The sequence below is a fragment of the Sturnira hondurensis genome, unplaced genomic scaffold (genome assembly GCF_014824575.4).
Source record: "Sturnira hondurensis isolate 20B ecotype Veracruz unplaced genomic scaffold, ASM1482457v3 Scaffold0020787, whole genome shotgun sequence".
Taxonomy (NCBI): Eukaryota; Metazoa; Chordata; class Mammalia; order Chiroptera; family Phyllostomidae; genus Sturnira; species Sturnira hondurensis.
The window spans coordinates 3,527,605-3,670,181 of record NW_028093418.1 but is presented as its reverse complement, the minus strand read 5'-3'; the positions used below and the strand labels follow the sequence as shown (position 1 = coordinate 3,670,181).

General features: G+C 42.7%; 3 protein-coding genes and 1 pseudogene across 12 annotated transcripts; 2 read left to right on the top strand and 2 right to left on the bottom strand.

The window, feature by feature from the left end:
- The first annotated feature begins 7,972 nt into the window (after positions 1-7,972).
- On the top strand, positions 7,973-28,947 carry ZNF445 (zinc finger protein 445). Of its 6 annotated transcripts, none has more exons than XR_005064202.1 (8): positions 7,973-8,051; positions 19,151-19,719; positions 21,803-21,971; positions 22,316-22,392; positions 22,662-22,788; positions 23,286-23,396; positions 24,105-27,756; positions 27,922-28,947. XR_005064202.1 is itself a non-coding variant. In XM_037030398.1 (8 exons), the coding sequence occupies exons 2-8, from the start codon at positions 19,291-19,293 to the stop codon at positions 26,249-26,251; spliced, it is 2,859 nt and encodes a 952-aa protein (XP_036886293.1). In that variant the 5' UTR covers positions 7,973-8,051; positions 19,151-19,290; the 3' UTR covers positions 26,252-28,947. The 6 variants fall into 6 exon arrangements, 5 of the variants coding, with proteins under 5 accessions (XP_036886293.1, XP_036886291.1, XP_036886289.1 ...); XM_037030398.1 differs by having other exon boundaries at positions 19,151-19,362; positions 19,564-19,719; positions 24,105-28,947; XM_037030396.1 differs by having other exon boundaries at positions 24,105-26,202; positions 27,127-28,947.
- Positions 28,948-36,265: 7,318 nt separating this feature from the next.
- Positions 36,266-63,607, bottom strand: TCAIM (T cell activation inhibitor, mitochondrial). Of its 5 annotated transcripts, none has more exons than XM_037030376.1 (11): positions 63,445-63,607; positions 57,240-57,311; positions 54,513-54,648; positions 53,521-53,674; positions 48,814-49,066; positions 45,987-46,109; positions 44,337-44,434; positions 43,966-44,057; positions 40,675-40,907; positions 39,939-40,070; positions 36,266-37,780 (listed from the first exon to the last, which is right to left on the bottom strand). In XM_037030376.1, the coding sequence occupies exons 2-11, from the start codon at positions 57,266-57,268 to the stop codon at positions 37,540-37,542; spliced, it is 1,491 nt and encodes a 496-aa protein (XP_036886271.1). In that variant the 5' UTR covers positions 57,269-57,311; positions 63,445-63,607; the 3' UTR covers positions 36,266-37,539. The 5 variants fall into 5 exon arrangements, 4 of the variants coding, with proteins under 4 accessions (XP_036886271.1, XP_036886272.1, XP_036886273.1 ...); XM_037030377.1 differs by lacking the exon at positions 63,445-63,607 and adding an exon at positions 62,913-63,019 and having other exon boundaries at positions 37,540-37,780; XM_037030378.1 differs by lacking the exon at positions 63,445-63,607 and adding an exon at positions 62,441-62,831 and having other exon boundaries at positions 37,540-37,780.
- A 2,005-nt stretch (positions 63,608-65,612) lies between these two features.
- Positions 65,613-121,556, bottom strand: TOPAZ1 (testis and ovary specific TOPAZ 1). Its single transcript, XM_037030502.1, has 20 exons — positions 121,200-121,556; positions 118,353-120,799; positions 108,603-108,664; positions 107,768-107,895; positions 102,587-102,651; positions 100,555-100,694; positions 98,868-98,953; positions 98,021-98,146; positions 96,016-96,079; positions 92,259-92,410; positions 91,971-92,063; positions 90,752-90,867; positions 87,081-87,147; positions 85,803-85,977; positions 85,036-85,136; positions 82,444-82,609; positions 71,402-71,566; positions 69,982-70,185; positions 67,284-67,467; positions 65,613-65,930 (listed from the first exon to the last, which is right to left on the bottom strand). Exons 1-20 carry the CDS (start codon positions 121,554-121,556, stop codon positions 65,711-65,713), a joined length of 5,118 nt encoding a protein of 1,705 aa, XP_036886397.1. The 3' UTR covers positions 65,613-65,710.
- Positions 103,133-103,391, top strand: LOC118976163 (cytochrome c oxidase subunit 6B1-like; annotated as a pseudogene).
- Positions 121,557-142,577: the final 21,021 nt, after the last annotated feature.

The window sequence follows — 142,577 nt, the reverse complement described above, 5'->3', positions numbered from 1 at the left end:
CCTGCTCATCTGGGAAAGATTTCCTTCTTGAAATGCTTGTTCCTTCCCCCAAAACTATTAATTTCAATACTTTCTCCAAACTATTAACCTCAATCCTGAGAATTCACCTGAGCTACAATTTACAGTTGGTAAATTGTCTTGTCGATGATTCACAACTTAATACATGTGTGCATACTGCCACACCCCCTGAATGTAGGCTCCTTGAGGGTGGGTACGCATTCTCATTTCCTTTCATCATGTAGATAATTATCTGCATGTACTAGTTAAATAAATAATTTTAAAAAATTTAACTCTCCAGTGCTATGGGTGGATTACACACCCATTCTTAAATTGGGCACAAGCTTTCCTGCCACCTCTGGACCAAAAATTGTTAAGACAGCTGTCAGAGAACATCATATGCGAAAGCCTCATTCACATATTCTACCTGTACCCCTGGGAGACTTTTAAAATTTTTTTCATAAGTTCTACTTGAGCCAGAATTTTGAGGACCTGTCTGGAACCTCCGGGAGTCTTACTACAGTTATCTTAGCCTGAAAGAGCAATCTCGTCCTGCTAATACATACTTTCCCTGCTGACCGACTTCAGTGCTGGGCTAAGTAAATGAGTTTAAGAACTGCCTCAAAATTTACGGCAAAGAAAATCTGACATTCCTGGCTGTGGCAAAGATGATTGAAAGTCCCAGTTAGCCCTAGCTGGTGTTTCTCAGTGGATTGAGTGCTGGCCTGTGGACAAAGTATCACCAGTTCAATTCCCTGCAAGGGCACATGCCTGGATTGTGGGCCAGGAACCCAGTTGGGGGTGTGTGAGAGTGGCAAGTGATCAAGAGATGTTTTTCTCGCACATTGATACTTCTCTCCCTCTCTTTCTTCCTCCTTTTCTTTCTCTCTAAAAAATAAATAAATAAAATCTTAAAAAGAATAAAATCCCAGTTAGAAGCATTCTTGGAAGTTCGTATTCACATGATTCAGTTTGTTTTAAGGTAACAGACTTAAACTTTTCTGATTTCCTTACACACTAATTCTGTCTCCTGCAACTGCCATCTAAATTTAGGGTGAGATGTGTACCCTTATTTATTGTCATGTTCTGGACCATCTTTCATTCCCAGGGATGTGAGAGGCCAGAATCTTTCCAGAGGATTTCCTCTCCTACAGTCATATATAAGACGGATCTTGAACAACTTTTTTTTCCCTTGTAGTAAGGCTCCACTGCTGGGAGACCTTTGCCTCTGGTGTTCACCCACTTCCTCTTAGCAGAACAATAGGACCGACAATGTGACAAAGGAAGAGGAGGAAGTTAGAGGTACAATGTCAGGTGTGTATCCTGGAGGGAGCAACTTCTGTGAACTGTAGTTTATGTCTCAGAAACAATGAAGAGGGAAGGGAAGGGAGTTGAGGCTCCAGAAAATCAAAATTTAATGTGACTCTGGGGGAGGCATCTCAGATAAGATTAGAAAGAATGTTTATTGCGGGGGGCAAAAGAAAAATATGTGAAAGTAGCTTTATTTGGCATGTTAAATTACATGGAAAGCATAATGAAATAAAAAAAATAATAAACTTTAGGTTATATGTGTGTGAACAAGTGTTACTAATATAGGTAATTTAGAAATTGAAGTTCATAGAAATTTGTCGGTATTGTCACTGTCTAGTTGTTAAATTATTGTGTGCCCTGAAAATAACTCAATTTTCATATAAATTAACTCATCATTTTTAACCACGGCCGTTTTTAAAAGTCTTTTAGTCACAGATTGTTGCTATGGTGTACTGAGGCTTGTGCAAAAGTGCCTCATATTCAGAGGGATTAATGGAAAGGACTTTGATAAGTAGTCTGGAATACAGAATTTCAATAACTTTAAGATCACTTTAACTAAACTGGGTAAGGATTTCCAAAACTCTAATGGAAAGATTGGATTCAAGCAGAGTGAGAATAAATGACTTGGGATTAAATGAACTGATGAGAGTGGTTATAAATTTTTGTTTGAAACACGCTAGTTTTTTAATGTTTTGTTTCCAGGCTTAAGAAATTTTTTTTCCTTTTTGTCTTAAGCTACATATGACTTATCGCAACTTGGTAAATTATACCTCTGTAAACAGAATGAAAACATTTATGATTTTCTCCTTATCTCATCCCTTTGGAATTGTGAAACTTATGAAGTATTTTATTTTTATGAAATATAGTTGTTTGCACGAATTCAGTAAAAATCTACTTTCCTTATAACAGAACACAATTGTGAACGTTGGTTATATCGCCAGGGCTTCAGAATGTCATTTAAAAATGATGTGCATAAAATCTGATATGATCATACAGTTTCAAGATACTAAGGTTGATTTTATGGAACCAGTGAAGTCCCTTGGAAGAATCTCCTGGTATCTTTCTTTCTGGGTCCCCATACTTACTGGCAGCCCCAGGAATATCAAGATGATAGGGGACTCAGGAGTTGGAAAATTTTATTTAGGTAATAGCTAATAAGCTTAGTCATCAATGCACGTAAAAGCTACGGTTCCAGGAACTGAAGGTTATGACCCACCCTGACTCCAGGAGACTGTAAGCAGTTCCGCTTTTGTGCCCCGGGAGGACTGCAAACAATCAGGATGGTATCTGAGCCATTGTACTCCAAGGTGAGATGACCACCGCCCAGGAAACAGCTGGAGACCACCGCCCAGGCCCAGAATGCTGCAGTTTTTTCAGTCCAATTAAATTTTCCCTGAATTCCAAACCCCCTACCTACACTTTGTTCTCCTTATAAAAAGGGCCATTTTAAAGTGGAATGTAAGACAGTCCACTAGGGTATGAACCCGCAGTCTTCTCAGATTGCCGCCGGCTGTCTGAATAAAGCTCCTGTGAAGGTTTGATCCCAGTCTCTGCTTATTGGGTTCGATATGTGACAGGCAGAATAATTACCAGCCTTTTCCAGTTTCAAAGATATTTTGGAACTTCAAGAAAGAAAAATTTAAAAAAAATTTAAAAAAAAAAGAAAGAAGAATTTACTCAAGTCTATAGGTATTTCAGGCAACATCTGGCAAGTCCTTGGCCTGGCTTCCTGGCCTCATTAGGCTTTTAAGTCCAATCTGGGCAAAAGTTTGGGCAAAGCAAACTTTTAAAAAGCCTCCATGTCAATCACTACTCTTGTTGTACTTATTTAAATAATCAAGCCAAGAATAGTAAGACTAGACTTATTTTCCTAACAAATTAATCTTAATGTGATTATCTTTGCTAAACATGGGGGTAATTTTAAAGAGAAAAATTATATTTCAGTAAAAAGCTATAACATACCCTCAGGAGTATCAGATTCTAGTCCAATTCATGGTCTCTGAGGTTTTTTTATCTACCTGTAAACCTGACTGGATCCTGAATTTTTCTAGGTTTTTAAAACATATGGCTGCAACTCTTCAAACTAATCTTTTCCACTTTTTCCCACCCTTCTGACTTGGAATCATTCATTAAGGAGAAAGATTGCCCTTGAACCTCATCGAAAGGGATCCTCCTGGATCCTCCTCACTCCCTAGACAGCAGCCAAACTTCAAGGCCTTGACCCTTGGGTCCACATCTTCTAATTAAAAGGGGCTCCTGCAGACTCTTGGACCTGCACACCAGCCAGAGATCTAAAATTAAAATGGACGAGGGAGGTTCTTCTGCAGAGGCAGAGGACGTCTTGAGGTGGACAGCTCTTCCAAGGTCACTGATCAAGATCTTCATCTCCAACATGACACCTTTGATTCATTTTGCCTTTTTGGCTACTTGCTCTTTCTCTCTGTTAATGCAGGAGGAAACAGTTCTCCTCAACTCTGACAACTACCACTGAGTCAGCCACCAAGGCCATTGCTACACTACAGAAGTTCCTAGGCTTTCTTCCTAGGGCGGTTTTAGATAATAAAATTGCTTTAAATTCTTGACTGACTGAACAAGCAGCAGTCTGTGCCATGACAAGTACGGTACAGTACGTGCCATGGCCCTGCGGTACGTGGATCTACATCTCAGGTTCCATAGTAAATCCAAGAAATTAAACCATTTAGCTGAAACTGGATGATACCTCTTCAGGTACATTATTTAGAATGCACCGGTTTGGCCCACGTGGACCTTGGCTAAGGAGTATGCTTCCGCCTCTTGGTGTTATGTTCCTCGTGGCCTTCACTGCGGTCTCCCTGGCGTACTGGGTTCTCTCTAGGTCCTTAAATAACATGTTTGCAGGTCTCAGCAGTATATCAAATGGGCTCGCTGTGCTTGGAGAAAGAAACAAAGTGAACCATGAAGGGAACAGTGAAAACAACTCTTCCAAAAATCTGGTGTTAAAACCTCCAAGTTTTGTGGGTTTCACAACGAGACAAGAATAGCCTAAACGCCATGGTGACTGAGAGCCATCAATGCTAGTGCCAAAGTTCTGGTCACTCTTCCACGTATGAGAAGATGATAAAAAGGGAAGATTGTTAGTCATCAGAGAGGCCATTGGACTGAGATGGTGCTGACACTTGTGTGGCTTCCTGAGCAAACTGAAAGCTAACGAAGTCAATTCCTGTAAATGCCCCGAGGTTAAGAACAACGACCAATCACAACAGCCAACTGGGCTCCCCCAAATAATGCAAATGCCGGAAGGTGTAACAAACCAAATAATTTGCTTTGCTTCCCCATCTCTATGAAAAGCCTTGTCCCTAGCTTCTGCCAATGGAATGTTCCTAACCAATTGCAGTTTGGCACCACCTGGTTTGAATTGGTGTTGGCTCCAATCACCATATTTTGCTGTGTATAATGCGCTCCCGTGTTTACTGTGCATCCACAGTTTTGGCCCAAACTTCCAGGGGAAAAAATCTTTTGTTTTCATTTTTTAATCCAATTATTTATTTATTTATATTTATAAACTGATTATTGTATTCCCGTGTATTATTTGGCCTACAGACATCATTATTGCTTTCTAGAGTTGTACTTTTAACACATAAGTAGAAGAATTATAAACATTTATATAGCTATGGAATCAGTACTGCCCATGTATAATGTGCATCCTGATTTTCCCCTCAAAAATTTGGGCAAAAAATTGTGCCTTATACATGGCAAAAGACAGTAAATTAAATGTGCCTCAATTGGTCCTTTAAGACTACACAGTGTCAGCGATATTAAAGGGACGTGGAAGCCATCATGCACTACTAGTGAAAAGACACTTAATGTTTTAGTGAGAAATCTGGCGTTACTTGGAGAATGTTGTGAGCGCTCCATTCGGACATGTAAAGATAAAAACGGGAATCGGTCCCTTTAGTCCAGGATCTCTCAAGTCAGCAAGGGACAAGAGGTCTGTAACAACGCGACTCCCATACCAGACAACTGTAAGAAGTGTCCCATGTCTCACGTTCCGCGGGACTCCCATAAACAGAGAGCAAGTACATGACCTTCTTGCTGCTACTCTCTTGCTTTCTGCAACTTCTGTCTTCAGAACTGAGGTTCATACCTAGAGGGTGGAAACTGAGACTCAGGGAAATACCTTGGCTGGCTTTCACGCACAGGCAGGAGCAACTGAAGCTGTAAGGGTTGTGATATATGTGAATGAAGTCCTTTCTGCTTTTGGAAAATGACCCCCTGTGGCCAGACTTTGCCTTTTGTCATCCGGAGGTGGTGGTGATGTGGCCACAGTCACCTCCTGAATCAGAGGAACCACAATGGGCAAACAGTGGTTATAAACTTAGTCACGGCCATGGGAGACTCAACATGTCTGCTTGGTTCTTCCAAGCTTCGTGGCAAAACCCATCTTCTGGTTTCTCCATTCATTGACTCACAGTGGTGCAGCAAAGGTGGCTCAAATTGTACATACCTGTAGGTGTGGAGACTTCTGTAAAATTGTGAAAACCAATTGCTGCCTTTCGTGCTCATCCTGGAAAAACGATTTTTGTTCCCAGAGACCTCAAACCTCCTGGTGGACCATTTGAGCACTTGCAACTGGACTTCATTCAACTGCCACCTAGAATGGCTCACCAATACGTTCTTGTTGTTGCATGTTTTCTGGATTTGGTGAAGCTTTTCCTTGCTACAAGGCTGACACCCTCACAGTGGCAAGGACACTGTTGGAAAATGTGCTTCCCACTTGGGGTACACCCTCCCAAATATCTAGTGACCAAAGCACTCACTTCACTGGGAAAATCATATGAGCTTTAACTAGAAGCTTACTAACTTCTTGGAATTATCACTGCTCTTACCACCCTCAATCATCAGGCATATTTGAAAGAACAAAGAGAATTCTTTAACTCAGTCTCCAGCCCTGGCTGGTGTAGCTCACTGGATTGAGTGCAGGTGTGCAAACCGAAGGATCACAGGTTCAATTCCCAGCTGGTGCACGTGTGTGGGTTGCGGGCCGGGTCCCCAGTAGGGGGCGTGCAAGAGCCAACCACACATTGATGTTTCCCTCTCTTCTTTCCTTCCCTTCCCTCCTCTCTAAAATTAAATAAATAAAATCTTTAAAAAAAAAAAAACCCTCAGTCTCTAAACTCCCAGGAACGGCTGGATTTCCTTGGCCTAAGGTAGTGCCTCTGGCATTTCTGACTGTTAGAGGACAAAATTTAAATTTTAAAACTTTAAATTCAGTGATTCATAAAGCGGGCAACATCCAGCCTCGCAGATAGAAAGGAACTTCCAAATACTATGCAAGGCAAGGGATCTTACAGGGCAGAAGGGAGCAAAATCAAGGCAGTTAAACTAAGCAAAAAGGCAGGTCATTTGTTGCAAGGTTACGAGATGGATGGCGAGTGTTGATCAGGCTGATTACGGAACTAAAGCTCACCATTCCTGATTGATTTACGATTTCGTTTTGGGGAGAGCCAGAACTGTAAGTTGAGCGTCAACTTGGTAGTATGGGGCTTAGCAGCTCTGGCGCCTATTGTTTTTATGAAGTCATTCAAGACCCTGGCCGGGGAGCTCAGCAGGTTAGAGTTTCTGACATAAGGAAAGGTTGAGGGTTACTTTTATCTTCCGCCAGGGCACACACCAGAAGCAACCAACGAATGCATAAATAAGTAGAACTGTAAATGATGTTTCTCCCTTCCTCTCCGTCTAAAATTAATTTAAAAAATGTCATTAAACGATTTCCTAATCTGCATTAATTAGGTAGTCTGCCTGAATAACTCCTGCCATCTCCTATAAGATTTTTAAAATGTACTCAGTTTGTTGGAGGAAATTGGCAGCTATTTTAAAACAGCACAGCACTCAGAGAATGGCTGGGGTTTTTTTGCTTCTTACTCCTGTAAACTGCTTGTCGCCTGGGCGCCAGAGAGAACGCTCCGCTCCTTACTTTATAAATACAGTACCTGCCCCCCGCTGCTGGGCGCCCAGAATTTGGACACTGCCTCCTCTAGGTTCGCGCGCGTAAATAAAGAATCCATTTCGCTTCCTCCGGTGTTCGGTTTGAGTCCTTCCCAGGACTCAGAAGTTTGTTCTTTAACAGGAGAAAACTGTTGGAGGTGTGCGAAGGTGAAGTTTCATGTGCCTGTGGCTGGGAAGAGAAAATACCTTCTCCCCCGCCCCCAGGCCCCCCTCTCCCCGTTTGTGGTGGTGATGAGGAAAGAAGAGGCTAGTCCTGGAAACCAGCATCTGGTTCCCCTCGTTGAAGGGGTCCCCAGCGAGTCCTGAGCCACCCGTTAACAGCTCCTTCCTGCCAGGACGGGTTGGCGGTCAGCTAGGTCTTACTAATCTCTCCTTTGACCCCTGGCTTTGGACCCTATTCTTCCTCGCGGCGGGGTGGTGGGCGGTGGGAAGCAAGGGCAGTCCTGCACACACATTGGGAGGGAAGTGGGAACACAGGCCAAGGCTGACAGAGCTGTGGGACCCGAACGGGCACCGGAGGGCGCCGGCAGGCGTCTAGTGCGGGAGGTGGGGTGTGCTGGGGAGGAGCCCCCGATGGCTCAGGGGCGGGCCAGCACTGCCCTGCAACGGGGGAGAAGCCGAGACGTTGGCCCTCCCAGTTTCCTAGAGAGGCCGCCGAGGCCCGGGGCGGTGACGCGCGTGCGCGACCCGTTCGACCGAGAGACCCGCGCGAGGCGTGCGGGTGGCCAGAGGGCCTCGAGGAGGCGGCGCGGGAGTCGGTGAGTGGCCGGGCTGGGCGTGGGGCGCGCCCGGGACCGCTGTGCCGCGCGGGGGCGGGAGGGCGGGGGCGCCGGGGCCTGCGCGGGGTCGGGCGGCGGCCGGGGCCCGGGGCAGGGTGGGCTGGCCCGGATCCTGTCCCCACCGCGCTGCCAGCGGATCTGGGAGCGCTTCGCCCGCCGCCCGGGGCGCCTGGAGGAGAGAATTTGGAGCAATGGTTTCCGTGTTCTTCCAATTATGCAAACAAAGCGTACCCATTACGGACGATTAGGTGACAAGAGTGGGTATAAGAAAAGTAAAAGTAGCCGCAGTCCGCCGATGTTTTCTTCCGGAGGTTTTCTGCTATTTTAAAATTTACTCATAATTATGCAAACTTATATACATATATATCATGAGGTGGGATCATAACATTGCTTATGAAACGTATTGTGATAAAACAATTCTGTGATGAAATATACATACGACATTTACCGTATGCTACATAAAAAATTTACTATTTTAACCATTTTAAAGTGTATGAGTTAAAGTGTAACTCAGTGGTATTAAGTACATTCATACTGTTGCTTTTGGAATATTATAATATCTTCAGTTTGCAAAATGCTGGTTAATTTTGGTGGTAGCATTAAGATACCACTAAAACGTATTTCCAAGTATAATTAAAAGGAAACATTTGTTTGCACTCTATTTCCCATTGTACCTATTGCAAGAGGCGGTAAGTGCTCAACACGTGCTGTTTTTGGAGAAAAATAGAAAAACCTCGATTATTAGGTTGGTCGTTTTCAGAATGAAAGAAGCATGTAAAATGCAGTTTGTCAGACACGAGGTCCATCTCTGATCTGACCCCTCTGCCACGGTCTTCTGATTGGCATAGGCTCCCGAAACCAAGAATAGTTGCCTTCCCAAGTTACATGTGGTAGCTAGGAAAGAATCTTGGATTTTAAACTGTAATTCAAAAGTGAAGACTCGTTAATATTAGTTGGTTATTTTACAAGGAAATGTCAGGGAGTGTTTTTACCCGTTTTTTGATGAAAGGTTTCAGGGAATTTCCATCTGTTAATACGCACGCATGTGTCTGTATGCATTCAGGGACTGACCGATGAAGCTGCTCTTACATGTTATGTTGATGCTGATGGTATTAGACAAATTTTTGTTTAAAAAGTAATCCTTCCTGTAAGTTGAAAAGATGGGACTGTTTCAAAGATGAACTTCAAAGTGTACTTAAAAGAGGAACTAACGAAAAGCATCAAATATCCTAAGCTCTCTGTGGTTCCTGGTATCCAGGAAGTGGTAGTGTGCAAGCGGTCTCAGTCGTCCTAGGGTCGCGTGGGAGTGCAAGTACATGAAGCGCGGGAAGCATAACTTTACTTGGCAGCCCCCGGTGTTTGTACGTTGGAAACAGTCTGAAAGCACTCCATCGCTTTATTGTGCAGGGTAACACCTGCCACCGTCCAACATACCACGTGTTTGATTTATTTCAGAGTCTGTCTTCCCACTAGGTCCTCAAGGCAGTGCTGTATGTCTGCTGCATTCACTGCTAGGACCTTAGTGCCTGGTACATAGTAGTTGCTTATTAAATATTTGTTAGTGGAAGAATGAACCTCAGTTGAAGGTAAGAATTCATTGTATTTAATGCCCTCCACTGCCAAGTTAATCCTAAATATCTAAGATAGATATTTAGGAAAAATATCAGAAATAAATCAGAAAAACACAGCAAGAACTCAAAATTTCTTCAATTTTGAATAATTGTAGACTTTAACAGAGGGTACAGAACTGTATGGAGTTCCCTTATCCTCTTTACCCAGTTTGCCTTGGGTCAATACATTGTATAACCCCAGCGCAACACCAAACTCGAGACATTAACACTGGTTCAGTGCCATTGATGAAACTGCGGCTTTAAGCAGAGTTCCTCAGTGTCTGACTGTTGACCCTAGTGTGCCAGGACTCAGTCTGGAGTCCCTCCTGTTCTTAGTTGTCATGTCTCTTCACTCTCCTTCCGTCTGTGCCGGTTCCCCCACCGTCCTTGTTTTTCATAACATTGACACTTGAAAGTGTTTCGTGTTTGTAGTTTTAGAGTGACCACCCATTTGGTTTTTTGTATGTTCTCTTCTGTTTGGACTGAGAATGATGTTGAGTCTAGTTACTGGTGATGATGACCTCATCCTGTCCTGTGGTGTCTGCCAGGTGTCACACTGTAAAGACCGTGTCTTTGCCTTTGTAATTGGTGAAGTGTTTGGTGGAAGATAGTTGGAAGCATTGCGTAGGAGTACCCCGTTTCCACTTGACCTTCACCGGTCAGTCAGCGCTCCTTGGTGGGTCTGGCCCGCAGCAATCACCACTGCAGTGTTCTGTCTACTCATTACCTGGGATTCTCTGTGAGGGAGAGTTGTGTCCCCCCTTTGTTGATCTGTTCCGTTAGTTCTGTCAGTGTGTGATGTTGGCTGTGTGATTCTTTCTTCGGCTTACAGGGCAGTGCTATTGTTGTTTATTTTGTTGCCTAATTTACTCTAGCTTTGGCCATTGGGGGCTCTTTGGGGTTGCTTGTGCCCCCATCTGTCCCTTTTTGTGTCTTTCCCTGACTTTCTGGCCTCAGAAACTTCTCCTCTTGTGTCTTCCCTAGCTGGCCCTGGAATCGACCACTTCTCCACAGGCCCTGGTTCTGTTTATTAGAGAATGGTGTTCAGGTGTCAAGTTTTGGGCACTAGGTTTAAACTCCTTTCTCAATTGATATATTTGTGTGACTGCTATTTTATGATTTTAAACATGTACTGGAAGGGAAATCTTTCTTTGTTGGTGATTACTGAGAAACTTGTTTGCTTATCGTCCGTGTATAGAGTCAACCTATGTACCCTCACACCCGTAGGAAAACCATGAGAATAAGAGACTTTTTAATGAGGATTTTTAAAGGAAAACAAACAAAATCACATTTGGTGTGAGCTGAGGGAAAAATGACAAAAAGAAGAAAATGTCCTTGAAAAGTGCTTGTATATATTGCTTGGGAATTTCTCTGTTTTTTTTCTAGGCATTTATTTTCAAAATGGGAATGAGAGCAGGTTAAGGCAGGGGTCTGCAACCTCGGGGCTGGACCGGTACAGGTCCAGGCCTGTTAAGAACGAAATGTGCTTGACTGTAATGCTCTTGAATCATCCCGAACCCGTCTCTCCTGCCCCACAAGTCCGTGGAAAAATTGTCTGTCATGAAACCGGTCCCTGGTGCCAGAAAGGTTGGAGACCGCTGGGTTAAGGTGCAGCTCTTACAGAGGTGAGACCCAGCTCTGGTCACATTTCCCCGTTTGCGGGCTCACATTTGTAAGAGAATCTCAGCACGTTAATGAAGGAAGCTTTTCTCCTGTTGTCCAAAGCTAGTTGGGACTCGAGGGGACCCTGCACATCAGGATACCTGAACTCAGCTGGACAAGCTCAGCGGCCGCCATGTTTTTCCTACCTCTGGGTCTTTCATTCAGAGTTTGAAAGGCCCTCCTGGGCCTTTTGTCCTTGGTTTTATCCAAGTTCACGGTTGTAGAGGGTGGGCTTTCTTTGAAGACCTTTTCTTTGAAGACCTGGCCTCCTGTGCCACATCATTAGGCCGTCAGCCTCCCTTTCCTGTTTGTCAGTCTTCTGGTCGATAGATACTTCACTGACCTTCTACACACTTAACCCTTTATTTAGCTGCTCAGAACAGGCCAGTCTGGAGCTTATTTTTGGTGCTAATTTCACTGTGGGTCTCAGTTTCCTGAGACTGGTCATTACCATGTACATTTCTTACTGGTTGCATTTCTTCAAAGTACTTGTCTAGCCTCAAGTTCATTGTCTTCAGCCTCACTGCCAGATTTCTCCTCACCTTTAGCATCACTCTGAGTCTTTTCATTCTTTAGTCTTCTTGCTGTCTCTAGTCTGTCCTGCAAGTCTGGCTGGGAACATCAGTCTCCTCCTTCCTCTGACTCCAGCTTCCTTCTGAGCAGAGTTTCTGCTTCCTGTCTGTGCGGCCGGACCTCAGCGGGGCTGAGCCGGCCCCTCTTGCCCTGGAAGCACCCTTTCCTCTTCTGCCTGCTTTTGCTAGGGAGTGTCTTTGTTCCTCCATTTGTACCCATTTACCCCATCATCCCTCTCACTTTCCTTTGCTTTGTTTTCTCTGAATACTTCCTACCCCACCCCTTTTTTCTCAGGGCAAGGCTGAGTTTCTCCCGAGGAGAACCCTTGATGTTTTCCCCTGAGCCCTGCCCCGGAGTGCAGGAGTTTCTGGTGGCTGGCTGGTGGCCTGCTTTCTGGGCGAGCCTTCTCCCTGTCACGGTTGCAGTCATCTCCTCCTGGTGGGTCCTGGTGTTACAGAAAATGAAGTGACCAGACACCGAGGGTTCAGGAGCACAATCCTTATTACGTGCACGGGCCCAGAGGAGAGTGATCTCCAAATTCTGAGCCCTGAGCAGTGGCAAGGGTCTTTCTTTTATACTCCTGTCTTTTCTTCTTAGGCTACCTGGCAGAAGCAGGCTACAGAAAAATGTGGCAGTTATGTCTGTTTCCTTATTTGGGCATATCTGAGGTGCTGTGTCACTCTACGACTGCGTGGCAGAAGCAGGTTACAGAAGCAGATGTGGACGTTAGATTTCCCTGTGACATTCTTAGGCCAGTGGGAGGGGGCTGTCCCCTATCATTGGCAGGACTTGCTGAGCCCAGGGGCCAATGGCCACCTATTGTTTCATACTGAATGTACAAGGGGACGGCTTTTGTTTGGTAGCATGGGTAAAGGTCATGGCTTCTCTACATTTGCTCCTCGGGGACGGGGGTGGAGGGCGCCACAGTTTCAGCTGGGATGACCCTCATCTGAGACACGCACATTTTGGTGCAGGTGCCTGCTTGTCCATCTCACACTTTGTAGATTTTTGCTTTCTCTTAACATCATTTTATTTCTTTCTCTTAAAAAATATTTATTTGTTTATATTTAGAGAGAGTGGAAGGGAGGGAGAAAGAAAGGGAGAGAAACATCAATATGTGAGAGATAGGGTTGCCTCTCACGCGTCCCTAACCAGGGACCCTGCCTGCAACCTGGGCATGTGCCCTGACTGGGAACCAACCCAGTGGCCCTTCAGTTTGCAGGATGGCACTCAATCCACTGAGCCACACTGGCCAGGACCCATAACTATAACTTCTTTTTTAAAAAATATATTTTATTCCCTGGCTGGTGTAGCTCAATGGATTGAGTGCGGGCCTGCGAACCAGACGATCGTGGTTCGATTCCCAGTCAGGGCACATGCCTGGGTTGCAGGCCAGTTCCCAGCAGGGGCCAGTTCCCAGCAGGGGATGCATGAGAAGCAACCATACAGTGATATTTCTCTTCCTCTCTCCTTCCCTTCCCCTCTAAAGATAAATAAATAAATATTTTAAAAAAATATATTTTATTGATTATGCCATTACAGTTGTCCCATTCCCTTCACTCCCCTCCACCCTGCACACCCCTCCCCCACCATTCCCCCCTTTCGTTCATGTCCATGTGTCACAAGTTCTTTAGATTCTGTATTACCCATAGTATTCCTGCCCTCCCCCTGTCTATTTTCTACCTACCGTCTATGCTACCTATTCTCTGTACCTTCTCCCCTCTTCTCCTCCTCCCACTCCCCTGTTGCTAACCCTCCATGTGATCTCCATTTCTATGGCTCTGCCCCTGATCTAGCTGTCCTCTTAGTTTGCTTTTGTTTTAGGTGTGGTTATTAATAACTGAGTTTGCTGTCCTTTCACTGTTCATATTTTTTATCTTCTTTTTCTTAGATAAGTCTCTTTAACATTTCATATAATAAGGGCTTGGTGATGATGAACTCCTTGAATTTGATCTTATTTGAGAAGCACTTTATCTGTCCTTCCATTCTAAATGAAAACTTTGCTGGATAGAGCAATCTTGGTTGTAGGTCTTTGGATTTCATGACTTGGAATACTTCTTTCCAGCCCTTTCTTGCCTGTAAGGTCTCTTTCAAGAAATCTGCTGACAGTCTGATGGGCACTCCTTTGTAGGTGACTGTCCGCTTATCTCTTGCTGCTTCTAGGATTCTCTCCTTCATTCTAATCTTGGCTAATGTAATTGTGATGTGCCTTGGTGTCTTCCTTCTTGGGTCCAACTTCTTTGGGACTCACTGAGCTTCCTGGATTTCCTAGAAGTCTATTTCCTTTGCCAGACTGGGGAAGTTCTCCTTTATTATTTGTTCAAATAAGTTTTCCACTTGTGGCTGTTCCTCTTCCCCTTCTGGTACCCCTATAATTTGGATGTTGGAACGTTTAAAGATGTCCTGGAGGTTCCTAAGCCTCTCCTCATTTTTTTGAATTCTTGTTTCTTCCTTCTTTTCTGTTTGGTTGTTTCTTTCTTCCATCTGGTTCACTCCCTTGATTTGAGTCCCAGTTTCCCTTCCATCACTATTGGTTTCCTGTGCATTTCCCTTCATTTCAGTGTAGCCTTCATTTCAGTGTAGCCTTCATATGTTCCTCTAATTTGTGGCTAAAATCAAGCAGTTCTGTGAGCATCCTGATCACCAGTGTTTTGAATTGTGCATCTGAAAGGTTGGCTCTTTCTTGGTCACTTAGAATTATAGGCTCTGGGGCTTTGAGCTGTTCTTGAGTCATGATGTTTGGTCTGTTCGCACCTGTTATGTATGAGGGGCGGAGCCTTAGGTGTCAGCCTGGTCTGGGCCACCCAGTGGCTGGGTTGTGATGCTGTATGTGGGGGTGGGGTCAGAGAGGGGAAAAAATGGCGCTTTGCTCCGCTCTGCTCCCTCTCAGATTTCTGTCCCCTCTGTGGCTTCCCACAAGCAAATTGGGCCCCTCTGGTGTTGGTTCCCAGGTGTGTGGGCCCGTGTACTCTCCAGGACCCTGTGGGTTTCTCCAATGAACTCTCTGTGAGCCTGGGAGCCTCTCCCAGCCCCTTGACCCCGAGAAAGTCTTTCAAGTTGGTGCTTTCAGGCTCTAATTCCCATCCCTGGGTCCTAGCCTGAGTGGTCTGTCTCACTGTTTGCTCCTTCGCTTGGTTTATCTGCATGCAAATGTGTGACCGCAGTCAGCCAGCCGCCCTGCGCTCTCACTGGGTCTGCCCGTCACCACCCCACGCCTGGGATCTGCCAACCGCCTCCACCTCCGCTCTTGGGGTGGTGGCGCTGCTGACTCCGCCCCTCTTACCGGTCTGGCTGAGTGGTTCGTTGTTGTCGGACTTCCATAAAGTTCAGTTTTCACTGTTTTGGCTGCGTTTTTGTTTCTAAAACTTTGCTGTCTTTAAATTTAGTTGTGGGAGGGGGCACAGTGTTTCCAACTACGCCTCCATCTTGGCTGGAAGTTTGGGACTCCCATAACTATAATTTCTAAAACTTGCCTTTTACTTTGATTTTTATTTTAGGAAACTGGGAAATGGCAAAATTATAGAGAAAATGACAATATAAAATATGAGGAAAAATAACACAGGGGTAAGCACTTCTAACATTTCAGTGTATTTGCATCCCTCATTTTTCTATCTGCACTTGAATAAAAAAAGAAAGGAGAGATCTAATGTAAAAATTCCATGTTAAAAAATTATTTTACTACTGCTTGTGTGTCTCGGTTGGTTGCAGTGTTGTCTTGTAAACTGATAGGTTGCGGGTTTGGTCCCAGTTGGGGTGCATGTCAGAGGCAAGTGATGTTTCTCTCTCTGTCTCTTCTCCCCTTCCCCTCTCTCTAAAATCAGTAAGCATGTCCTTGGGTGAGGATAAAAAATAGATAAATAAAAGTAAATGACTATGGGTAAAATAGAGTAAAATCTGCTTTAACCACTACTCTCCGCCTCTGCCCCGCCGGTTGTTTTTTGTGAACCCTACCAGGCCACATTACACTCCTTGTCCCTGTGTCCCTTAAAATCACACACATGGATGATTTTAGTTTTTTTTTTCTGCAGTTGCATCTAGGAAGTTCTTTTGAACTCAGCACGTGGTGGTTATTGTTGGCAGAGGCAGTCGTACAGCCCCCAGGGAGTGGCCTTGAGCGGGCAATTCCCTGCAGAGAGGCCAGGAGCCCCCGCCGCCTGTGCTGGGCCCTTGCCTGGTCAGGGGACTGTCTTTCCCTGTCGGGTGCTTCATGTAACCCCTTTGTTGTGCTTGCATGCCTTGCCCGTGGCCCCAGGCCCAGCCTTGCTTTCTGAATTTCAGCCCCACCTGCAGGGAGTCCAGGTCTCTCTAGGGCGGCGCGAAGTGTTCGGCTGGAGTCCGCACCACCCCCACCGCCTGGGCTGCTAAGTGGCTCCGCCCTCTCGGGGACGGCAGATTTCAAGGGGCTGAATCTCGCGTAGTCTCTCTCTCCTCTCTCCCTGTAAGTTAACACTGTGCCCTGTGAGCCTGGTGTGCTTGTTTCCTGTCTCAACAACCGTCATGCTCTGGTCTCCTCTGTGGGTGACACTTACCTGCTTTCGAACCTTGGTCGCACAACCTGACTATTCAGGGGGCCCACAACCCAGGCATGTGCCCTGACTGGGAATTGAACCAGTTACCCTTTGGTTCACAGGCCAGCGCTCAGCAGCCTGTGAGCGCTGAGCCACAGCAGCCAGAGCACAACTTCCTAAATTCTATCAAACGAAATAACAGCTGGCTTCAGTGAGCCCCAGACCCTTAACTAGCAACAGCCAGCCTAGATTCACAACTTGGCTTTGCCTGGGAATCTCCAGGCCCAGCACAAGTAGCAGCCATCTCATTGCTTTATAGCTCGGACAAGGTGCCCTGGGCAAAACACAGGTGGGGGCTGACTTTGGCATGTATCACCAGGAAACCCTAGGGCCAGCACATCTAATGGACAGTTATAGACCATGGCAGAGCCCCACCACCCTGTCCCTGCACAGCTGATCCTCCATGGAGGGTGGAGATTGGTGGTGAGTGGTCACAGTCAGTCCTTGCAGATGAACGGCCTGGATAAATCTCTTCCATTGACCTGCCAACAGCAACCAAGCCTCAACTACAAGAAGAAGGGGTACTCAGCCCACACAAAGGGTACACCTTGAGTACCCAGCTTGGGTGATTGGGGAGGCTGTGCCACCGGACCCTACAGGACACCAGCTACATTAGGCCACACTACGAAGACAGGGAGTCATAGCAGCTCTACCTAATACATAGAAGCAAACACAAGGTGGCTGCCAAAATGAGGAGACAAAGAAACCTGGCCCAAATGAAAGAACAGATCATAACTCCAGAAAACTGAAGGAAATGGAGATAAGCAATCTATCAGATGCAGAGTTCAAAATACTGGTCATAAGGATGCTCAAGGAACTCAGTGAGGACCTCAGAAGCATAAAAAACTCCCAGTCAGAAACAAATGGCACACTAATTGAAATAAAGACCAGTCTACAGGGGAACAACAGCAGAGTGGATGAAGCTGAGAATCAAATCCATGATTTGGAACATAAGGAAGCAAAAAACAACCAATCAGAACAGGAAGAAAAAAGTAAAAAAAAAAATGAGGACAGTATAAGTAACATCTGGGACAGCTTTGAGAGGGCCAACATTTACGTCATTGGGGTTCCAGAAGGAGAAAAGAAAGAGCAAGAAATTGGAAATCTGTTTGAAGAAACAATGAAAGAGAACTTCCCCAATTTGGTGAAACAAAGAGATGTGCAAGCCCAGGAAGCACAGAGAGTCCCGAACAAGATGGATGCAAAGAGGCCCACTCCAGGACACCTCATAATTAAAATGCCACAGGTGAAAGAGAAAGAGAGAATCTTAAAAGCAGCAAGAAACAAGCAGTTAGTTACCTACAGTGGAGTTCCCATAAGACTGTCAACTGATTTCTCAAAAGAAACTTTGCAGGCTAAGGGGATTGGCAAGAAATACTCAAAGTCACAAAAAGCAAGGACCAGCAGCCAAGATTGCTCTAGTCAGCAAAGCTATTATTTAGAATTGAAGGGCAGAATAAAGAGCTTCCCAGACAAAAAAACTAAAGGAATTCATCAAAGGGGATTTATTTGAGAAAAAGAAGATCAAAAAATAAAATGGCAAAAAATATATATCTGTTAATAATTAAACATTAAAAACAAAGTAGGCAAACAAGAACAGAGACAGAATCATGGATTTGGAGAGTGTTTTGATGGTTGCCAGACAGGAGGGAACTGGGGGGGAATAGGTGAAGAGGTGAAGGGATTAAGAAGTACAAATAGCCCTGGCTGGTGTGGCTCAGTGGATTGAGCACAGGCCTGTGAACCAAACAGCTGCGGTTCGATCCCCAGTCAGGGCACACGCCTGGGTTGCAGGCCAGTTCCTGGTGGGGGGCACACGAGAGGCAACCATATATTGATACTTGTTTCCCTCTCTCCTTCCCTTACCCTCTAAGGATAAATAAATAAAATATTTTTTTAAAAAAGTACAAATAGCCTGGGTTGTAGGCCAGGTCCCCATTTAGGGGTGTGTGAGAGGCAACCACATATTGATGTTTCTCTCCCTCTCTATCTCCCTCCCTTCTCCTTTCTCTACATATAAATAAATAAAATCTAAAAAAAAAGTACAAGCAGGTAGTTGCAAAATGGCCATGGGGATGTAAAGTACAGTATAGGAAATGCAGTAGCCAAAGAGTTTACACTGTGTGACCCGTGGACATGAACAGTGGTGGGGGGATTGCCTGGGGGAGTCAGGGAGACATTTCCTCTTTCATTTCTGATTTATGTCACTTGAGTCTTTTTTCCCTTTGTCACACTAGCTAAAGGTTTATCAGTTTTATTGATTTTTTTCAATGAACCACCTTTTTATTTCATTGGTTTTTCTCTTTTTTAATCTCTTTTTCATTGATTTCCAGTTTGCCCTTGATGATTTCTTTCCTTCTGCTTGATTTCAGTTTAGTTCCCTCTTTTCCCAGTGTTTTAAGGTGGGAGGTTGGGCTGTTGGCTTGAGATCTCTCCTTACATGTATGTATATGAGTAATGCCCTGGACGTATTTTACTGTATTTGGGGTGTTTTCTCAGTTTACTCCAACACGTGACAGTGCGGCCCTACTGGGTCCTGGCCAGCACCACGGTGCAAATGCTCACGCGCCTTCCGGTCACACATCCAGAGATGGTCTGAACGAGGGCGCCAGGCTCCACCCTCACCCTCACATCCTCCCCTGAACACTAATATTCGTCATTTCAGTCTCTTGCAGGTGACCTCTGATGTCCTAGCAAATGGCATTGTCCACCGTGGTGCTGAAAAGGTACTCCCGAGGCTGCAGAAGCGACTGGGATACCACAGGCTTGGTTTGCACCCTGCTGGGTGGAGCCTGAGCGGCCGTGATGCCTCCAGGCAGGTGGTACGCTGTCCACCCAGCTCAGGCCCAGGCTTCCAGGGAGCGAGCGCGCCTTCAGGTGATAAAGAAAGAAGAGGAGGATGAAGGCTACACTTCAGTGCAGGCTGCTAGGCCCCAGACACTCAACCGCCCTGGCCAGGAGCTGTTCCGCCAGCTCTTCAGGCAGCTTCGCTACCACGAGTCCTCTGGGCCCCTCGAGACGCTGAGCCGGCTGCGGGAGCTCTGCCGCTGGTGGCTGAGGCCTGACGTTCTCTCCAAGGAGCAGATCCTGGAGCTGCTGGTGCTGGAGCAGTTCCTGAGCATCCTGCCTTGTGAGCTCCGGACCTGGGTGCAGCTGCATCACCCCGAGAATGGCGGGGAGGCTGCGGCCCTGCTGGAGGAGCTGCAGAGAGACTCCCAGGGGACACCATGGACGGTGAGTGTGGGCAAGTGTGCAGTGCCCGGTGAACTCCATCCATCTGCCCAGGGCCAGCTCTTCTGGGGTGGGCTTGGCCTCTGAGCCTTCAGCCTGGAGGAATGCAGGGGAAGTCTTCCCTTCCCATTCCTGTGACACCCAAGCAGCTGAGCACTAGGCCCTAAGTCGAGGGCCTTTTAGCAGGCAGTCCTTCCCACCTTCCTGGAGGACGATCGGCTACTGGAGGAGGGCCTGCCAGTATCCATAAATAACTACCACGTGCTTGGATGCGGTGACTAAGAGTGTGCGGAGTCCACGGCACATACTATCTACTGGGAGCTGATGCTGGCCTTAAAGTGGAGGTGACGTCTCTTGCTCGTAAGGGGGAGGGTTAGAGTCTGGACTTGTGGCTTCTGCGTACATGTGAAGACCCGGAAGAGCAATCTAGGACCATTTTGTGTTTTCCTCAGTAAGCCTGTTGAGGATTTGTTCCGTGAGGGATGAGACTTCCTCCCACAACCTTGGTGTTCTTGCCTACATTGTTGTCCCTTTCAGAGCCTCCTCAGTTTATTGAAAAGAAAATAAAAAACTGATCTAACAGTGAGAAATTGTTTGGTGTTTGAGCACCTACCATGCCCTTGGCCGTGGCCTAGGTGCTGCAAACCGAGCCGCCAGTCCCAGTGCCAGCAGAAGAGCAGCAGGTCAGTCCCGGGCACCCTGCTGCTCCCTCGCCCACAGGCGAGCTGCTCAGTGCTTCCTGCATCTCGTTTATCATTTGTGTAGGCTTCTTTAAAATTGTTATTTCTGTAAAAATATGTGCAACTCTACGGATATGATTCATGCACAAATAAAAGTTACTTTTAAGATTTCTGAAACATACTTCCCCACACATTTAATATAGAATTAAGTCAGTCACATCTGAACATGGCCTACCAGCTGTCAATGGTAATAAATCAATATGAGGTGTGACTGTGGAAAAGAAAACCTCTTTGCTCATCATTGGGTACTATTTTTAAAAATCTAAAAGAGCAGTTATTATAATTTTTACATCACCATTGTGGCTTGGTTGTAGTCAACTCATTTAGATCTAGATGTAAGGGTTTAAAATCCATGGAAACATACCAAACGAGCAGGACGGCCCACCTGGGTGAAAGTCAGCCAGAAACGAGAGACTGGAAACCGGCCTGGGAGGAAGCCTCTCAGAACTGAAATGCTCACGATGCACGTGAAGTTACGCAGTCATCCCCTGGTTCCTCCAAAAGACCAGAATGGGAGAAACCGGTGTCCGGGAAGGCTGAGCCTCAGACCTGCCTGGCTGTGCTTCCATGGTCGCCGCGTCTCCCTCTCCTCCCTTCGGCAGGTTTGGGAAGGACAGGAGATCATCGTGAGCAGTTGGTCATTGTTAGTCCATAGCTCGGTGGCAGGTGCCTCACAGCCTCAGCCCGCGTCAGCGCCCGTGTGAGTGGGGATGTGGTGGCCCCAGGTCCGGGAAGCAGAGGTTCGCTGGCTGTAGTTGCCTGTGCTCGTTTTTATACCGGGGTCGCCTTGCCTCAGACACCAGCACTGTGTGAAGGCCCAGAGCCAAGGGTGCCTCCTCCTCCTTGGGGGGAACTGCCATTTTTTTGCAGCTGAAACATTTTCTTCCATGGTCCTTGGCTGACCCTCTCTGCACTGTGGCTTTGCCACTGTTTAGTGTGACTGCTCCCGTCAGGCGTGCGGCCTGGGAGCCATGCTGCCTCTGGAATCGCTCTGCGTGCAAGGGCGTAGAGCTTGGTAGACTTTGTCCATCTGCATCTCTGTGTAACTCTCAGGAGTTAATGTCTTTCATTTCTGAGTTCCAGGCCAGGGGTGGGGGCTGAGGGCTAGTGTGGTGGGTGTCACCGAGGCACCTGTGGCCTGACCACTTGCCAGGTGCTTTCTGATGTCGAGCTGGACTCTGGCTGCACTGGTCACCCCGTTGGCCCACACTAGAGCCCAGGGAGGCTGAGAAGTGAGGGTTCCTTCCTGAGCTTCCCCCTGCTCCTCTCCCTGTAGCTAATAAAAGGCCTGGTTCTGAGTTGCATCCTGATTCCCAAGGGATCCTCTCGCATTTTCTTCTTGCCAGGACCCAGCCCCTGCCCAGAGCCTGGATGTGCGCTGGATGGGCACAGGAGCTCTGCAAGCCTCGCAGTCGTGGCCCTCCACACCACCTCTCAGGAGCAGCTCCACTCTGGGGGACCACCTGGAGCCCCGCTCTGAAACAGGAGTGCGTGACTTCCTGGCTGGGCAACCTGGTACTCACCGCCTGGCTCTGAGACCCCAGCCTCGTCCCACCTTCCCAGATTCCTGTGGTGTCTCATTCCACTGTCTTTCCTCTCCCAAGACCCCCTGCCCCTCCTGGCCCTTAGCTCTGTGTCTTTCCCTTCTCTTCCGTGACCCATGTCCGCCTGGCCCCTCTTCCCGTTGTGGCCCCATACCTCACTCTCCGGCCCCAGCAAACACTGGGGAAGTGTGAACTGGGCGTTTATTGCAGGCCACGCCTCCTCATGGGTGTAGGAGGGCTCTTGGGGGGCAGAGGGGCTTCGCAGTGGGGTGCCAAGCACTGGGCTGCCCTCTCTCATGGTTCTTTCTTCTTCAGGTCCTCCAGCTGCCCAGGTGCCTGCCCTTTCCCAGAGAGAGGGGTGCCCAGAAGATGGGGGGACAGCCCAGCCTCAGGTGAGCCACCGGGCCTGCAGTCCTCCCTCCCATCCCACTGTGCTGCCTGATGGAGCCGCCGTGGCGCCCCAGGTCCTGCGTCTCTGTCCAGTGGCCTCATGCCCAGAGACCAGGCTGTCCCCCGTGGGCCCAGTGCTCTTCTGCGTGACGGTCTTCTCTTTCGCTCTTGCCAGATACCCCCGGGCTCGCAGGGCGCTAGTCCACCCCTGCCTCCTGCTGGGCGCCAGGAGCAGTGGGCTGGCTGTGAGTGCAGGACTATGCTTTTTCAGGAGGCTCTGACTTTCAAGGACGTGGAGGTGACCTTCTCCCAGGATGAGTGGGGGTGGCTGGCCCCTGCTCAGAGGAACCTGTACAGGGACGTGATGCTGGAGAACTACGGGAACCTGGTTTCTCTGGGTAAGGCCTTGCTGGCCCCCTGCTCCCGCCCACCTTTCTCCTGCCTCCTCAGCCTTCCTTCCGGTGCCCACGCATGAAGGGCCTGACCCAGGCTGAGATCCCAGCTCTGTGATCTAATGACCAAGCCACTTAATCTGTCACCCAGTCTCTCCTCTTGAAAATCGGGGGTAAGGGTGCCCAGCTTGCTGGGTCGTTGTAAAGATGCAAAGTCCCATGCATCGAGTTCCTAGTCCGTTTGGGCATCTAAAGTACGTCAGTGTGTTTCCCTGAGGGTGTTGTCACGTGGTTCCCACCTCCAGAGACGCCCAGTGACCCTTTTGGCTGTGACTCCTCTCAGCCCCTTGTTGCTGCTCAGGGCTGTTGGGAGTGGCTGTCTGGGCCTCCTGCCTCAGCCTCCTCTCCTGCCTCCCTGGCCTTCCCTTCTCCCTCCCAAACCCCAGGCCCAGACCGCCCTGGGGAGGGGTTCTGTGTGATGCCCCTGCCCTCCTCCTCTGCAGTGGGGCCACTCGCCAAGCCTGCGCTGATCTCCTGGCTGGAGACAAGGGAGCCGTGGGGCCTGAACGTCCAGGGAGTACAGCCTAAGGGCGACCCAGGTGCTGCCTCTGCAGGTGAGTCCCAGAGAACCTGCCAGATCCTGCTCTCCCAGCATCTGGTCTTCTCTTTCTGTGGTCTTTCCCACTGGGAAAATCGTGGGGAGCTCACTCCACGGTCAGCTGGAAGGAAGGTCCTTGTTGGTGTGGCTGAGGAGTGCGGGGCCCTGGGTGTCTCCCATCCAGACTGGCCTGCTTATTAGACACTCGTTTCTGGCCCTGCCCTTCCCCCGGATGGTCTTTTGGTGACGCTCTTGTCCATGGGAGGGCCTCACTGTGCCTCCTCCTTCCCTCCATGGGGCTCCTCAGTGCTGTGCTGCATTCCCACTGAAGCTCCCCTGCCTGCTCCTTCCTGCTCTTAGGAGCCCTCCTTCCAGTCCTGACAGGGCAGCCCACCCTCTTCGGAGCCCTGGCCCCAGCTCTGTCTTGTGCTGTGGTTCCTTTCCTGTCTCTCGCACTGAAGTGTCGTCACACTGGCCTCTCCACCCTTTTTCTTTTGTAACTGCATGTGATTTCCAGCTGCTCTGCCCTTCTGCTTCTCCTCCCCTCTTCCCTGCCATCTGGGACACCCTTCCGTGCTTTGCCTCATCGCTGTTTTGTAAAGGTGTCGGCAGTCAGGCAAAGGCCACACCACCTAAGTTCATGGCCCGTTTTTGTCCCTCGGTGCTTTCGGCAGCTTCAAGGGGGGGAAAAGAGTACATTCTCTTGTGTTTTATTTTGTGTCAGGAGGTGAGCTCCAGATTAAAACAAACAAGCTCCTCTTGAATCGCGAGCCTTTGGAAGAAGCAGAAACCTCGGCTGTGTCATCAGGATGTCACGTGATGAGGGTGTCGGAGGAGACCGGGCTGGGAGAGCCTTCGGAACCACAGAGCAGCCTGCAGGAGCGGTGTGGCGATCCCACACCAGTGAGTGTTAAGAAAAAAGAGACCAGCTTCAGTCTCAAGACAGAAGAAGAATCGGGGGAACCGGGAGGTGGCAGTGGCCTCGGTCTTAAACACGTGGTGAATTTGCGAGTTCCCAGGAGAAAGCGAGCCCTGAAGCGTGGCTGCCGCCGGCACTTCTGGGGCGGCGCCTACCACCACGACTGCAAGGAGTACGGCAGGGGCCTCAGGCGCCTGATCTGCGCATTGGGCCTGCGCCAGAGGCTGCGCGCCGCGTTGAAGGGGGTTGCGAAGGACGCGCACGGGAAGGACTTCCTGAGCTCTTGTCTCCGGTGGAGTCTGCATGGGGCGGGGGCGCTGTACAAGTGCAGCGACTGCGGCAGGACCTTCGGTCACCGCTCCCACCTTGCGCACCACCAGAGGCTCCACACGCAGGAGAAACCCTTTAAGTGTCGGGTGTGTGGGAAAGCCTTCAGGTGGAGCTCGAACCGCGCGCGACACGAGAGAATTCACACTGGGCTGAAGCCTTATAAGTGCAGTTTGTGTGACAAGGCCTTCCAGCGCGTGTTTGCCTACCATCTGCACCAGGAGACCCACGCAGGTCAGAAACTTCTGGAATCCGCTCAGTGTGAGGAAGTGCGCCCCTGCGGCTCAAGGTTGGATCGTTTGCAGGACCGGAGCGGGGAGAGTCTCTTCGACTGCAGCCAGTGTCGGAAGTCCTTCCACTGCAAGTCCTACATCCTTCAGCATCAGAGGATCCACACCCAGGAGAAGCCCTACAAATGCACCAAGTGCAGGAAAACCTTTAGGTGGAGGTCCAACTTTTCTCGCCATAAGAGGATGCACCAGGAAGACAAGTTCCGTAACCAAGATGCCCGCGGAGAAGACCCCCGGGAGCCCCCCAGCGGCAGCCAGCCCCCGAGTGCCCCCGCGGTGGAGAAGGCGTTCCTCTGTCAGCAGTGCGGGCGAACCTTCCCGGGGAAGAAGTCTCTCCTCAACCACCAGCGGGTCCACGCGGGCCGGGAGCCCTACCGGTGCGGCGAGTGCGCCAAAGACTTCGCCCACAGGTCGGCCTTCCTCGTGCACAAGAAGCAGCACGCCCTGAAGAGGAAAGCCGAGGCCGCGCCCCCCTCTGCCCCGGACGGGGGGCTCCCGGGCGGCCCCAGCAGCCAGGCCGCAGAGGCGCGCTTCAAGTGCAGCCACTGCGGCAAAGCCTTCCGCAACCACTCGTTCCTCCTCATCCACCAGCGGGTGCACACGCGCGAGAAGCCGTACAAGTGCCGGGAGTGTGGGAAGGCCTTCCGGTGGAGCTCCAACCTGTCCCGCCACCAGCGGAGCCACTCGCTCGGCAAGCTGTTCGTGTACCATGACAGCGGCGGCGCCGTGGAGCTGCAGCAGCAGGTCCTCATCGGAGAGAAGCCCTTCTGGTGCCAGGAGTGTGGGAAAACCTTCACCCGCAAAAGGAGCCTCCTGGACCACAAGGGCATCCACAGCGGGGAGAAGCGCTACAAGTGCAACCTGTGCGAGAAGTCCTACGACAGGAACTACCGCCTCGTGAACCATCAGAGGATCCACACCAAGGAGAAGCCCTTCAAATGCCAGTGGTGCGGGAAGGACTTCATCGGAAGGCACACCCTCTGCATCCACCAGAGAAAACACACCCGCTCGGCTGAGGCGCCGCCCTCCCGGGACACGGGGGCGACTTCGGGGGCGACTTCGCAGGAGTCGAAGCCCAGCGTGGAGACGCCCCTGGAGGCCCGCCAGGGAGCGTGCGAGGGGAGCGCCAGGCCCGCTGGCCTCCAGGACGCACCCGCGGGGAAGAAGTGTCACAGATGCAGCACGTGTGGGAAGACTTTCAGCAAGACCTCACAGCTCATCAGCCACAAGAGGTTTCACACGCGTGAGAGGCCCTTCAAGTGCACGGAGTGTGGGAAGACCTTCAGGTGGTCTTCCAATTTGGCTAGGCACATGAAAAGGCACATCGGTGATTAGCCAGGGGCCTGGCCGTGGGAGGAGAGGGTCCCCAGCCAACCAGCAGGGGAGGCTGCAGTTGGAGGTACGGGCACAACCTTCACAGGGCGCCCGGCCCTGTCTGTTTCAGAAGTGGGTCACAGAGCCTCCCGAGGGTTCAGAAACTCAGGGTGGCCCCCATCCTGCCCACTGGGTGGTGAGATTCTCCTTGGTGACCTGGAGACTCGGGCCCTCAGGAGCGGGGTTTGTTGGATGGCCCGCCCGGAGCTCCCCGAGCCGGGTCTTCTTTCGTGTCTGTACCGGGAGAGACCGTCACCCTTTCCTCTGACACGGTGTCTCTGGCATGGTGGGCTGTGGCTGATGGGAAGGGGCCGGTGAGGTCCTAGTTCCCGCTGGGTCTGACCTGTGACGGTGCCTGTTCTGTTTGACCTTGTGAGTGTGAAGCAGCTCTAACTCCTCCCAGTGTGGCCCAGGAGCCTCCTGGGGAGTTCCACCCACCGCGTCCACAGGCACAGCCAGCTTTGGGTGTCTGCCGTGGGCAGCACGCGGAGGGGAGCAGGGTCTGGGCTGCCTCCCTGCCGAAGGGAGCGCGCTGTGCCTCATCACCACCTCCCTGCCGCAGACGGGAGCAATGTGCATGGGCAGTGATGTGCTGAGCTCCCCACCTCCAGGGCTGTCCTGTGAGCCAGAGGCCCAGCAGGACCAGGACAGAGAAAAAAAACTGTGGTCTGGAATCATGACAGATGATAAACATGTGAGCTACATAGAGTGGTTGGTGTGTGTGTTGTGGACACATGAACCAGAGGAGGAGGAGAGGATGTGCTGGATTGTGAGGTGGGTTGCGATTTTAAGTGGGCCGGTCACGAAGGGCCTCAAAAGAGAAGGTGTAATTGAAGGAGGTCAGGGAGGGAGCCCTATAGGTGTTAGAACCAGGCGCAGGAGGTCTTGGCTGGTGTCCTCGGGGAGTGACAGGAGGCCCCTGACCAGGGTGGGGTGAGCCGAACCGGCTGGGGGAGAGGGGCCCAGGCAGGCGCTGGCCAAGCCTTGTGAGCGTGGGGTGCTCTTGAACAGTGAGTTGAGGAGTGATGTGCTCTGAATGCGAGTTACCTTTTACAAGAGTTAGCCACAGACCCAAGGACTCGGTAAAATGGCAGAGCTGAAAATTTTGTGTGTAGTTATCCTGTTGCCAGTTTCCAAGAGTGGACTCCCCATCCCACCAAGCGTCTGAATGTTCTGCCAGCCGCAGCTCTCAGCAGATGTGAGCAGCTGTGGACCACAGCCCCAGGCCCCAGCCCCAGGCCCCAGCCTGTCCCTGCTGGCCCGGCTTTCCCCGAGCCGCCTCTCTGTAAGCCCTCTCCCCTGGGCCCACCTCTCCTGGTACCTGTGTTGCCTGGATTTGCAAACATTTCACTCCCCATTGCAGTCGGCGAGGCCAGGGGCTGGTGCTTGTTTGTCTGGTTGCCACACAGAAGAGGTTTTGCACAGTTGCCTCTGTGAAGGACTCCAGAGCCGAATTTAGTTTATAGGTAAGTCTTGATTGGAAGTTTTTGAAAGGGCCCCCTACTCCCCAGTGAAATGATGATGGGAGGGTGCCATTGGACAGTGTCGGGCTGCCCCAGCCTCACTTCTCACCTTGCACCCCACTCTGGTTGGAGGACACCCCTTTTCTCAATCTGCCCCACCTCTCTCAGGAGGAACTGGAGCTCTGGCTGAAGAGAGCCAGGTGGGCGGGGACTCCACTGGGAGTGGGTGGGCACAGGCCTGTCAGTCAGCTCCTCGTGCGCTCAGCCCCACCCCTGCTGACCGGGACCGGCTGCTCAGGCCAGTCGCAGAGAAGAAAGCACAGGAAATGTAAATTCATAGGACCGTCTCACACTCATCTACTTGGCAGATTTTTAAAAGCCCTAGTGTGGGTGTGCACCAGTGGGAACTCATAGCGGTGGGAGTGGAGATTGTGCGAAGCAGTTTTCAAAATCTTGTGAAGTTGTGTGCACTCTATAACCCAGTGATTCTGCTCCTGGATAAGCCACAGAATAAATCCACGTGAAGAAGGAGATGTGTCAGGCTCTGTGCATTGCACTGTTGTTCACTGCGGTATTGTTGAGATTGAGAAAAGCTTCAGTTTCCATCAACAGAAGAACAGAGAAGTGGGCTGTTTTTGCTACTTTAAAAAGTGAATATGAAAGCTAGAATTACATCTTTCACAGATCAATCAAAAATGGTGCTGAGAAAGTGGCGGAAGTTACATATAAATATCATTTCTGTGGATTTAAACACTGTGTGTCTCCATTACTTCCTTGTGTTTCCCTTTTTCTCCAAAATGAACTTGAAATGCCAGCCTCACGGGGTGACTAGGGGTGGAGGATGGCTGAAGAGGTCATGTGTGTACAGTGATTGGCCTAGTGCCTGGCATGTGGGCGTTGCTGGCATATAGTAGACCACGTTGTTACTGTTTGGCGCACTAATGTATTTCCTGTGGATTCAAATTACGTGATGTCAGAGTGTAGAATCACGCACTGGAATGATGAGTGAAAGTCCTGCTTTGCTGATGAAGTTACGGTGGGCGCCGGAGGCTGCAGTCATGCGATAGTTCTTTTTAAAATAGATGCAGTCGGTTCGGCATGTTGATTTATTAACAGCATTGTGCGGTGGGTTCTTTTTTTTTTTTTTTAACTGTTTGCTTTAAACACTTGAAAATAAAGACTTTTGAAGCATGAGCTCTGACATCTGATTTTATAGGAATCCTGGCCCTGCCCTCTAAGTGATGGGACTTAGAATGAGTCACAGTCTCTCCAGGCTCCTCTGCAGAAATTGGGAGCCACACAAACGGCTCTGGGGACGGAGTGGCTAAGCCAGGCTGAGTCTAGATGGAACACTGGGAGCCTTAGACGTGGTGTTCCCCACGTGGTGACATGTGATCTCCACAATGTGCAGCTCACAGGAAGGTGTAAGCTCTCTTTCCTTCGTTCCTCCTTGCCTGATAGTAACCAGGAAAGCCAGAAGCCACCAACTTGTAAGTTTAATGACGAGATGGACTCTGTGGACGTAGATGCACAGTCAGTCATTCCACCTCGTTAGGGAGGTGAGGAAAGGTTCGCGTACCCACTGCCACACCTCTTAAGTGTCAGCCAGGTTGTTGTCAGGAGCCAGCAACCATAGCGATGATTTTAACAAAAAGTGTGTGAAGAGTTCTTTGTTAGGTACATGTAAGTAAAAGGCAAGAAGGAAGTGCGAAGGTGGCAGGATGGTGTGACTGTGAGCGGTAACTGCCACCCCAGCCCTGCGTGAGCTCATTTTTGATGTTTGACCGTTGGTAACTGGTTAACTTTCAAGCCCTGTTCCTTACACCTGGGCAAGCTGATAGAAAGTGAGGTGCTCCTTCTCAGCTCCCGAGGGGGGGTTTATGCAAACCCCAGGACCCCTGCCCTTAACCACAGTAAAAACCAGACCTGCTCACCCCTCCTTTCAGTCAAGGTAAACCAACTGGTATGGGTGCCTGTCCCTTCCCCAGAGAGCCTGGCTATGGGAATAACTCACTTTTCTGTAACCTCTTGATGTGTGTGATGGCCTTAGTCTTGATGTCCCAACCAGCCCGGGTGGTGATGGAGCATCCGCCTTACCTCTACTGTGCAAGCTTTAAAGCAGGAGTAGAGGGGTCAGAATTGTTCGGAGGTGAGACGCGGGAAGAGAACCCCTGCAGATGCAGACCTGTGGGGGGGGGGCTTTGTCTGGGGAGGGCCCGTCTTTTTGTTCTATTCAGGCCTTCAGCTGACTGGATGAGGCCCATCCAGCTTTCGTAGAGTGATGTGCTTTATTCACAGTCCATGAGTTTAAATATTAATCCAAAAACACCCAGAAAAAAACCCCTAACACCAGGCAGCTCCCATGGGGGTTTACGGCCCAGGCAAATAGACGTGAAATTCATTGTTACACGCCCCCAGCATCATAGGCGTCCTCTTCTGATCCTGCATCACAGCACTGTCGGCACCGCTCAGAGGGGTGCTGCCCAGAGGTTTCCAGCCCATCTCAGGCCCCCACACAAGGGCGCACATTTCAGGCTCGAGAGAAGCAGCAGGTGGCTCGGGGGGCTTGGTCCTCCATGAGGGTGGGGGTTTGCTGGGATGTCATGCACCCACACAAACCAAGGTGGAGGCCTGTTGCTTGACTCCAGCTGGCTTGTCCTCATCTAAAGGAGAGGTGAAAACCTAGGAGGGTTCTCCATCCACCCCTGACCCAGCATGGGTTCCAGGAAACCCCACGGTTGGTGGGCTTCAGTGAACTGGCCCACCTGCCCCATGGGGGCACAGCTTTGCACAGACACCAGCTTTTCCAGGACCATGAGAGGCGTAATCTATCTCGAGTTAATTTTCAGTAAGAAACGCAGAGGACATCTCCAAGTGGTCCACTCCCCATGCCCTGTGAATTTAGGGGTTCTGTTTCTCTTACAGGCATGAAGTGGTGGCCCTGCCCAGCGAGCTCTGGCAGCTCTTTCCTTCTGGCTTAGGGTAGGGTTTGGGGTTTGACACCGGGTGGAGAAGGTGGGTCTGATGGAGCAGCAGAGGGAAGGGTGTGTGCCCCAAGGCCATGGTCAGTGGATTAGGAGGGGAGAAGCCATGTTCAGTGGGCTGTGAAGGGAAGAAGCACTGGGAAGAGTGCAGAGGGCTGTCGGTGCCCTCTCCTTTTATTCTCCGGCAACACCCCCTAGCCTTTGTGACATTGAAGTCCCCGGCCAATCACAGCTCTGAGCCTTGGCTGTCACAGTGGGCCCACCAAAGCACCGAGTGGACAGAAGTACCTTCCTCACCAGTGTAAGGAAGTAGGTCTTGGCTTGTGCCAGTAGGCATGTCTGGGTGGGGGCAGAAGTAGTCTTTATTTTAATGGTGAATTTACTCCTGGGATATCATTTCGAAACATGAACAAATAAAATTAGGAGCTATCCAAGTCATTAACGAAACAATTTAAGAGCGTACCCGAAGTACTGAGAGTTAACAACTTAATGACTGAAAGGAACTTTTACTAATTTGGGCATAAAAACGCCGTTTCCCACAAGAGACTGTGGTGTGCCCCCCTGGAACGCTGGGCCAGGTAGAAAGGCAGGCGCGGGCGTCAGCGGCAGAGCGAGAGGACGGGGAGCGGGCGCCTGGTCTGGAAGAGGCGGCCTCTTAGGTGGGAGACTCCGAGACGCCGAGACGCCGCCGCGAGTCATAGGTTGGTGCCCGGGTGACTCTGGAGCTTCTCAGAGGCCTGTCGTCTTCTGTCGAGTTTTCGGGTGGGGGAAAGACAAATTCCTCAGAGCACATTTTTCAAGAGTCTGGAGACACAGCAAGTTTCCAGGGTCAGGTGGGATGAGGTGATGGAATGAGGTAACATTTCATTTCTGGGGACAGAGATGAAGGTGCTGGGGAAGGGGACCTGGACAAGTAGCATGGAAGGACGAGCAGAGCCACAGAGGGCGGAGAAGAGGGCTTTGCTCTGTCCTCCGCAGTGGCCTTGTGCTGGGTGGGCACAGGTCCACAGCAGCCCCTGGGAGCTTCAAGGCCACGGGTGCCAGTGGCGGACAGTGGCAGGGGGCAGGCTGCTGGGTGAACAGCAGGGGGCGTGGCGGAGTGCGAAGTGCTACCACCTCGGGTGGGCAGCACCGGGCCGGCGAGAACAGCCTCGTTGGGTGACCTGGGGCCAGTCCAAGGGGACGGCACGATGGGCCAGAGCCCCGTGACAGCCAGAAGCTGCTGGGTCCGTAGAGGGCCCGAGGTGGCCAGGCGGGGAGCGGGTCTGTGAGACACTCGTCCCCCCGAGGGCCCCCGGCGTCCACCGCGCGGATGGTGGAGGAGCTCTGCCAGAGGAGGGTGTGCCCCTGGTTTGAGGTTTACGTCCTAGAAAGAGCAGACGCCTGCAGCGAGACGAGCAGAATGAGCTGCGGGGAGGGGAAGGGCTGCTGGCAGGGACGCACGGCGGCGCTGTCCGGTGCTGTCCGGTGCTGTGACCGGCCGCTGCTGCGGGTGGGGGCGGGGCTGTGCTCGAGAGGTGCTTTGCACAACAAAGGCCAGGTTGCTAGGGGACGCCCCCTCCACGCTCCGCCCCCTCCCAAGGCCCCTCCTTCTCTGTGAAACTCCCTCCAATGACTCCCCACCCTAGACCTTCCAGACAGGAGCTTCAAACTCCTCGTACCTTTCCATCCCCGAACTCCTGGCCGCCCGTTGAATCCGCCGTGCCCTTGCCAGCGCTACCCCGATTCTGGGCATCTCTGGAGGGTGTGCTGACTTCCCCATGACCTTGTGGACCACCAGCTGAGGGTGGGCAATTTATTTCCTTCTCCCTTCTCCTGGCTTGCCCTTGGCCCCTGCCGTCGTCACCAGCAATGGCAAGAGAGGCCTCCTCACACTTAGAAAGAACCTCTCTCATTCCTTCTGCTGTGGCTCGTGGACCCGAGCCAGGGAACGCTCTCTGATTCCAGGGCTCAAGCGCTTAGATTGGGGCACCGGCTAATGCAGGCTACTGTCCCTAGTTGAAGTTCTGTGATTTTCATCACATCTGCAAAGTGCCCCTGCCGTGTGATGAAACAGTCCCAGCTTCTGAGGGTGAGGGCATGGCCATTTCCCGGGGGGGTCATCCTGCTGGCCGCACACCATCACATTTTTGTAAAACTTACAAGAGCAATTTTTTTTTGTAAGAAGGCCCAGCATTCCCCATTCTCCTCTTAACCTAAGAAAGGGATCTTCCAGCTGTAGGCCATTAATCATTGTTGCTTCCTTTACAAAATGAGTTTGAGGTGTGGCATCCAACATTTGCTTCATGGATGTAGAATTGAATTGCATAGAAAATGTTGTAATAACCATTTGTGTTCCATGAAATTGTTAGCACCCCTCTCCTGACCTCAGAATTAGGTCCAGGTGTTAAGTATGCTTCTTAGTACACTTAAGATTTAAAAATTTGAGAAAACATTAAGACCCTAGAATTCATCTGGAGCCTCCAGTTAGGCATGTGCCTGGTCCCAGGAAGAATTTTTTAAAAATTAATTTATTGATTTTTTAGGGAGAAAGGAAGGAGGCAGAAAGAGGGAGGCACATTGATTTGTTGTTCCACCTATTTATGCATTCCTTGGTTGTTTTTTTTAAGAGATTTTATTTATTTTTAGAGAGGGGGAAGGGAGGGAGAAAGAGGAGCGAAACATCAATGTGTGGCTGCCTCTCACATGCCCCCTACTGGGGAACTGGCCTGCCTGCAACCCAAGCATGTGCCCTGACTGGGTATCAAACCAGCAACCCTTTGGTTCGCAGGTGGGCATCCAGAGCTACACCAGTGAGAGCTCCTTGGTTGTTTTTTGTATGTGCCCTTAACCGGGGATCAAACTCACAACTTTGGCCTATCCAGATGATGCTCAAAGCAACTGAGCCCCTACCCCCACCCCCATCCCCCACCAGGGCTTTTGGAAAGACTTGTGGTACATCTGGGAGGGGTCTCCCTGACAGAGCCTGAGTGCCCTTGGCTTACAGAAGCCCAGGGGCTGGGGCAGCTCCTTTCCCCAGGCGGTGTAGGTGGAACTGCTGAAGGTGCACCTGTGCAGTCAGCCTCTCTCTTGTAGCGATGTCTACGAGTCACTTTGAACAGGGGAGGAAACCTCTGAGTACATTCTTCTGGGTAAACGAGATAACTGGAGAAGTCACCTACCCGCCACTGACGGCAGCTGAACCTGCAGCTCCTCTTGAGCAGCCCCGAGAGAATCTCGGCGTGGGAGCGCTCAGGGGGCTCCACCAGGGCCTCTCCAGCCCCCCTGAGCTTTGGGCTGACTCTCCATCCCTTCTGACGGCTTCACTGAGTGGCTCAAGAAACTCCCTCCCACCTACATTGACCCACCACCTGCTGGCTGAAGCTGCAGCCAGGAGCCCCTGGTTGGTCTCTGCGACCCCTGTTACCATCTCACCACCAGGAGGCGCCCTGTCAACATTAGACCCCTGGGGACCTGCCCCTCCACCAGTAGCCTCCGCCTTTCCTTCCAGCCCTTCTGTTCTCTGGGCCTACACCTGCAAGCTGAGAAATGCCCTTACTGGGAATAATTGACTTTCCTTCTGAGCTGGAGAGTATTTGCCTGGCCAGGTCCCTTAAGAGCCCTTCTGAGCCAGAGCAGCCTGTTACCTGCCCACCTGCATGCCCTGGGAGGACGCGACTGCCTGCCCTACACACCCGCCTGCAGGCGCTCTGCCACTTTCTTACAGGAATGTGCCGGATGCTTCCAAACTCAATATAAATCTCACTTAGATTTGGACATGCAACGTTTTTTAGACTTCCTTTGCCTTCAAGCCTATTTGGCATTTTACTCTGAACTCCTCAGGGGTTGGTAATTCGGCTCTGGTGTTGGTGTCATGGTGTCACGGCAATGTGTCCGGTTCCCTGCTGGGCCCGAGGGGGGCCGCGGGGGCCTTGGTGGTTGAGACAGAACAAGCACAAGCCCAGGCTGCTGCCTGTGCCTCTGACCTATGCCAGCCATAGGTCAGAGGGTCCCACCCCCTCCTCCTTGGGTTCCATAAATTCACTAGAGTGGCTCACGGAACTCCGAAACATTTTACTTGCGAGACCCCTGGTTTGTAGAACAGCACATGACTCAGGAGCAGCCAGAGGAGATGTGCAGGGCGAGCTATGGGGAAGGGGCTCGGGGCTCCCATGCTCCGAGCCCTCCTCACAGGAGCACAGCCCTCCATGTCTTAAAAGCCCCCATGGGCTCCAACCTACCTTCCCACTACTCATACTGCACCCCTGACCCTGTGGCTTTCCGGTGCCCGCCCTCATGTAGCCTGAGTGGCCCTCACCTGCCAGTTTGTCCTTAGGCAGGCCCATACTGTGAGGCCCCAACCATGTAGGTAACAGGACCACAGGGGCTCTTCCCTCCAGAACACACCCGGGCTGCCCCAAACAGGGTGAGGTGGGTCCCAAAGCCCATGCACTTTACTTTGGGGAAGGGGTGGGCTGCTACCTAAGCTCTAAGGATGTATGCTGCAGTAACTTCTGTGTTTTAAATGAACAAGTGGTTTGCTAGCTTAGGACTCAGCCAGCTGCAGTGCCCAGGAGCCAGCCTGGCCTCTTTCTTGCCCTTGTTGGGGGCCCTGCTGGGTAGAAGCCTCGGCCTGGGTCCCAGCAGAGGACAGAAACCATGCAGCAGTTTTAATGGAATGCTTAGTATATAAAAACTGGCAAACTTGGGTGAAAGAATGACCATAGGATGGAATAAAACTTTGTGGTACTCTGGGGAGGAGGGGACGCCCCCAAGAGAAGGCTTGGAAGGGGGTCACCTCTGAAGCACTGGTGGTCAGGCCTCAGTGGAAGAGGGGGGGCTGTGCCCCCTGGAGGGCAGGGGGGTCGACAGTTGCCCTGGTCACTGGGTCAGCAGGAAGCAACCCCGGGGCACAAGTGGGGTGCAGGCAGGTCAGCGGAGGGCGGGGCCTGTGGACAAGGCCTGAGTCAGGGTGCTCCCGCAGTCATGCGGCAGAAGGCCTGAGCTCCAGAGAGTCCAGAGGGCCGCCAGGGCCACGTGTTCTGCACCCAAGCCTGGAGCGGGTTCCCTCCGGAACCGCCACACCCACCCTGTGCCCACAGAAGCTTCAGACCAGTAGGGGCCCTCCTCCCACAGGGTCCTTGTAGTGCCCTCTTCCGAGAAGGCTTACCATTGATTGGGCTCACTGGCTGGCTGTTTGCAGCCGGTGGGGAGGGCAGGTCTGCAGCTCTTGTCCTCAGGAGCTTGGTGGCTCCAGGGCCTGATCTCGTCTGTCTTCCAGGCTGGGGCGGGATGTTCTCTTTTAGGTAAGACTGGGAGAGGAAGTTGGACGGGCACGCACAGGCTGCCCATTTCCTACAATTTCCTATCATGTTGAAACAGTTGTACAACTATTAATAACTGAATAAAGAGAAAACAATGATCTGACATATTATTTATTATGTAACAATTAGTTCTGAGACAAATTTCAATTCAAAACATATTACTGAGGGTCTTATATTAGTTGATTTTAGAAAGGACATAATCCAAATGCATTTTTCCAATAAATCTTCTTACGTAACCTGTAAGGAATTTTTCACTCCCATCATTTGACGCTGGGAACATCTGTTATATTAGAAAAAATGTTAAGTACCACTATTAGGCACAGGTTCAAGGGGATGATACACACACGCACACACACACTGATAATTACAAATCAGAATTTCTTTGGAACACACAGTAAAGTTTAAATAATCAGTGTTTTAGACTGATTTAAAACACACACCAAGAATGGTTTTAAACATCTTTCTAACACACTGGGCAAAGTCCCTGTCTGTTTCAGCACTAAGAGCCATGGAAATGGTGTCCCACATTAGCACACAGCGTGTCCTCTTCAGGAACAAGCTGAAGGGGTTTCTGGCCAGACCCTGCAGACAGCGGGGTCCACGGAGCCGCCACACCAGGCTCCTCCAGGCTGGGCTGTGCGGTGGTGGCTCCTAGGGTTTAACCCGCACTCCAGACAGTGGCAGGGAGAGGAAGACAGGCAGAGAGGGGTGACAGAAAACCCACGTGTTTGGAACCATGTTGCCCTTGACCCCATTTGCTGGAACTCTTTGGGAAACAAGAATTTTCTGGATGGCATTTTCCATGGCAACAAACGAGTCACTTCATTAAATGATTCTGAAAAGCCCGCTGTCCGCTGGTTCCATGCTGCGGAGCAGCTGATTCCATTGGAGCAGTCACATTGCTCCAATGGGAAGGGAAACTTAGGGGCTTAACACCAAATCCTGCCACTGCAGATGGCTCAACAAACTGGTATCTGACTGCTGAATTCATTGTCAATACCACATACCGTTCCATTGCTTTTTCCCTCTATTCTTTCTGTTAGGCAAAATTTGGTCATCTAATTTTTGCTGCCCGTCAGTCCTCTGTCTTGGACACCAGTGCTCCACGCCGGCGCAAAGTGCATGTGTGTGCTCATGCACGAGATTCCGTGTGAGAAACTGACTGTGAGGATCCATGTGCAATTGGGTCACACACTTACCCACATTTGCTCATATAAAAATATACATAGTTAGCTCTGTAATTCCTCACATACCACAAAATATGTTTTTTCCCAACAGCTTTTTACCTGGGCTTGCCAATCTGATAAGACCAGGAGTTAAAACCTTTGGAAAGCAAATTTCCCAGCAGAAATTAATTTTTTAAAAAAGGTCTACTTTGCAGCAGCAGTTAGATACTTCGTTCTTGGAGCAGGTGAACAATATCGACGCAGCGAACTGTGGGTTTAAATACGTTTAACAGTTTCTTTCTTATCTCTTTAAAAATAATACAGATTTCTGGGTTATTTGGTGGCTTTTCCATTTTTCCAGTTCCAGGGGATGCAGAGGTCACCATCCTGCAGGACTGAGTAGAACCTGGAGACGCAGAGGTGCATGCCCTGCAGGCGGGGCAGTGGCCGGCCCAGGAGTCTCTGGCAGCAGTCCACCATCTGGACACTTGAGATGCTGGGGTCCTTATAAAACTTTTCCAGGGAAAACTGCTTCGTTGAAGCCTGTATCAACTCACTTTCAATAATCTTCAACCTGTTATATTGAAAATAAAAATTTAAATTGCCACAAGCAAATAGAAGAACATAAAATGTAAATGTATTTTCAGATACGGGGGCTACACCTTTCTGCTCACAACACTGAAAATGGTGTCCACGAGAGCCAAACTGTGGTTTGAGAGACACACCTGTGGTTACCACGCAGGACCTGCTACTTCCACACGTATCTCTGAAAGTATTTGTTAAATCTTTGTAGTAGTAATGGGGTAGAAGTAATTAACACATAATTTAAGAAGCTCTTACCCGGCCTCACCTAGCAGCTGTTAGCAACTGAAGAGAGCAGGAAGCTCACTGTGCACCAGACCCCGAGTCTGACCCTTGGGCAGTAACGACTTGTAGAGATTCCAGAGTAAAGCACGGGCTCACAACCATCGAACACCCGAGGCCAGGCCCTCTTCACGCTCCCTCTGCTCGGCCCACCCTCCCAACCCCCATTGCCTTTGCTGGAGGCTAGATTGTCTGTTCCACCGAGGGCTTGACCTCGGGCCTAGAAAGCGAACAACTCAGGTGGGAGGAGCCCAGTCTGCCCTCCCCTGCGGACAGCACTCAGAAGCCACGTGGCAGGCGAGTGGAGTCGAGCTGTCAGGGATCCTGAACTGGTCTAAGTTAAGTCCTGTGCTGGCTGAAAAGACCCGAACATCCATTTTCACCTGATCTTAAACTCTGATAAAAGAGCAGCATACGTGCAGTAAAATACCCATAAGCTAGGAAACGTATGGAAACACAGGGGCGCTGTGGTTAGTCTGCAGTTAGTGGTGCTGGTTTGTCGTCACTGAATTCCCTTCTGCAACAATATCCAGGGCACGTTCGCAAGTGCTGTTCCTTTCTTCTGTGAGATGACTGCTAGACCAGGCTTCCAAAGGTTCCGGAAGGTGGACAGGGTCAGGGTTGACGGGGCTTTCAGGCTGTCTGAGCAGGACTAGACAGGAAGGGTCTCGGGGTGCTGTCGATGGCAGGGGCACCGGACGTTTTCTGCCAGGGCCTTTTCTCGAGACCCGAACAGTCTGGCTAAGGAATGAAGAGCCTCACAGCATGGCCACGGCGCTGTGAGGCTCCACACTGCCCTCCACATGCACTGCACAGGGCCCCGGGTTCCCACCGCTTCCCTGAGAAGCCTCTGGCCTCATCCCTGACCTCATCCCTCAAGGTTTCTCTGACCTCCAGGCCCTGGGGCCCTGTGGTGTAGCCTTGCCAAGCTCTCTCTGGGGCTGTGCTTGGGTGCCTCTACTATCTGTAGCAAACTAATTTTAAACATATTTAAACAATTATTTTGCCTTTCCTTGTAGTTCTCTGCTTTATTATACTCATGCTGAAAGAAAAAAAAAAAGGAAAAAGGGAGGCACCGTCCAACTGGGGGAAGCAACCTGACCTGACTGTGGTGAGTGTGGCTGGTGGGACCCTCTCCCCTTTCTCTAACGCCAACAAACGGGCTGACACTTCCCTCCTCTGACACGGATTATGTCCATTTTTAAAAATCCTCACCTCAGGATATCTTGTTATTGATTTTAAAGAGACAGGACGTGGGGGGCGGGCAGAGAGAGAGAGAGAGAAACATCAGTGTGTGAGAGAAACATCGACTGGTTGCCTCCTGCATGTGCCCTGACCTGGGACTGAACCCACAACCTTTTGGTGTACAGGATAACACTCTAACCAACTAAGCACCCAGTCAGGGCCCCCAGTTATTTTTAACAAGCCCTTCTTCTCAAATTGAGGTCCACGATGTCAATGTAATTTGGGTTATTAGGAATCAGCCACAGCTAATCCCTGGCAGAACAAGGTGGGGAATAAGTAACTATGGAACATCCACCCATCAGTCCATTTCCTAAGTGAAGTACAGTATTACTGCTCCATATTTATGAGTTCTGAATACTTGCATTTTTTAAAAAAGATTTTATTTATCTTTAGAGAGGGAGAGGCAACCACAAACATCAATGTGTGGTTGCCTCTCATGTGTCCCCCACTGGGGATCTGGCCCGTAACCCAGGCATGTGCCTTGCCTGGGAATTGAACCTGCGACCCTTCAGCTGGCAGGCTGGCACTCAATCCACAGAGCCACACCAGCCAGGGCTGAATTACCTGCATTGTTAAAAGTCAGACTGAATGACAAGACCTCACAGAGGGCTGACAGCACTCACTCATCTTTCCTCTTCATGTTCTCTCTCGCCTGCTGGGCTTTGGTGAGAACGAACCACCGCAGGTTTGCGAGATCACAGAAGGTCGGGATGTTAAAGTGCCCGAGATCATGCAGGCTTGGAGCATATCTGTCACTGTAATGAAACACATGGAAGGAAAACCATCGGTTCCCTCCACCCCCCCTCCACTCCAAAGAAAATACTGTATGAGGCAGATTAACAGAAGAGGAATTCAGCAAGGAAACCCACCCTAAAGGTACAGGCAAACTGACAGAGTCCGGCTGCGTCCCAGGAGGCCACTTTACCAGGACGACCACACGCTCCCCAGCCCTGTGACCGTCCCCATCTGTAAAGCGGGGACTGGAACCCATTTCATGGCGAGAGGGTGGGAGTGAAGGAGAACGCACTTAAGCTGCAAGCACAGTGCCTGGAAAACAACGTATGTACACGCACAGAAAATGCTGGCTACTGACTTGGCATCAGGTTAACTCTGTCATGTTTTCTCAGGATTGACTCACCCTGTAAATGGCCACATATTTATGGAGTGTTCTAGAGAGTCAATCCTTCGGTTCTCTCGTCAGCTTCTCTAATGTGTAAAGAGTGCTGCTAACAGGTGTAGTGACACTCTTCTCTGTAATTCCTAAGAATCACACGCCGAAATACAAAACGACTGCACCGACTGACCCCCACAGCCCGCCTAGGTGAATAAATAAGAGTCATTCTTGTTTTAGGTATTTACCTGTGGAGGATCATTTGTAAACCACGCAGACTTCGAGGGTGAAAAGGTATTCTACTTTTCAATAGTCGGTTATAGAACACATCAAGAAGAGAGTAATATTCTTCCAGTGTCAGTACTGGCTGTAATTCTTCAATATAAACAACTTGTATGCCGCCTAGCAGATAACTTATTTGGTCTTCTAAGAACATCAGCTTCCTCTGAAGGTCAAAATAACTTGGTAATCTTTCAAAAAGCTACAGGATTTTTTTAAAAAAGGGAAGAGATATTAGTTTTCCATTATAATAATTCAATTTTAGGTTTCCAGAAAAATGGTAGAGATATTTATCAAGATAATTATTTTCCTAGAAGGAAAGTTCGAGTAAGCAATAACCAAGAGACTTAATGTAATGCCTGCAATATTAATATTCAAGACAAGCAACATTAGAATCTTAGGAATGTGTAGATAGAACATCGCAGAAAAGAGGAACTACGTTCCAAATAAAAATAAATCCTACATACTAATAGATATTCAGGAAGAATCTCAGCTTGGTTTAGAGCAGGGGTGTCAAACTCATCTTCATGGGGGGCCACGTCAGCCTGCGGTCGCCTTCAAAGGGCCGAGTGTAATTTAGGACTGAGTACTCCTAACTGCTCCTTAACCAGCTCGGCGCTGCCATCAGGGAGAAACAAGGCGCCGGGCGGATAAAACGAGGTGGAGGGCCGGATGCAGCCCTGGGGCCTTGTGTTGGCCATCTGTGGTTTAGAGTGGTTAAATGGTATAATGAAGGTTTCACTTCAACTCCAAGTCTATTTCTTTAGAATTTACTTTAATCCACCTAAATTATCACAGTGGGCGGGGGTGGGGGGGGGCGGGGATCTGAATTCAGCACATGAGGTGCCTCAGCAGGGTGCAGCGGAGGTTTCTAAGGAAGTCTGATGGGGCCAATCGGCCCTGAAAAACGGGACTGAGGAAAGGTCAGAGGCGTGCAGGGCGTGTTAAGGGAAGTCAGAAGGGCCTGGGCAAACACGGATGAATGGACGGGGTGCACACTCCCACGCGAGGAGTCTGGTGTGGCCGGACCTCGACTGCCTGCGCGTGAGCGGACAGACAGCTGCAGAGCAGCTGGAGCGGGGTCGGGGCGCCCTCGAGCGCCACATTAAGGACTTAGATTCCGGACGGAAAGCTGTGGTCTTGCAGCTGTGGAAAGGCATCGAACTCTCTGCGACAGTAACAGCAGCAGCAGCAGCACAAAATCTCCACAAATAATTTATAATGTACTTCTAACGCTTTGTGAAAAATAATTTTACTACTTTTTCAATTTTCTTCTGAAGGGGTTATTTACAGATGGTAACGACAGTGTAAAAACTTTTTATTTGGAGCTCACTGTAGATTTATAGATCTCTCACCCGCTTCCCCCAGGGTGGCGTCTTGGGGAACGGGAGTATCCTGTCACAGCCAGGAAACCGAAGTGACACGGGCCACTGACCTCAGCAGAGGTCCCGTCTCACCGGTACTCGCTGTGTGTTCAACGGCGGGCAGTTTCAGGCGGCTCGGCCCCAGTGAAGACCCCGAGGATCCCACCGCAGGGCCCCTTGTGCTGCGCTTGTGTAGTCGCAGACACTTCTCCGCCCGGCAACCGCAGACCCGCCCTTTCTCTAATTTTGTTACTTGAAGACTCTTACAGACATGGACGCGCGCAGCACGCGACCCTTCGAGGCGGGCTTTCCCACGCAGCACGGTGCATCGGCAGCTCAGGCCCCTCCTTGCCGAGCGGCCCTCCGTCGTGCGCACCCGCCGCGCTTTGTTCACCCCGGCAAACACCGAAGGGCATTAGGGCTTCACCCCAGCTGTTGGTTATCACGAACATCTGTACACAGGTTTCTGCGTGAACATAATTGTTCATTTCTCTAGCGTAAGTGTCCAAAGGCGCCGTGGCTGGGCCCAGTGGCGGGTGGAGGGTGTAAGCAGCTGCCATGCTCTTTCCCAGGGACTGTGCACCGTTTTACACTCCTGCCGGCAATGATGGAGGGAGGCCTTTTCCTGCATCCCCGTGAGCATTTGGTAGTCATTATTTTTCACGTGAGCCACGATGAGGTGTGCAGCGACATCTCGTCGTAGTTCTAATCTGCACTTCCCCAGGGCTCGTTGGCTTTGGCATGCGCTTATGTGGTACCCATCTGGCCACCTCTGTGACACGTCTGTTCGTGTCTTCTGCTCATTTGCTAGTTGGATTCCTTCTTTTTTCACTGTTGAGTTTTGAGAGTTCTTTACATATTTAGATACAATGACCTTGTCAGATATGTGATTTGTAGATATTTTCTACTAAATATTTGATCTGAACAGACATTTCACAAAGAAGACACATGGGTGGCAAATAAGCCCACGGGAAGACGCTCCCCACCCCGTCATCAGTGAAACGCCTGCTAAACCCATGAGGGGGCAGTGCCACACACTCACTGGGTAGCCCAAACGAGAAAGGTGCCATGGCACGGCCAGCAGCTTCTTCCAAAGGTGAACTGTGCCAACTGACTCAGCGGTTCCACTTCATGCATTTACCCAAGAGGGAGGGAAACAGATGTCCCGAGAAACACTTGTAGATAATGTACATAGCAGCTTTATTTCTAACAGCTACACCCTGATACAAGCTACTGTCTGTCAATGGGTGAGCAAACCAACAAGTGGTGGTACATCCATACGACGAAGTACCACTTGGCAATAAAAAGGAGTCATTTTCTTGATACACACGACAGCGTGGATGAACCTCCGCATGGTTGTGTTAGGTGAAAGAAACCAGACCCCCCCACCCCCCAAATCATGTACTCTGTGATTCCAATGAGATGAAACTCCAGAACTACAAACTATCTACAGTGGCCAAAGCAGACCCGTGCTGGCTGGGAGGCATGCTGGGACGGAGAGGGTTGACAGAGGGCCGGGCGCACCCTTTTGCGGGTGACGGACACGTTCACTATCTTGACTGTGGTAAGTTTCACAGATATTCACATATGCCAAATCTCATCAAATTATGCCTGCACTGTTGTATGTCAGTTATGCCACAAGAAATCTGTTACAGTCAAAATGACAGATGCAGGCCTTCAGGTGATGTTTCGGGAAAGACCATAAAATTTCCAAATAAAAACTGACTTACAAATCCAGTCTTCTAAGTAGTATTTTGATGACATGATACTAAGCATCTGATCTGAAAAGACCTGCAACTATGATTAAAAACTTTATTTCATTGACATAACAGCATAGTTTGAAATGAAAGTACGTGGATGACAAATGAGGCTTTTTGCATCTAAGCCCCTCCTTACCTTGGTCCAGTGGTGGTGGACATCCATCGTCCCCAGCATCACGTGGCCCACTGCACTCATCCCAGAGCGGTCTGTAAATATCACCGTGCGTCCTGATGGGGAAACACAGACCCTGGGTAACTGCCAGAGCTGCCTCCTCCTGTCAGCATTGTGCAAACAGCTACTTAAGTTCAGTGTGTAAATTCAGGGCGAAATTCAGTAGAAGTCTAAAGGCCAATTTTATGTTGTTGATTTATTCAAAATAATGGATTTAAAAATTCAGCTGCAATAAAGTCACTTCTGCAAAGACTTCTCACACTTAGTTTTCCTCTACACTTACAGACATGTATAGCAGCTAAGTAATATTTTAAAAGAAAAGGGAAATTGCTTACCTTTTGCATTTTTAAGTGTTTCCAGGTTCTGCTGTGCCAAGCGGCCCAAACTCTGCAGCTGGCTACAGCGGTGGGCGATGCCCCAGCTCCGCTGCCACCTGGTGATGAAAGCACAAGGCACATCAGCACCAGGCACCCTGGAGGGGGGGCACACGCTCACTCCCGAATGCTCAAGTATGCACACATTTCCAAACTAGCTCAGTTTTCAAGAAGCAACCAAATGGAAAATGGATTGTTTATTTGTTAAAAATATTACTACCCATGTTCAGGTATCTAAAGATTTAAAACAAGCAACTAAGTTTCTATTTTAAAATAAGAAGGTGAAATGGGAAACACTTTGGAAAGATTTTTTTCCTCCACATTGTTCAACAGTGATGATTTTGCTTTCAATTTACGTTCCAATTAAGAATTCTGGGTAGGTTGATCAGATCCTTTTTTCTTATTGTTGACACCATGTAATCTGCTCCTTTTATATGTGAACGTTGGATCTTAGTGACACAATGGAACCTGATGTTCACGTGATGCCACAGTGGTACCGCTCTGTAAGGGTCAAGAGGACCGGCCCCATGCAGCACGAGAAAACCCACCTTGGAACCCTACTCTGGCATGTACCAGCTCTGTGACCTGGAACTACTTTCAAGTTCCTCTAGCCTTCCTACGGTTTCTCTTTCATACACGCAAGTGCGGCCCTGACCTGCGCCCCGTGGTCTAACTCAGAGGCGAATGTAGGAGGAGTAAGGTGCTCTGGAAAAATGCAGATTCCTCCTTCAGCTGAACACTGAATCCAAGGAATGCCGTTTGTGATCAGTGAAATTGGTTTAATTCTTTTTTTAACCCACAAGTGAAAAACTTAGATATAATTTTAAAGGATGAACATCGTGATGAAGCTGCTAAATGCTGTTCTTCCTAACGAAGGGTCTTTTCACACTGGCTGTCTGGCTTTAGAGACTGTGGCATTGGTCATGAGGCCTCTGTTTGTGGGAGACTGGCTGGTCTTCCAGGAGGTGGGGAAGCAGCCCCGTCCACGGGCCTCCAGCTTCGCTCTCCGGGCCCGGCTCCCAGACCCCACGAACCCCAGTGGGTCTTCGTGTGTGGGGTTGATGCTTGTCGACATTTACTGCAGTGCGAGTTAAAGCGGAGGAATTTCTTCACAGGATCGTGTGATAAAGCTTATCTCTTTTTCTGTTCAAGAAATCCTTTCATTTTACTAATCCCAGTCTGCCCTGGCAAACCTTCTAAAACTTCTACTATGAAGTTATTTTCACGGACACAGAACCAACAATACAACATTCATTTCCTTTCTCCTTTTCTGTTTTAAACTTGAATACCAACCTCACATGATGAAGGAATAATTATTTTTTACATATTATGAGGATATGAAAAAGGGCATATTTCTTACAAACCCATTATGTAAAAAAGTTCAACCAGCTACAGCTACATCAGCATCTAAACCTTACTTCACTATTTTAAACAAGAAATTGATAGTAGTTTTCTTACATACCTGAATACTTGATTACTTTCATAGAAAGATAATAGAGGAATATTTAGCTACCTGAATAATTTAAGTAAGAGATGGAAATATTTACTGCTGGAAAACTGCCGCTAGGTAACGCGTGCGGGTTGTAACCTGTCAACCAGCTGCTCTGGTACCTGATGTCTGAGAGCCGCAGCTGCTGAGACAGTCCGTCTTTCAGACGGTCTAGTTCTTTTCTAAGTGGCAAACTGTTCTCCAGCTTTTTAACCGCACGTTTCCCATTGTTATCTAACCAGGATCTAGAGAGAAGAAAACAGATATACATACGCTCACTGCGATGCGAACACACTTACTATTAGCAGACATATGCATTCTTTTGAAGTAGCCCCATGTTAAACTCCAGTCAAACCTTTACCAAATTGCAAGTAAAAAGATAAAGTGTAGACAGAAGGGGATGAGATGAGACTTCAGCTGGGCATTCAGCTGAGGGGCAAGGAGTGGAGGTGGAAGGGACTAGAGTGTCTACGTGAAGGTGGCAGACACAGCAGCCTGCCAGACGTGGTGGTTTTGGGGACTCAGCGGTAAAGAGACGAGATCGCTAAGGTCTGCTGGATGAAGCGAGCTGGATGGAGACGAGGGAATATAGGTTGAGAGCTCTGGGCACTCCCAAGCCAGATTAAAATAAAGGAAGAAACTGGGGTCCACCCAGCTAGAACCCACACAGCAGCCACTGCGAGCTCCTGCCTCGGGACCGACTGCCCTATCCGTGCGGCCACCAGACGGGGCTTCTTTGATGGCGACCCACGGTCAGGAGTGTTTTACATGGCGACTCAGTGCACACCCACACACGCTTACTTATATATACAGAAATATAACGGAAACAAGTGTTCTGAAAACAGTATTTGAACTTCTGACAACATATATTCAAGAAATTTTAAAAAGGAACAGAGCAAAATGACCCTGCTGGCCCCATGTCAACAAAGTGTGTTATGATTTGCAATTTGAAAAACACTGACTTAGCCTATAATCATGGGGAAAAGCAACCAAACGCATGTATGAGGGAAACTGCGAGTTCCCGAACATTCTGCAGAGATCATTTCAGCGGGTGGTTGTCCAACACGGCCTTCTGTGGACACCAAGATGGACTCAGAACTTAAGACACTGAAGGCGAAACAGAACCATTTGAGCAAAATTCAAGTGGAAAAAATGGGAGTCTCACAGCAACTGGTAGTAGCTACAGAGCAGCATTTCAGTGGGTTCTATAGTTCAGTGACACAGACAGAACTTACGGGATTATTCTGTTTAGACACGAATGGAGCTTGTTGGCTCCAAATTCAATTTTATATCATTAAAATCATTTCTGTTATATTATTTGATAATCAGAGAGTATTTCCAAAATAAGGAAACATTAAAATTTATAACATAGAGTAGTATTTATGAATTTTTTAAAGACTGGTAAATTCCTTTTATTATAGTATATAATTTTAAAAATTCCTCAGGTATTAACATTTTCATTACATCCTTTTTATACAGTATATAGTATAGTATATAGTAAACTAATAGTAAAACTATAAAAAACTATAAAAAACTATAAACTGTAGTATATAGTAAATATATTAAACTAATATACTTATACAGTATATAGTATAGTATATAGTAAACTAATAGTAAAACTATAAAAAACTATAAACTATAGTATATAGTAAACTAATTTTGAAGATAAAGAACAATTTGCTGAAAATTTAAAAATTGCACAGCATGTTAAAAAATGTAGACTGGAATGTAATTCCCAGATGTATTATGAAAATAGATTAAATTGAGCTTTTGATAATTCTTCTGTTTTGTGTTTTAAAAAACCCAAGTGATTTTCAATTTTTTTGTGTTTTATTTTACAACAAGAGACTATTTCAGCTTGCATTTCTTAAAAAGAAAACTATTTAAAAAATTAAAAGTCCATACTAAATAATACTGTTGTTATATTTTCTCACATTGTGTCCTGAAATATTAGAAATACCTTAACAAACTTTCAAGAACAAATTTTGATCAGGTGCATGCAATTTACAAATCATGTAAAGAGCAGTTTGATGGAAATTTGCAGGATTGTTTTAATACCACTTCTGAAATGTATAATTCAGCACTTGTTCCTTCTTCTTCTGTAACCTACATATATAATGAAGATGAATTAAGCAATACAAGAATAAAAGTAACAGCTTAGACTGTATACAGCCAAAATGATCACAGTGGTCGCCGATGCTGGCCACATTGCAGAAACCCTACCCCCGGCTAGGCCGCAGACACCCCTCGGCCTCATCTGGGATGGAGCTAGACATCGGGGGGCAGTTCCTGCGTCAGCACAGACAACCCCAAAGGGAATGCTCTGCCAGCGGGTAGCTGAGGGGGACTGACCACGCTGCAGTGGGCGAGGGTCCCCGGTAAGCCACAGATGCTGTAGGGGCAACTGCGGGGACACATCGGGTGGCTAGTCTTCACAGTGTGCAAGGATTTACTCAATACACTAAAGACAGTTAATTACAGACAAGACAAACGATAGAGAAATGTTTGTATGTGGTTTTTATCATTAAAGTTTTTATCAATCTGTTCCACATTGTGTTTTTAAATGTTGACACCATGTATTTTTACTACGCATTAATTATTACAGCAAAGGACCTTACTACTGAACTCTCCAAAAAAACTGAAAATGCCTAACACATGAAGAAGCTTACATTAAAAGTATTTAGATACATTCTTTCTTTATGTGCTAGGGGTAAATGAGGATAGAGTTTTAAAAACTTAAAATGATCTCCTGTATGTGTTTGGTATGAAAAGATAAAAAATCTAATATAATTGGAAGTATTCTGTCAACTTTAACAAACATGCAACATCTTTTTCACATAATGACTGTGTTAACTGTACTGATAGTATTACCTTTCCTGAAAAAAAATATGACTTTAATTTTAAATACGAAGTTCAAATATGTTTAGTTAAGTTCAAACTTGTACATACGTTAGGGTTGTTTCCGCTCTCGAGACTTGTTCGAGGTCTTCATCCGGGTTCTTGAATCCAGTAAAGGAGTAATAAGACTTGTCCCATTTGATGGGCCTGTCAGGCACCCCTTTCGCCTCTTTGAGAGGCTGGGGATGCGCAGTGCTATTCGAGCTTTGGACATGTTCAACTGACAAACTGCAGGAGTTGAGAATATATAATACTGTGCTTAGCAGATCTCTGGTGTGCAAAGTAAATTTGACTGCTCGAAATCCTAGAGAATATAATTCCCCCAAACAATGAAGATGATTGATTATTTGCTTTATTGAACATTTTTTCATACAAAATTTAAAATCAAAACCTTCTAAAACATTCCATCACCGATTCAAATCCATCCGCCTGTTGATGGAACACTACTTCCCTTCTCCAGACCTACGCCAACACCATCTTTACCTCCATCAATCCCTGGGCCAGTTGCCGTTACTGGTTTAGCACCAGTGCCTAAGAAGGGGATTCGGAGCAGCCCAATGCTGCCCATAAATTTGGTGTCTGTGGTCTAAGAGATGGTAACACTCTCACATGAGCAAGGGTCCCCTAAAGGTACTTTCTAAGAGGAAGCAGGAGGGAGATGGTGGGGGTCGCCCCTGTGACTGGTTCAGAAGAGGAGAGGAGTCAGACAGCCTAGTCTCAGTGGTGACAGAAACCCACCTAGAGTTTTCTCTGTGATGGAAAGAGCTCGTCTTCATACTTGCCCACCCAACTGGCCCGTAACTCAGTATTTTCAGAGTGATTTAAAATTCCCTCACTGTTTAATTGTGCCTCACAATCTGACTCTGATACTGGGTAGTCATCTAACTTGTTGTCATCAACAGGAAATCCACTGTTCAGCATTCCCCTCCTTTAATCGCATGGTGCTTCAATTACGTAACTTTTCAACCATCACCCCCACCCACTGCACCACACTGCTCTCTCCCTCCAAACAGGAACAAAGACTCCAGGTCGGAAAGGCTGCAGCCAGGGCGTAAATCCAGGCGGACACCAACTCAAATATTTTCTCCACTGCAACACGTTTTTTCTCTTTTAAAGAACTACTGCCATTGGCTTTAGGAGTGACATCAGTCTTACGGAAGTGCCTCCTTTCCATGACAGTGGGGCCACGCCTCAGCGCAGACACAGAGCATGCCCATCACTGCAGGAAGCTCTCTGAGACAGCCCTGCTCTAGACACGCTCTATGTGCCTGTGAGTGTGCGAACGTGTTTACACAAACACACCCCTCCCATGGGAACTGTCACGCAGCCTTGGTGACCTTTCACCTCTATACGGTTAGAGCAAACTCCTTCTTTGCAGTAGCTCTACATAGGTCCGTATAACGAAGGTAGTGTTAAGTTACTGAACACTTCTGAAACTGATGGACATAAAAGGTGTATTTAACTTTTCACATTCCAAAAAAAGCTGAAATGTATTTTCTTGTCTTTGCCAATGACGACAGTTATTACAATCTAAATCATTCTTAGGGACACATATTCTCTTGCCATATACACTTAAGGGATTCAGAACATGGAAACTAAGAAGGATTTTTTAGTTTAGTCATTCGATGCTAAAGTGAGGAGTACAACCATGACCCTAATCAATGAAAGAGGAAAGGAAAACCCAAATGCCTGTGTTCGAGGTTAGGAAGAGATGGTTCATACTCAGAGGAGCCAAGTCAAGAAATGAATCTGTTTCTATCTTGTCAATTCCATTAGGTACTTAATCCAATGTCAGGGCTACTCTGCAGTGAGGAACGCCTGTATCAGATGGCACATATTCTTTATTGGAAAACAGTACCTAATTAATTCAGTTTGCATTTGATTCCTAAAGGAAAACAACTTATGTGTTTTTTTTTCCTAGTCAGTTTTGGTAATTTTTTTTTTAATTTAACTTTTGTTCAAGTACAGTTTTCTTTCTTGTATTCCCAGCCCTGCCCCCCCCAGTGCTCCCCACCCCCCTCCAACTTATGTGTTTATTAGCTATTTATATGCATCATTTCCTGAAGTGTTTAGTCACTGTCTTTGCTCATTTTTGTAATAGAGCTACTCTGTTTTCTTTCTGATTTCTAAGAACTTTTTATATATTAACTTTATCTTTCTGCCATGTATGCTGTATGTTTTCTTCCATTCCAGTTTACGTTTTTCTAAAATCTATTTTTGTTTAGTGAAGGGTTCAGTTAAACATTAATTGAAAGTAGAGAATTTTTATTTTTACTCAGACATAGCTGACTACAACTATTTATTTCTGCATTAACTCACAGAAAGCTCTTAGTAAATCTTTAACTTGTTTTAAAAAATTTATTACAATAAAATTTATTTCCTCATAGACCACCAAAAAATGGGATGAAGAAATGACTCAAGTCTCTAATTTCAGTTATCAATATCACTAGTAACATTTTACTTTATTGCCATCTCAATTATCAGTGAAAAGGTGACTGATAATTTCTTTTTTTTTTAAGATTTTATTTATTTATTTACCTTTAGAGGGGAAGGGGAGAGGGAGAGAAACAATCACTGTATGGTTGCCTTTTGTGCATCCCCTGCTGGGAGTTGGCCTGCAGGGAACCTGCCTGCAACCCAGGCATGTGCCCTGACTGGGAATCGAACCGCGATCGTCTGGTTCGCAGGCCTGCGCTCAATCCACTGAGCTACACCAGCCAGGGGTGATAATTTCTAATATTCCAAAAATAAAAATGTAGAAAGAACCTGATCTTAATTTTATAATCAGATAAAAAGATTAAAGACGTAAAAATGTTTTACATCTTTGTTAAGTTTCACAACTTTCCCTGACTGTTCCTTCCCTCACGAAGGAACTTGGGTTATTCTGGAACTCCACATGTGCTCAGTACTTCACACAAAGCCAGCTGATACGGTAGGGAAGTAGCAGCTGAAGCTGTAGAAATGAGCTCAAGTCTCCCAAACATAAGAATAGAAACAGACTGGTGATATTTTTACTTTAAAAGTTGTGAAGGGTTTACTTTGCCTTTATAAATCTGTCTGTCATGGAGAAATCATAAAATCCCCGCGTAAGTAGGATTTTTTTTTCAATTCCTAGCCTGACTTTGACCCTGAGTATAACAGAAACATGGGTCTACTTCACGGTACTTACGCACCTTTGGCCTTACCCCAGCGAATGACAGCACCTCGGCTGCTCACACGATTCTCAGGGCCAAGACCAGCACGGCCACCACGGTCACTTACACTCTCACACAGAACTGTGTCACTTAGTGATAAAGACGGGTACTCATAATGGTTACTATGAGCATTTATAGCCTTCATTGTAGCGCTGTTGCTTTCCTCCACAACAGGGTTGTGAGTTGACGTTTTGTCTCTGAATACTGAAGAACAGGGTCCATTTTAAATAAAACTCCAAATCAGACAGAGATGGAGAAACAGCCAAGGAGAGGACCTTGTGATTCCTGATCTCCCACCTCAGTCACGGGAGGGTGAGAGGTAGGAGAAGACGTGCTACCAAACTCACGTTCCTGGGGAGACTGGGTGGGACTCTGCCTTAGACACAAACACACTGTTTAAGTGCTTTTCAGACTGAGCTCCCCATCACGCCATCCAAGCAGGAGGTGTGAGTTAGAGTGTCGGTACTCACACACAGTACTTCACCTCTTTCATTTTAATAGTGAAGGACTGGAGTGAAGGTCACACAGCTAGTCGCTGGAAGAGCTAGAAATAGATTTGAGATCTTAAAAGGCCTATCAACATTTGACCTTCATTAATAGTGTTTTAAAAAATTTTTGTGTATTTTCTTTTTTGTCCCTTTTTTAAGGTAAAAAAACAAACCAAAGCCGGTTTGTTTTTTTAATTGCCTTTTTAGGGGGTGAGAGAAACAGATGTGAGAGAGAAACGTCAATTGGTTGCCTCCTGTACCTGCCCAGCCCTGGAATCGAACCTACAACCTAGGTATGTGCTCTGACTACAGGGATCGAACCTGTAATCCCCCAGCTATGGGATGACACTCCAACTAACTGAGCCACACGGGCCAGGGCTACTGTGTATTTTCCAATTGTTTTAGTCTTAATTCACCAAGAGCTCTTAGCAAATCTTTAGGTTGTTTTAAAGTTCAATCTAACAATAAAGTTATTTCCTCAAAGATAACTGAAAAGCTATACATTTGGAGAAATAACAGAACCATAGTTGCCCTTAATTTTAAGTATTACTGGTTCATGGCTGGCTAAGCAGTGACAAAGGACCAAACAGAGGCTGTTTACTAGGAATGATTACATTTTTTAAAAAAAGTATAAGGCTGGGGTTAAAACACCTGGCTGGGTCCCTGATCCAGGTTCTGTTTCCACAGCCCTGGGGATGGCACCAGACATCGCTAAGTTACAGCCAGGCAAACACTGCCCGCTTTGCGGGGAACATGGAGAAATGAATAAGAGAATGTAAGCTGCACTTTTAAAAAATATGAATTGTTACATAATTTGACACTTGAAATAGCACTAAAATAGAAGGGGAAAAATAGGAACACTTCAATTTTACAGACAAAAAAGCTTACACACACAAAAAAAATGGCTTATTAAAACACATGTGGCCAGGAACAGAATCTAATTCTGGGAAAACCAATCAATTAAGTGGTATCCTAAGTGGCCACGGCTTCAATCCAGAGGCATCTGGCACCATCAGAGGAGTGAACCTACTGAACACGAAACTTGCACAGGACAATCCAGCAACAGAAAAACGTACCGACAGGACTGAAGGCTTCCTGGCCATCAGAGGAATTTTGGTCTGTTTCTCTTACATAAAACGTGAGCTGAGTTGGTTTCAAAGACCTGAAGCCTGGTTTCTGGAGGCTTTCTAAGTAGACACTTAATTTCTGAAGAGAGTTCTCATTAACTTTCTGGAAAAAAATTACCAAGGGGTAGTTACACATAAAATAGAACAAGGAGACAACCTTTTGAACACACGTTGGGAACATTAAGTGAGCCAGTTTTAAAAGATGCTGCGGTTTCACAGCCCTGCTGGGGGAAGAAAAACTGTCGCCTACTCCTAGGCTTAATGTTTCCATACACGTTGGATTTAAAAACTTTAGCCAGCGTCGACCAGATATCACAATCAGAGTATTTTCCAAAAACAAAGAAGCAAAACTGATCTGTTTTTGATTGCACCTGGAAAAATAGTGATGTTCTAATTTTCAAGAGTTTTAAATTCCTTTTCATGTTAAACCAGGTGTCAGGGTTAATGAAAAGAAAAGGAAGCAATGAAACAACTCCAAAGCGTTTAGCTTGGTGACACATCACCTGATGTGAGAGGCCACTGGCCTTCGTAACCGAGTGGGTCCTGAGAGGTTTTCTCGCCAGGCTGCCTCCCCTGAGCACACACGGAGCAGCGTGGCAGGGACGCGCACTGGCGGGAGGCAACCGAAGGGACAGCAGGGGCCTTCAGTATTCTTTCACACCTTCAACTTGACTCGAAATAGAAAAACTGGTATAGGAGACACAATTAAAGTACTCTAAGGAGTTTACTGCTTTACTGCCTGCACAAAGAACGTCAGATTTCATACAGAACAACATGTTTTCAGTTGGTAATATCTATATTTCAAATTGGCTCAGAGCACTGATTATGTATCACCATATCAGAAATGCAAATTTATAGAACCCTCTGTATTTTACTGCGATCAAGGTAAAAAATCTAAACAGAAACATGGGCTAAAGGTTAAGAAAACAGCAAGTGCTTACCCTTTCTCTGGGGTGCTGGCCAAAGAAATCTGGATGTACCGCAAAGTAGAACGGCCTCAAAGCATTGACTGCTTCAGCTCCTGAGAAAGCTCTCGGGGAGGAAAACCAGTGTGCACATACCTTCTTCAGACATAAGCTTTCAAAGAGATGTGAATCGATTAATTGTGAGGGCCCCGATGTACAAGCAGATCCCCAGTGTGCAAAGTGAGGGCAACATTAAAATTCCTCTGCAGGGAAAACACCACAGAAACAAGAGAGCAACCAAAATCTAAAACTCTGTGGTTCTCTGAAATCTACCAAGTTTCAATAAGCAGTGAGTGCCTTGTAGTCTCTAAAAACAGTGAATACAAATTCCTCCGATACAATATGAGAATATTAATTAGGAATAATACAATTTCCCCTCAAAATCCCACTTGGAAATGATAACTGGTTTTGCTGCAAATGATGATGATTTTCTGCATCCTCTTTTTCTTCGGATGGGTTAAAAGAACCACCAATATCCAACAGTGTCATCTTTTTATAGTGAAAAATACTTTGAGAATTTATGTTTAGAAAAGAGATACAGATCTCTCTCCATTCATTTTCTCATTACTGGCATGCTAATATTATTCTAATTGGATAACTTGACATTTCATTCTTAAAATTTGGCATAATTCATCTGAGAGTGTTTTTTTAAAGAATAGTTTTAAATTTAAATAAAATCATTTGTAATTTAAAAAATATTTTATTTATTTATTATTCAAGCAATGGGAAGGCAAGAGAAAGAGAGGGAGAGAAACATCAATGTGTGGTTGCCTCTTGGGTGACCCCAGCTGGGGACCTGGTCTGCAAGCCAGGCATGTGCCCTGACTGGGAATTGAACTGGTGACCCTTTGGTTCACAGGCCTGTGCTCAATCCACTGAGCTACACCAGCCAGGGCTCATTTGTAACTTCAAGCATGCACTTCCCTGACATCTATTTTTGCATGTTATAATTTACCTTTTCCGTTCTGTAACATACTACATAAAGGAATCTTTAAATATTGGGCACATTTTATCTCATATGCTATGTATACTGAGTCTTTTGAAAAGCTTTCTATTTTTAAAATGGCAGGACTAGAGAATCATTTCTGCAGACTTTTTCCAATAATCTAGAGACCACCAACCTATTTTCAGATTACTGTTGGTTTGGTTTGGTTTTGCGTATATGTGATAAAGCCAACCAACACACAGGTTGAGCATTAAGGATTATAACAGGAGTTTGGCCAATAAAGGAAACAATAAGCCAGGTATAAAAACCCTCAGTAGGAGGTAGTGTAAGTAAATGTGAGTAACAACTCCATTTATTCCCCATCTGAGCTTCAACAGACACTTAGCTATCTGGCCAGCTGCTCAAATTTTACAAGTCCTTTAAAAAAAGGAGTAGCGGTCATTATTTTCCTCCTAAACTCAGCCGGGATACGGAAGGCGAGGGAGCTGTCAGACGGTGCATCCCAGGATTATTTCTGTTACTGGGGTCCCACCTTCCCTGCGCTGCCAGAGCACAAAGCCTCAGACCTACTTGGGCCCGAGCTAGCTTGCCCTCCCCAGCCCACTTTCAGCTAGTCTTGTTTCTTCTCGCCTAGATCGTCCCCTGAAATAATTCCTTCTGCTTCCTGCTACCAAACATCTCCACAGGACTGGACTGTACCGCCTCATAATCAGTCTCCTTTTCCCTAATGCTGAATATAGATTAATGTTCCTCAAGTCCCACTACTACTGTATCCCCTACCAAAACACTACTATGGTCTTGCAGTTCCTGTGGAATAGAACCCACTCCTCGGTCTAGTGCAGTAAGTCCTCTCCAATCGTTTCCAATCTGCCTTTCAAGTTGATCTCCAAACAGTCCTTACAGAAACCCTCAGGCCAGTGCCCGGTGATCAGCCTCACCTTCTCTCCCTTCAGCCTGATGTCTGAGCTCTAATGCACCCTCCCTACCCCTCACGTCCAGCTGTCCAAATTGCATACACACTACGTGCCAGGAAGCAAGGTTCCCCAGAGCTTTCCCTTTTAAATCCTCATTATAAACAGTCTTTCCCTCTTGTGAACTCAAACAAACAAGCAAACAAAAACCCAAAAACTATTTGGAACATAATAGTGTTATGTGTAAATGGTATATTTCCACTTGTTCTTCTTTCCTTCCACCTACCCGCCCTCCACTATTTCTGTATTCTTAAAGGCAGTAAATCCATTTTAGGTATGTCTTCATTTGCTGTGTTAGTTTGCATCTGCTGAAAGCAGAGGCCAAGACAGGATCAGATGTGCAAGACAATTACTGGGAAAGGAAGGCAAAGGTCAGAGAGCTTTCGGACCCGGATTCGGGAGAGCAGGAAGGAGGGGTGTGGAGCGGGGGGTCTGAGGCTGTGGTGCCAGGACGGGATCAGCTGTGCCCAGGGGTCCTTGAGCCAAAGTCACCCACTGGAGGGGTCCTGTGTCTCGCTGGAATGATTCTGACTTAGGATTTATATTATATACACATGAATAGCAAATACAGCATCAAATGATCTTAGTATACAATTTAATTGCAAAGAGTGGTTTTCCAAATGTTAACAGTAGGCTGTTCACACGAATTTTCTTTTTTTGTTCTTGCCCTCCACCATGACATAACTTTAGAATTTGAAAAATAACAATAAATTAAAATCAGCCAAATGCATAACAGATTCTCTTCCCCCACCCAATACTAACTATAGATTGGACCATGAAGCTTACCTCCTTACGGGTCTCAGGTGGCAAAACATTTCTGAATATATGTGTACATCAATTTCCAGGCATCACTGATTGCTAAAACATTAAGCAGATTATCAGTAATGAACAAGTTAAAAACATTACCATTTATATTAGCCCTTGCCCAAATGAAGTACTTAGCTATAAATCTAACAAAATATGTACAAGATCTATATGAGAAAAACCACAAAACTCTGATAGGAGTCAAAAAGGAACTAAATGGAGAGAAAGTCCATGCTCATGGATAGAAGAATCAACATTGTCAAAAGGTCTGTTCTTTCCAACCTGCTCTGTGGATTCAATGAAGTTCCAATCAAAATCCCAGCAAGTCACATTCCGGGTACCAACAAACTCATTCTAAGGTCTGTGTGGAATGCAAATGGCCAGACTGGCCAGCTCAGTGCTGGAGAAAAAGAGCTGTGGGGCTGACATCACCCGACGCCAGGGTCACCATAAAGCTACAGGTGTCCAGACAGCACAGGGCTGGTGAAAGAACAGATACATCAAACTTCATTCAAATTAAAAACTTGTGCTCTAGGGAAGACAATGTAGAGAGAATGAGGAGGAAGGGCACAGACTGGGAGAGAAATATTCACAGAAGACACGCATATCTGAAGGATTTAAAAAATCAAAACCAGACTTAGTTAAGAGAGCACAGGTACAAGGCTCCAAGCTTGCAAAGAAGAGACTAGGAGGACACACATACACCATCTCCAGCTAGCTCTCTGTGGTTAGCTGGTGGTAGGGTGTTAAGTGCTTTAATGTTTTCTTATTTCCTAGTTTATTAACAATGACCATGTGACATATGTTCTTAAAAATTTTAAAAAAACCACATGCTTTTGGCATACAAATTAAATGAAACAAATGACCCTCACAAAAATGAGTGTCATTCATTCAGTATGTAAGACAGGTCCCTGGACCAGGGACACCTGTCGGCCCAAAGAGAGTCCTGACTGTGGTCCCGATTCAGCTCAAGAACAGCTCTCCGCATTCACACATAATGACAAGGACACTGACAAAGGGACTGGGAAGTGAGCTACAACTGTGGATAAGAAATGGGGAAGAATACTTGGGACACACATGATCATCCAAGAATGTGAGCCGGACGTAGATTAAATACCGCGCAGCAAAGCTCCAACCAACATAAAATGATCCTAGAAGCAGCCTCGAAAAGCCAAAATTACTAAACAATGCCAAGCACCTAGGCCTTGCAACAACACAACCTGTTTTAAGTGCTTTTTTAACAGCAGTATCTTGAAAGTGTACAAGGTCAGAATGTCTGTGTCTGATGGACAATGTAGGTGATCCAAATGACATGCTTTGTTCGTCATCAAAGCATGATGGCCTTCAAAAGCAAGCCATCAAAACAAACGAACCACTGAAAATGGAGTATTTTGAAATATGAAAGTTAAAGCATAATAAAAAGACAGCATTTTGACACCAGTTTAGGAAAGACTAGATGCTTCAAATTTGATTCACCAAGAATTTCAGAGGCAGGCAGCCAAGCCCCTGTTCGGGAGTTTACACATTTGCACATTTAGAGTGGGAACTGATAGAAGCAGCGGCTGATTTAGCCATGAAAACAGCTTGAAGGGCTTTTTTAAAGAGTTCAGAATTAAGACACCAAAAGAATTACTTGCAGCAAAATTGCAAAAACCAGAGAATGTATCCTTAGTGGCTTTCAAACATGGAATGGAGCACAGAGAGTTATTTAGCATGTTTTAGAAGCGTTTCCATCAAAAATAATCAACGCAGAGCCCTGGCCAGGTGGTTCAGATGGTTGGAGCCTGTACACCAAAGAGTTGCGGGTTCAATTCCTGGTTAGGGCACATCCCTAGGTTGCCGGTTTGATCCCCAGTTGGGAGCTATATGGGAGGCAGTTGATGTTTCTCTCATATCAATGTTTTTCTTTCTAAAATATGCTCAGATGAGAATTTAAAAAATAATAATCAAAGCAGAAAAAATGTTCCTGTACGTAAAGTACTGGTCTTCAGCTGTCCTGAAAAATTATTCATTCACTGTTCACTTTGTAGGGTGTAACTAAACTACCACCGGGCAATGACTAATAAAGGACCTTAAAACTCGGAAATGTGACAGCAGGTTCTCACAGTGAAAATAAAATGTTTTCAAATACAAGTACAAACTTGAAATCACGGTTTCTAGACTTACAAAAAATCTTTCAAAAAAGCTATCACAGGTTAAGAGTTAGGCGTGTCCTGCCTGCTTTTTTTGTGAGTAGACTGTTTCTTCAAAAAGGTTCCCACTGCAGTAGCTTAGAATTATGACCTCGGCCTGTGCTGGATAATAAGGTAGCTGGTAGTGACATGTGGCTATTAAGCACCCGAAATGAGGTACCTGAAGTGTCCATTAGATTTTAAAAATTTAGTATAAAAAATTCAAAGCATTTCATCAATACTTGTTTATGTTGAGATAAACAGTAAAATTAATTTCACTTGTTTTTGCTTTTTTAAAAGCAACACACGACCTGGTTTAAATTATTTCTTGCAATTTGCTAGCAAGAAATGTAAAATGACACCTGCGGCTCATGTTAACTTTCTCTTGGGCTGCACTGCTCTAAGCCTCAGGCAGGGCAGAGCCTCTGAAGTTAACACTCTCTGTCAGAGGTGGCCGTCTGCTGGAGGGCTGGGGCTGGGGCAGGAGGCCTGAGGTCTGCACTGAAATGCTGACTGCAGCACTGAGTAGCTGAGTGAGCAAGGGCACGTTATTTCACCCTCCTGAGTCAACCAGTAAATAATACAGATGGTCCAAGATCAGCCTGTTCAGCTACAAAGAAGTTTCTTTGATGTGAATTAGGTTATGTGCAGTTGGTAAATCGGGAAAGATGTATCATATGCAGCTTTTTCCCAGCATGTTAATGATTTGGAGTAATCAGAGATGGGCTTTCTACAATCATAAATGCTTTAGCTACATGGGAAGACTTAAGGAAAAACCTGAAAATAGGTTTTTCCCAGTAGTTTCTTTGGTTCAAGAAGTAGATGGTTAGTGGCTTCAGGTATCTCTACACTTCCCACAACATCAAGCAATTGGGAAGCTGCTGATCGGGGGAAAAAAAGATAGAGATTTCCTCAGGTCTTGTTCTGAGTGGTATTTTCCCCCATGGACCCTGTAATTTCAGTGCATTGCCCTGCAGCATGTTCAGATTTCCGAGAACCATAGTGAATGTCCTCTCAGTGGAAACACCTGTGTAGCATGTGTACTATCACTCCAAACTGGCCTTCAGTTTGAAATTTACAAATTTTCATTAAATGAGAGAATACACTCAGCTAACAGAATGGGACAGTCTGCTAGGCAGAAATTTAGCCAGAAACTCTCTTTGTTGTAGAAAATGTTTCTACAGTTAGTGAATATTTTATAGAATTTTGTCTTTATTAAATATAAAAAGAAAAATCACAATCCTAACACTAGCAATAAGGACTAACAAGTTTAACATAAACGGAACAACAGTAAATATATGTATCATTGGCCCTTAGCTGATATTTCCTAGACTGAAGGTATCTTCATTGTGTGTTTAGGAAAAAATTATAAAACGTTGGAAATATCCATTAAAGATTTTCTAAAAGGTGAAATGTAATCCAGAACATTATAATTATGTTTTAGCTCTCTGGATATGGAAATCCACATCACATAATTGTACATGTTTTTAGGAGTACATTATGTGTGAAAGTAGGGGATATAGGATTTTTGTGAAACTTAAGTAAAATAATTATGTATAACAAATAAAAATTCATAAAAGTGGCAAGTGTAATTATTATATAATTCCCTCCTAATAAAGGTTTACATGTTGCTAGAACATGCACTAAAATACATTTTGATTGGAAAATTCAAAATTATCAAAATAAGGGATCAATGCCCAAACATCTTAAATACAGTGTGAGGCTATGAAGAGTTTTGCTTGAATTAGTTCTTTGTTTCCTGTATGGTTTGCCCTCTTCTTGAGATTAACAAGAAATCTAAGTGGAAGCGAGGGTAGAGCCCGCCTGGCTGGCTTGCTTTTTCCTGTGGCACGTATCTTGGGGGAGTCCTCATTTTTGCAAGACCAACGTCCAATTTCATCACTTCTGTCGGAAACAAACATGTCTCAGGAAAACAAAACAATAAGGGATCTGACTGCCAACTACAATGTCAATCTTTTAATTTACTATGAGAAGTTAATTGCTGAGAAGCCTAGAAGATTCATATCTGTGGTTCTTTCCCTTGCAGGACTAGCCACACAGGAAATCAAACGACTGTCAGCACACTGAATATACACACTGCTTCAGAGCAGAGCTGGGTGCTTTCATCTGCTTGTGAGAAATAGTCAGAAAGCCTAGGGCACTCGGGTCAACTGCAGGCTTCTTGTCTTCAGACAAGTTATTACTTGGGTGGTTCTTGTATATAATCCATGGAGCCCACTATCCTTCTGTTGGGAAAAACCTCAAGCATACTGCAAAATAACTAAAAAGCTTACACTGTCTTATCAGACTTGGAAGGCACTGTGGGTCCCTAATTCACCCAATTCATCAACAGGCATTTACCAAGCCCTTATGTGCCAGGTTCTGTGCAAAGTCTTGGGAATAAGAGCATTAGGACAATGCCACCTCTCCAAAAACTGTATCATAGCCCTAGGAGAGAGGGAGTGGAAAAACAGACAAGCAGATAGTTACAACAATACAGTAAGTGAAATAACAGCTATCTGCAGAGTATTATGGGAAACTCTTCAAGTGCTACACCTGGAATTGGGGGCTCTGGAAGGTCTTTTCCAAGGCGATGGTGTCCTCCTCTGTGGACGGAGGGTGGAAGATAGGGAAGGACACGAGTCATTCAGAAAGCCAAGCAAGGGTCTGCTATAATCCACTTAATAGTGGTATTAGCTTCTATTTCATCAAATGAAAAATTCTGATTTTAGTCTAAATTCTGAGCTGTGAAGTGAAGCATTAAATATTCTTTTCATTTTCAAGTCAAATTTCGTAGAAAGAAATATCTAAGTTGGTGGGCAAGTCAAATTTGGGTGGTTTTAGCAAAACTTTCAGTTTGCTTAAATTGCTTTTGATACAGGAAAAGCAACGTGTTTGTGAAATAGAGGTCCTACCATCGATCTCTGGCTATTTGGCACAACTTTAATTTGACAATAACTTATTTTGACAAAGTTAATATCCCCAGACTACTCTCATTTAAGCTGTGGCTACCTTACTCAGTTTTTAAAAGCAGGTTTTTCCATCAAGGAGGGATAAAAGCAGGCAACGTTTCATTGCTTTTCGGTTGAATGCTTCTCGGGGAAGAAGAAAGAGGGCAAAGAAAAAACAAAAGTAGTAAGTCCTATTAGATAAGTGAATAAACTGTGGTAAGAGCAAAGTATCTAGATTCTCTAGCTTCCTTTTCTAAACTTTTGCTATGAGATTAGAATCATCACAATTTCCTATGATAAGGCAAAGACTTAAGGTGAATAGTACAGTCGGAAACAATGAAGCCTAAATAAATCGTCTTTGGTTTCTCATTTCGAAACAAGTGAAAGCAGATGCGGTGCAGACACCCCGGCCCCCCGCAAGGTCTCAGTTCGCGTTAGCATGTCGAGCTAAAGTGATTGCTCTGCCCACAGGGACCCCCACCATCTGCCGAGTCGCCAGAAGGAACTGGAGCCCCTCCCCTCCTGCTCCTTACAGTTCTAGCAAAGGTCCGCCGGGTGGGCTGTCTCCGAACTGTTTCACCTCCGGCCCGTCTCACCTCCTACCCGGTACGAGTGGGCCGTGCGGGGGCGGGCGCGGCCGAGCCCGGGCGCATGCGCACCAGCGCGCCGGACCGGCTCCCAAGCGGGCGCTGGAGGGCCTGGCACTCCCACCCGCCCTCGCCCACTAGACCACAGCTCTGATAGGCTCCTACCCTCCGCACTCCCTGAGCCCCCGCCCTTAATATCTCAGCTGGGCGCGCCCTGCCCCACCCAGGCGCGGGCCCGGGCGGGCCCCGGGGCCTGCTGCCGCGCGTTCCAGGAGGTGAGAAGCAGCGAGGGACGGAGCCGCTGAACGCGTCCTCATTGGCTGAAGCGTGCCAGGCCTTCCAGCCTGGAGCGCCTGCGCGCAGCCGGAGTCGTGGGTTCTTAGCCTAGCGGTACCCTGTCCCGCGCTGACGTCAGCGCCCAGGTGATGTCCCCGTCTTCCCCACCTCTTTCAGCACCCCCGTGCGTCCTCCTTCTTACCGGTCTGAGGGAGCTCCGCGCTTCCGCGGAGAGCTTAAGAACGCGCGAGCGAGCACTCCGAAATATGAAGGACCAGGCCGGAGGGAGTCGGATATGATTGGGCAGCAGGTGGCGGGGCCTGGCCCCAGGGTCGGTGGAGCAACTGAGCACGCGCTGGAAGGGGGGGGCAGGGCGCGCTAGAGGACGCGCGCATGCGTCCCCCCCCCCTCCGTCCCCACTTTCCCAACCGCCAACCTCAGACGCCCTAAGGGGCGAGACTGCCTCCGCAGATCTGCCCGGGGGACTTTCGGAGCTGACGTCCTGGGACTACTGTCAGTCCCAAATATAGCTAATTTAAAAAATTTTCTTTTCTCCTGTTTGCATTTCCTTTTCATTTTGGCTCTTTCAGTATCTGGCTATTTTCAAACCTTAAGGACCCTCCACCGTCAGTTTGGCCTTTTACCGTTAGCTGTATTTCGCTCCTATGACTTCGATTTCCCCTTGAAACGGCCACAGATGAAATTAGGCAAATAACCTATCTTTTTTTCCTACCTTTTGGCATTGTTGACTGAAGGAAAGAAAAAAAAAAGCCTCCATTTGTTGGAGCCCCCTCTAAGGGCTCTTGACTTATTAGAAATAATCTGGTCACTTGTGATTTTTTACACCCAATCTCGTTTTTCTAAAAGCTTCATTTATCAACTCTCGCGTCTTCAGCCTTTCAAATGCTTTTTTGCTGTCAGCATCAGCCGACGGGTTTCAGTGACCTCTTATAGAAGAGACTAATTTATAACTGCCTGTTGACTGCTCTTCGCTTGTCCTCAAAGGCACTTCAGACCGATGGTAGCAATATCCAAACCTAATTTATTTCATAGGTGCTGCATTTAAATAGTGGCAGTTACAGTCGCTCAGTTTGTTCTCGCTAGAGAACGCGCCATCTTCGTTGACGTCTCCCGTCTCGCTTCCCATACCGCATTCATATTAGTATTTACTCATGCCGCATTTCATCATGGCAAGCCATTATTTCTAAGTGCTAGGGCTTAACGGTTTTAGTCGTGTGAGGTTATAGACTTATTCCAAGGATGCTGCCATTACCGTATTTTGGGAACACCTTTAAGAAGTTTTTTCAGCTCCGGTAGTCACGACTTTCTCTTTTATTACTCACCTTTTCAGACTTTTGGTCCGAAAGTATCAAATCCAAAGTATCAAATTAAGGATTGAGGTGGTTTGGAAGGGGCAGTCCTTGTTTAAAAATTTAAGTTCTGTAATATTTGTTTAAAACACTGTTTTCTTTAGTCACACCTAATGTATTTTCAAAATACATGTAGTATTGTAAGATACACTAAAGGAAAACTATTCACAGGGTAATTTAACATTTTTTGGTATGGGCTCTGGTCAGGTAGCTGAGATGCTAGAGCACTGTCTAGATAATGCCAAGGTTGTGGGTGTGGGTTCCATCCCTGATCGGGGAACAGACAAGAATCAACCAAGAGCCCTAGCTGGTGTGGCTCAGTGGACTGAGTGCCAGCTTGTGAATTAAAGGGTTGCCGGTTCCCAGTCGGGGCACATGCCTGGGTTGCAGGCCAGGTCCCCAGGAGGGGTCACACGAGAGGCAACCACATATTGATGTTTCTCTCCCTCTCTTTCTCCCTTCCCCTCTCTAAAAATAAAATATTTTTTAAAAAACATTCAACCAATGGATGTATCAGTAAGTGGAACAACAAGTCGAAGTTTCTCCCTCCCCCCACCCCATTCTTCTTCTCTTTAAAACCAATCAATAAAAAAAAGTTTTGATGTAACTCGGAAAATACTCTAGAATTTTAGTGTTTGAGTCACTTTTCAGTATTACTTTACTATTCTATATTAGATTTAGAATAAGCTTTAGAAACTGGATTGAAGAAAAAGAGACTGGATTGAGCGTACATTCAACCTACTTCATACCCCTGAAGGTTTTCCTGAACACACCGGACACCTGCCCGTATGTTTCCTCTTTTATGGCTCCCTCTTAGTAAACGCTGCACGACATCCAGTTTGTGACTTTTCAATGTTCGAATTTCAGAATAAACGGGGATTTACCAAACTCAGATTTACTTAAAAAGACATCAAGAGTGATTTGAAAAATCAGTGGGGGTAAAACCATTATATCTTGCATACACCAATCAAAATTTTTAGTGTTTGAAAACTAATAATTTATTGTAAATAAAGGGCAAAGCTGACTATACTGAAAACCATCTTTATTTTTATTGCCTTTTATTTTCAACAATGATTACCTGAACTTAAAGTCCATTAATTAATGGTTATTGAAAAGCCAAACCTTTCCAGCCCACTTCATGTTCTCTTTCAACCATTTCAGGGCAGAACAATATTCCAAACTGTACACCTGTTCCTTATTAACATTGACGGTCATGTGCTTAATGAAAAGCTTTGGATCCGATAAACGAGCAGCCATCATTAATCTTTCCACCGCAGCTTGATAATCGTCCTTGCTCCGAGATTTGTTTTCTTCACATCTACAAAGGAAAGACCACACAAAGTCAGAAACTCTAAAAAGAGGGGACTAGTTTCTTCAAAAGATCATTACATTTGTTAGTACTAGTTATGAGAAACTTTTTACTATATTCTTCTACCAGTGGCTTTCAAACTTTTTTGAGCATGACACAGTAAACTACTTGATATTGGGACCCAGTATATACCCTATATACTGTATATATACAGTATATTTTATGTATAATTTATATACATAAAACTTGAAAAGTTTCAGAAAACAAGACGTACCCTATGATGATGTACTTTATTTTCCATTGTCTCATTTTTTAAAATGTGGTTGGAAGCCCCCTAAATTAATTTCACCACACAAATGGGCTATAACCCACAGTTTGAAAAACAGTGACTTAGAACACAGATAACAGCCTCAATATTTGTATTTTCAAAGTTAATGATTACATTATTTTATTATAACACATAAAGAGATACTGAATTTAATCAAGTTTGGGGTTACTAACATGTTTTATCTTGATATTGGCTATTTTGAATTGTAAAAATAATCTTACTGTGTAGGTAACATTTGGTAACAGAAATTGTAGCTATATTCCTTTACTATATTTTTTATTATTTTTTCTTTGGTCCTGACTTAAGGTACTTCACAAAGTGCTAGAATTTATTGTCTAATAACTTTTAATGGTCTCTACATTTTATAAAATTCACACCTAATGGCTGTTTTTCCTATGGGATAGGGAGTGGAGGGTTTGAAATAGAGATGGGGCTGTTAAATTAAACATCACCCTTTCTTTTGTGTTCAGTGCATCCTGCTCTTGGCATGTATAGGGTCTAGCAGCAAGGCCCAATAATGGCCCATCTGCATGAACAGCACAGGGTGGTCGTCCACAGGGTGGTGCTAGCCAGGACTTCCACTTGGAATAGGAACCAGTGGTCACAGAGAGGAAAGATTGGTCAGGTGCCTTCTAGTACCTTCTGGCTTAGAAATTGGTGCCTAGAACCTGGTAGACTGGGCATGGGCCAACTATGTGCAATTTTTCAAACTGTAAGGGTGAATAAAATTCTCTCTTATAGAGGTTATTATAACAAGATATTAAAATTTTTATTGAATGCTAGTAATTTGGTTTTCAGTGTCAGGTCACATTCGTTCTCAATTTAACTGTTACAAAAGTTTGCAAACGCACACTACAGTATTATATAAATACTGTATATAATGATACTGTATATAATACTGTTATATAAACATATGTAAGTATATTTATACATATATAAACATACATAAATAATACATAAAACATTTACATCCTAGGGCAGGTGTAGGGAGGCATGACCAACTTTCAGGATGCAATGAGACATCGTCAACCAACCTTTTCAAAACGACCTGCAGCACCTGTGTGGGAGTTCCGGGACTCTGAATACTGCCAGCATTCGATACCAGGAAGATTTCCATGGTTAAAAGCATTTCAATCTCAGATAAGTAAGAAGGAATCCGTAGAAGTTTTCGATATAAATTTCCTTCTAATGGTGGATAGCAACCCAATGAAAGAGCACCTGAAAATCAAATAATAGACCAAACTTTACTAAAACCCTAACGGGAAAACCTAGACTTCCAAAATACGTGTAGGTAATAATTACTTACAGTGCAGAATAATTCTTCACACTGGAAGCAGATTTATTGAATAAATTATATAACAGCTTATCCTGGTACAATTAAAATTATTCCTTATAAACTGTTTTTGGAACATTAAATATGAATTGAGAAATATGTTTAAACAACTACGAAAAATGACTTTTGAGTCTCATCATGGAACCACTTATTTGAAGTTATAGTCAATAGAACATAATTTCAGAGTTACTGAAAAACCAGAATAGCTACTTGGGTTTTGTTTTAATGGACATAGCCTAATAGAAACGACATATAATTATTGCCTATCTTGAATCATGAACCTAAAATGTAGAAAGAAAATAGAAATTACAAGTAGAAGATTTTATTTTCTATCACACTTTTATAGTCTTTTTTATTTATTGGTTTTACAAAGAAAGAGAGAAACACTGATTTTGTTGTTCCATTTATGCATTCATTGGTTGATTCTGGTATGTTCAATCCCCTGACTGGGGACTGAACCCACAACCTTGGCTTATTGGGATGACACTCTCATCAACTGAGCTACCCAACCAGGGCTCCTATTATAGTACTTTTGAGTACCCTTATTTATAGTGCATTTATAGTGAAGTTTTGGGGGATTCAAAAGTTATCCACAGATTTTTTTTATTGTGTGTGTGGGGTTGGCACCTCTAACCGCCATGTTGTTCAAGGACCAACTGTAGTCTATGCAATAAATATTTACTGACATTGAACTAAACACTAGATATAAAAATGAATAAAATACATTTTTATCCTGCTGGTACTCAGTGTGTTATAACAATCCTCACCAACCCAGGTTCTATACATTTTACATAAATCAAAAGAAGACATTTAACTTTAAACTGTTTAGGTGCTCATTACAGTGACACAGATATATAGGGGAACCCAAGCTGTATACAGACAATATTAATTATATTGCTATCTCTGACCAAAACCAATTTAAGTGTCTGGACAATTTGTTTAAAATGTTTTGTTAAGTTTAAGAAATCTTTCCAAATGTGGATAATGGCTAATCTTTGAGGACCTACTACGTGCCAGGTACCTGTGCTAAAGATGTAGGTTATCTAACTTTAACTTGGCAGTTTGCTACCATTGAGGTATCGTACAAACACTCCTGTATTGTAGATGAGGGGCTCTGGGTAAGCACGCTGGCCTTCCGACTACAGATTTGGACTCCTAACCACTAGGTAGTCCGCCTCCCTAGGTCATTTCCAGGACTAACAAACTATCTAGTCATTAACTTTCAAAACTTTATTTTTTAAAATATTTATTTATTAGAGAGAGAGGAAGGGAGGGAGGAAGAGAGGGAGAGAAACACTGATGTGAGAGAGGAACACCAATCAGTTGCCTCTCTTACGCACCCCAACCAGGGACCGAACTGGTGACTTTTTGCTTTGTGGGATGTTGCCCAACCATGCCACACCAGTCAGGGCCCCAAACTTTCTCTTATTGTAACCTACTATGCGAAATACATTTTATATATTAATGACCCAGTATATATACATACATGTATATATGTGGCTGAAGTGAAAATTTTATCAAGTAATACTTAAACTTCCTACTTGTAATGCACACTGATACTACTTATTTTCTTAACCATTTCATTGGGGAAAAAGTTACCACCGGCTAAGCTAGTAGTGTGAAAAATATTTCCAAGTTCAGAGAGGTTTTTTGTGAAGGTGAGGGTGGCTGGGATGTGTGACACATTTTGCGCAGTGGTGACAAATGTTGGGCATTCAAATGTTTGTTACATACGTGACAGTGATAGAAATGGAAATACAAGACAAATCACTGCGGGAAGGTGGAAGCGAGTTGTTTTCTGGATCTAGATGCTTCCTGGAATTACTTTCTAACTGAAATACCTGCGAGGTGGCTGGGACGAGAGGAAGCATTAGTTTTCCAGGCTTATTGGTTAAAGACAAACAGCTACAAATAGATTAACAAAGTCTGTTACTAGAAGCCATTTAAAAAATGTTATGAATCATGTTCACTGTAATGGCAGCCCCTGGACTTCCTATATGGCCTGCCACAAAATATTGTAGGTTTTAAAAATCAGGGGTGTAGCAGGGGTAAATAAATAATTTAACTGTTTCTTAAACTTCAGTCCCCAACTGTTTGACACCTATATATTTTAAAGATATGCCTAACTGGTTCAAATTCTGTCATTTATCCCTGTTGCATACCCTTTAGTGAGCATGCTGATAATGTGCCAAGAAATAAAAGATACAATAATTGGAAACAAGAGAAATAACAAGTTTCAAAATGGAGTACAAATCTATTTAGACCACTATTTTTGCATGTGCATCAACTGCTCTTTGTATGTATTTGAATGTCTAGTTGTAAATATACAAAGATTCAGGGTTAGAAAATCAAAGTCAAAACCAATATATCAAATTAAAAAAATTTAAATGTTAACTTACTTTTGTAGTGGACTCTGGCTTTAAGCCATAAACAACTCCTTCCTAAAGAAGTAATTAATCTTCTAAGAAAGGAAAAATCAATAGGGATGTTCTTTGAAATCATGAATTCTGCTACAGAGGATGAAATACCAAGACTGTTGCTTTCTATACAGGCATCTAGGAGTTTGTTAAAAAGGAGGCTATACTGTGAGACCTCCAGAGTTTCTGAAAAGAAAAACAATTGATACAATGAAGTGGCTCTACCTTGGCCCCTCAAACTTCTTTTACTACTTCCCTTTTCCCTCCGCTCCCCTTGGCACTTTTGGGGTCATGGCCACTAAAATGCAATCGACATCTCACGTATTCTCTAGGTTAACAAACAAGAGGGTGCAACAGCAGCATATACTAGAGGACAGGAAAGGAAGCCTGGGGGTGATTTCAGAAGCTGAGTTGACACCTCTGTCTGTGACCCCCCTCCCCAGTGACTGCACTGCATGACTGCACAGCGGCTCCGTGGGCATCCTGTCTGTTGGTCATACCTCAGATGTGTATTTCCCATGACTAATAAGAAATCATTGCCTCATAAATATTCACTTACAAATAAAAAAATCCTTCATCGGGTATTTCTATCCCTTTCTATTCTTCACTTAGAAAAAAATGAAGTCATATTGGAGATTCCCAACTGTTTTGTGTCCTATATTCAGTCAGTTCAATCCATAACCCAGGCTTTAGGTCTTTTAAACATTTTTAGTATTTTTTAGTGGTCCAGGTCTTATCAGGAAATTAATTTCCTTACCTTTAGTCTCTTCCTAAACATCACCACCAGAGGAAATTTCCCAACACACCAACTTTGATTGACAAAGCAATGAGGGGAGGCCCTCAGGTGTTAACCCAGCCCTCTGAACCCACCACCTGAACCCTTGCTTGTTTCCCTGAATGGGGACTCCTGAGCTTCAGCACTCAAGAACACTACATGCCACTGCCCACATTAGTGATCTTTCCTTGAACTTGTCATCTGCTTAATTTCCTCTACTTAGTGCATGTTCACCTATGTTATAAGGTAATGAAAACCCAGTTCTGTATTTAAATAATAAAAAGTATTCATCATTCCAATGCAATGAATTCTCTTAAGATATAAAGCTTGCTGGGGGCACATGACATACTGTTGGCTGCTGCCTTGACTGAGGGAGGGCAAGGGGAGTGATGAGAAGGCTTCCATTAGGAACTGCTGACAACCCAGAAATAAGCATCTCTGCTTTTAAAAAAAGAAATCAAGAAAGCATATTCAACTTGTAGAAAACATATTTTACAGAAAACAATGTCTTTAAAAATATATATTGGAATATAAAATTCAACCAAAACAGGTGGAGCACTGTATCTTATTCATAGTTAAGTACCAGATGGGCAAGAGATAATTAAGCTAGACTTTTAAAAATCATACCTTGGGAATTTTGAAAACCTGGTAGATTTTGCAAAACTTCAAAAGTCTGTCTGTAAAGGCTCTTGGCTAAGATTTCGTGTGCAATTGTACAGAGAAGATTATGCCGATTGAGTACGTCCAGTCTTTCACATGGCCACAGCGGTGTACTGATTATCCATTCTGACTCTTTCAAAAAGAAAAAAGTACTAATACTTTATACTATGAAAATTATACTTAGTATAATCACAACTCATGTTTTTAAAAATCTTTTGGAAAGTGACAAAACATAGTATATGTACTCAGAAAAAGTAACCATGGCTCAAATTTATTAGAAACGTACACAGTGATTATTGTGATAACTTATTTCTAATTATTTATTTTTCTTAGCACACGAAACAGTTATTGATTCAGAGGTTAATGTTTAGCCCTGGCTGCTTGAGATCCGCCACTGCCATGAACAACACAGTAGCTATCCGGACCAGGAAGTTCATGGCCAACAGACGACTTCAACAGAAACAAATGGTCATTGATGTCCTTCACACTGAGAAGGCAACAGGACCCAAGACAGAAATTTGGGAAAAGCTAACCAAAATGTGTAAGACCACACCAGTTGTCACCCTTGTGTTTGGGCTCAGAACTCATTTTGGCGGTGCCAGATGACTGGCTTTGGTGTGATTTATGATCCCTTGGATAATGCAAAGAAAAATGAACCCAAACATAGACTTATCAGACACAGCTGTAGGGTCAGGATGAAGACAGGGACTGCGAAGGCCAGCATTGGTGCTGCAAAAAGTCAGCTGGGGACAGACCACAGGAGGAGTAAAGATTCTTCAGTGACTTTATCTGCTGTGGCTGTGCAGATTTTTTTCCTGACGAGGTTAATAAACTAAACTTTTAAAATGAAGAAGTTAATGTTTCTTTTTATATGACAAAAAGGCTCAGATTATAACAAATACCTGTAATAGTGTAAAATAGTATTTGTGTGAACTTCAGTAATTTTACAATAAAGAATATATCATTAGTTTTTGTCTTCTTGAGGGACAGCTTTTCCTTTCAAATTTAAAAACAATTTTTATTATAAAAATATCTGAGCCCTGGTCGGTGTGGCTCAGTGGATTGAGCACTGGCCTGTGAACCAAAGTCTGGTTCGATTCCCAGTCAGGGCACAAGCCTGGGTTGTGGGCCAGGTCCTCAGTAGGGGGCATGTGAGAGGCAACCACACACTGATGTTTCTCTCCCTCTCTTTCTCCCTCCTTCCCTCCCCCTCTGTCAAAAGATAAATTAATAAAATCTTAAAAATATATTTGATATGTAGAAGATAATAACACATGTAAGTTATAAAACATAATAATAAAATGAACTCTGCGTGCTCATCACACAGCTTAAAAAAATAAAATATTACCTATAATGCTGAAGTTCCTTATTTTTTGTTAGTCATACCTGGTGCAAAAATAACACACAAAAATAGACTATATGGTCATTTTTTAATAAAAATTGCATTGTTCTTCTTTATTTAGTACTCACTATTTAGTATTAAGGTAAAATAATGCATTTTTGAAAGACTGATATATTTTAGGAGATTCATTTTGAAATTTTGCCCTATTATGTAGCTATATTAAAAATCTGAATAAGTTGATTGTTTTATGTACCAAAGTTAACTGAATCTAATAGTTGGGAAGTCATTTGGAAATTAATAAGCTCAATTCAAGAAATTTACAACTTTATCAACATAAATACTTTAATGAAAATTTTATAAGGACTCTCATAAGAAGAAAGTCTCACAAAGAAAAACCAGTTGCTATGTACTTAATACTAGTTTTATGGAGATAAAAGTTTTTTCTTCTTAATTTTTTGAAATATATTCTATTGATTATGCCATTACAATTGTCCCATTTCCCCCCTTCATTCCCCTCCACCCTGCACACCCTCTCTCCCCACCATTCCCCCTTAAGTTCATGTCTTATGTGTCACAAGTTCTTTAGCTTCTATAGTTCCCATACTATTTTTGCCCTCCCCACTATTTTCTACCTACCTTCTATGCTACTTATTCTCTGTACCTTCTTCCCCCTTCTCCTCCTCCCACTCCCCTGTTGCTAACCCTCCATGTGATTTCCATTTCTGTGGTTCTGTTTCTGTTCTAGTTGTTTGCTTAGTTTGCTTTTGTTTTAGGTGTGGTTGTTAATAACTGTGAGTTTGCTGTCCTTTTACTGTTCATATTTTTTATCTTCTTTTTCTTAGATAGGTCCCTGTAACATTTCATACAATAAGGGCTTGGTGATGATGAACTCCTTGAACTTGACCTTATCTGAGAAGCACTTTATCTACTCTTCCATTCTAAATGAAAGCTTTGCTGGATAGAGCAATCTTGGATGTAGGTCTTTGGATTTCATGACTTGGAATACTTCTTTCCAGGCCATTCTTGCCTGTAAAGGTCTCTTTCAAGAAATCTGCTGACAGTCTGATGGGCACTCCTTTGTAGGTGACTGTCCCCTTATCTCTTGCTGCTTCTAGGATTCTCTCCTTCATTATAATCTTGGCTAATGTAATTATGATGTGCCTTGATGTGTTCCTCCTTGGGTCCAACTTCTTTGGGACCCTCTGAGCTTCCTGGACTTCTTGGAAGTCTATTTCCTTTGCCAGACTGGGGAAGTTCTCCTTTATTATTTGTTCAAATAAGTTTTCCACTTGTGGCTGTTCCTCTTCCCCTTCTGGTACCCCTATAATTCGGATGTTGGAATGTTTAAAGATGTCCCGGAGGTTCCTAAACCTCTCCTCATTTTTTTGAATTCTTGTTTCTTCATTCTTTTCTGTTTGGTCATTTCTTTCTCCCTTCTGGTCCACTCCATTGATTTGAGTCCCAGTTTCCCTTCCATCACTATTGGTTCCCTGTGCATTTTGCTTCATTTCACTTAGTGTAGCCTTCATTTTTTTCACCTAATTTGCAATTAAAATCAACCAGTTCTGTGAGCATCCTGATCACCAGTGTTTTGAACTGTGCATCTGATAGGTTGGCTATCTCTTTGTTGCTTAGAAGTACTGGCTTTGGGGCTTTGAGCTGTTCTTCTGCTTGAGCCATAATGTTTCAGTCTGTTTCTGCCTGTTATGTATGAGGGGCGAAAGCTTAGATGTTCACAGGGGCGGGTCAGCCCAGTAGCTGGGTTGTGACTGGGGGCGGGGTCAGAGAGGGAACAATGGCATTTGTTCCACTCTCTCTGATTTTGGTCTCCTCTGCCTCTCCCCACAAGCAAATTGGGCCCTTCTGGTGCTGGTTCTTGGGTGTGTGGGCTTGTGTACTTTCTAGTACCCTGTGGGTCTCTCCAACAAACTCTCCTGTGAGGCTGGGAACCTCTCCTGGCACCTCAACCCCCAAAAGTTTTTCCAAAAGTGCTTTTAGGCTTTAATTCCCGTCATTGGGGCCCTGGGTTGCACAGTCTGTCTCACTGCTCGTTTTTATGCCTGGTTTATCTGAGCGTGAAGGTGTGACCGCAGTCAGCCAGCCGCCTTGCGCTCTCACTGGATCTGCCTGTTGCCACCCCGCGCCTGGGATCTGCCAACCGCCGCCTGTGCGCCTGGGTTGGTCCAGCAGCTTTTGCTTTTTCCTGACACGACCCCTCTCCACCGGCTGCCTAAGAGGCCATGACTCCACCCCTCGTACCAGTCTGGATGAATGGTTCGTTGTCGGACTTCAGTACAGTTCAATTTTCTGTCTGTTTTGGTTGTGTTTTTGTTTCTAAATCTTTGTTATCCTTAAATTTGGTTGTGTGAGGAAGTACAGTGCTTCCACCTACACCTCCATCTTGGCCGGAAGTCCTTTGGTGATAAAAGTTTTTATTGCATTAATCCTCATATTTTTCTCTGTTCCACAGTTGGGAACTATTTTCTGTTTGTCTAAAAATCTCAGGAGTCAAAGGCAAGCAAATTTCCTATAACAGACACTCTTTATTCACTTGCCGTCCAACATACGCACACTCAGTAGTTACCTGTGCAGACTTTGCAGGCACTGCAAATGAAGACTATGACCCCGGTCTGCACTGATGAATTTCCAGGCTAGTCAGTGACATGACCATACACCCCTCCCTTACAACAGAGAATACGTGACTGGGGTGATAGCTAAACATATCCTTTCTCCCCTACAGAAATGTATTAAAATCTGACACAATAATTTGAAAATACATCCCAAAGAATAAACAGTTGAGGACAGAGAAAAACAGTATGGAAAAGGAGTGAGGGTAGCCTTGCCTAAATAGATAAATATTATCACTTATTCTAAAGGTATATTAACTAAAAAGAGCATAGTGCTATCAGAAAAAGATCTCTGGGAGAAGAGACAAGTACAGAAACAGCCCCAAGCAGATATAAGATTCTAATATATGATCAAATAAGTAAAGGGTAAGTTAGGATATTTGGGGGAAATAGATAATATTTGGTTTCTACCTCGTATCAAAATTTTAAAGTAACAACAAAAAAACCTGAAGACCATAATGGTGAACATATTTTTTTGAGATAGCTGAAGACTGCCTAAAGCATGATACAAAACAAAAATTATTAAAGGTTTAAAAAGCAGTTTATATTAAATAGAAAATAATGTCAGTTGGGCAAAAAAAGAAAGCAAACAAAAATACAATAAAAATTTTCATAAGTGTGATATGTACATCATTAATAGTACTGGAACTAATTTTAGATGTTATAGTTTTTAATAACTTATCTGTGTATTATAAAAATTAAAAAAATAAAAGGATCAAATTAAATACAAAAAGCATCTCAAACCGGTGATTTCATATATATTATCACTTAGAATGAGGCCAAGTTGGCTGACTTAAAATAATCAACCCGCCCTGGCTGGTGTAGCTCAGTGGATTGAGTACAGGCCTGTGAACCACAGGATCGTGGTTCAATTCCCAGTCAGGGCACATGCCTGGGTTGCAGGCCAGTTCCCAGTGGGGGACACACCAGAGGCAACCATACATTGATATTTCTCTCTCTCTCCTTCCTTTCCCCTCTAAAAATAAATAAATAAAATCTTTAAAAATATATATTAAAAAATAATAATCAACCAATTTTTATACTTTTAAATATAAACTATCACTAAGAAATTCAAGCAAAATGGAAAAGCACAAAGAAGAAATTAATAAAAATCTAATATTCCATCACTGAAAATGACCAGTGCTCACATTTGGTGAAAGTTATCTGGGAAAGACGTAACAACTGAAGTAGCGGCTACACCTAGATACAGCAGACAAGTGAGACTGTGGTGGGAAACAGGCTGAGGATGGACTGGCCTGTCGACACCTGTGCTGAGGAAAGCCACTTGCACTGATTGAAAATGAAGACAATAGTTTTCGAAAATATTAGAAGTGTTTCTATGCTTCTATTAGTACTGTAGTGACGGTTGCCACAGTGCAGGTGTTCGAGCTAACCCTTCTATTACATTTCCTAGAACAAAAAAAGTTAACACTTAAAAAAAAACCACACACACACACACATATGCTTTCAAAAACTCCAGCCTGAGCAACATGGACTTTGAGAACATTATGCTAAGTAAAGTAAGTCAGAGAGAGAAAGACAAGCATTATGTGATCTCACTTTTATGTGAACTCTGAGTAACAAAACCAAACCAAAAACTCAAATACAAAAAGAGGTCAGATTTGTGGTTACTGGGGGGGGGGCGGGGGGCGGGGAGGAACTTGATAAATGTGGCCAAAGGTGCGGATTCCCAGCTGTAAGATCGATCAGTCCTGGGGATGCGACACACAACACGGTGGCTAGCGTTAACCCTGCTGCATGGCCCCTCTGAATGTCGTAAAGAGGGGAGATTCTGAGAGTTCTCATCGCAAGGGAAAAACTTTTTTTCTTTTATTTTTTTGTATTTATATGAAATGACAGATGTTAACTAAAATTACTGTGGTCATCATTTCACAATACATGTAAGTCAAGTCATTATGCTGTATACCTTGAACTTACTCAGTGTTGTATGTCAATTACATCTCACTAACACTACAAAAAATAAAAATAAAAAAATCCCTCGTCCAAACAGCAAATTCCTCCCTAGGAAAGTACAAAGATAGTTAAGTGAAGCAGATCCACAGATAATCCATAAATGGTAATGTTTATAGCAATGGCCAACAAACTGGGGGGGGCGACTGGAGGATGCAGGGTTTTGAGGCATGAGGTCACCACCCGAGAGTGCTGCAGATCAGTGGTCTTCACGGTGAGGTCCCCAGACCGGCAGCATCACCAGCCATGTCTGAGAACTTGTGAGAAATGCAGATTCTCAGGAGCCATCCCAGCTTAATGAATCTGAAAATCCCGGGTGGTCCAAGCAGTCTGTGTTTCCACAAGCCTCCCAGGGTATTCTGGTGGTCAAGTTTGAAAACGAGATCACAATCACCATTTCGCTTGGTAGTTGACTAGCTTAGTCTGAGTCTGTTCATGTGATTTGTGCTTTTGCCCTACTGCAATTTTATAAAGGTCATTTAAAGGAAAAACTAGGTAAATAATAATGCTAGTATAGGGCTTAAGAATATGGACTTTGTAAACAGAAAGGCCTCGACCGGAATTCTTCTACCACACTTACGTGCTGTGTGTTCTTCTCCGAACCGTCACCCCCTCAGGAGGTTGGTGTCATGTCAATGAGGTGACACAAGTAACACCCTTAGTACAACACTTGGTGTGTAGCAAATGCTCACATTATTAAATCAATAATGGAAAGAAATACTACAATGTGGAAACAGACCAAGAAGATAAACTGGTAATTCACAAAAGAATAAGGGCAAATGAAAAAAAGTTAAATTTTCTGATAAGCAATTAAATGCAAAGTAAAGTAGGAAATATCACTTTTGCCCTACAAATTCACAAAGAGATAAAAAATAATATTCGACATTAGCAAGGGTATTTCATAGCATGCATCTTCCTGTACTGGTAAGGGGACTATAATCAGTACAACCTTTCTAAAGGTGTATTTCATTTCTATTCACAGAGATAGGACCTGGAATGGATTATACTGAATAATCAGGTTAGGGTTTGGATAAACTGGAGGGCACCAGTCTGTTTTATAACTGACAACCAGAAGATTAGGCACTAACACTTGGACCGTTTACATGCACCTCTGATCCCTAAAAGGATGATGTCTGTATGGAGCATATACCTATGTAATATTTCACTCAAATTTTTCTCATAGAGAAGCTTTCTATTAAACTCAAAATAATCTGCTGCAAATCTGAGCAAGGGTGTATTTGCCAACTTTTACTAAAAAACTTTAAACTGCCCTTATCCATTAACCCAGCAATTCCATCAGAATTTATCCTAAGGACATAATAAAGATTTCCATAAAAGGATGTTTATCACAGACATTTAAAAACAAGCTGGTTTAGCCCTGGCTGGTGTAGCTCAGTGGATTGAGCGCGAGCCTGCGAACCACATGATTGCGGTTCGATTCCCAGTCAGGGCACATGCCTGGGTTGCAGGCCAGTTCCCAGCAGGGGACTCACGAGAGGCAACCATACATTGATATTTCTCTCCTTCTCTCCTTCCCTTCCCCTCTAAAGATAAATAAATGAATTTAGAAAAAAAGAAAATAAAAAAAACAAGCTGGTTTAAGAAAAATGGATTCATGGATATAGCTATGTATTTATATTTATAGATATATATTTTATTTATTTATTCATAAGATGGAAAACTATGCAGCCCATTAAGTGATGTTTCAGGGGAATATTCCTTTTCACAGAAGGATGTCCAGATAAAGACTGTTCCCTGAAAAAAAATGCAAGGCACAAAAAGAGCCTGTATAATAGTAACAAGTGGGTAACAGTCATTTCTGGATGACTGAATGAAGCATTTTTCATCAGTTTTGCTTATCTGCCTTTTTCTGTTTCTTCTATAATGAACATATATTACTTAGATTAACGCAATAAAAGACATTTTAAAATTCAAGGGTGGTTTCTCACTAAATGGCAGCAAAACTTTTCACAATTCATATTCTAGTGAGTTATTTTTCAGCCTCCAAACTACGAGTTTAAAGCTTTTTGATGTTGGTAAAGGGAAGAAGGCTGGAGGCTTTTTTGTTCACTTTCCAGGATACAAGCTACTGGTGCTGAGAGAGCTTTGAATGTCAAAGTGAAAGGCCCAAACGGTAGATTTCCCTTCATTATGAAGTCCGTCACCCCCCAAAACAGACTTGGGGGAAGCACCCTGCATTTCTCCAATGTGAGCACTGTATGCAACCCCTTCTTTAAAAAGCTTAGTAGGTAATAAATGCACATTTTTAAAGGAAAAAACATAGGGAAAACCTACTAAAAGGTTAACCTGCCTCTCATCCCTGTCCCCAAACACTAAATTTCTGTGCCAGAAGCAACCACTGTTACTCATTTCCTTCTGCAAACATTCTGAGGGTATATAAGCAGGCATGTCTGCATCCATCTTGCTTTCTTTTTACACAAATAGTAGCACACTGTATACACCATTCTGCACATTCCTTTTTTCACTTGACAACAGAACTTGGAAATCACTCCAAATGAATATCTATAGACCTGCTTCATTCTCCCCCAGCACACAGCTATCACACAGTTTAATGAACTGGTATTCTCTTCACGGACACTTGAGTTACCCTGAATCCTCTGCTATCATTGGTGACTATATAAAAAAAAGATTCCAGATAACAAACCAAACATACCCTTGTATACAGCTCTAAATGTGTTTGCAGCAGAAATTCCAAGACATGGAGTTAATAGATTAAGGGAAATATACATTTTCAATTTTGACAGATATTTTGCCAAAAAACCCCTAAAGACAATGTATGTGAAGGCCCATTTCTCTATACTCTAACACAAAAGGCAAATGACCAAACTCTGATCTTTCCTATTCTGACAGGCATTTAGTTATTTTAATGTATACTTTAAAAAAGATTTTATTTATTTTTTAGACAGAGAAGAAGGGAGGGAGAAAGAGAGGGAGAGAAACATCAATGTGTAGTTGCCCCTTGTGTGCCCTGCACCAGGGAACCTGGCCCGCAACTCAGGCATGTGCCCTGACTGGGAATTGAACTGGTGACCCTTTGGTCGGCATTCAATCCACTGAGCCACACCAGCCAGTGCCTTAATGTGTACTTCTCTTGTGAATATTACTCTCACTACAAGTGAGGCTCAACCATATGTCTTTCCTTTGTTGAGAATGGCCTAGTCACTGCAGACCCTGTTCAAGAACAAAAAAATTCTGGGGAGAATTTTGGTTAATACTTCTGTGGGCCCTTCTTTTGAAGCAATAAAATTTTACTTATGAAAATGACTTTCGATTGGAACACTCACTGCAAAAGAATCCTGTGCTTATAACTTATAGAAATTTTAAAGATAATCTCAAAATTAAAACATTGAAATTGTAAAAATTTTCAATGTCCTCCGACCACTCCACACTCCTCCCACAAACTTCTCTTTCTCTAATTTGAGAAAGACTAGTTGTGCCGGACACTTTCAGGCAGAAGTTTCCTGTTAGAGAATGACCCAAGCCCTATTTTACCAACTATTTTAATCTTTCCACTTCTTGCCACATCACTCCTTTGTAACAGAGCTTGTGAACTCTGGCTTGCATTTTACTAATTTCTGTTTTGTATCTTGGTTATTCTTCCCCACTTAGCAAACCTCTCTGGTTAGGTTAAGCTGAAGAAAACCTTTTCCAACAAGCTTTTGATCACAAAATCCACCCACAACGTCTGTGTTCCACACACTCTCGCACTGAACAAATACCAATATGAGTATGTACGTGTGCCAATACATGTGTCTGAGCGTTAGTGTGAAGGTTATCTATTTGTGTTAGTTGTGCATATATTCAATCTTCACATTTAAACTCTTGAGATTCTTGAGGTTTTTTCATTTATATCCCATGTTATCAAACAAAACCTGCCTGATGGTCCAAGGAGCCAGAGTTACTGTAGATACCATGCTGTGCTACCACTGTGCTCTCTAAAGCTTCGTTTGCCTCGGACCAAATAAACTTTCATTGCTTCTGCTGGCTCAATTTAACTTTTACTAAATGCACTAACTTATTAGGAAAAGTAAGCTTTACTTGTCTTTTTTGGAAATCATGTTTGCCTATACATACAAATATAGAACTTATGCAGACTGCAATCAGAATTCCCCTGTCTCAGGTCGCAGCCAAAGCCTGGGCTCCAAACCTGGACTGTCTGGGTTTGAATCTGGCCCAAACTCCTTACTTGTTACGCATCTAGGGAAAATTGCTTATTGTCCCTGACAACATTTTTTAAACCCATAAAATGGGGATAGTAATAATTCCAAACTGACAGGACTTCTACAAAGATAAATTGAGATAATCCAGGTAAAGAATTTAATATGGTGCCTATGCCAAAGTAAGAACTAGCTTTTAAACAAAGTTTCATACAATTTCTTTTTTTCCCAACAATTTTATTTATTTATTTTTAGAGAGGGGAAGGGAGGAAGAAAGTGAGGGAGAGAAACATCAATGTGTGGTTGCATCTCATGCTCCCCTTACTAGGGACCTGACCCGCAACCCAGGCACATGCCCTGACTGGGAATTGAACCGGCAACACCTTGGTTTGCTGGCTGGCACTCAATCCACACCAACCACAGCAATTTCATACAATTTCTTTTTTAAAGCTAGGTTAACTTTCTCCCTTCATTTCATACAAATATCTTTCCTACCCACATGACCACTAGGGTTTAAACCAAATTATCACCCACAATTCAATGTCAACTTAAGGCAGCAATTTTCAATGGGTGTGCTGCAAGAATTTTTAAAACATGCAATACCTGACTATTTAGTCAGGGTCACTGACATCTTTTCCCTTACAGTGTCAACTAAAAAAATGACAACATCCAATGCAACAATAGCTGTCTAGTGTGACTGAATCAAAATTATACCTATTTTTGTCAGATCAGCAAAAATGTAATGTAGTTTTTGGTGTGCCACGGAATTTTGGTAATTAGTTTGTGTGCCATGAAATGAAAAGGTTGAGAATCACTGACTTAAGGTAACACATTACACAGACAAGAATTTATAACACAAATTATTTTATGCATGCATATATCAGAACTTACCTCTTAATACCCAAATGGCACCATCTAGGCTTCCACTTTTTAGAAAAATTTCTACTGCAACATTCACAATTTGACATCGTGGTGCTAACTTCTCAGGCCCTGTAAGTCCTTTTAAACTTGTGAAATGTATTTTTAATTCATACAGTTTATCTAAGACCTTCCTTCCCTAGAGTAAAAACAAAGAGCAGTAATTGAGAATCAATCATGTTGAGTAATACAGAGAGATACAAAGTCACACTGATAATGACAGAGAAACCAACTACCCAATTGAATCATCATTCTAGAAGGAAAGTTCTCAAACTGCTCCAAGAGGAGCAAGCAGGGCTTTGCCTCAGGTTACCCGCCCACACCACCAGGCCCCCTCTCAGCAGTTTCTCCTTCCACATGTTTTATAGATTGTGCTTCCCCTAAAGATTCCATTTGGCAGAAGGATTTCAGGCTTTGGTGTGGAAAACTATTGGTTATAAGTTCTTGCACTTTTTCTGTTGATTACCCTGAGATCCAGGAAGGAGAGAAAGTGAAAATAAAGATAATTTAGGTAAAGAATGATAGTGAAAAAAGGGTAAAACTGTTAGATGAAAACTGTTTCTTTGATTCAACAGATTATTTCATGTGCTTTACATAAAGACTGTCTCTAGTCTGGACATCAGAAATTGGAAATATATTATTATTTTACATCAAAGGTCAGCAAACTTTTTCTATCAACATTCAGATAGTAAACACGTTAGGCTTTGCAGGTCACATTTGGTCAGTTGTACATTCTTTTTTGGTTGTTGTTTTTAATTTCTAACTGTTTAAGAATATAAGAAACACTCTTAGCTCTTGAGATATACAAAAACAGACTGTGGGCAAGACTTGGTCCTAGTTTGCAGACCTTTGTTTTATATCACATTTTATAGTAGTTTGAGTTCGATGTATATAAATAGTGCATTTTCAAGAGTTCCTTTAGTTTAATTGCAATGGCTTTATGTTAAAAAAAGGAATAGGTTTCATTAAAAATACCAAGATAAAATATTCATTCTAAATAAGACGGTAAATTTTTTTTATTTTCACCTGAGGACATTTTTTCCCATTGCGTTCAGAGACTGAGGAAGGGAGAGAAAAACATCTGATGTGAGAGAGAAGCACTGACTGGTTGCCTCCTGTACCCACTGGATGGGGACTGCATGTGCCTGGGGGGAGGGGAGACTGAGGATCAAACCTGCAATCTAGGTATGTGCTTTGGCTGCACAAAATTGAGCCCACAACCTTTAGGTCATGGGCAATGCTCCAACCAACTGAGCCACACCAGCCAGGATGATAGAGAAAATTTTTAGTTAAAATACAAACACAAATTCACCAGCCTCTTAAGAAATAATAACAACATAATAAAATTAAAATATACTCTAAAATTTGAGCAAATTCAACCTGTGTTTTTTTAATTAAATCTTTTAAAAAAGATTTTATTTATTTATCTTTAGAGAGGAAGGGAAGAAGAGAAGGAGAGAAATATCAATGTATGGTTGCCTCTTGTGAGTTCCCTGCTGGGAACTGGCCGGCAACCCAGGCATGTGCCCTGACTGGGAATCGAACTGCGATCATGTGGTTCACAGACCCGTGCTCACTCCACTGAGCTACGCCAGCCAGGGCTTCAACCTGTGTTTTTAAAAGGGTCTTCCTGTTAGGTAGTTTTTAATTTCTCAAACATTAAATATCCAAGGTATTAATGCTATGACCAACCTCAGGCTAGATTGTAGGGCCAGGGACAAGGTGCCTCCTGCCCATTCCAGACCTACCACCCAAAAAGTGCTAAACTGCTTGGAGACTTTAGAGACCAAGGACCTTTTGTATAATAATTTTGTTGTTTTTGATTTTAAAAAGTTCATGACTTTTTTATGTGTATGAGTGACCATGTACTTAAATGTGACTGAATTCATTCAATTTTGAAATAATGCTTTATAAGAAAGTAACAGAAGATACATATTAACAGTTGATTCAATAGTGGCTACACTCTCAACTGCTCCACTTTCTATATTATTCCAGCACTTCCTATTTTGGATTTTCCTGTCCTCTACTTTACTAAATCTATAACCCCACCCGCCACCTCTCAGGGAAATCTAAAGAACGATAGTATAACACGGTCTGGAATCACTAGACCACCTGTACAGTGAGCTAAACCTCAAAGGTAGACATCAAGACACATGGTATGTAGTATCCCGGAGCATTCTAGGAAGTAGTGATTTTTTAAAGGGGTTCTATTAATTGTGAGTATCCTGGCTTCATTTTTAAAAAGGTGTCTTGAACTCCTGCAAAATCACAAGGCTACTGATTGATAGTCAGGAGTCAGTGAAATAAATTCTGAATTGAAAGTTGCTTCGAATAAATATGACATTTAGCACAGCTTCCTAGACTGAAACTCTTCCTAGTAGCCAGTCTGATGCCACTTCCTTTCCACATCTGCCTAATACACCACCTAATAATTCACTTACTAATCTGGGACTCATTTCGTCACTTGTGATGATTATTAGCAAATTCCTAACTTAACATATTCTGTCCAAAAATGCAACACTAACACTTTCTATAGCAAGCCCAAAGGAAAACGTAATGACGTACCTTGGACCACTGCAACAGCCTGTGGTAGAAGTACATAGCACTGATCCCGATCCTTCCCAGCAAAGTTTTATCTACTTCACTGTTCTGTGGGTCTCTGCTAACTGGAACACAAAGCAGGCATATGGAAGAAAGTGAAATGGTCACATAAAACGATGAAAAGGCAAGGTAATATGGAATTATTGATATGCCATAGACACCAGGTATCGGCAAACTACAGCCCACAGGCCTGTTTTTAGATATAACCTGTGAACTACAATTTAAACATTTTTTTAAAGGGTTGTTTGAAAAGAAAACAAAACTTTGTGACACAGAATATATGTGATGTTTGCGAAGCCTAAAATATCTAGTTCTTTACAGAAAAAGTTAGCTGACTCCCAATAAAGAATAGAGCAGTGAAGAGCTCTTATCAAAAAAAGAAGTCTCAAAAATGCACCAAGTTTAGCGACCTGTAATAGTGAAGATTATGACAACTTTAATGGCTGAAAAATTCAAGTATTTTGGTATAGTTTGCTAGCAATAGTTTTACCAATCTGAATAAAAAGAAAAATAAGAACATGAAACATTTGATATTAAAATACCAATATCTGACCTCATATCATTAGTCTAACTTAATAAATAAATGGAAAAATTTAAAAACAGAAGAAGTATCTGCAACCTGTAACATTAACTTATTCTCAACATGGAGAATATTAAGAGCTTCACATTCCTGTTAAGAGCATTACATCACCCTAACACATAAGACTCAGACCAAAACAGTGTCACTTTACCTGTTTCAGCAAACTCACAAAATGGAACACCTGGTCTCTCTTCTTTATAGTCTTTTGTTAGTGTTTCAGCAATACAAGTACAAAATCTCTGGAAATCTGCAAATTTTTCACAGCCCATCTTTACCTTAAGGTATAAATTTCCCAATTTGGTCCAGTCACTTTTTTCTTTATAATGCTATCAGAATTATTAAAAAAAACAGAAAGAAGAAAGCAAGCTGTCATTTATGCAAACCCATTATGGAGCAGGCATACACGGTCATTAGATACACAGGAATTAATATGACATAATCTCTGCAAAGCTTAGGAACTTACTAACAAGTGTTACATCAGTAACATGCTATTGTGCAGTTTGGTTTTCTGACTATTGCAGAGCAGTGAGTTCTAGATGGCAATATACATTTATTTTATCTAGTTCCTAATGTGCTTATGATGTTACCCCCAAACCTGAACTAGATAGTGGAGATAGACTTATGGAATTTCTTCTACAGAAGGGGTTACAAAGTAAATTTCAGTAAACTTACTATTATTTTCTATTATAAACTAAACAATAGTTTTTCATGCCAACCAACCAAAAATTGTTTAAAGAATATAAATACTAATTAAGATTAGATCAACAAGTATTATGTGAGTATAAAAATGATCTTAAGTTAAAATGTAAAATCATCCTAAAAGTCCTGTATTTCTTACACTCTAAATGCTGGGCGAGTGCATGCTGACCTTGGCTTTCCCTATCACTTCACGTACCACAGCCATTGGTGCTTCATGACAACTAAGTCAAGTTTCTTATGCACTGAGTTGAGTGAGTCTGCCCAGCGACAAAAAGTAACGTTAACATAAGTTAATTTTGAAACTAACCAATTATTTCCAGAATTATTTTTAGGACAGTCAACAATTCTAGAAATTATGTTTGTAGTTCAAAGTATTAAAAAAAATTAGCTCTGGCTAGTGTGGCTCAGTGGATTGGGCGCCAGCTGGCCTGTGAACCAAAGGGTTGCTGATTCGATTCCCAGTCAAGCAAGGCACATGCCTGGGTTGAAGGCCAGGTCCCCAGTAGGGGGCGTGTGAGAGGCAACCACACATTGATGTTTCTCTCCCTCTCTCCCTCCTCTCCCCTCTATCTAAAATAAATAAATAAAATCTTTAAAAAAATTAAACTTCTTTTCCTTGATGATTTCTTCTCTGTGTAATAGCCACATTTTTAAAACTTTTCCTAAGATGGATGTATTATTCAAAGTTTCTAAGCAAAGATGCCAGCAATTTGAAAAATAAGTGCCATACCTCTACTTCATTCAAGGCTGAGTCTAAATCACAGGTCCAGTTCTTTTTAAATTGTCTGATTTGTAACCTTTAACAATAGGAAAGTGTTCATTAATTGAGTACCTGTAAAGTCATTATTGCTCCTAATTCATTTCTTTTACAGTTTATACCCAAGAGACTGGAGGGAAAAGAATGCATTAATATACTATAAAAATTCTTTAGAGCTAAAAAAAGATAAACTTCTTAAGTACCTACCTCACATTATTTCCTCCCCAAACCATAGGCAACAAGGAGGAAAAAAAGCAAATTACACACAAAACTGCAGCTTCAAATAATTGTGAATAAAAAGAGAAAAATACTAAATCGCAGCACTTGATCTCTAGTCCCCACTCCACCCTCACTGCTCCAACAAGCAAAGTCAGACCAAAACAAAAACGCAGCAATAAAAAAAGTCCATGGGGAAGAACAAAAAGGGAAACTACTGGAAGGATCTAACAAAAAACCACTACAAAACTAAGTCCACACTAGCCCTGGCTGGTGTAGCTCAGTGGATTGAGCACGGGCCTGTGAACTACACAATCGCGGTTCGATTCCCAGTCAGGGCACATGCCTGGGTTGCAGGCCAGTTTCCAGCAGGGGACTCATGAGAAGCAACCATACATTGATATTTCTCTCCTTCTCTCCTTCCCTTCCCCTCTAAGGATAAATAAATAAAATCTTTAATAATTAAAAAAAACTAAGTTCACACTAAGTTTGAAAATGCTAAAAAGAATAAAAGTTTCTGGGTAGGAAGAGTGCAGACTACACAGAAGGAACTAAAAAGTTTGTATGATTTAAAAAAGGCAATCTGACATGCAAAGCTTGTGGGAGAGAATAAAAGACAAAAATGAAACAGATAAGCACCATTTGGCAATTGAAAAGAGGAAAAGAAGGAAGAAGGGAAAGAAGAGGGTGTAACAGCTAACTACGGGGTCAGTTTTGGTAATTAGTTCCAATGTTCTACAAATTATAACAAGTCATTAAAAAGGAAGAACCACTTCTTAATTCCTTTTGTAAAACAAGTATAACATTTATATCCAAACTAGATAGAGACAGGACAAACTGTAGAACAATATTACTCATAATGGTGATGCAAAAATATTGATAAAATATTAACAAACAGATTGGTTTTGTAAAATGTAAGAGTTATGGGGATGGATAATGGTGATAGTTGCAAAAACAATGTGAATGTATTTAATACCGCTGAACTGTACCCTTAAAAATGGTTAAGATGGCTTTACCAACAGTGTATCAGACGTTATGAGCCAATGCAATTAGACAAATCATTTAAAGACTAATCATGAAGAGAACATGATGAAAGGATACAGGAACCAAGCCAAGGAATTCCAAAGGTCAAATCTAGAACGATTTGAGGAGCAAAATGATTAATAGTAGTACTAAAATTATATATAATCCATAGAATAAAACATTATAAATACCTATGAGTTCATACTGATATAGATAACTGAATAAGTAAATAAATGTAGGGCAAGGGATGACTCTTCTTTACTGATGAATTCCAACTAATAAATATTCAAGAAATGGGGAAGATAAAGAATCACCACTGGGCAAATACCAGAGTATTTGGTATTTGCAGGAAGGATCCACTGATGAACAGTGAAGTTAATGCATGAAGGAGTGACGAGAGGCAGGACATTGGGTAATGCTAAAGTCTCTTCCTTGAAATGCTTATTAACTACAAAGGGACAAACAGGAACTGTACAGTACAGAGACTGGCAGCTAACATTTTTAACTAAGTGCTCAAGATAAACTTAACCAGCAAAAAGAGACAATGATACCACGTACTCCTACTATGATGGACTGAGATCTGTAGTTAACAGACTTGTATCAAAGTGAACTTCCTGGTTTTAATAAGTGCACTATTATTATGGTCTATGTTAACATGAAAGGAAGCTAGATGAAGGGTACATGGGAAGTCTCTATACTAATTTTTGCAACATTTCTGTAAATCAAAAATTATTTCAAAATAAAATTTTAAGCCATTAAGTGTATATTAACAAATTTTATAGATTATAGACACACCTATATTCTCACTGATGTCCTCAATATAAATGTTAGAATTTTTTGTAGCAGCCTTATCTCCTGAGAATGAAAGCTCTTCAAATGAACTATAAACCATTTAATCAAAAACTATAATAAAAATCAAAGTATGAGTGTTTATTAAATCTAATTTCCCTAGCCCAGAAGAGGGTATTTAGTTCAAAGTGTGTCAGGGAAATTCAAATATAAAATAATAAAACTATTTTTTTCTTTTGCCTTGAGGCTGGGTCCACATCCCCAACCATAATCCATACCCTTTAATTAACTACCATTATTTCCTACTCTCGCCTTCATCAATAGGTCACCAATGTTACTACCTCTGAAAAAATACTAAACAATTGTTTTGAATCAGGAGCATAGAAAGGGGCAGAGCATATAAGGATACATTTTCAAAATTAGGGGCTGTAAAAAAACCCGTAAAAATATTTGTGTGACTGTGTCACTGAAAATTTAAAAACAAAGGCTCATTTGTTCTGGAGTCTTCCTATCCCAAGACAGACCACCTTTTCCCCATTATCGCACAAAGGGCGGAGTTGGGTAGCGGTCCTGGGCACAAGGGCACTGCTGTTCTGCTTGAACTGGGATGCATACACTTCCCTTGTGCCAGCTGCCACTGTATCTGGTAGGGGACCAAGGCCTGCCAGCCATCTGAGCTCTCTGCCACAGCTGTCTATGGCTCAGGGGAAGAATAAAATAATTTGGAGACTTTTCTCTACGTATGTGTAGTTTAATAAAATTCTTTGTCAAACCAGGCTTTCCTTTTACTCAACACAGATACAGTATGGCACTACTCCTACAATTATCATAGTTTTTTTGAAGGCCTTTGGAGGCCCTGTAAGTTGAATAGGAAAACTAAGCAGTGAGAGAAAAAATAGAAGGAGAGGAATTAAAATAATTTTTAGCTAGCATGACAAGAGAGTGAGAGAGAAAAAAGAATTAAAGTAATTTATACACATATAAGAGAATGTAGGCCCTGGCTGGCATAGCTCAGTGGATTGAGCGCGAGCCTGCGAACCAGATGATCGCGGTTCGATTCCCAGTCAGGGCACATGCCTGGGTTGCAGGCCGGTTCCTTGCAGGCTAACTACCAGCAGGGGACGCACAAAAGGCAACCATACATTGCTGTTTCTCTCCCTTGCTCCTTCCCCTCTAAAAATAAATAAGTAAATAAAATCTTTAAAAAAAAAAGAAAAAAAAAAGAGAATGTGTTAAAAGGAATTAAGCTGTGAACCAGAGGATATGAGACATTCCTTTTACATTTGATGGGCACTGAGATGAAATTGGATACTGAGGAAGATACGGCGAGGCTGGCCAGGAGGGCTGGCTAGAGGCCAGCCTGACGGACGACAATGTAACTAAGACACAGCTGAGAGATGGAGAAGGGCTTACAGTGGGTAACCAGAGGTCTGGACATGTGAACAGTGATAAGTGCTTTGCCCTCATCCTTTATCAATCCCCACCAATATATATATATATATATAATATATATATATTATATATATAATATATATTAGCCTTAATTTTATATAATATATATATTTATATATCTAATATATATATATATTAGCCTTAATTTTAATAACTGTTCTTACCTGGGTTTCATTTTTAGAACTGCAGTTATTTCTTGTTTGGAAGCCTGAACTTGGTACAAAAGCTTAACAATATAATTAAAGTGTTCTGGGTCAAGCACCATCCCAGCTTTAACAAGCTGCAGAAGAGAAAACACATTTTTTCTTTAGCCTTAACAGTAATCATTCTCATAAAAATGAGAGTATGAAAATATGAAAGAGTTGAAAACCAGTACGTGTGAAACAACTCAGAGACTGATGGAAGTGAAACAGACAAGTAGAATTAAAATTCCTTAAAAAATTAAGCCATATTTTCTTTAAATATTTGAGAACTACAATAAGACACCCTACTTCAAGAATTTAAAGTAAAAATGAAAATAATAATTTGAATACAAGACTTGAATATTCTTCCTGTTCTCCAAGCTGCCTCAACAATTCTGTCACGTCACCTCCTGTTCGGCACCCGTTCTGTGCAGCACTGACGTACAGCTCGTCCTGAGCGGGGACTTCCTGAGAAGCACACAGCTCAGGTCTACAACGAGCACAGGTCATCAGTACTCTCTGACTCAAAGCGTTTTCCAGGCAAGTAATTCTGTCAAGTGTGCGCATGCGGAACTAGAGGTGTTCACTGAAATACCTCTTTGGCTGCTAGAGTAGTTCCATCGCTGCTTCCTAAAGATACTGAGGGGTTTACCTGCTATTAGGGTTATTCTGAAATGGGTGGCTGGGTAGTATTGAATAACAGGAAGTATTCGACAAAAGTAAAAACTTTACGTTTTAGAGAGCCATAATTTTTTTTGTTTGTGCCAAATATAAAATTAATTCCTAGCCACCATTTTCTATTAACTTTCTTTGTTTTGGTCGAGATTTTCTATTCATATATTTATTCATGTATTTTTGTTAGAAATGACCTCAAATCTTTTTAAGAGGAAAATTTTTTCTAATTATCCTTAAAGTGTAGATATGAGGATAGTTCATGAATCAGAAAGAAGCCATCTGGGGTGCTTGGAACTATTTATTTAAGGGAAAGGCCTGTCAGTCAGTGGAGCCAGTTTATAAACTCTATTTCAGGAGAAAACAAACATTCCAGAAAATAGGATTCTCTGGTATCAAGAATGTGAATAAAAGGTAGTTTAAGAGTGGAAATGATTATTTTCTTAAAAATCATTTCTTTCTAAATCATTATTTTCATTTCATTGATTATTCACTATGAGAGACTAAAAGAGATAAAATAAAATCATACCTTGCAAAGGATATCAATTAAAGCAGGTACAGCATTCCTTAATTTCATAGTTGCCACATACTCAAATATTTCTAGTAATATTTTCACAGTAGGCTGGATAAAGCAAAAAAATCACACTCATTTTCATGTCTTCTTTCAGTGCACTTGAGGTGTACTGCTGAAAACACAAGTGTCCTCTAGGAAGTACTCAACAAACATGGAAATTTAACGGCTAAATTATACAAACTAGAACTACAAATGAGGCATTAACTTAAAATATTGACAATGATATATTTTCGGGTTACTTACCAGCATTTTAACCATTATGCTGAGGTTCACTACCTGAAACACTTCTTTCAATAAACAATGCTTGAGTAAGGAATTCAGAAGGTCATTCAGCACTTGTAAATCAAAGTGTATACCAGGAGGAAACATTCGGTAGTAGTCCATAAATATGTTTACTGAAAGTGAAAAAGTATATATTAAAGACATTTACTAGTTTTAAAATATTTGTCTTTTCTAAATTGGATAATTTTTCTCTATTTAAAGACTGAGTAGTGGAAATTAATTTTCTTAAGGGTACATTTGTATCAGAAATATCTGATGACAATAATTTAAAGCCAAAGTTAATGACAATGACATTTGAAGTCAACCAGGCATGTTAGGAACTAGAGGGGAAGCTAACTCAGGTGCTCTTCACAACAAGTAGGTCCCAATTGCCTCCTAGATCATGGTCTCAGTATGAACTCCCAGGAGAGTTCCCTTCAGGCAGTGGCCTAGTCATGTGTGAGAGACTGTATAATTTGGGGATGGATGCAGACTATTTTGACATACATCCATTCTTGTTGTTTTAACCCCACCAACATAAGTATATGTATATATGTTTTATATATAAACTTTTACTGCCTAGGGTCCTATTGTTTCACCATGCAAGTAAATGAACTCTCTCAACTTTTACCTGTACTTATCCCTCATTTCTGAAGGACAGTTTTGCTAGATACAGCGTTCTTTGATATTTTCTTTTAGCATTTTGAACACTGACCTACTGTCTCCTGGCCTCCAAAGTTTCTGTTGAGAAGCCTGCTTATAATCTTATTAAGGAGCTCTTAAATGTGAAGATTTGCTTGTTTTTTAAGAGTTTTTGCCTCTTAGTTGGTTTTAGTGAGTTTGATTATAAAGTATCTCGGTGTGGGTTTCTTTGAGTTCATCCGTCTTACTTAGAGTTTGTTAAGTTTGTTGGATATTTATATTCATGACTTTCATCAAATTTGGGACATTTTCAGCAGCTATTTATTCATATATTGTCTCCACCCTTGTCTCTTTCTTTTCTCCTTCTGGAACTCTCACAATATGTATATTGGTCTGTTTAATGGTGTCCCACAGATCCCTTAAGCTGAGATCACTTTTCTTCAATGTTTCTTCTTTCTGTTCTCCAGACTAGGTCATTTCCATTGTCTTATCTTCCTGTTCACTGATTCTTTTGTCTGCTCAAATCCACCTTCAAATCTAATGATTTTTTCATTTCAATTATTGCACATTTCAGATCTAGAATTTTCTTGGTTTCTTTTTGGGGTTTTAAAATCTTTTGTTGCTATTTCCATTTGGTTCATACATTGTTTTCTTGACTCTCCATGTCTTCCTTAGTTCTTTAAGCTTCTTTAAGACAGTTGTTTTATCTAATATATCTGTTACCAGATTTTTTACAGAGAAAATGCCTGTTGACTCAGGTTTTCCTTTGAATACGCCACCCCTTTTCTGTTTCTTTGTATCCCTTGTGACTTTTTGTTGAAGTGGGCATTTGAATTTACTGTTCTGGTAACAATAGTGCTCAGATTTTTTTCCCTTCCTCAGGGTTTGCTGGGGCTTTTTTGTTATTGTTTTTGAAATTGAAAAAAATTTTCATCATTATTATAGGCTGTCTCTGTGGGAGAATCTGCCTGAAATGTAAACTTAATGTTTTCTCAGGTCTTTTCTGAGCTTCTCCCTGGGCATGTGTGATCACTTTAAAATTTTCCCCATATATTCAATTTTTTTGAATGTCCTCATCTTTAACGTCTGGTGCCCAAAGGTAAAAAAAGAGAAAAATGAAGAGGAAAGAAAAAAGGTACTAGTTCTTTATTTTATTTTTTATTTTTTTAAAATATATTTTATTGATTATACCATTACAGTTGTTCTATTTCCCCCCCTTCATTCCCCTCCATCCACACACTCCCTTCCCCACTATTCTTCCCCACTTAGTTTATAACCACGTGTCTCAATTTCTTTAGGTTCTATATTTCCCCCACTATTCTCACCCTCCCCCTATCTATTTTCTACCTACCATCTATGCTATTTTCTGTGCCTTCTCCCCGTTTCTCCTCCTCCCACCCCCGTTTCTAACCCTCCATGTGTTCTTCATTTCTATGGTTCCACTCCTGATCTAGCTGTCCTCTTGGTTTGCTTTTGTTTTAGGTGTGGTTGTTAATAACTGTGTGTTTGCTGTCCTTTCACTGTTCATATTTTTCATCTTCTTTTTCTTATATAAGTCCCTTTAGCATTTCATATAATAAGGGCTTGGTGATGATGAACTCCTTGAACTTGACCTTATCTGAGAAGCACTTTATCTGTCCTTCCATTCTAAATGAAAGTTTTGCTGGATAAAGCAATCTTGGCTGTAGGTCTTTGGATTTCATGACTTGGAATACTTCTTTCCAGCCCCTTCTTGCCTGTAAGGTCTCTTTTGAGAAATCCGCTGACAGTCTGATGGGTACTCCTTTGTAGGTGACTGTCCCCTTATCCCTTGCTGCTTCTAGGATTCTCTCCTTCATTTTAGTCTTGGCTAATGTAATTATGATGTGCCTTGGTGTGTTCCTTCTTGGGTCCAACTTCTTTGGCACTCTCTGAGCTTCCTGGATTTCCTGGAAGTCTATTTCCTTTGCCAGACTGGGGAAGTTCTCCTTTATTATTTGTTCAAATACGTTTTCCACTCGTGGCTGTTTCCTTTCCCCTTCTGATAGCCCTATAATTCAGATGTTGGAATGTTTAAAGATGTCCTGGAGGTTCCTAAGCCTCTCCTCATTTTTTTGAATTCTCATTTCTTCATTCCTTTCTGGTTGGATGTTTTGTTCTTCCTTCCGGTCCATTCCATTGATTTGAGTCCCAGTTTCTTTTCCATCGCTATTGGTTTCCTGGACATCTCCCTTCATTTCAATTAGTTTAGCCTTCATATGTTCCTCCAATTTGTGACTGTACTCCACCAATTCTGTGAGCATCCTGATAAATAGTGTCTTAAATTGGGCTTCTGAGAGCCTGGCAATCTGTTGGTCGCTTAGAGTTATTGGCTCTGGGACTTTGAGTTCTTCTTGTGCCATCTTTTGGGCTGTTTGTGCCTGTTAAGTAGCCAGATCGGAGCCCTAGGTTTTCACCAGAGCAGGGCAACTCAGTCCCTGGGTTGTGACGTTGTATGTGGGGGCAGGGTCAAAGAGGGACAATGGCTTCCCTCTGCCGCCTGCTGCCGTGACCCCCACCAGCACCGCAGCCACTACTGTCACCAGGCCCACGCGCCTCGCTCCACGGCACTCGAGTGTGCCACCGCTGTCAGCCCTCCACCACTGGGTTCGCCCCCTGGGGCCTGCGTGGTCCATCTCACTGCAATCGAATGTGCGACCTTGGTCAGTCTGTTTCACACCCCGACTAGTTCTGGGCTGCCTGCGCTCCTAGGTCTGTCCTGCCCGACCCAGCTCCGCTGCTGGCTCCACCTCTTACCGTCCTCGTTGAACGGTTCGTAGCTGTAAGACTTCCGTATAATTCCGTTTTCTGGTCTCTGGGTGTGTGTTAGTTCTCCAAAACTTTTGTCGTGTCCAAACTTGGTTGTGGGAGAAGGCACAGTGTTTCCACCTATGCCTCCATCTTGGCGGAAGTCCCCAGTACTAGTTCTTTAAATCCTCTGGAAGTCACTTTAGTAAGTGGGGGAGGCATTTGGTTTTCACACTTAAAAATACTAAACTACTTTCAAACTATAAGACACAGTAGCACTTTGTTTGAAACATATTAATTAATTTATAGTAATCATTCCATTGTCTCATACCTGCACGTTGTACCAAACACAGCTCACTGATACTTATATATTTCTTAAACACATCCATGCAAATCTGCAAAAATGGCAAAAAATGTAAAAATTACCTTTTTATTTTTCATAAAAATTACACAAATTTAAATCCAATCTTTATGCTTATGCCAATTTTCTAAAGTGAACTTAAAATGGAATAAAAAAGCTTATATTAATTTGAAATGTATACTAATTTTATTACAAAAGCCCTAACTAGAGAAGTTCTGTCAAAGAAAGAGTCAAGGAAACAGAATCAAAATTACAAGCAATTGAAGAAGGGAGGAAAATCCTTGAACATTATAATAAAATCACCTTATTTAGGTCATTTAAAAAATAACCATTTTTTGACTCAAGTATAAACACACTTACCAGTGGGTTAGAACAGAGCACCCAGAAGTAGACCTATTCATATATAATCGCCTGAATTGTGACATGGTGATGCTTCGGGGGAAAAATGGACTTTTTAGTATTGATGTTAGGTATTCTGGGATCCACATGGGAAAAAATATGTCTCTTGACCTCTCATCACAAATAAAAATCACTTCTGAATGGCTTAGAGTAAATGTAAAATATAAAACAATAAAACTTTTATATGAAAAAGAAACATCCTGATGATCTTGGCAAAGATTTCTTCAATAGGATGGGAAAAGTTAACATCATAAAAGAAAAACTGACAAAATTGGGCAAAAAATTTAAGAAATTCTGCTTATCAAACATACCTTTAGGAGAGAGAAAATGCAACCTTTAAAATAGTAACAGGTATCTGCAATATATTGTACACATCCAACAAAGAACTTGTATCCAGAATATGTAAGGAATTCTTAAAAGGGATAAGAAAAAGACAATCCCATAGAATAGAGACAAAATATTTAGAATTTCCAAAAAGGAGATATCCACATGTCCAATAAAAATTTTTTAACTCTTTATTTTTTCATCCTCACCCAATGACATTTTTTTCATTGTTTTTAGAGAGACAGGAAGAGAGGAAGAGAAATATCAATGCAAGAGAGAAGCACTGATTGGTTGCCTCTAGTCCACGCCCTCACCGGAGATCAAACATGCCCAGACCGGGACTGAACCCACAACACTTTGGTTCCAGAATGATGCTCCAACCATCTGAACCACTCTCCAGGGCCAATAAAGATTTTGAAAGTTGCTCAGCTTCGTGGATCATCAGGGAAGGTATCACTTACCACCCATCAGAAAGGCTAAAATTAAAAGGTGGGTAATACCAAGAGCTGAGGAGGACGTGAAGTAACCAGAACTCTCAGATACTGCTAGTGAGAGTATAATCTGGTAAAGCACTCTAGAAATGTGTTGCATTGTCTACTAGAGTTGAATCTATGCAGACCCTACAACGCAGCAATTCCAGTTTTAGGTATAGCCCATCATAATGTGCACATATGTTCACCAAAAGACACGACACTGACAGTATTACTATTGTAATTACGAAATTTAGAAACTGCCCAAATGCCCATCAAACGTATATTTACCAACAGACATATTTGATACACTCACATAATGGAACTTCAATATTATGTAGCAGTGAGCAAGAAAAGTCCACAATTAAGTTAAAAAAAAGATGAATCTCAAAAATACCAAGGCAAAGAAATCAGATACAGCAGAATGCAGGTTGTATGATTTCATTTATATAAGGCACGAAATCAGGCAAAGCTCCTCTATTAGGGGTCAATGAAAATCTAAATTAAGCCCTGGCTGGTGTAGCTCAGTGGACTGAGCACGGCCTGTGAACCACACGATCGCTTCGTGTGGTTCAATTCCCAGTCAGGGCACATGCCTGGGTTGCAGGCCAGTTCCCAGCAGGGGACTCACGAGAGGCAACCATACATTGATGTTTCTCTCCCTCTCTCCTTTCCTTCCTCTCTAAATATAAATAAATAAATCTTTAAAAAAATCTAAATCAAAACATATGATTAGATGGTTATCAAAACATTCTCTACTTCAAAGACTCTACATACTTTACCTTTTCATCCCCTTGCTCAGGCACGTGAGCAAACTTACATTGTGGTCGCTCACAGCCACGTAATGTATTAAAATGAAATTTGCAATATCCAGGGGGTATCATCAACCCAAGGGGCTTCTGAAACACCTAGAAAGTAACAAAAATTCCCTTTCTGTGTTAAATGTAAAACACTTATTATACTCAAGTGAGAAAGCATTTGAAGCAATCAGAAATATATACCTAAAACAGTATTAAGATAAACTGCTTGCTGATTTTATGAAAAAATAAAACTTCAAACAATTTACATTTTAAAAAATAATGAAAAAATCAAAGTGAGTTGTCTAAATTTTTGCAATTTCCATTACTGTAAAATATTTCATCAAAGTTATTATCATTTGCTTGCACCTTTAAAAAGTTTATATATTCCCTCTTCCTTCTGGTGTACCTGTGCCATCTGCTTTCATAAAAAGTTAATTCTATTATAATATGTACCATATTTCAAATACATTTATTAGAACCAAAATTTTCCTTAACTTTTCAAATTAATAGAAAAAGGCAAATGACAAAGTCAAAGGTTTTTACAACAAACTTTTCCTATAAACTGCTCTACACCACTATTCCCTTTTATCACAGGGAATATTCACCCTGTATTTCCTGTTTTGGATATCCAACCCCTTTTCTGCTTTTAACCTCTTATGTTATTTGTGAATATCCTCTGAATCACTATGCATTCTCTTCCTGTTACCACCAATCTCAATTCAAAATCCACATAATGTCTGGAACTGCTTAAAAACAATAGGGAAATACAACCAGAAAGGCCGAAAGTAGGTACTGTTTAAAATTATTATTTTTTAAAATGGGGTCTTACCCTTACAGTCTTTTCCCTCTTAAATATTTCAGAGGTTTCAAGATTCTGCAACTTTAGGACACAATGTTTTCCTGGAAACCTGAAATCTATAAATGATTGAGAATGACATTTCACACCAATAGGTTACAACTCATTTCTTTCATACAATGAAACACATGACCGCTACTCTCTCTTTGAAGTTTCACTTTGGACTATTCGTGCTCAGTTCACAGACTGTGCTGCCATGGAGTGATCCTGTGAAATACAGGATGATTTACATATTGGGTGCCCCTTAGGCAGTTCCAGTATTATAAGCTAAGATACTGCCTGACAAGCCTTACACAGTAGCACTGATCACTGCATTCAAGTAACTGTCTCTAAGTTAAACCAACAAGTATTACACACAACAAGCTTTTCTAAGGGAAGAAGACCACGGACACAACCCCAGGTGCTTCGACTAGACTGTGCCCTCTTTCAAATTCATATGTTCAAGCCCTAACCACTAATCTGACTTTATTTGGTAATAGGGCTTTTAAAGGAAGTATTAAGGTTTAATGGGGCCACATGGGTGAGGCCCTATCTGATAGAAAGAGTGTCTTTATAAGAAGACACACCAGAAAGCTTGCTATGCAAACACATCAAAGGAAAGGCATTGTGAAGACTTAGCAAGAACGCAACCAAATGCAAGCCAGGAAGAGAGCCAGAAACTGAACCATGACAGAACTTGATCTTGGACTTTGACCTTCAAATCATGTGAAATAAATTTCTGTTGTTTAAGCCACCCATGCCATGGTATTTTGTTATTGCAGCTTGAGCTGATGAATATACTAGGAATCATACCCTTTAATGTTGGTCTTTTAAAATGAAATTAGGACACTGAAACTTTTTTCTAAAGATAAAACAAACTTTTTTATTTTAAATAATTTCATTTTTACTTTGGCAGCATCAGATATAATTTGGAGCAAGCTAACGTTTTTGCTGCATAGCTTTGCAGTCGTTTTCATTATTAAACACACACGGATTTTCAGGACAAAACACATGGCCATCATGGGATTGCTGCTCTAGTACATAACACCAGGCGGCACGAAGTCAGTGGTGGGAAGGTACAGAAGAGTTAGGTGTGAGCTACACAGAGAGATTTTATCGTCTCTGAATTAATTCCCAATCTAGCTTATTTTTATCAAAGTGGTATAGGTTATCAAAAGAACTGACCCAAATTCTAAAATACATTCTAAGTACTCAACAAAAATATGAAGCTTTAGGTATAACCTGTAATTTACTGGTATTGTCATTATCACATGAACACAGATTATTCCATCAAAAGTACTAATAAAGGTGCAAAAACCTTTCAATTTTAACATATTCTATGCTTATTTTGATGTTTTTACTTTTTTTGTTTTTGGTAGAAAATCTCCTATATAGTTCCTATGTTATCAAAGGCCAACAGAATTTCATTTCATTTTATTTTTTAAAAGATTTTACTTATCTATTTTCAGAGAGAGGGGAAGGGAAGGAGAAGAGAGAAACATTGATGTGTGAGACAGACATCATTTGCTTGCCTCTCGCACACCTTGAACTGGGGGCCTGGCCTGCAACCCAGGCACGTGCCCTGAGCGGGAATTGAACCAGTGACCCTTTGGTTCACAGACCTCTGCTCAATCCACTGAGCCACACCAACCAGGGCCAGAATTTATTAATGAAACAGTACCATTCATCCACGGCTTCCGGATTGTGTTTTCCTGATAGGCACTTAGATTCAAGGGTGGCAACGCTAAGCACAGAGGTTTGGGGCCCAGGGCCGCTAACGGCTGTTCGCCGACTGTGACCTCTGCATCTTTGGGATCTCCACTGTGTGAGTAGAAAAGCCAGAGTCAGAATTTACATTTATTTGAAAAACATCAAAGTTGTGAGAATCAAATTGAGTAGAAACACAACCCAACGCTATGAATATGCTCTCTACTATGCTGTGCACTATCATCATTCTATGATTATTCAGTATTTTTAAAGGTTGCTTCTGCCTGCGTAACTAGAAAACCAAAGCTTGCTAAATGACTGGGGTACGGGTGGGAATGAAGTGAAGGGACTAAAATCAGAGCAAAACATTTTTGATCACGCCAGACAAAAAGTCTGAGGGATAACTGGCCTAGCATTCCAATTTAGAAAAGATCATTCAATTACTCTATTAATAATGCAATAAAAGAAGTAAATTATAAATTATTCTTCAGGACAAGTATATATTATAAATTTATACATGTATAAATTTATACATTTATACATTTGAGAGCTTCCTTTGGGAAGATGGTAAAAACAATGTATTGTTCTTGGTTGCTGATTTAAACAGCTTTGCCTATATTCTAATATGTGAGATTCTATACAACCAATTTTAGAAAAACTTTACCTGGCAGTTACTTATCTAGAAAAATAAGTAATTTAAGCAAGGGGGAGGATGGGAAGCATATCAGAACTGACAGATAGAAATGAATTTACTTTTTAGAAGATTATTCAGATTCTATAATATTTTATCTTGAAAACAATTCTAATAAGCTTTTTCAGCAGGGGTTCCTCAGACCAAAAGAGAATAACAGTAAGTAAGAAGAGGGGCCTGCATTTAATAACAGCTAAAATTTAGTATCGATAAGAGTTTAATTTTTAAAAAACACACAAAATATATTTCTTTCTCTACCCAACGTGGGACATCATTGATATATGCAATTGACATATATAAATCAAAAGCAGTAACATAAAACAAGAAGTAGGAATTATGAAATTTTATAGATGGTAAAGTGTCTCTAGTCAAATTCTTTTATTTTTGGTTGGATGACTGAAACCCAGGGTAATATAGTGACTTGTCCTGTGTCACATTCCTGGTCCCCATGGTAGAGCCAAAGTGAGGGTAAAACTTTGTAGGCTCTAATGACGCTTTAGTTTGTAAGCAAAATGCTTTCAATAGAAAAAAAAAAGTTAACCCTGTCACTTTTTCTTTAAGATCTGATCCCAAATGGTCATGAACCATGCTGGACCACTGGGCCAATCTAACTTTCACCTAGGTCTTTCCTTAATATAACGGTTCCCAAACTTTAGCATGTGTCCGGTCAGCTGGTGGCCTTGTTGAAACACAGCTTCATGGGCCCCAACTCCAGAGTTCAGGACCCGGCAGGTTTGGGGTGAGACACAATAATCTGCTTTTCTGACAAGTTCTCCCATGATGCTGCTCTAACGATCACACTTTGAAAACCACTGGCTTAACATAAAAGACTTGAACATACTCATCACCTGATCTGAGTGTGCTTTGCCTCAACAGCAAAATGGGTGTGGAAGACGGATCAGATGGCCTCCACCTCCACATTTGGTATTTGTATATGTTCTAGTAAGTGTGCTGGAACTCTCAGTACTGACCACTGCAGTCATGCAAAATACCTGCACACTGTACTGCTCACCTGACTTCAGTCACTCTGAGCTTTAAAGAGTTATATACACATTCTTTATTTTTTAAATTTTATCATTATTCCTATGCTTTCCTCAAAAATATTTTAAGGGCTCAAAAAACTTAATGACAGCATTAAGGTAACTTACAATATCCCTGATATCTAGGTATAATTAGCACATTAATCAAATAATGCCCATATATGGCTTATGGCATGCTAATCCAGGCACATACAGTGGAGAATGAAAAACACACTCAAGACAAATTATATGAATAACTGTTTGAATGTTATGTAAGTAAAAATTATGTTACAGACCTTTTGAAAACTTCATGCATATTTTCTTTTTCATCTTTAGAACTCACTTTATCTGAAAATTTGCACTGTGAAGATATGGTTAAAAAGTACAAGTGAAAAAATCTGTATTCCATATTAAGCTATTAGTCTTACCAGATTTATTACCATGTATTAAGCATTAATTAAACAACTGGCTTATGGCCAACCCAGAAAACAATTCTACTGTACACTATTGAAAATACTGAATACTGATTTAAGAATTTCCACTGTTGCTTGAAAGAAAAACTAATATAAATCAATTTCCTCAGTTTTTGATACTGCCTTTAATTGTACAAGCCAACATTTCAAATTATTATGAACAATTAAACTCATGCTTCTTTTCATTAAGAAAAAAGCTTTGAGTAATTTTTACTTTTAGGTGGTACTTATGAACATAAATTTATTTTTCATTAGAAGTATTTGTATGTATTTAGGTCTTAGTTCTGCTTCTGGTCAGATGGAGGTATCTTTGCTGAGGGTCACAGTGAGCTGCAAGCAGCTTCAGGGGCATCTTTGGGAGTTGGCAACATGGCAGAAGACGTCATGACCAAAATCAAGTACTACCAGACCAGCCCTCTTGACAGCTGCTTCCCCAACCAGAACCAGACCAGGAACTGTTGGCAGAACGACCTGGACTTCCACTGCTGTGAGCAGGAAATGACTGCTGAAGGGGGTGAGGTCTCCATGTGCAAATGGTACCAGCGTGTGTACAAATCCCTTTGCCCCATATCCTGGGTGTTGGCCTGGGATGACACCAGGCAGAAGCACGTTTCCTGGGAAGATCTGAACTGTCCACAGCTCCCCACCGGTCCTCTGTCCTCCATCCTTCTCCCAGGGAGGTGAAGGGGAACCTGGGTATTTTCCACTCTGAGATTCTGAATTATGGCTTAACTAATAATAAATATTTGTTGGAAAAGTGTAAGACTATGCATGTAAAAGAGCTAGGTGATTGGGCAGGAAGCTGAATTGAAAACAGTACCTGCACCAGTAAGGATTTCAGAGTGAGTTTTTATCTTGTTTTTAATTTCTATCTTGTCAAAAAATGACCACCTCTTCTGTGTCAGACAGTAGAGTGAATGATTATATGAAATAGCCTCAAGCCCCTGCATGTGCTAAAATTTATCTGTGCTTTCCCTTAATTATTTGTACAATTTTTAAAACTTCTCCTTGATAATTTTTGAGTCACATGAAAATAGTGCAATAAACACACATAAAAATAAAAAAGACATATTTATATGTATTTAAAACAATGCTATACTTGAACCACTTCAAATCAGTGTTTTGGGAATTGTGATTTTCTAACTGGGCCGGGGGAAGGAGTGGCAGGAAAATGGAGACAACCGTACTTGAGCGACAACAACAAAAAAGTTATACATTCAAATGTTAAACTTTTGAAAAAACAGGTACCAAGAAAATAACCCCCCAAATCACCCATTACTTGAGTAGAGATAACCACTTAATATCTTACTTATATTTTTCTGAAGTCTTTTGAATTTTATTTTTTACCAACATTTTTATAGTTTTATTGAGAAATAATTGATATACATCACTGTGTAAGTTTAAGGTGTACAGTGTCATGGTCTAATTTACATACTGGAGTTGGCAAAAGTAGGTTTATAGTTGTATGAGAAAGTTTATTCTTGTATTATTGATTAGTTATTGGATTATTTTCCAAATGAACAACTGTAAACCTACTTTTGCCAACCCCTGTATATCGTGCAATGATTACAATAGGTTCAACTAATATCCATCTTTTGATATAGATACAATAAAAAGAAAAAAAGGAGAAAAAAGGTTTCTCTTTGTGATGAGAATCTATAGGATTTATACTCTTAACAACCAGTCTTTTTTAAGGTACATAATCATATTTTACAATGGTGCATACTGTATATACTATTAGAACACTTAGAAAAAACTATAAAAGTCATCTAAGAAATATAAATCATTAACAAAAAGAAAGACATACCATGTTCCTGGATGAGAATATTAAATGTAAAGCTGTTAATTCCTCCCAAATTAATTTATACATTAAAATAACTAGAATGAGAGCTTAAAGTACTCTGAGAATATAAGAACAGCCCAAAATATTTTAGATTTATAATACATCTTAGTATCTCTTAAAGTGATAGATCTGACTAAATAAAAGTAAACAGCTTCTTCAAGGTGAAAAGCTCCTAAACCAAGTCGAAGCACAAATGAAAAATAGGAAAAAGCACTGCCACATAAGACAAAAAACAAATAAGTTTAACAAAAAGTTCCTATCAATAAAAAAAGATCACAATCTCAGAAGAAAAAGAAGTTCATAGAAAAAATATAAATGGCTTTTAAATGTACTCAAAGATACTTAACTAGACTCATTAAGAGGAAAGCAAATTAAAACTAAAAATCATGTGTAAAAGTAGAAATACAAACAAAACAATCTAGCATGGAGTTGGTCAATGAGCGGGAAGAAAACTGGCATTCTCACTCAATGTTGCTGCAAGTGTAAATCAGAGCAATCTACTGACAATCCTGCTTCCAAGAACTAACCCAAAATGCTTGCACTTATGTGAAACACCTTATGCTCAGAATGCATATTGCAGTAATATTTAAATAGCAAAAAATGGGAACAAACTAGTGTCCATCATGATATAGTAGGGCTTGTTGAATAGAGTAAATCCACATAGTGGATAATTACGTTATTATACAAATAAGACATCATTACATACATTGAAAAGAAACAATCTCTATTGTACATTAGGTTTCAAAAAGCAAGACAAAAAATGGTACGGCTAACTTTTGTATAAAATTAAAAAGAATACACAATAGGCCCACTCTGAGAAATGCCCAAGTATCTCTTATTGGGCTAATCCTCCTGAAGGTAACAACTATCAACTCTGGACAAAATATTAAAAAATCTGTCTGAAAACACTGAAAGGATATGAAAACAGACACAATCTGGAGGGAGGTCTACACCTGGAAAAAGGGAATGGTACCAGGTAAATGTTCTGTTTTTATGCCTTTACTCCTGAAGGCAGGCCCTATTTGGTACCATTTGGCAAGGCCAAAAGTTTGCCCTACTGACATAAAGGGCCAGAAGACAGAGTTTAGGGCAAAGTCAGAAACTGGGAAGTGAAGCTGGGAATCTGGGAATGGAGATAGGAAGCCCTAGAATCTGCTTACAAACTTAGTCAAAATCTCTAACTAACCTTTGAACTACACCCATGTGAGGGAGACTCCAAACAGCCCAGTTTAAAGAACTGAGCAAAGATTTTTTAACTACCTGCTACCACAGGGGAGTCATCTGAAGGGTACCTTCACCCAAGTTAAAACCTAAACACTCAACTACCACACAGTCCAGCAACTGCAGACCTGGGCATTTATCCCAGAGAAATTAAAAATAAAGTTTACACAAAAACTCATACACAAATATTTATCAGTTTTATTTGTAATAGTCCCAAATTGGAAACAACTCAGATATCCTTCAATGAGTGTATAGCTAAATAAACTGTGGTAAGTCATATCACAGACTGTTATTAAGCAATAAAGATGAATGAACTATTGATGTATGCAACACACTTAATGTAATCTAGAGGATTACACTAGGTGAAAAAAAAACAATCTAAAGAGGTTCCATACTGTATGATTCCATTTATATAACATTCTTGAAATGAGAAAATTATAGAAATGGAGAACAGATTAGTGGTTGTCAAAAATACCAAAATACCAAAATTATGGAGATGGAAAACATATTAATGTTAGGCATGTAAGGGGTAGTGAGGGAGGTGTAACTAAGGGGTAACCTATGGGAGATCTTTGTAACAATCCCTTGATTGCAGCGGTGGCTACAACAACATCTGCGCACTTAATAAAATACACAGAACTAGACATACATACACCCAGTCATTACACTATCAAATTCTTGTTTCTGGTATTGTACTTTACGATGTAATCATGAGAAAACTATGTGAAGGGTAGACAGATCCTCTCTGTACTACTTTTGCAACTTCCTGTGAATCTATAACTATTTCAAAATGAAAAGTTAAAAATATAAAGTACACTAGCATTTTAACTATCTAGGGTTCAAAACTAGAATCACTAACAAATTACCACCATGGTAAACCTAAAAATCATTACCTATCAATTCAGACTGTAACTGATACACACAAAAAAGAAAAAACAAAGTCTCTGGAAAAGACTATATGAGTATGTATACACATATGTATGCTTGTATATATGTTTATGTTCATATATATATATATATATATATATACATATATATATATATACACACACACAAATGAAATATATATGGAGGGGGACCCCAAAACCCCAGAATTTATTTATTAAAAATTGTGTATTTATTTTTACATGTTTAAACTTCAGTTACTTTCAAGGTACTCTCCATTTGATGCAATACACCCATCAAAACGTTTTCTTCCACTGATTGAAACAGTTTTTGAACTCATTGATTTTGATGCCTTTTGGTACTTCCACTGTTTTTGTTTCACCTCTTCCACTTTGGCAAAACATTTCCCTTTGAGGATTTCTTTCATCGGGGAAACAAAAAAAAAAGTCACTTGGGGCAAGACTGGGTGAATAAGGAGGGTGGGGCTTGGGGTTCATGCCATTTTTGGTTAAAAACAGCCAAACACTCAGCGTGGTTTGGGCAGGTGTGTTAATAAATCACTACCTATCATGAAATAGGCAAATGCTTTGAAAGTCTTCAAAAAAGCCAACACAGCCTCTCACACCACCACCAGTTGGTACACTGATATAGACGGGTTCCTTGAACACTCACGTAGCAGGGGAAGCCTGTGCTACAAGGGATCCACTCTACAGAAGATAAGTCTGTTTTTGGGGGGTACCCCTTCATATCCATACATAAATATAACACTGGTAAGAAAGCATTTCTAAAAATACACAGAAAACCATATAAAAGCAGAAAAGTAGTAGGTCAGGCCTATGTCCTATAAATCAACCTATCTATCTTCCGAAGTTCCTAAAACCCTCTCACTGTGCTTATGCAAAACATTAAGCAATATATTCCCTGGCCAAAAGAATATGATTCTTTTAGTCAATAAAAAGAAGTTACACTTGTCATCTGATGACACCGTTAAGATGAATTTCTGTATCACCACTGTTTAAACCAAAACATAAGAAATGCAAAATATCCCCTAGTACCTTTTCATCCAAGTCTGAACTTTTTATGTGTTCATTGAAGTCTCCCAGTTTTTCATTTCGAGAGGTCTTATTAGTAACTTCTCCTAAGGAAATGTTTTCATCTTTAGAATCATATTTTATCTCATCTGCTGAAGAGAAGTAATATTCAACTGTAGAAACTACTAACAACAAAATAACCAAGCCATTCAAAGATTATTTTACAAATGAGAAAGAATTCAGATAGTCTTTTAAAGTCCAATGTGAAAAATATGAAGTAGAGTTTTCAGCAAGTTACACAATTATTACTCTTTATCAAATAACTCTTATTATATGGTATAAAAAGAAGTGGCAGTAAAACAAAATTGAGACATATCCAGATAAATTTAAGAATCCTTCTTGATCATGACTAGCTATTTTCAATATATTTTTAAAACTTTAAAATCAAAGTAAAATTAACTTTCAAATTGATTATTTCCTCTAAAGACCTAGATACTTAAACTGATAATTAGATGTTAATTATAAATTTTTTAAAAGAACTCAGATTTAAAATGTGATAAAACTTAAATATCTATTTCTATTTCAAAATAAGGCTACAAAGATTGCTAAGGTCAGTTATTTGTATTTTGTAGATAATGCCTAACAAAGTTATTTATGAAATAATCAAATAAAATTTCTCAAAATCTGATTTGCTAACCAGGTAAGTAAAATGAGAAAAACTGACAAACTGTACAACATACGTTTTAACAGACTCTAAAATGCAAAGTTTCCTATTTTAATGAATATATTTTGACCAGGCCTGAATGGAGGTATGAATAGATACTTCGACACTAGATATACTGAAGATGTGAAACTTTACCTGCTAGGAAGGCAGCACAGATCTCTGACTTTGTCAATCCAGGATCCAGTACAGGGAGTTCTCTATTACAAAGCAAACAGAGCTTAAACGTTACAACACACTCTACGCAGAACTTTCTACTCCTCCAAACAGGATATACTACTAGTCTTAGCAGCTGGTGCAGCTTGGTCAGTTCTCCTCCAGGGACAGGGAACTTAGAGGGACTCAGAACCCAGCATTTCCAAGTAGATTCCTAATTTGGTCCTTTAACTCCATGAGCTTCAATTTTTAGGGATGCTGCCATTCAAACTCTGTTACTCAGAGAGAATTTGATGACATATACTAAGCATTTAAATTTTTTTCCAAGTATCACACCAATACAAGATAGTGTTGAACTTCTACTCTCAAGTATGTGTATGTATGTCTTGTTGCCAATGTAAAAGGTACAGGTCATGAGAGCAGTTTCAGGGTTTTTTTTTTTTTTTTTGTGTGTGTGTGGTCACTGAAGACAACGTATGGTCCTAAGGTTAAAGTTATGGAGGTCAGGGTTAGACCAACCTGGGTTTTTTAATATTGTTCTACCACTTTCTGTTAACTGTGGCGAGTGTATTTAACTTCTTTGAGTCTAATCATATGTGTAAAGTGAGAATACCACCTACTCACGAGGTTATTGTGAGAATTAAATGAGATAAAATGTTCTTAAAGCCAAGAGCATAAGCTCAACAAATGAAAACCACATCTATAAGAGTCACTCAAAAACATTCCATTTTTTAAAATTTAGACAAAAATATATAAAAGTACATAGAATAAGGTATAATAGACACTCATGATCCCACCATTTATTCATTTAATGGATTTTATTAAACCTATCCTAAATAGCCCAGAGAAAGAAAAATTGAACATAACATTTTATATACACCTTTCTTTGAGGTCTTTGGAAAACATGAAGTGTTTTCCCCCCAACATACCTTCTTTCCCAACTCGTACCTCCTCAGACTCATATGTCTACTAGAATATTTCCATTTCATTATTTCAAATGTCTCGACAACTCAACATGTCTTAATTTGACCCTGTGACCAGCAAGCAAATTCTGTCCCTTTGCATCAGAGAACTATAATGCTCCTCTTTAAAATGAGACAAACCAGGTTATCATCCCTAACCCCTATCTCTGGCCTCACTCCCATGTAATTAATCAATCTGTACTTTCTAAAGCTCTCAAATCCACTCTCACTTATGTTTGAAATGATCATGCCCTTTTGATATAAATATTACAATAGCTCCCTGCTAATGTATTCTCCACAACAGAGCTGTGATTTTTAAAATGTAAATTTAATCAGATTCTCTTGCTACCTGAAAGTCCTTTAGTGAATCCCTCTATCTCTTAGGATAAAGTTCAAAATCCTGGTGAATTCTAGTTTATCTAGGATGGTCTATTCATGTCTGTTTCTTGGCATATTAATTATTAATACCTCCCCATTTCCATATCAAAAGTTTTCCAATTCAGAAGATAAATTCTATGGTCATTCTATTTGTAAAGCCATTCACGATGGAGATTTCTGCACATTCTTTAGCTTCATTTTTTTTAATTTCTGCATTTCATTTGTGACATGCTCTTCTCTGTGGGCCTTCATATAGGTTATTCCTTCTATGGCAAAATTCTAATCACTGTGCTTCACCTATTGGCAAATTCCTACTCATCCTTTAGTGTTCATCTTAAATGTCACTTTGCCCAGGACACCTTTAGAATCTTGCACTTTTATCATATTTTATTGTAGTTGCTTAATTATTTGCCTTCCTTGACAGACTAAAAGCGCTGTGAGAACAAGGCCCACGTCTGTCCAGTTGCTCTGTGTATACTTAATACTTAACCTCCTCCTGGCCAGATGTGAGGGACACCCAAATGAAGATGCCTCTCTCCTGTCTAGGAACTCCCAATATTAAGGGGGAGGCTCACATACAAGCAGACAAAGTATACAAGAGCACTACTGGGACAAGTCCCTAGGAAAACATCTCAGATGTGATTTAAAGGATAACTGAATGAAGAGAAAGGGACTTCCAGATAAGGAAACATGCAAAATGATTCAAGTACATTACATACTGTGGAAATAGTGAGCTTCTTGCTGTGTTTATTTTTCATTAGCCTTTCATTCCACTTTTTTTAAATCCCCACCAACAACATGATTGTTGAAGAAAAAATGGATGCAGGTCTACTTAGAGAGCCTTAAAAAGCCATACCAAGCAATTTAGACTCTATCCACCAGTGGCCACCGGATTTATGATTATACTAAAAGAGTTCAGGAAAATTAACCAGGAGCTCATCACAATAATTCAAGGGAAAGATGAATAAGACACCAGCAGTGAAAACTGAGATGAGGAAAAATCAGGAAATAAGGTAATAGCATGAACAGGATTAAGTGATTCAACGAAGAAGAACCAAGAGATGTTTCTGTGGTTTATAATTATCCTGAAAGTTACATTCATAATAGGTATGATCTTCAGGCATAGAGGTGGTTATTCCTGAAAAAAAATTACAGCAAGTGAATTGCTTTAATTTTAAAGTATTAGACTGTATTTTAGTATTGATGATATACTTTACAAGTGCGAGTGTGAGAAACTTTTTAGTATGAATAACTAATTTACAAGGAAAGTAAAATTGCACGTGCCACTCTTGTTATAAGTAATTTAATTTTGTTTCCAGAGACACAAGAGGTTAAATTCACCTAAATTAAAAAATAATAAATTATGCAAAATTATAATCCACATAAATATTTTACAGTTTTGCATTTGTGGAGTGGAAAGTTATAGTTCTGTCTTGATGGAATGAAAAGGGAAACAAAGGGTAGAAGGAGCAAAAGAGGAGCAAACTGAGGTGGCTGAGGCTACAGAACAGAGAAGCAAAAGAGAAGATTTGAGCAAATAGGAGAGAGCAAGAGAGGCTTCTGAAGAACTACCCAGATTACATCACTTATCTTCTACCAGAGAATTTTTGAAGGGGATGATGAAATTTAATGGGTTCCAACCAGGACTATTTTTAAAAAGATTTTATTTACTATTTTAGAGAGAGGGCAAGGGAGGGAGTAAGAGAGGGAGAGAACATCAATATGTGGTTGCCTCTCTCGTTCTCCCTACTGGAGACCTAAGCTGGCCTACAACCCAGGCATGCACCCTGACTGGGAATCAAACTGGTGCCCCTTTGGGTCGCTGGCTGGCACTCGATCCACTGAGCCACACCAGCCAGGGCCAGGACTATTGTTTTTTAAAGTAAAACCGACTAAAGTACAAAATATGGTACACACTGGAAGTAAGGAAGATACTATTTTTGTAAATCTATTATTTCACACATTCATAAGTATGTACTGGATTATAATGTAAAATGTATCTTTACTATAGGTAATTGACAACATTGTTTAAAGATGACTGCTCAAGAACTACTAGCAGAACAAGTCTGAAAACTATTGCTCAAAAAAAAGTTCAGAATGTTATTGCTTCCTTTGAGATACTAAGTAGCTGACTGTGGTCAATGTTCATTTACATTCAGATATTCTGTTTCTGAATAGGACTGTCAAAATTTGGGGGGCAATTAAACATTACAGTATCTATTTCATTAGGTCAGAGGTTCACTAGCCTGATGCCATGTTGTAAGGTGTTAGGTCTCCTGATATTACAAATACTCCATCAAGTACAATGCCATTTATTTCAGCAAAGACAAAAAACAATGGTATATGTGGCCCCCAAAAGAAAAAAAATCAGAATTATGCTTCTTTATATTGTCCCGCTAGCTATTTTAAAGAGTAGGAAGAGATGAGGGAAAGGATCAAAAGTAAATTAACGTTCTATGGCAGTCTGTAGAGCAATCAAATTAAAGTCACAGAACCAAAAATGCCACTCTTTCAAGCATGCTGTTTTATGCAGGGCAGACAAACTTTGGAGCAGGTTGCCCTGGGTCTAGATCTCAGTTCTGACACTAGCTGTGTATCCTTTGGAAAGTTAATCACTTTGACTCAATGTTAACTGTAGTAGGGCCAGTTTCAACATTCCAATTATCCCACCACATGAAAAAATGTAAGTGATGTATCTAGCACAGGGTAGACACCAAACATCAGTTCTCACAATTAAATGTAAAATGTTACACTATAGTTAAGAGTGCCTCAGAAATTCGGTGGCGAGAATGGAACAAAGTAAACTTCCTGAAAAGCAGGCCCAGGAGTCCAAATACAGGGGTGAGCAAAAGTAGATCTACAGTTGTTCATATGGAAAGGCGTGCAGGTTATGATTATAATAATATAAGAATAAACTCTGTGCTTCATGTACTCAGTTTACTGCAAACCTACTTTTGCCCACCCCTGTAAATAAGGGAGACAAAGAATGACTTTTACTTCCAGTGGAAACTTTATTTTTGTCATTTGGTCTAGTACAACTGGTGATCAGACTACCCTACAAGGCCAATTTATTCTCTTGGGGTTAACAAACTGAGGTTAAATCAGATTCTGAGAAAGCAAGTGGATTTGGTTACTTGGGATGATGTAATCTGCCCAGGATAGATCCATGCTAGGTATGGGTCTAATGGAACTCAAATACCTGGGTAAAAGTGATAGACCTTTATTTTCTGTGCATTAGTGCTAGGTATTTCCAAGAGAACTTTGTGTTTATTATCTACCAGCTCTAGAAGGTACAATGACTCATTATGGATTTAAGTCTAAATTGTAAAGGTGGTGTCGCTGATCCTCAACAATCATCAGTATCAATTCTGTACGGAGTCCAAATTTTGATGCCTAACTTTCAAACCTTCTTAATGTGACATCACCCCAGTTATCAATTTTACTTTTTCACCATTCTTCAACATCTACATAGAAAGAATTTGGTCTCCATTTACATGTATTTCAATGCTTGAGAAACAGCCTACAATACAGTAGGAACTGAAATCTTAATTCTCTACAGTCCCTCAATTTATGAGTGACTGGGCCTACAGAGTTATATGAGACATGAACATTTTCTACTCCAAGAAGTCCAAAGGTTGAGCAGGTGAGAAAGATGTAAATTATATTACTGTGAAATCAGTACCATAAGCAAGGTAGCAAAAGTTGCTGTGGGAATAGAGAGGGGCTCCAACCTCTATCTGAAAAAATCAGGCAAGACTTCATAACCTTCCCATGCAACCATATCCATACCTATCTATACCTTTTTGGACCACATTTTCTTCATAATTTCTCTTTTCACACCAGACTTTTTTCCTTTGTCCCCTTCATTAAGCTAAATCAATCCAAACTTCCTGAATCAGTACAAATTTTGACTTTTCCAAGATGTCCTTTCATTGCACTTTCCTAAACTACTAGTATTCTTGTTACCTCAGCTGATATGTTTTGTTCCAAACATTAGTTCCCCCCGCTACTCTAGCTATATAGTAATTCCCTTGACTACTTGGCAGATTCTTAAAATCTCAATAACCCACTGTATAATATCACTCAACTGGTATTTTAGCACATAATATAATTGTGATTGAAGATAATCCTATGTTCTAGTACAAATTAACTGTCTATCACTGGCTATAACAGACATTCTCAGATCTCCAGCTATACTTACAGGCCAACACAAAAGTTTTACAAATTACATTTCCAAGCTCATCAGTTCAAGTTCTAATGAATTAATTCTAACATGCTTCTAATGCTTTGTTTTTTTAAAAGATTTTATTCATTTATCTTTAGAGGGAAAGGGAAGGAGAGAAGGAGAGAGATATCAATGTGTGGTTGCCTCTTCTGAGTCCCCTGCTGGGAACTGGCCTGCAACGCAGGAATGTGCCCTGACTGGGAGTTGAACCATGATCGTGTGGTTTGCAGGCCTGCGCTCAATCCACTGAGCTACACCAGCCAGGGCTAATGCTTTGGGTTTTAATATGAACTTTCTCCACTGTGAATAAGCAGACTGACAATGGATAAGCATCCTAACACAACTTAAACACGTAAACATTCTCCCTAACCAGGTCTGAGAATACTTCTCCCAACAATGAAATCAACTCAAGTTTGTCTACCTGTTTTGCCAGTAACAGGCAGTCCAGATTTCTGAGGCTGTTTGGGCCTAGCCCCCCACCTTCAATTTCTGTTTCTGTAAAATAGAAACTCATTCTAAGAGGCTTCAACTTCTTAGGGTCTTAGAGTGAGGAAAATGGAGTATATGAACTAGCAGCTGATTGCTAAAAGGGAGAGAGCTACAATCTGGAACTATATTTTAAGCTTCATTTAGTTTTAGAAGCATTAACAAGTTTTTGCACAACTATTAGCAGACCCACTGGTTCTCATACCTTTATTTTTTTATGTTAAGGTTTATTCTGGCACTATGGTTGACTGTAAAACTCATATTTCCATTGCAGAAGAAAATATTAAAATAACTTCTAAGGAAATTTTCAAGTTTATTTAAAAGCCAAAACACCGGAAGCAGATATGAAAGAAAAAGAGGAGCCGATAAAAGTATAATTGGTGTTTTTGAAGTAGAGAAACATGAAATGCTGATTCAAAAGAACATATGCACCTCTGTGTTCATTGCAGTATTATTTACAATAGCCAAGATTTGGAAGCAGCCCAAGTACATCAGTAGGTGACTGGATTTAAAAAACTGTGGTATCTTTATACAATGGAATATTATTTGGCCATAAAAAGAAGAAAATCTTACCTTTTGTGGTAACATGGATGGACCTGAAGAATATTATGCTAAGTGAAATAAGCTAGCCAGAGAAAGACAAATACCATATGATTTCACTTACATGTGGAATTTAATGAAAATAAACAAATAAACAAAATAGAAACAGACTCATAGATATACAGAACAGACTCTCAGCTGTTAGAGTGGAGGGGGAGTTAGGGGATTGGGTGAAAAAGATGAAGGGATTAAGCACAACAAAAACCCAAACAAACCCAAAACTAATAGATACAAGAAACAGTATGGTGATTACCAGAGGGAAAAGGGGTTAGGGGAGGTAGAAGAAAGACTTTGGGTAGTGAACACACAGTACAATACACAGATGATGTATTATAGAATTGTACACCTGAAATGTATAGAATTTTATTAACTAATGCCACCCCAAAAAATTCAATAATTTTTTATACAGTATATAAAAAAGAAAAATGAAGTTCAAAGACAACAGTAGAATAATTATCTAAATTAAATTTGAATTAAGCCAAAATGGTTCACCTTGTTCAGGAAAGACCAACACATAATTACCTGTACCAAGAAAGCAGTAAGGGGGAAAAAAAAGAAGGCAGTTCAAAAAGGGTGACAGGGAATTAGTTTGGCATCAGACTTTTCCATTACAATACTCAAAGCCAGAAAGCAGAAAGAATGGCTACATAGTTGAGGAGGAAAAATGTAAACTAATAATTTTATACCCAATTTGCTCTTAGATGTGTCTTTGGAAACTCAGATTATTGAAGATAATGAAATTGGCACAAAGTTTACCAGTATAATACAAAAAGTTTTAACAAAAATGTGGGGGACAATATTGGGAGAAAAAATAAATATGTATTAAATGCTTATTTTTCATGTCGGGGAAGCAAATGCTGCTGTCTGAAGTTATAATACAATTTTTAAAAGTCATAACAAAACTCAAACTTACAAACTTTTTTTATTAAGAGCCTTTTAGGAACTAATTTCTTATGGTAAAGAAATATATTGATTCAGCAATTCCTTTAGTTTCATTTCAGTCCCCCCTCCACCCAGTGAAGTGTAAATAAAATTAAATGTTATTACTAAAAAATAGCATGATCCAATTGTTCTAAAATTGTATTCAGATATATGTCTAGGTAGATGTCTGGAATGATGCATACAAATTGTTGGCAATTAATTTGCTATTTGGGGTGGTGGAATTCCATCCCTTTTACACTTTGATGTAATGAACACGTACCATTTTTACCAAATCAGTCATTATTCTAAAGCAACAACAAGAGAATAAAAAATAAATTACCTGCCCAATTCACAACATTTCTCTATCTTTGGCAATAGCTCATTGTTGACATCTTGTTAGCTAACAGAACTGTTTGCTCTTGAATGAAGGATGTGCTCTAATTTCCCTTTGTATTCCTCAAAGAAGCACGGTATATAAGAGTTAAAATCATCTTCACTACCTTTTATTGAGCCCTTACTACTTACCCAGCACCATGCTAAAAACTTTCCCATCCATTCTTTGGTTTAATCTTTACAACCCTGAAGCAAGTTATCCTTCCTTTTTACAGTTAAGGTAAAATAATCTGCCTAAAAGATCACATAGCTATTAAAAAGTGAAAGATTTATAAAATCTGAAGAGAAGCCAGAGTATAAAAAGATCACATAGCTATTAAGTGGCAAGGAAAAAATTTAAAAACCTGGGTGAGACTATAATGGTCAAGTTCACAACTACTGATTTTTTTTTAATCCTCACCCAAGGATATGTTTACTGATTTTAGAGAGACTGAAGGGGTGGTGGAGGGGGGCACAGGAGGTAGGGAGAGAGAAGAGAGACAGAAAGGAGAGAGTGAGACAGACAGACAGACAGACAGACAGACATTGATCAGTTGCCTTCTGTCCCAACCTGAGATTGAACCCACAACCTAGATATATACCCTGACCAGAGACCAAACTTGAAACCTTTTGGTGATGAGATGACTCTCCAACCAACTGAGCCACCTGGTCAGAGCTTAACCACTAATTTTAAAGACAGGCCTGGGTTCAAATCCAGATTGTTACTAGCCGTGTGACCTTGGGCAAGTAACAACTTGCCACCTTCATTTTTTCCATTTTCAAAATGAGCAGATTACCATCCTACTTCATTACATTGTTAAAAATAAATGATAAAGCTCTTAGTACTCCATTTGACACATAGAAAGTACTGCATGTGCTAATAAATTACAAGTTCTTATAACACCAAGAACATCAAGAAGAATATGGCATCACAAAAGTAACTAAAATTTATAAATACTAGAGAGATTTAAGTCATATACCACTGAATCTTAGTGGAAAGTATTTTCATGTTTCCTTTTGAGTTTGTTCACAGAACATTATAATATTCAAGTATTGTAACATACAAATATAACTTAGAGCTTGGAGAATTATACAAGTTTGTAAAATATAACATACCATTAAAGAATATTTGGGCCAACTCGGAGTAGCTCAAGACAATTACTTGCCTACATTTAGTTACACTAGGCAAACCTGCCCTCATCGGGGCCTAAATCATCATTTAAAACCATAACTTTAAAATCACAAACAATTTTATTCCCTTTTCTTCTGAAAATTAGTCTAACTTTCTATTCTACTTCCTAATTACTTCAAAGAAACTTTTCCAAGACTTTTGCAACACTTCTCTGTTCCCTCGAAAATGAATTTTTTATCTAACAAAGAAGTCACAGAAAATGGGTTAAAACATACAGCACTATTCTTAAAAGTAACTTGGCTGAAATGAAAGTATATCTGCATATTGACAATAATTAAAGAACATATGAAAATAAATTTAATTGACTTTGAAGGAAGCAATCTCAGTAATTTAAAAAGCCATTTACTAAACCACCATTTTAATTCTTAACAATCTTCTCCACTAAAATTTCCAACACATATATAATTATTTTATTTCAATGATAAGTTTTAGCATAATGACATTTCCCTGTCTCAGCAATAGTATGTTATATCATATTTAATAAGTGGGTTAAAAATAATGGAGCTTCAATGATTACTGAATAAATTAATGACACCTAAGAGAACAAAGTGCTTTTGAAACTTCAAGTACCAAGAGGCATACTTGAACATGCATACCTTAAGTTATCGCTTGGTTCTTTCTTGGGGGGAAGCTCCACATGCTTGAAGTCTGTTGATTGGTGCTCTTCAGCAACACTGGGCTCCTGGCTTATCATGGGGACCTCTGAAGTAAATGAGAGATCCCCTTCATTGGAGACTCCAAAGAGGTCTGGGTCATCTTGAATTACATCAATTAAGAGGACATCATCTTCATATGCTTTAAGAATATCTGGAATAACTTCAATATCTGAAAAGTTCTTAGTCATTTTTCTGCCACTAACTTCAGAGGAAACTTGTTTGAATGTTTCTTGCTCATTAGAACAGAAGGCAGGACTTTTCTCTACACACCCAGGATCACAAAAACAAGTATTATTTTCAATTGTGAGAGAAACAGCTTTCTTATTAGAAATAATATTGCCTAGTTCAGAGATGTAGTTAGAAGGTTTATTAGTATTACCTTGTTTTAGGAAACTTGAAGAGGTACTACAGGAATTCTTATTGCAGTATGAGTCAGAACTAGCTTGCCCTGGAATGACACTATTTTGTATGTTCAAAGATTGAGGTCCTGAAGTCATTGTGGAGACAGTCTCTTTACTCTTGTTCTGTCTTACCTCTGCCCCAGATAAATTGTCAAGAAGCTCTAGGGGACTATATACTTCTCTCTCTGATGACTTGGCATTTATTTTTCTTTTTTCTGTTTTATTCTTGAGTAAAGGAATTTTAAAATTAGTCAGCCGTCCTGTGTTCAATATTTTAACCAAGTCTGGAACCACAAGTGTCGGTTTAGCAATACATGCTTTGCGGTGAATAGTTTTGCCTGTAGAGTGATTTGCCTCCTGGCCATGCTGGGAAGTCACTGTCAAATTAAGTTTTGTTAAAGTCTCTCTCTCTTTTTTTTTACTTCCTACTAAGTTCTGAGTCACATTAGTTAGCTGAGTATCTTCAGTTGTATTAGAAACTACCTCTGACCCACTACTGCTCGGTTCCTCGGACTTCATCTTTTTATCATCATTGATTATAGGTTCCTTTGTAACCTTCAAAGTACATTGTATAGCAGAGACTACTTCAGAGGCTGAAGACAAACCATTTAAATTAGAATCCAATTTTTCTTTACTTGAAGAGTCACTGTTTGTCTCTTTTCTGGAACTCTGTAACGATACTCTAGAGTCAGTTAAGTTAATTTGATTTGTTTGGTGTTTAGGAAAATCATCCTGCCTAAAACGTTCCCCAGAACCAGGAAGAGAGTAATCTGATTTTGGCATGGAATCCTTTTTCCAACACTGAGCAGATATTCTAGCACATGAATAATAAGGCCAAGTTCTTTTACCTGTCATTGGAATTGTTCTGTGACAGCTGAACTCTGATTCTTCAGTTTCATTTCTTAAGTCTTCCCATGATCTCTTTTCAACAGAATGGCAATTACTAGGTGATTTCACTGGTGAGCTTTTCACCAACTTAAAATACTCTTGTGGCTCCTCAGTTTTACACCCTAAGGGCTCTGACACATTCTCTGTTTCTTCTTTCAAAAGTGGCTCAAGGGTTTTATGAAACATAGTATTTACATGATGCTCAGGACTTGTGTCTTTTCCTTCTGTTTCTGGAAGACTTGATAAATGATCCATTGGCGAAAGTATATTATGGTTTACTTTTCTCAAAACTCTTAAAGTTTCTGCTTCTTTACCTTCAGCACCTATTTGGTTTTCTTGTAACAGCAACTCAGACTTGTTATGTATATTAGGGAAGTTCATCTTGATAACCATTTCATCTCCTTTTTCAAACATCTTCATCCTTTTCCTGGGTTTTCTCCCAACATTGCTTTCCTCTACTAGTGAGTGTTTATTTTTCTCACTTTGAAGGCAGGGAAGCAAGCCATTATTTTTACTTTGGTATAAATCAGTTTCTTCGAGGAATAATTTATTTACTATTAAGTTTTCTCCAGTTTTTGAAAGCTGAGGAATATTATTTGTGTCCCTCTTATCTGTAAGACTCCTACGGTTTTCTTTCTTTAACTCTGAGGAATCCTCTGGTACATGCAGACATCCACCATCAGGTTTATATGTAAGGTTATTTTTATCATTACAACCCTTGGAATGGGGGAAACAACTGCAATCATGTAATTTTAAAATGGAATTATTTTCTGTTGCAGGTGACAAGCTGTTATAAGAATAGTTTGAAGTACTCTTGTACAGTTCATCTGGGCATCCAACCTTCATATTTTGTGTAGTGTGATTTTCAGTTATTTTGAAAGGCGGGCTTTCTAAGCTTCTGAGTTTTTTAATTCCAATTCTTCTTTTAATGCCGTCTACCAAAACTTCCTTACCCAAAGACTGTAAGACAGCTGTACTTTGAAATTCACCACACTCCGCTGTTTGGAAAGATTCCGAACTGGTTAGTGATTCCTTTCTTACCAGGTTAGTCCCTGGCTGTGGATCATCGCTGGAGGCTCCAGTAACTTTTCTTTTTCCCTTGGCTGATTAAAACGACAAAACATACCAGAAAAGATTTTATGTTGAGGTGGAAAAAGCAATACTACGTCCAATTTAAAATGTGATGCCATCCATTTGTATCCCCTTAAAATTTCCCTAATTTCTGCTAAGGAACTACATACGAACCTGTAGAAATTCTAAGACAGCTGAATACCCTGAATAACCTCGAGCATCACGGTCACTGCGTACCAGCCAAAATGGACTGCTAACAGGAATTCCTTTGACGGGAATTCGGACCAGGGGCTCCCGAATGAACAAACACCTGGCTTGTACCTCCGCCCTGTCACCACGGAAGCCCACGCTGCTTCGACACGAGTGGTCGAACAAAGATGGAGGGGCTGAGGTGCCAAGGCTAGAGAGGAGCGTCCCCCGGCCCTGCAGGCTTTCTGTCATCTGGTTGCGACGGGAGCCCCGCCTCCTTCTCTGCTTCCAAGCCCCGCAGGGCCCCCAGGTGAGAAGGTCCCACGTGCCCTCCCACTCCCGACCCACCCGCTCGCCACACCGTGGCCTTCCCAGTCCCGGACGCCTCACCTGACGTGTCATTTTCCACCTCCTCTCCCACACACGCCCGGGCCACCATTCTCCTCTTCTGTCTGCTCTCCTCACGCCGCCCGGCTTCAGGGCGGCAGACTCCCGCCTGGCCTGGCTGTGGCCGCCGCCCTCGCCTCTTCAGGCCTCGCGCGGCGCCCTCACGCATGGAGGACGTCGTGGAGCCTGAGGCCAGTGGCCGCCGCATCAGCTCTCGACCACCTGCCCGCCCGCCTTCCACGCGAAGGCTGCTCTCGGCGTCGGGGTGCGCTGCCCTCCCACCTGACTGCTCCTCGCCGTCCACCACCCAGGGCCGACCGGAAGCGGAAGTGGGCAGCCTGGCCTGGCCGGGGCGGCGAGCGGGGCGCGCCCTCTCGGGCTTCAGTGTGGCGAGGGCTCGCGGAGATCCCGCGGCCTTGAACCCGTCGGGGTTCTTGTCCCACCCGCTGCGCCGTAGGCCTGTCTGCTCCTGAACCCCACTGTCAGCGGGTGGCTGCTGGCTCCACCCCGGGCGCCCGGAGCTCGCATCCCGGAGCGGCTCTCTTTCCTCACAGGCGTGCGCCTCGCATGCGGATGGGTGCAGCGCCGTCCTCCTCGCTGTCCGAGCCGCGAGCCCAGGCCCCTTGAGAGACGTGCTGCCTTCCGCTGCATCCCCGGCACCCACGGCAGATCGGTCTGACTCCGCTTTCGGTGTTTGCCAGCCCCTCTCCCCCCTTTGCCATCATTCGCTCTGGCTCTCAGTCCGACTGACTGACTGACTGACTGACTGACTCCATCAGCCTCCAGAGTGTGTGGACGCCGCCATCTTTGTGCTGTTGCAGCCGCGCTTCCACCTGCTGCCAGGCCGTGCCCCTCTGAGGAAAGGACCCTGGCGATTCCCCGCATGACCCTTAAGAACCTCCTCTGCCCAAAGACCGAAACTAACGAAGTCTAAACCCCTTAGTGTGCCGTTTGCTGCTCCGTGACGCCCCGTGACGCGGTTTCTGAGTGTTTACCGACCTTGGTCTCACTACCATCGTAGGGGGGAAGTCGGGCTTCAGTGGACAGTTTGGCGTAAGAGTTACCCTTTTGCACGAGCAGATTCTCATTCTCTGGGACCTATTGTACAACTCGGTGAGTTGTAAGTGGTAGCAGTGCAAACTAATAATCTATAAACATGCAAATTTTGTCCTATAGAAGTTCAGTTGACTTCCTGTTCCCACTGGAGAAGAAGCCAGCTTGCATCCATTTGCACATTCCTTTCAATATTCCTGAGTTATAAATGCATCTGTTCTTTGGACTTATCCTTTCGACTGGTGGTTATAAAATCTGCCTGATGAGAGAAATAAAATTTTTAACACATGTTCATTTTTACATCTCTATGAGAGTCATGATTTTAGCATTTGGGGGGAGAAAACGATCTTTTAACCCTATACATACCCTGCCCTTCAACCACACTGGATTACTATTGGTTCCCCAGATTTCACATGGTGTGTCAGGCCTTTGCCTCCCTACATGCTAGTCTTGGACATTCTTCCTTGGCTTATCTGCTTGGAGAAGTACATATTTGCTCCCTTTCAATATTCACCGCAGTGATCACCCCTCAAGGAAGCTTCTCTGCTACCTTTCTCCTGCTGCTTGGAGGAGTCAGGTGCTCACGCCTGCCTGCTACATTGCTTTCAACTGCGTGCTTGTGTCTCCCTCAGGGCAGATACCTTCTGTTAGTCTTTGCATTTCGTGTGTTTAAAGAGGAACTTGTTGGGTTTGAACATAACGTGAGTTATGCGTTAAAGAATGGTAGTACGATGCCGGGAGAGTGATGCAGTTTGGATAAGCAGTTTAAGTGGGAGTATCCTTAAGGAGCTTTTGTAAAATAAAACAGAGCAAGTATAAAGGATCTAGAAACTTTTTTTCCCTGTTTGTAAATTCTCTCTTGAAAAGGGAAACAAGTTTTAGAATAGGAGAATTTAGAAAAAATTGTTTTCAGGATTTCAGGCTACATGTGCATTCCAAGTTCACTTTGAGCCTCAGTTTCCTCATCTGTAGAGTGAAATAAGAGTATCTCCTGAAGGAAACCAGAGTATGTTCTCCCAAAATATGCCTCTTTAACATAAAATTATTTTAAGCTGAAAGCTTTCTCTGGCTGATACTAAGTTGGAAGCAGAAACAAAAAATTAGGTAAGTTGTTGGTTATTAATCAAGTCCTGGTCATTTGGGGCTGATCGTTAAAGAAGTTATTGGTAAACTTCCCGGATTGTTACTAGGTAGCAGTCTGACCTCTCACAAGTCTATTTATAGCAGGCCGGCTTCCTTGGCCAGCTACTGTGGTAAAGGGTTAGTTTACTGGACATGTTGCTGCAGGCTGTGAGTCAGAATTCTATTTTCATATTATAATCAGGTTATAGTCTTATTTGCATATTTAGTCTCCTTTTTTTCTTGCCTTAGAGAACGAGCCACTCTTCATCTTTTTCTAAGGCTGACCCTACACTGATGATCCCAACATCATACAGCCCTGCTTACCAAATTCTCCCGTACCTTTCTTCCTTTTTCCTGCCAGGTGCTTCTGAGTCTACCTACTCATGCTTTTGCCCCTTAGTCCCCTAAAAATTGGTTTCCTTCCCAGATGCGTAAATGAAGTTTGTATACGAAATGAGATTACAGGTTTGAAAGCTGACAACACAAACATTGCAACATCTATACAAGTAACATAACATCATTATTACATTTAAATTTCTCATGTCATATTATTATGCTATTATTATGTTTATACTTCCGGACTACCAGTTATGAACAAGTTTTAATTGACCATGCTCAAGGAAAGACCAGATTCTTTTTCTCTAGAAAAATATTACAAAGCTATTTATTGTCAGATGAAGAGGTAATCAAGTATGTAGCCCCCCAAAGTTAAAAGTTATAATAATATAGCATAATAATATATGATCTATAACATGTGACATACATTTTTATGTTCCAGGCGTATGTCATACATATCCTGTCTTGCCCTTGGGATCATCCATTTGGCCAAGAAGCCTTGGTTTCTTTTAACAGTAAATAGAGTTTCAAGACCATAGTCTGAGTGCCATGGATGCTTATTGCTGACAGGTTGATCATTGTTTCTAGGCCTCTTCAGCAGACAGAGTTAGGAAGCTAAATAAAAGTACCTCAACACTTTTTATTTCAAATTCATGACTGCAGGATTCCTGCTTGACTTCTTTCATCTTATCCCTGCAGTCTCCTTTCTCTCATATACATAATACTTGTTCTCAAGGAGATAAGGGATGATAGATCAAAATATCTCAGAATTACACGTTTGCCCTCCCACGTGACACACACTCTACCCTCAGAGCTACAAAATTAATGCTGTCACCACCACAAAAATGATTACTGAAGACAGCTCACTTTTCCATGTGCTGTCTCTATTTTCTCTGCCTTTAATGGTTTGCTGTAGTACCATATACATCAGTAATGTCAGAGCAAAAAGCTTTTATAGCAGGTGCTCAAATAACCCAGCAACTTGCACCATACTAAGCTCCCCAGGTGTGGCCCATGTACAATGAGGCCTGAGTATCACATACTTAACCCATGCTTCCAAGTGCTATTTGGGTGGTAGTTTCACCCCACAGCACCTTAGACTCTAGGGAATGACCCTGTACTTCCCAAAAAACACAGCCACTCCAGTTTTCTTCAGAACCCACCTAGCATATTCTTTGTAATCATGGCAGTGTTGATTGCTTAACTCATTTTCCCCGGGGGGCACATCAGCCTTGCAGTTGCCTTCAAAGGGTCAAATGTAATTTTAGGACTGTATAAATGTGATTACTCCTTAACCAGGGGCAAGGAGCTCCACGATGCCGTGGGGTAGAAACAAAACGCCAGGCCAGAGAAAACAAGGTGGAGACTGGATTTGGCCCATGGGCCTTGTGTTTGCCACCTGTGGATCATTAGAAAGAGTGCACTGTTGCTCACATGAAGCCTCGCTTGTGTGAAGCAGCTGAGTGAAGTTATGGATTCCCCTCCTCAGGTTTTCCTAAGCAAGAAATCTGGTCAGAGGCTGTAAAGGCTCTCGCTGAGCCAGCAGCCTCTGCCATTATGGGTCATGGGAGAATCTAGCCTGTGCCTAAATCCTTTTTGAAAACTGCTGCTCCAGTAGCTCTGGCCAGAGCTTTCTGACCTTTGGAAGGTAAGCCGAGTATAAACAAATGAATGTATAGAAAAAGCTGAGTGCCTGGGAGTGGAGGGGAGCTAAGGTCAGCAGTGTGTCTTCCTGTCTCCAAAGAATTGAACTCTTCTGCTCATTGAATCTGTTCTCTGGAGAATACAGAGTCCACCTACTGCCCCATTCATCCGAACTTTGCTCCGAAGAACCGTGGTGTCCTGTGCAGTTACCAGGGGAAAGAGCAGGGTCTTAAGCCAACTGTCGTTGTTTCTGTGGCGTGTTGGAAAAGCCTCTCCGTGGGTCTTCGGGAATTTGCAATTCCCTCTGTGGAGTAACTTTTGGTTCCAAGCTATTCTTTTGTACTTTAGCTTTATGGCTTTTTAAAATTGATAAGGGGTTGAGTTTTGGCTTCTTTTGAAGTCTTAAGTAGGGGGAACTCTGCATCTAACATTAGAATCATCCCTAGAAGGGTTCAGGGCCTGGGTTTATTTAAACCAATCTGTCCACTCAGTATAATGGCCCTTGAAAGGAGGTTGGGCTATTGGTATGTTTCACGGGACCTTGGGGCTTTGGTTAGAAACAGAAATTTGGAATTGTAATGATATAGAAAAAAGTAAAGTACAGTGGTATATGACGTTTATGGGGACCTTGTCACCCTACTCAAGGGAACAGGCCTGTCTGCAATGGTAACAACTGAATCACCATGGTATCACAACCCAGTCATTTTAATTTGGTCATGGCTATGAAAAGGCCAGATACTTGCTATTTTAGTTGATAGTAAATTCCTGGGTTTCTGTTTTCAACTCGGTTCAGGTGTCGGGTCTTGATTCTGTTTCAAGGCTGTAATGTATCTGGAGACAAGCCAGGACTGAGACCTGTGAAAAGTGAACATTACTAAATAAAAGGTAGTGCTTCTTTGGGCACCTGCTCTAGTTTGTTAGTGCTGGCTTCAAGTCACCTCTTACTGGCCACCCAGCCTAGGTCATTAACACAGACTGCCAATGTACCCAAACCAAAATGATGCAGCGCCTAGTCTAAGCTCTGCCTCAGAGCTCCATCTACGCATCAAGGTCTCACTGGCTGTTTCTCTTTCCCTTCTATGGGAGGCCACTGCTACTCTAAAGACAATTTCCACTGAGAGAATCCCATTGACTTTAAACCTGGAGATGTCCTTGTACTTCTTCCCTAGTATTTGGATTGGCTTATGAGGCTGTATCCAACCCCAGGAGAGGCAGATGGGAATAAAACAGCCAAGGAACTTGGCTTTTCCCATGTTTGCTTGGGATATGCATCAAAAGTCTTAAATGTTGAATTTTATTTTTTGATAAAGGGAATTATGTTTTTGCTATAATTTTCAGCCACTGTTAACTCCTTTACTGTGACTCCTGTCTCTTCAGATGCAGAACACATTGACAGCAGAAAGCAAGTCACACATTTCCATAACTCACACTGAGTTAACTCAGAGCCGTCTGTAAGGTATTGGGTTGGCCAAAAAGGTCATTTAGTTTTTTTGTAAAGTGGGAGATGTATTTTTTATTTTCACCAATTACTTTATTGATTTGGATACTTTGAGTATGTTAGCTATCTCCCACTCTTGATGTCTACTGGGTAGAGGCCAGGGGTGCTGCTAAACATCTTTTTATGTATATTATAACCCTATAGCAATGAATTATTTGGCCAAAATGTCAATAGTACCAAGAAACTTTGCAAACCACTTTTGACATATTCAGTCAGTCACAGTAACTTCTCCATTCACTGCACAAATTTTTTCTTGCATTTTAGTTGCATTTTTACCTTTCTTGAAAGAGTAAAGCATAATATGCCAAAAATGTTGTATATCTTCTTCCATCTTCAATGTCCATTTTAACATTCACAAAATTTTGTCAATTTTGATAAGTTTTTTAAAATGCATGTTGATATGACAGCTGTCACAATCTAGCAAAATTATTTTGAATGAAGTTAAAGACAACTAAGTGCTCCTGGAGCCACTGTTCAGAAAACACTAAACAAACATTTTGGCCAACCTAATATTTCACACCTTCTTTCAGGAGGTTGCTAGCCTGGACTGAGGCAACAGTCCTCTTTAGATTTTATTTCTAATTCTTAGTGTGTATGCTCTTATGCTATTTAACAATCCAATGTTTCATGTACAGATATAGCTGGTAGGGACCCAACTGGCTGGTTTATTTCTCCACATCCATAGCCCCCTCTTTCAGAGGTAGTCATTTCCTTCTGGCCATTCTCCAGCTGTGGCTCCATCTATCTCTTGTCTCCACCTGGCACAGGTTCAGGACACCCTAAAAGAAGATTCCTTTGTGATCCCAAAGGCTACATTGGTTCAGGAGCTCAGCTTGGCTTGCCCCTCCATGTTGATTAAAATATCATTGCTTTTGGCAGAAAGCATTCGACCACGTTCTTGGCGTTGGTCCCCAAGAGCAGTTGGCACACTTAAAGCTAGAGCTTTGAGTGGCACCTCTATGAAGAGCTGCAATCTACCTCCATCACCTTTTAATTATAACCTTATGAATTATGCATCCATGAAGATGGCAGGCACTGTGTGTGAGATGTATGATTTTTCTCCGTCTAATTTTCTGTAACATAGAACTGCTAATGACAGGGCCCCCGCCCTTCCTTTAACTGGATGGATTTTTTTTTTGGTATTTGTTTCTATATGTTTGAAGGCTATTCTGAGTAGCGGGAGTGGTAAGACTATCTGAGAGGCAGTTTGTGGAGGGCCCTTTTTGTTTAGTGCTTACTCTCTGCCAGGACTCTGCTAGACTAGACACAATTTCTTTAATTTTTGCAACCCGGGCTAAAGTGTCTTCTCAGTTAAGGCTCATGGAGGTTTAAATTACCCAGAGTCACACATTCTTTTCATTGCATCCCTTTGGGAACAGTGTTTTCTCTAAGTAATAGGATATTTATGTTTTTGTCTACATGTAGTTATTATATTTCTAAAACCAATTACGGGAAAATGTTGGGTTATTACTATAGCACATGAAATGGAAACCAAAATTTCCATTTATTTCTTTTCCTTTACTCGGGATATATACTGTTAGAGTTGCTGGTTTTAAAGTTGAGTTTCCTGGTGATCTGCCCACCTAAGAGCTGGGCTTAAAATCCTTGGCTGTGGCTATGTGGTCCTGCAGTGGAGTTTTAGGACCTGTAAGTTCCATTAGGGTCAAGATTGTAAGTTGAGTGAACTTTGAGGCTTGTCACCTGGTCAAAACTAGAATCATTTGTGTAGGGAGTGGGAGGCACTAGGATTTGTAGCAAATTGTGGAGTTACTGATCCAGTCATTACCCACTAGTTTGGCTCTTTTAAGCATATACTGAGCTTATACCAGGTCGGGCAGAGGTAGGTTTACAGTTATCCATATGGAAATGCTATAATGATTAACAAATAATAGTATAAGAATAAGCTGTTTTGTGTACTCACAACTGTAAACCTACTTTTGCCCCACCCTGTATTTTGTGGCAGAGCCTGAAACTGTGAAATCCAGACTATCTTGTCCCTAAGACTCTCACAGCCTCATGGGAGGTGGATTTATAACCAAGCACACCCCAGAAGTAGTTTGTGTATTCACCTCTCCTCTTCCTTTGTTCTTTCTCCCTTCCCATTTTTTTCCTCTTCTAAGTGGGAGTAGCACACACACCACCTCTTTGGTACCCAGTGAACCTCCAGGATCAAGAAATTGGCTCTGCGGAAGTATTCACATACTGCTGGCTCCTCTGTCCTGGAGGAAAGCTCAGTGAAGTTTGGCTGCTGATGCCAGAAAGTAGGAAGTCACATTCCTTCTTCCTGTCCAGGGTACAGGCTGTTGAGAGTCACAACTAGCCAGCAATCCAGTTGATAAGGGTCTTATCAACTGTTTGTGACTTTCTTAAATCTAATCATATGTCTTAGAAAATGAGACTAAATTTTGGAAGTATCTAAAAGGTATTTGGAAATCTCTCAATGACTGAAATTCTATGTCAACAATATCAGGTTGTTCCTATATGCTTTGGATTTTCTTGGTGTTCTTAGATCAAAATATAAATTGATTCTTCAGCAAATAGTGTGTGTAGGTGTTCATTTTCTGCACCCTGCTGACCACCTACGTACTCAATTTCTCCACTATGAGGCGCTAATCTAAAAAGACAGATTAGAATAAGCATCCTTGTATCTCATCTCCTGTCCCTGTTCATCAGTTCTACAATCCTTGCAGACCAACCCTGGGGCCATGGTGGGATGGCCAAGGCTTCATTTTTCTAGATTAAAAAATATAATTTCACTACCTTTAGGAAATGATGGTGTTTCTTCCCCCTGTAAATTCATGCGGAGGCCTTTTATTTAAGAGTTTATTTAGTCATCTAGAGTCAAATCTGTAGGAGTCAAGCAGGTAGCCAATGTTGCTTGCCTTAAGAACATTCATCTGTCAAATCCAGATGAACATTATGGGCTGTTGGTCTTTCAAGAAAAATCACCCCTAGAGAAGTAAGAAGCAAGAATGGACTCTGTGAATTTATAAAACAATTGAGAACCCATGGGGGAGGTGGCCCCAGCTGTCAAATGTGAGGTAGCTGAGGGTGGTTATAAAAAGAAATCTCCTTGGTTCCTTCATGCTTTCCCTCTACGTTGCCTGGGCACAGTCACTACCTGCTCCTTCCCTGTTGGAACTGGGAGCAGCCACCCAGCCCCCAGTGAAGGCCAGAAAACATCAGGGCAGCAGACAGACAAAAATCCCTGCTGGTGTGAGGAACTGAGGAAGCAAGGGGAGGGCTGACCAGCCACCCATGGGCAATCCTGTGTCTGTTCTTCCACCTCCAGATCCAGGGATGGTACTCTGTAGCTCTTCCCCATGACCATGTCTTTCTATGGGTTTAAAGGTGAGAATTGCTTGGTAGAGGTCAAAGGTGGTTCTTTGGTGCCTGGGGTTCCTCCCCTGCTCAACCTTTAGGCTCATGAGGACCAGATGAGAACCTGACCCTCAGTCCTCTCCTGGGCCTATTACAGGGAAGGTAGCAGACACCTTCCAGGGAGTAGCCCATAGTCTCCATGACTAGACACTGGAGGAGTGCCGTCACATAAAAGACCGCAAACTGAATGACACAAACCCTCTGAAACAGAACCATTGGAACAGATGGTTAAGGACTTGCAACAGGGATGATCAGTGAACTGACATAACAAACGGTGTTAGCAGCATGAGGCAAGCGCAGGAACTCAAAGATCCAGGTAGAAACCTGAGAAAAGGACAGATGAAGAGCACATCTATAGAATGAACAGTAGTGAATATAGCCGAAGGATGAATTGATGAAAGAGCAGATGAAAGGAACAAGTATAAAGAGATCATAAAAGAGAACATCAGATATGAAGGGTGGCTCTGATGTCCAGGAGACAAAAGCGAAAGGTGGGGACCATGGCTGACGAGAGAGGCGGAGACACTTAGTGTGTGGCATGATGTCCCCAGAGGCATTATTGGGCTTGCACCTAAGTTAGAAAAATTGAGACCAAAGTTAAAAAGTGGAATTTTTAGCTCCTCTCGAGGGGGAAAAAGAAAATCAAAAGACCTCCACTGAAACCAGCTTTCTTCTTCCTGCTTCACGCTACAGTCCACTGGCTCTGTGACGTGTTTGCCCCGGGGAGGGCATACTGTGCATACCCCCATCCAGACCAGATCACATCTCTCTAAAGTTACTGAACTATATAAAGCTATATTTAAAGACACCCCTAAAATCACAGTGAGCCATGTACAGCTTTTCAGTTTGGAGAAGGCACACTGCAACCCACCAGCTGGCATGGGCCAGGAGTGCTGACGATGGGGTGGGGAAAGCCCTGTGGTTTCTGCTGGGCCGCAGCTCTTGTCACCTTCAGTTAGGCAGTTCTTCAGTAGGTGTGGCTCTCAGGAAGACATGGGTAGCAGGCCTGCTGGCAAGCCGGGACAATTGTGACAAGCCTGGACAATTGTTCATGTTAGTGTTTAAAATCTGAAATTACCTGACAGGTGGCTGGGGTCCCAGGCCAGTGTGTTTCACAGGCCTTTTATCCCTGGCTTCTAGCTGTCACACTGCCCGAGGGCAGCCCCCAGGCATCGTTTCCTGGTCTGGAGGACGGAGAATCACGGTTGAGAAAACACCTAATTGGCTGCAGCAGCTCAAAGGTTAGCTGTCGGCTTTTCCCAGTGAGTGGCAAGCCCGTTTACCCGAGGGCAGAGGACACACAGCAGCAGGGCCTGCATTCACCAACACCTCTCCCCCCCATGCCAGAATCAAGGGGCTTAAAAAAAGGGACAGCGAGAAAGTCCCCTGTCACCTGTTTCCAAATGAGGCAGTATTAACCTTGGGGTATATGGGAATAAGCTTGGGGGGCGTGCTCAGTGCACCGCTCAGAATCAAATGTATGCATTTTGTGTATGCATTTTTCTGGTGAACGCTTGTTTTACCTCCCAGATGTATTTGTATAGCCAAAAGTGGTTAAAATCATAATTCCGTTTGGAATTTTGATTCCAAAACGGAATCATTTTTTCTTTCACAGAAAGAATCATGGTCCTAAAAAGGGGGGAAAGAATGGAAGCTTTTCCTTCATCAACTTTTCGCCCTTGCTCCGTGGGAGCGCCGCCTCTGCCCACCTGCTGCATTTGTGGGTGGTTGTGGAGGGCAGCAGACAAGCCTGGATGGCTGGGTTTAGCTCTAAAGAGGGGTGAGTTGAGTTTTTATGTGGAGGAGTTTTATTATTGGCTATAACACTGGTTGTTGGCAAGGATGTTTGAGTGCTTACCCTGCACCAGGCACTGTTACAGCACGTGGGAGTCACTTTTGTGCTCACAACAAACTTAGGGATAGGTACTAGTACCATCGCCTGAGATAATGAAAGGGGGTGGGCTCATGCAAATGAAGGCTGTCTTCTCCACCATTACTAAAATCCAGTTGAGTGCCTCCTCTTCAGAGAAGGCCTGGAATGCAGAGAAAACAGGTTTGAGGCTGCATAAACGTCCCTTCCTCTGCTCAAATGAGTTTAAAAAATAAAAATAAATAAATAAAAAATAAGGGTTTGAGTTCTTCTGGTTGCCACTAGATGGTGGTGTGCCAAAGGCTATTTTATAACAGAATGCTCACTGCCAAGGAATGCAAAGTTTTGCCTTGGAGTGTAAAAATTTGCCTAATAGTTTGAAAGAAAAGTTCTGGGATTGAGCCAGGGACTTCTCCTAACCTCCTGCTCCTGGCCTCACCCCCGTGCCCCAGACAGTTCAGTGAGCGTTTCACTTTGGTTCACTCTGCCTCCTGTGTAATGCATTCTGCCTGCCTTTGTCCCCTGGCCTAATTCTGGATTTTCATCTACAGAGTGGGCGTGACGGGTGTGACAATTGTATCCTCATCGAGCTGAGACAGTTTCACAGTACCGGTGAGTCATTTTATCTTGACATTTCTACACAGCTCTTACGCTGCACAGGTTCGATGCATTGAAGTCTCGAGGTGCACAGGAGAGCCGAGACTGCAAGTGTATGTTGAAACCTTTTATTGCTGAAATTGAAATGAGACAAGAACATTATGGCTTTATAGCTTTCCCTCTATTGTATACTTTGTCCTTGTAACTGAAATCCTGTTTGGATATTCCCTGATGTTATCAGTAGCTTTCAGATACCTCTCTAAATGTAGGCAAACAATCAAAATGCATTTTATATCACCAGGAGCAGGCCCTTTCCAAACTACACATATGTGAGTACTACAGTGAGACCAAAGCAATCTCATTCAATTAGGAGTTTTTCTTTAAGTAGTAGTAAGTACAATTTTAATGACTGTTGCTATTTCCGTGGGGCCTAAAATGTATTTTTATTGCACCCTGTCCAGCAGTTAGGTACCAAGATGAGTTTCTAGTCTAAAGAGCCTCATCTAAAATCATATATAATTCACACCCTAAATGGCTAAACTGGAACTGTGCCTCTCCTCTCTTACATAGGAACTTAAAACAGTAGAATTATTAAGTGGTTGGCTTTTCTTCCTTCTCATGTGTGCCTGATAAAAATGTCCTACAGCCTGGAGCTATTTGTTTCTAGAAGAGAGCTAAAGGCCAGGTAGGGATCACTGCATGCGGTGTGTGTTCAGGGCTCTGCAATTCCTTCTCAGATCCAGAGCAGCGTTTTTGGTTGAATGGAGGACAGTCTCAGTGCTCATGTTCCTGTTTTGAGGCTCCTATTAATAGACCTTGGGTTATCAGATTACTGTTTCCCAGAAACTTTTGTTTGAAACACACAGACAAAGCACTATACTATTGTCTTATGATATTTTTACATCTACCAGAAAATATATACCATCCCATTTTGCAAATACAACAATAGATACCAAAGCACTTTCTTTAAGTATATGTTTATTTTTGCAAAGCAAACTGTGCCATTGGGCTTCCCGTTAACCAGTCCTTAACACTGCCTTTGTATGCGGATCACACAGACTCCTACTGGCATCTGCCTTCAGTCTTCCCCATCTTCTAACATGTCTCTCTTGTTTCCTTGCATTCGCTAGGTTGAGTATCATTTCGTGGCCACATGTTTTCGCCCCTTGTCCCTAAAACCTACTCCCACTCTACCCCAGCCTTTCTAATGCATCTGAATACACTTTATATATGTACAATTCCTTCAGTGCACTGTGGATTGTATCCCAGTTACATAAGTGGTTCCACATCCATCTTCCTCTCTGCTCAGTGTTGTCTAAGAAGCATGCTCAGCTATGCGGATGTATCTTACTCGTGGCACTTAACTGAGGCATGGTGCTCTAGAGCGTTTATCCACCACCCTTGCCTTGTCTGACCCCCTGCTGTTGGTTGCTGAATCAGCTATGGTAATATTAGCTAATGGGTCAAACCTGATACACTTATTATTAGGAATGTCAAATGGTCATTCCTGATAGCAAGTATCTTTTTTTAAAGCAGGGATGCGGGCACCTATCTTGTACCTCTGTCATCTTCAAGGGTGTCAAGGCTGCCAGTGTTTCTGGTAAAGATAAGCCAGGGGAGAGAGGGCTGAGGGTTTATTTGGGAGGATTTTCTGGGCTATGCCCAGAATGGTGCAGGACACCTCTTGTCGCAGTCCGTTGACTGCAGGTTGGTCACAGGCCACACCTAACACCAGGGAGGCTGGGAAGTTATTGCAAATAGTATTGCTTTTTAAAGTTTAGTGTTTAAATTGGTATATAAGTATGCAACTTTTTCCATTGTCGACCTTGTTACCTGTTAGCTCTAGTAATTGATATATAGGTTTTTAAAACTTTTCTGCATAAACAGTTATGTCATCTGTGAAGTTTGACCTCTTCATTTCTGATCATTTTGGCTTTTCTCTTTGGCAGTAGCTACAATTTCTAGTACAATGCTGAACAGAGCGGAGAGCAATGGAGAGCGCAGATATCGTTGCTTTTTCACTGACTGTAGCAGGAAAGCATTCAGCATTTCATCATTGGCTATGAGGTGAGCTGTAGGTATTTTATTGATGCTTTTTATCAGATTGAAAAAATTCCCATCTGTTCCTAGTATGTTGAGGGTTTTTTTTATTAGGAATTGGTGTCGAATTTTGGTACATGTTTTTTCTGCATCTATTGAAGCAGTCATGTGATTTTTCCCCCTTTATAATATTAATATGGGAAATTTTATTGATTAGCTTTCAAATCTTAAACCAACTTTGCATTCTGGGTATAAACCTCATTTGGTCACAGTGTATTGATTTATTAGTATTTTTGTTAAGTACTTTTGCTTTTGCTCATGAGATTGGTTTGCAGTATTTTTATACTGCCTTTGTTTGGGTATTAGAGCAATGCTGGCCTTAAAACAAGTTGGGGGGTGTTTCCTGATCCTTTTTCTGAAAGAGATTATATAAGACTGGTGTTTCTTTCTCTGAATGATTGATAGAATATGCTAATGAACCATCTGGGCCAGGAGTGTTGTTTGTGAGAAGGACTTTGATAATATATTTTTAAATTTTTATTTTTCAATTACAGTTTACATTCACTATAATTTTGTATTGGTTTTAGGTGTACAGTATAGTGGTTAGACAATCGTCTACTTTACAAAATGTTTCTCAGCCCCACCTGGCACCGTACACAGTTATTACAATATTATTGCTCATGTTCCCTATGCTGTAATTTACACCCCTGTGACCATTCCGTTAATACCAATTTGTACTTCTTAATCCCTTCACCGTTTTCACCCTCTGCCCCCTGGCCACCACCAGTTTTCTCTCTGTGTCTGAGTTTGTTTCACTTTTGTTTATTTTGTTCTTTAGAGTCTACATCAGTGAAATCATATGATATTTATCTTTCTCTGACTGACTTATTTCATTTAGCACAATACCCTCCAGGTCCATTCATGCTGTCACACATGGTAAGATTTTGTTCTTTTTTATGACCATGTAATGTTCCATTGTATGAATGTACCATAGCTTTTTTTATCCACTCAGCTATTGATGGGCACTTGGGTTGCTTCCAGACATTGACTATTGTACATAATGCTGTAGTGAACACAGGGTGCATATATTCTTTTGAATTAGTGCTTGGGTTTCTTCAGATATATTCTCAGAAGTGGAATTGCTGGGTCAGGAGGCAGTTCCATTTTTAATTTTTTGANCAGTTTTCTCTCTGTGTCTGAGTTTGTTTCACTTTTGTTTATTTTGTTCTTTAGATTCTACATCAGTGAAATCATATGATATTTATCTTTCTCTGACTGACTTATTTCATTTAGCACCATACCCTCCAGGTCCATTCATGCTGTCACACATGGTAAGATTTTGTTCTTTTTTATGACCATGTAATGTTCCATTGTATAAATGTACCATAGCTTTTTTTATCCACTCAGCTATTGATGGGCACTTGGGTTGCTTCCAGACATTGGCTATTGTACATAATGCTGTAGTGAACACAGGGGTGCATATATTCTTTTGAATTAGTGCTTGGGTTTCTTCAGATATATTCTCAGAAGTGGAATTGCTGGGTCAGGAGGCAGTTCCATTTTTAATTTTTTGAGGAAATTCCATACTGTTTTCCACAGTGTCTGCGTCAATCTGCATTCCCAACAACAGTGCACAAGAGTTCCCTTTTCTCTCCATCCTTACCAGCACTAGCGATTTCTTGTTTTTTTGATGATAACCAATCTGACAGGGATGAGGTTCTTTTTAGAGATGTCATTACATTGACTTTTTGCCTCCAGTTTTTTTCTGATGAGAAACCAACTGTAATTCTTAATTTTGGTCCCCGGTTTCCTTTTTGCTCCTTTTCCTTCTTTGGTTTTCAGCAGTTGACCATGATGTGCCTGGGTGTAGTTTGATTGTGTTTATTCTGCTTAGTACTCACTAAGTTCCTTCAAGATCTAAATTCACATTTCTCACCAAATTTGAACATTGGGACTATGATTTCTTCATATATTTTATGCCTTATCTCTGTCTTCCCTCTTTTGGGGTCTCTAAATACAGCCATGTTAGATCTTTTGGTATTTAACCACAGGTCATCTGTTTTCCCCTTTCATTTAAAATATGCTATTAAACCCACCTAGTGAAATTCTGAACCCTTCAGATAGCCAAAATCCTCCTGAAACACTGCTTTTACTATGTAGGTCTTTTAAGAGTCTATAATATGTGATTTATTATATATAAATTATGCTTCAAGAAAAAGTAATACAGTGCTTCCCTATCACCTACTAAATGCAGAACAAGTGCCTTATCTTGGCACTCAAGGGTTTTTAAAATAGTTATGTATATTGCTTAAATATGCAAAAACTTGCTGTCTGGATAATGTTAGTTTCCTCTAGGGATGGGAATTAGGTAGTTGTGACACAGGCATAAGAGGGAAATATTCCAACATTTACTTTAGAAATTAGAATGTACTTATCCTAAAAAACAACAGTACCCCAAAGTATACAAGTCCTGTCCCCATTCTGGCCAGTCACCTCTTCCATTCCTGGACGATGCACTGGTTCTCCCTGCCCACCCCATGCTTTTTTTCCGTAACACATGCCCCAGGGCTTACCCTGCCTTCAAGACCCAGCTGGCAGCTTCGTTTATGGGGCCTTCTGTATTAGGGTTCTGTGTGGGGCAAGCTTCAGCCTTTGCCCATGACAGGGGGAGCAAGTGGGGCTGATCCCAGGGGTGTCTAGATGGGGGGACTTGGATGGGGGGACTTGGACTGAGAGGGGAGAGGAGGAGAGGAGAGGAGAGAGAAGACTACTTGGACAACATATCAGTACACACTCACTGCTCCTTCCTGGGCACCTGCTACACCGCTGGCCTATCTGTGCTTCCCATATCTGTGCTGCCCATAGATGTGTGGTGGGCTGTTATGCAGAATATGCCTGTATTCTTTAAAGGCTGACACGGGGTAATCTTATCTCCTCCACATTTTAATTTCTGAGAAAACAAGGCTATAAGTGTTGAAAACACCAACAAATCCTGGCACAGACATGAACATGAGGGTTTGCCAACATGTCAAAGCTAATGTCGGGTGTTATAGCATGGCTGCTTGAAGAGTTCTCCAGGCAAAGAAACATTTGGAAGGGAAGCATGTGCTTGGGCTGAAGTTCGGGGTAACCACGGCGGGCAGTTTCTGACTCTAGTGCCAGCCGGGCTGCTTCCTCCAGAGTCAGGGCCGCTATCTGTCAATGGCAGTGCAGTCTATGTTGAGACGACCTTATAACTTTTGCATTTATAATGGATATGTGACACCGATATTACACTTTAATAGCCACCATTTTTAATGCCTTCAGACCTATGAATGCTGTTTGAATCACGAGTCTTGTCCTTGTAGAAAAAAGTGCAGCAGGTCCTCAAGCAATGTTGTCTCGTCCAACGTTGTTTTTATAACATTGATGAGTTAAAAAAGGATTCCCATCCAGGATCTCAGTCTGTGGGGAGCCGGCATGTTCTCCCCATGCCTGCATGGGTTTTCTCTGGGTACCAAGGTGTCCCAAAGATGCACACACGAGGAAGATTTGCATGTCTACATTGTCCCAGTCTGAGTGAGTGTATGGGTGTGAGTGGCCCTGTGATGGAAGGGTGTCCTGTCCAGGGTCGGTCTCTGAACTGGAATAAGTGGGTTAGAAAAGAATGATCTTACTTGTTTTCATTAATTGTTCTTAAATGTACATATAGTTCACATTTATTTCAGTGTTTAATATTAGAAGTGTTTTGCATCTTTGTTTAGAAGTTTGGTGACATTTTTGTGACCAGCAATATGCCATAAGAACTTAACTCTTGTTTATATCAATTAGCCTATGGTAAAATTAATTTCATTGTACACCATTTTGCATCTAGTCCCAGTTTACGGATCTACCCATTACATTACGAGGACCTACTGTGCTGTAACAGCTCACCTGCACTTAGTGGAAAGAAATTGGTTAACTTAGTAAGCTTTAGTGTAGCCTTACAGGGAAATCCTTTGCTGCTGCCGGAATGTGTTTAGTGACAGTAAGAGACAGTATTATAGTATTACTGGGAGTGATGAATGAAATTGATACAAATGTAAGCTTAGGAGAAGCAAATGAACCCCAAACTCTTTACTTCAAAATTTACTTTGATACTTTGTCAATGATAATATATTCAGATATATTGTTATGTAATTATGGCCAGAATCTGCCCCTGCCCCAGGCTTCCTTTGCTAGTGCTGTATATGCTAACGATTCTGATAATGGGCATTCCCCAGAACAGGACCAGGGGATGGTTTTCAAATCTGTTCGGAAATAATAACTTCAGGTCAACAGTTCTGGTAACTAGAAAGGGCTGAAACCTACGCAGAAGAGCTTCAGGTTATCAGGTTATGCATCATGTACACTTTTTGCCCAGGTTAATGTCATGGGTGAAGTTTGGCTCTACTGCCATCTAAGTGGGCAAGGACCCTGACTTGTGCCTTGGCTTAGTCCTATCTGACCTGGGAGGTCCTTGCAGGAGCTCTGTTCACAAGGAACAATGGGACACAGGACAGCAGTGTGCCAATTTTGCTGAGTCTGTGCCATAAAGTCCCCAGAACCCAATACAGAGTCTGAAAAGGGCTGGAGCCTGAGACTCATGCTTGAGGCTTAAATAGGGTCTCTTCCCCTAAGCCCTGAGCCCAAAGCTGGGGACCCTGTTCCCTGGGCCCAGCCTCATGATGCTGAGTCCAAAGCAGTGATGCGTAGGGTTGGCCTGTGCACAAGGAGGAGAGGCCAACACCTGGTGGGATCTATATGTTGCTTCCATTAGAGGCGTGGGGTTTGTTCCAGGAAAAAAAGCGTTGACAGCGACTGAACTTGGGCAACAATTGTTTTTAACAGACAAGCACCGTGGTACTAACCTTGAGAGCCCAAAGTGCTGTGAGAGAGTACCCCTGGGAGGAATATTGAATGACTTACCCACTGCCTCCCATCCAGGAGCCTAGGTTACAAGTATTGACTTGAGCAGAAAAGAAAGTAATTTGCAGGAAAAGATGAAAAGGCAGATTTGGAGACTGCACAGCTACGAACAATACCCCAAATAACGTCACAGAACTGGTCCCCCAGAAGGCGCACAGGTGACACCATGTACAACCACTCTCCGGATTATGAATGTGCTGCCCCTCACCCCCTGCCACGCTGCCATCACCAGAGGAGCTGTCCCTGCTAGCAGTTCTCGTGGTGCTTCGTGGGACCCTAGCGGGGCCGTGGGGCCCCTATAACTGGCTATCATTCCTCAAAAACGGAGCAGACATCACCGTGGGCAGCAAAGTGAAGGGGACCCTTTGGTCTCATTCAAAGATGCCATTTAATGTTATGCTGTGGCTTCTAGCTAGGTTTGGTCCCCTCATCAAAAGTTTTTGCTTTTACCTATAATGCACATTGGGATTCTTATGTTAGTCTAAGTTTAGAAACACGGCTTGTGGAAAACATGTTTTAAGTGTCAGGAGCCCTGGGAATGGGTTTGTTGAAGGGGCTCCGGGAAACATCTTTCCAGGTGTGTGGTCTGACTGGGGAGGCCTCTCTGGACACATCCCCTGATATGTTCTCATCAAAACCAGTAAGACGGTCCATGGCACCCACTGACAGCAGGCGAAGCCTCATGCTAACCCTCAGGCTGACCTATCCATCTCCCGCTCTCTGAAGGGCCCGTGGTAACGTTAGAGAAACAGGTTGCAGACGCCACACCAAGGGACTGAAGGAAATGGACTGTCACCTCATGGCCACAGGCTTTGGTGACATGAAACCTTTCTACTTGTCTTCTCGCACAAGACAGACATGAATCTTTGCAATGCCTCTAATTCTGAGTGGAACAGATTCTGACAAGGCCGAAGTGTCCAGCCATAGATTGGATTCCAAGGGAACAGATGGGGTTAGGGATGCAAATGGTTTCAGGAATTCCCCTTCCTTGGGGGACCAGAGCCATGCTCAGCTCTGCTGAGAATGAGCTTCTCTAAGCTGCGTCCCACTCTGTTCCCTGGGCCTCCAAGCAGCTCTGTCTGTGTCCTGAGTGTCATCAAGCTTCTCGTGAACTCATTGACCCTTGTGCCCCTCCCCACAGGTGTTCAGACCCTTCCAAGGGGCAGAAGAGCTGTCTCCATAGCACCCCCAGTCCCTGTCCTGGTCAGCGTTCTCTGCAATGCCCCCAACCTGTCCAAACCATCTCTTACAGGTAGGAAGCGAAAGCCCCTACACACCATCAGATGCAAAGAGAGACCGAAGGTAGCACAGAGGCTCTGTTCCGGCCAGCAGCCCAGCTCAGCCCATCCAAATGCCCAGGATAAAGGCCCCTGGCCACTCACTTTGACCTTTTCTTAGCACTTGACAGAGGCTGCCCATCAAGCTGCCCTTCCCCAGCTACCATGAACTCACAGTCAGCACTTCTCTGCTTTCCAGCTTCCAGATAAGAGAGTTTAAAATCAGACTCAGCCCTCTGTGAATGGATGCCTTGTCACAAGGTTCAAATGAAAAATTATTGAGTGAAGGTGACATGAATGCAACTTCTTGAGAGAAAGCCTTGTGCCAACTTAGAGGAGTCCTTTTAAGTCTCAGGATCCAAAGTGAATTTGTTCAGGATTGTACACTTTTGTGGCGAGAACAGTTAGCAGTGGTGGAGCTGCCCGTGGCCTGTGCTTTAGGGAGGTCACTGAAACCATCTGGAAGCACCCTCCTGTGGGATGTCTCCCAAGACAGAAGGGTACCTGTGGGCAAACACTGAAGCACTGAAGGAAGGACCATGGAACATCTCTGCAGAATGGGCTGGATTCCAGGCTTTCCCACCCCGGCTTCTCTCCTGGGCTCTAGGGTCTCCATTTTGCATCCATTAGCTTCATAGGCCATGGAGAACAAGTGTCAGGCATGGCAGCAGATGAGGAAATATTGGATTAACCCTTCAGTGCTTCAGTTTATAGTCATTTCTGGCTTGTCGTTGGCGTGAGTATGGAGCCAAGTGATTAATGGCTAGCTTGAAAATCAGCAAGTGCCATAATCCCCAATTCACAAATGACAAGGGGGCAGATGCTAAAGTCTCTAGGCAATGAAAAAACAGCAAATGTTCCCCCTTCTGTGTAAAAAATGAGTGGGAGAAAGGAGAAGTGACTTGCAAGGATTTGCTGTTCTTAAAAATTAGTCTTTACCTTAAATCACCCAATGCAAGTTCCTGTGCTGCCCAGCCTGTGGGGCTTTAACTTGAAGCTTCCAGGGAGACAGAGAGGGGAAGAGGGAGGGAGGGAGGGAGGAACAGGGAGGACAAGGGGGGGAAGAGAGGAAGAGAAAAGAATGCAAGAGCATGAGAGAAGCTGCAATCTTTTTAGAACCTAGTCCTGGAAGTGGAATGCCCTCACTTCTGCTGTGTGCAGTTGGTCACACACAGCCCCAACCTGGTGCCATGTGGAAGAGTGTGAACACCATGAGGTCTGAATCATTGCGGTGTGAACATCCAGGGGTGGGAATCATTGGGAGCACCTTGGAGACTGCCTACCACGGTGTCTGTTGGTGGAGGAGCTTAGTTAGATTCAAGTTCAAATGGTGCTTCTGACCTATGTACCTTCACCTTTAGCCCCTCTGATAGGGAGCCAGTTTGAACCTCAGTCTACAAACCTAGGTGTGTGATAAAACCTCTATTGTGAACCTCCCTTTTACAGGGTCTTCAGAAACTTTAACTTCCCTCCTCTTCAGAGGAG

Excerpts from the sequence above, each read along its gene's own strand:
- ZNF445 (XM_037030394.1), top strand. The coding sequence starts at position 19,291 with ATGCCTCCAGGCAGGTGGTACGCTGTCCACCCAGCTCAGGCCCAGGCT. Across the intron at positions 19,720-21,802 it reads CCCAGGGGACACCATGGACG|GACCCAGCCCCTGCCCAGAG; the intron begins GTGAGTGTGGGC and ends TCTTCTTGCCAG. Across the intron at positions 22,789-23,285 it reads CGGGAACCTGGTTTCTCTGG|TGGGGCCACTCGCCAAGCCT; the intron begins GTAAGGCCTTGC and ends CCTCCTCTGCAG.
- TCAIM (XM_037030376.1), bottom strand. The coding sequence starts at position 57,268 with ATGTTTTGCCACCTGAGACCCGTAAGGAG. Across the intron at positions 53,675-54,512 it reads GCCAGCACCCCAGAGAAAGG|AAAGTTAATGAGAACTCTCT; the intron begins GTAAGCACTTGC and ends ATTTTTTTCCAG. Across the intron at positions 44,435-45,986 it reads CTGCGGCTCTCAGACATCAG|GTGGCAGCGGAGCTGGGGCA; the intron begins GTACCAGAGCAG and ends TTTCATCACCAG.
- TOPAZ1 (XM_037030502.1), bottom strand. The coding sequence starts at position 121,556 with ATGCGGCGGCCACTGGCCTCAGGCTCCACGACGTCCTCCATGCGTGAG. Across the intron at positions 98,147-98,867 it reads AGAGGGAAAAGACTGTAAGG|GTGTTTCAGAAGCCCCTTGG; the intron begins GTAAGACCCCAT and ends GTTACTTTCTAG. Across the intron at positions 65,931-67,283 it reads CTGCAGGTCGTTTTGAAAAG|ATGTGAAGAAAACAAATCTC; the intron begins GTTGGTTGACGA and ends TTTCCTTTGTAG.